This window comes from Brassica napus, chromosome C5 (assembly GCF_020379485.1).
Source record: "Brassica napus cultivar Da-Ae chromosome C5, Da-Ae, whole genome shotgun sequence".
Classification (NCBI taxonomy): domain Eukaryota; kingdom Viridiplantae; phylum Streptophyta; class Magnoliopsida; order Brassicales; family Brassicaceae; genus Brassica; species Brassica napus.
The window spans coordinates 5,342,625-5,473,349 of NC_063448.1; the positions used below are offsets into that span (position 1 = coordinate 5,342,625).

At 36.2% G+C, this 130,725-nt stretch overlaps 21 protein-coding genes, 1 long non-coding RNA gene, 3 other non-coding genes and 1 pseudogene across 32 annotated transcripts; 12 read left to right on the forward strand and 14 right to left on the reverse strand.

Annotated features, from left to right (window-relative positions):
* Window positions 1-822: 822 nt before the first annotated feature.
* LOC106411975 (probable galacturonosyltransferase-like 3) lies at window positions 823-2,402 on the forward strand. The gene has a single exon (XM_013852844.3). The coding sequence runs from the start codon at window positions 1,241-1,243 to the stop codon at window positions 2,267-2,269; it is 1,029 nt and encodes a 342-aa protein (XP_013708298.1). The 5' UTR covers window positions 823-1,240; the 3' UTR covers window positions 2,270-2,402.
* Window positions 2,403-5,444: 3,042 nt separating this feature from the next.
* On the forward strand, window positions 5,445-6,133 carry LOC106413726 (small polypeptide DEVIL 4-like). The gene is made up of 2 exons (XM_013854470.3): window positions 5,445-5,745; window positions 5,801-6,133. Exon 1 carries the CDS (start codon window positions 5,599-5,601, stop codon window positions 5,740-5,742), a length of 144 nt encoding a protein of 47 aa, XP_013709924.1. The 5' UTR covers window positions 5,445-5,598; the 3' UTR covers window positions 5,743-5,745; window positions 5,801-6,133.
* Window positions 6,134-14,008: 7,875 nt separating this feature from the next.
* LOC106399688 (piriformospora indica-insensitive protein 2) lies at window positions 14,009-16,320 on the reverse strand. The gene is made up of 2 exons (XM_013840146.3): window positions 15,808-16,320; window positions 14,009-15,348 (listed from the first exon to the last, which is right to left on the reverse strand). Exons 1-2 carry the CDS (start codon window positions 16,018-16,020, stop codon window positions 14,299-14,301), a joined length of 1,263 nt encoding a protein of 420 aa, XP_013695600.1. The 5' UTR covers window positions 16,021-16,320; the 3' UTR covers window positions 14,009-14,298.
* TRNAI-AAU lies at window positions 14,014-14,087 on the forward strand. The gene has a single exon. It is a non-coding gene; the product is annotated as a tRNA-Ile (tRNA).
* Window positions 16,321-16,531: 211 nt separating the features above from the next.
* On the reverse strand, window positions 16,532-21,338 carry LOC106401090 (protein CROWDED NUCLEI 2). Its single transcript, XM_013841527.3, has 8 exons — window positions 20,914-21,338; window positions 20,569-20,778; window positions 20,144-20,397; window positions 19,795-20,065; window positions 19,629-19,712; window positions 17,507-19,401; window positions 17,123-17,300; window positions 16,532-16,975 (listed from the first exon to the last, which is right to left on the reverse strand). Exons 1-8 carry the CDS (start codon window positions 21,223-21,225, stop codon window positions 16,688-16,690), a joined length of 3,492 nt encoding a protein of 1,163 aa, XP_013696981.2. The 5' UTR covers window positions 21,226-21,338; the 3' UTR covers window positions 16,532-16,687.
* A 1,058-nt stretch (window positions 21,339-22,396) lies between these two features.
* Window positions 22,397-23,647, forward strand: LOC125587458. Its single transcript, XR_007323744.1, has 2 exons — window positions 22,397-22,482; window positions 23,172-23,647. It is a non-coding gene; the product is annotated as an uncharacterized LOC125587458 (long non-coding RNA).
* Window positions 23,648-26,856: 3,209 nt separating this feature from the next.
* LOC106397839 (probable phospholipid-transporting ATPase 11) lies at window positions 26,857-32,970 on the forward strand. The gene is made up of 10 exons (XM_013838460.3): window positions 26,857-28,751; window positions 29,435-30,321; window positions 30,393-30,503; window positions 30,581-30,857; window positions 30,945-31,033; window positions 31,114-31,222; window positions 31,311-31,529; window positions 31,605-31,829; window positions 31,910-32,101; window positions 32,166-32,970. The coding sequence occupies exons 1-10, from the start codon at window positions 27,903-27,905 to the stop codon at window positions 32,829-32,831; spliced, it is 3,624 nt and encodes a 1,207-aa protein (XP_013693914.1). The 5' UTR covers window positions 26,857-27,902; the 3' UTR covers window positions 32,832-32,970.
* Window positions 32,971-33,830: 860 nt separating this feature from the next.
* On the forward strand, window positions 33,831-35,743 carry BNAC05G08980D (E3 ubiquitin-protein ligase AIRP2). Its single transcript, XM_013841311.3, has 5 exons — window positions 33,831-34,215; window positions 34,575-34,737; window positions 34,827-34,893; window positions 34,991-35,231; window positions 35,315-35,743. Exons 1-5 carry the CDS (start codon window positions 34,103-34,105, stop codon window positions 35,529-35,531), a joined length of 801 nt encoding a protein of 266 aa, XP_013696765.1. The 5' UTR covers window positions 33,831-34,102; the 3' UTR covers window positions 35,532-35,743.
* Window positions 35,690-38,398, reverse strand: LOC106400908 (heterogeneous nuclear ribonucleoprotein A1-like). Of its 2 annotated transcripts, none has more exons than XM_013841310.3 (2): window positions 38,215-38,398; window positions 35,690-37,730 (listed from the first exon to the last, which is right to left on the reverse strand). In XM_013841310.3, the coding sequence occupies exon 2, from the start codon at window positions 37,713-37,715 to the stop codon at window positions 35,985-35,987; it is 1,731 nt and encodes a 576-aa protein (XP_013696764.2). In that variant the 5' UTR covers window positions 37,716-37,730; window positions 38,215-38,398; the 3' UTR covers window positions 35,690-35,984. The 2 variants fall into 2 exon arrangements, with proteins under 2 accessions (XP_013696764.2, XP_048613962.1); XM_048758005.1 differs by having other exon boundaries at window positions 38,201-38,397.
* Window positions 37,945-41,388, reverse strand: LOC106397187 (actin-related protein 3). The gene is made up of 9 exons (XM_013837761.3): window positions 41,009-41,388; window positions 40,467-40,926; window positions 40,250-40,396; window positions 40,056-40,148; window positions 39,786-39,905; window positions 39,581-39,691; window positions 39,256-39,381; window positions 39,051-39,149; window positions 37,945-38,907 (listed from the first exon to the last, which is right to left on the reverse strand). The coding sequence occupies exons 1-9, from the start codon at window positions 41,053-41,055 to the stop codon at window positions 38,827-38,829; spliced, it is 1,284 nt and encodes a 427-aa protein (XP_013693215.1). The 5' UTR covers window positions 41,056-41,388; the 3' UTR covers window positions 37,945-38,826.
* A 2,683-nt stretch (window positions 41,389-44,071) lies between these two features.
* LOC106346445 (oxysterol-binding protein-related protein 1D) lies at window positions 44,072-47,661 on the forward strand. Its single transcript, XM_013785781.3, has 8 exons — window positions 44,072-44,876; window positions 44,945-45,298; window positions 45,442-45,526; window positions 45,603-46,063; window positions 46,131-46,286; window positions 46,397-46,705; window positions 46,807-47,151; window positions 47,286-47,661. The coding sequence occupies exons 1-8, from the start codon at window positions 44,322-44,324 to the stop codon at window positions 47,460-47,462; spliced, it is 2,442 nt and encodes an 813-aa protein (XP_013641235.2). The 5' UTR covers window positions 44,072-44,321; the 3' UTR covers window positions 47,463-47,661.
* A 1,997-nt stretch (window positions 47,662-49,658) lies between these two features.
* Window positions 49,659-51,477, forward strand: LOC106398387 (cytochrome P450 86B1-like). Its single transcript, XM_013838953.3, has one exon. The coding sequence runs from the start codon at window positions 49,794-49,796 to the stop codon at window positions 51,375-51,377; it is 1,584 nt and encodes a 527-aa protein (XP_013694407.2). The 5' UTR covers window positions 49,659-49,793; the 3' UTR covers window positions 51,378-51,477.
* A 220-nt stretch (window positions 51,478-51,697) lies between these two features.
* Window positions 51,698-55,972, reverse strand: LOC106399587 (glycosyl hydrolase 5 family protein). The gene is made up of 4 exons (XM_013840050.3): window positions 55,486-55,972; window positions 53,307-53,554; window positions 52,424-52,941; window positions 51,698-52,334 (listed from the first exon to the last, which is right to left on the reverse strand). Exons 1-4 carry the CDS (start codon window positions 55,960-55,962, stop codon window positions 51,853-51,855), a joined length of 1,725 nt encoding a protein of 574 aa, XP_013695504.3. The 5' UTR covers window positions 55,963-55,972; the 3' UTR covers window positions 51,698-51,852.
* A 1,129-nt stretch (window positions 55,973-57,101) lies between these two features.
* Window positions 57,102-60,409, forward strand: LOC106399568. 5 transcript variants are annotated; one of them, XR_007323749.1, is made up of 9 exons: window positions 57,102-58,523; window positions 58,668-58,720; window positions 58,821-58,930; window positions 59,026-59,097; window positions 59,358-59,417; window positions 59,505-59,578; window positions 59,655-59,719; window positions 59,817-59,946; window positions 60,038-60,409. It is a non-coding gene; the product is annotated as an uncharacterized LOC106399568 (transcript). The 5 variants fall into 5 exon arrangements; XR_007323747.1 differs by having other exon boundaries at window positions 57,104-58,533; window positions 58,816-58,930; XR_007323748.1 differs by having other exon boundaries at window positions 57,105-58,523; window positions 58,668-58,688.
* A 2,097-nt stretch (window positions 60,410-62,506) lies between these two features.
* Window positions 62,507-63,976, forward strand: LOC106435296 (annotated as a pseudogene).
* Window positions 63,977-72,301: 8,325 nt separating this feature from the next.
* LOC106397713 (cytochrome P450 71B7-like) lies at window positions 72,302-74,163 on the reverse strand. The gene is made up of 2 exons (XM_013838333.3): window positions 73,194-74,163; window positions 72,302-73,030 (listed from the first exon to the last, which is right to left on the reverse strand). The coding sequence occupies exons 1-2, from the start codon at window positions 74,094-74,096 to the stop codon at window positions 72,410-72,412; spliced, it is 1,524 nt and encodes a 507-aa protein (XP_013693787.2). The 5' UTR covers window positions 74,097-74,163; the 3' UTR covers window positions 72,302-72,409.
* A 9,104-nt stretch (window positions 74,164-83,267) lies between these two features.
* On the reverse strand, window positions 83,268-85,164 carry LOC106397292 (cytochrome P450 71B7). The gene is made up of 2 exons (XM_013837875.3): window positions 84,217-85,164; window positions 83,268-84,023 (listed from the first exon to the last, which is right to left on the reverse strand). The coding sequence occupies exons 1-2, from the start codon at window positions 85,108-85,110 to the stop codon at window positions 83,412-83,414; spliced, it is 1,506 nt and encodes a 501-aa protein (XP_013693329.1). The 5' UTR covers window positions 85,111-85,164; the 3' UTR covers window positions 83,268-83,411.
* Window positions 85,165-85,933: 769 nt separating this feature from the next.
* On the reverse strand, window positions 85,934-88,348 carry LOC106397050 (proteasome subunit beta type-5-B). Its single transcript, XM_013837592.3, has 8 exons — window positions 88,193-88,348; window positions 87,878-88,007; window positions 87,671-87,800; window positions 87,308-87,414; window positions 86,778-86,912; window positions 86,584-86,687; window positions 86,393-86,493; window positions 85,934-86,277 (listed from the first exon to the last, which is right to left on the reverse strand). Exons 2-8 carry the CDS (start codon window positions 87,995-87,997, stop codon window positions 86,150-86,152), a joined length of 825 nt encoding a protein of 274 aa, XP_013693046.1. The 5' UTR covers window positions 87,998-88,007; window positions 88,193-88,348; the 3' UTR covers window positions 85,934-86,149.
* A 726-nt stretch (window positions 88,349-89,074) lies between these two features.
* Window positions 89,075-90,938, reverse strand: BNAC05G09120D. The gene is made up of 2 exons (XM_048758009.1): window positions 90,731-90,938; window positions 89,075-90,332 (listed from the first exon to the last, which is right to left on the reverse strand). Exons 1-2 carry the CDS (start codon window positions 90,747-90,749, stop codon window positions 89,428-89,430), a joined length of 924 nt encoding a protein of 307 aa, XP_048613966.1. The 5' UTR covers window positions 90,750-90,938; the 3' UTR covers window positions 89,075-89,427.
* Window positions 90,457-92,915, reverse strand: LOC106401971 (pentatricopeptide repeat-containing protein At1g13040, mitochondrial). The gene is made up of 2 exons (XM_013842600.3): window positions 91,065-92,915; window positions 90,457-90,977 (listed from the first exon to the last, which is right to left on the reverse strand). The coding sequence occupies exon 1, from the start codon at window positions 92,778-92,780 to the stop codon at window positions 91,227-91,229; it is 1,554 nt and encodes a 517-aa protein (XP_013698054.1). The 5' UTR covers window positions 92,781-92,915; the 3' UTR covers window positions 90,457-90,977; window positions 91,065-91,226.
* Window positions 92,916-93,011: 96 nt separating this feature from the next.
* LOC106401970 (coilin-like) lies at window positions 93,012-96,080 on the forward strand. Its single transcript, XM_013842599.3, has 13 exons — window positions 93,012-93,307; window positions 93,397-93,461; window positions 93,547-93,792; window positions 93,864-94,034; window positions 94,124-94,190; window positions 94,319-94,396; window positions 94,490-94,685; window positions 94,765-94,808; window positions 94,876-95,070; window positions 95,139-95,210; window positions 95,298-95,450; window positions 95,525-95,678; window positions 95,748-96,080. The coding sequence occupies exons 1-13, from the start codon at window positions 93,110-93,112 to the stop codon at window positions 95,942-95,944; spliced, it is 1,836 nt and encodes a 611-aa protein (XP_013698053.2). The 5' UTR covers window positions 93,012-93,109; the 3' UTR covers window positions 95,945-96,080.
* Window positions 96,081-96,135: 55 nt separating this feature from the next.
* On the reverse strand, window positions 96,136-96,208 carry TRNAR-ACG. Its single transcript has one exon. It is a non-coding gene; the product is annotated as a tRNA-Arg (tRNA).
* A 251-nt stretch (window positions 96,209-96,459) lies between these two features.
* LOC106401470 lies at window positions 96,460-99,925 on the forward strand. Of its 2 annotated transcripts, none has more exons than XM_013841994.2 (15): window positions 96,460-96,763; window positions 96,909-97,006; window positions 97,433-97,538; window positions 97,633-97,744; window positions 97,837-97,977; window positions 98,060-98,164; window positions 98,244-98,327; window positions 98,413-98,531; window positions 98,611-98,712; window positions 98,808-98,921; window positions 98,996-99,052; window positions 99,124-99,244; window positions 99,353-99,427; window positions 99,517-99,552; window positions 99,631-99,925. In XM_013841994.2, exons 3-15 carry the CDS (start codon window positions 97,507-97,509, stop codon window positions 99,742-99,744), a joined length of 1,212 nt encoding a protein of 403 aa, XP_013697448.1. In that variant the 5' UTR covers window positions 96,460-96,763; window positions 96,909-97,006; window positions 97,433-97,506; the 3' UTR covers window positions 99,745-99,925. The 2 variants fall into 2 exon arrangements, with proteins under 2 accessions (XP_013697448.1, XP_048613963.1); XM_048758006.1 differs by having other exon boundaries at window positions 96,754-96,830.
* Window positions 99,926-100,025: 100 nt separating this feature from the next.
* LOC106401471 lies at window positions 100,026-102,093 on the reverse strand. 2 transcript variants are annotated; one of them, XM_048758007.1, is made up of 2 exons: window positions 101,794-102,093; window positions 100,026-101,516 (listed from the first exon to the last, which is right to left on the reverse strand). In XM_048758007.1, the coding sequence occupies exons 1-2, from the start codon at window positions 101,872-101,874 to the stop codon at window positions 100,419-100,421; spliced, it is 1,179 nt and encodes a 392-aa protein (XP_048613964.1). In that variant the 5' UTR covers window positions 101,875-102,093; the 3' UTR covers window positions 100,026-100,418. The 2 variants fall into 2 exon arrangements, with proteins under 2 accessions (XP_048613964.1, XP_048613965.1); XM_048758008.1 differs by having other exon boundaries at window positions 101,703-101,994.
* Window positions 102,094-102,509: 416 nt separating this feature from the next.
* Window positions 102,510-102,947, reverse strand: LOC106398385. Its single transcript, XM_013838951.2, has one exon. The coding sequence runs from the start codon at window positions 102,945-102,947 to the stop codon at window positions 102,510-102,512; it is 438 nt and encodes a 145-aa protein (XP_013694405.2).
* Window positions 102,948-109,714: 6,767 nt separating this feature from the next.
* LOC106398384 (ethylene-responsive transcription factor ESR1) lies at window positions 109,715-112,360 on the reverse strand. Its single transcript, XM_013838950.3, has one exon. The coding sequence runs from the start codon at window positions 112,022-112,024 to the stop codon at window positions 111,074-111,076; it is 951 nt and encodes a 316-aa protein (XP_013694404.1). The 5' UTR covers window positions 112,025-112,360; the 3' UTR covers window positions 109,715-111,073.
* Window positions 112,361-130,725: the final 18,365 nt, after the last annotated feature.

Here is a 130,725-nt window from a genome sequence, read left to right on the forward strand (position 1 = left end):
TTTAAGATTTAAATTTTAGGGTTTATGGTTAAGAGTTTTGGGTTTAGGGTTTAGATTTTAGGATTTAAGGTTTATTGTTTAGAGTTTGGGTTTAAGGTTTAAGATTTAGAGTTTAGATTTTAGGATTGAGATTTATGGTTTAGTGTTTCGGATTTAGGATTTATGGTTTTAGAGTTTAGTTTTTAGACGGCGTTAATTAAAATCGGTGTTATTATTATTATTATTATTTTTTTAACTACTCTTATTTGGCACTTTGATTGGTTATAAAAAGTGCGGCGAATTTAACTATTTACGCAGGGATGAACCTGAGTATTGTTCCTTTCGTACCTGATCACTTTATATACGACGATGTACCATTTTCATTTAGTTACGTTTATGCTTAATTAACGCGTATCTCTGCCAGGCTGGCTCTCTAGACAATATCTGCGTCATAATTATTGTAAATATCCAAAAAATACCCCTGTTCGGAATTACGATAGGCGTTAGTCGGGCGGTTAGTCTATGCCTAGCGAGTTGCAAAAAAATCGGGAAGTAATCGGGGAGTACGCGGGGTCTAGTTTTTAATAAAATTTTATATATTTATATATATATAAAAAGTTATGTAATGGTTATCAGTGATAGTAGCTTGGTCTGGTGGCAGTTTCCTTGATATTACACTCTATCAGGTCTTGACTTCGAGTGCCCTTTGACTCATTTTTGTTTATTTTCACTATTTATTTACTGAAGGGCATTTTTGTAATAAACCTTCGTCTTCTTCATTCTTATTTCTTAGGGTTTCTGCAAATGTTTTGTGCGGCCGCCAATGATTTCATATACATTTTCTTCACTTGTTTTGATGTTTCAACCATGATTTACACTTTGTACAAGCAGATTAGTCATATCTACAAACTTTAGAATGACCAAAACGAAGCTTTTTAAAAAAACGCCTAATTGTCCGATTTGGACCAAATCGACGCGGTGGTTCCCCGCCGAGCGTGTAAACGCCGCAAATCCGGTCGCGGCGGCCGCGTTTTAGAACAGGAAAAAATACTAACTACTTTATATCAATAAAAATATTCTATAACACAAGTGACGACAAATTAACAATTAATAACGCTTGCCATTAACAAAACTTGTCTGAAAATGTCGAAACCACCCCTAATCCGCCATTAACAATTTAACAGACACAAAAAGCCGGTTCTCTCTTTCACACTCTTGTCTTCACTCAGACACTCAGTTCAAAACTCAAAAAGTGTCGGCAATGTGTTTACGTTTATGTCTGTTTCTTCTGTTTCCAATCGCGATTAGCAGCGTTACTACCACCGACACTGATCTCCCCGCGTTTCGAGAGGCTCCGGCGTTTCGAAACGGCAGAGAATGCTTCAAAACGGTATGGTCACCGGAGGATCGCACACACAACCCTTCGATCATCCACATCGCGATGACTCTCGACGCCATCTACCTCCGCGGCTCGGTCGCCGGAGTCTTCTCCGTTCTCCAGCACGCCTCTTGTCCTGAAAACGTAGTTTTCCACTTCATTGCCACTCAACGCCACAGCGCCGATCTCCGCCGCATAATCTCCTCCACGTTCCCTTACTTAACCTTCCAAATTTACCATTTTGACCCTAACCTCGTCCGCAGCAAGATCTCCTCCTCCATTCGCCGCGCCTTGGACCAGCCGCTAAACTACGCACGGATCTACCTCGCCGATCTCCTCTCCGCCTCCGTACGCCGCGTGATCTACTTCGACTCCGATCTCGTCGTGGTCGACGACGTAGCGAAGCTCTGGGGGATCGAACTTGGCCGTCACGTCGTCGGAGCTCCGGAGTACTGTCACGCTAACTTCACCCACTACTTCACTTCGAGATTCTGGTCGAGCCAGGGGTACAAGTCGGCGCTGAAAGGGAGGAAGCCGTGCTACTTCAACACCGGCGTGATGGTGATCGATCTAGGGAGATGGAGAGAAGGGAGATACACGGTGAAGCTTGAGACGTGGATGAGAATACAAAAACGACACCGTATCTACGAGCTGGGATCTTTGCCGCCGTTTCTGCTGGTTTTCGCCGGAGATGTTGAGCCGGTGGAGCACAGGTGGAACCAGCATGGTCTCGGGGGTGATAACTTGGAAGGGCTTTGTCGGGATCTGCATCCGGGTCCGGTGAGTTTGTTGCATTGGAGCGGGAAAGGGAAGCCATGGCTAAGGCTTGACTCGAGAAGGCCTTGTGCGTTGGATTCGCTTTGGGCTCCTTACGATTTGTTGCGTTATTCACCGTTGATCTCTGATAGCTGATTAATTAATCATCGGACGGTGGAGAGAGTTTTGTAACATAAAACGTTTTGAAGCTAAATTCATTTGGGTCAATGATGGGCTTTTGAAACATTGGGCTATGCTTTAGATTTAAAGTTATGAAGGTAGGTTAACAGATTTGGGCTAGGAAGCCCACGATTTTTGTGCCAGGAAAGCCGGCAAATCTACAATTTTTGGATATAAAGTTCTTGGGCCTGCGTTTAATATATACTTTGATTCTTTGAAAGACTTATCCTATATTATCTTTGAAATATCAATACTTTGATGATTTCTCATGCATATTAAAAGTATAAGTTGTCCTTGTCTAGCTGATTATTATACTCGGAAGGTACCGGCCCTGATATCATTTTGTTAAATATATATCATAATTCGTGCGCCAACCGAAGAGTACTAATTAGCTAGAGATTATTATAGTAATCATCACCTAACGCATTCTTTGATTAATGAATAATGATACATTTCTAAGTAAACGAATCTCGACATGCAGGCCACGTCATGGACACTTTATTAGGCCATCTTCATCGCCTTTCTTTTAGCGTTTCTTAAGTGAGAGAGGGCCTACAAATACTTAATTAAAACTTTTCCAAAAGTCTCCAAATAAAAGACAGTGATTGCTTCGTTCTTCAACTGTTCGTAGGCTCTACTGAAACGTGACGGTCCGCGATTGATCTATTTACAAATTTTTTTTTAATCAGATAAAAAAATAATAATAATAAAATAAGAATCCCTAATAGGGGTTTAGGGATAAAGATGCCCTTAGGGTCAAACACTATGTATATGAAATGAATTAACTATTACTCCATCCAGTTAATATTAAGTGTTATTATAGATAAATTTTTCGTTATAAAATAAGTGTCGTTTTCGAATTTAAATACAAAATTTATTAATTTTATTCATCAATTTATTTTTTTATTGGTTAAAATATGGTTAGATGTATAGGTAATTGTGTTTTTATATAAAAAATATATAAAATTAATTGTTTCCTTAATATGTGTACATAGGGTGTGATTGGTTGGATTTTATCTCCTTACTTTAGCTTTATTTACTTTTAAATCACTAAAATTTACCAATCATGTTGTAGCTTTATTTTTAATAGTTAAAACATAAATCAAGTTTCTATAAACTTTTATCAATCATGCTTTACCTTTATTTTTAAAGTTACAACAAGAAAACTAAAGCAAATTTTTTTTAATGTATTTTAGGTAAAAAACCAAAAGCTTTCTTTAGCTTTATTTACTTTTAAATCACTAAAATTTACCAATCATGTTGTAGCTTTATTTTTAATTGTTAAAACATAAATCAAGTTTCTATAAACTTTTATAAATCATGCTTTACCTTTATTTTTAAAGTTACAACAAAAAAACTAAAGCAATTTTTTTTTAATGTATTTTAGGTAAAAAACCCAAAGTTTTCTTTTATAATCTGTAGAATCTATGAAATAAAAAAACTATCTATAATATCAAATAAATTCGATAATCATAATTAAAAACATTTATAAATATTTAATTCAGTTTTGAGTGTTGTAAAAAATATTGAAATATTTTAAATAAAATATATATTATTTACATATCACATTTTAAATAACAATAAACTTTGAGAATTTATAAAAAATATTAATATAAATTATTTAATTGATAAAAAGGAATTATTTTATATATACATCACAGATTTCATATATTTTATTTTAAAATATCAACAACCTATAATTTACAGTTACAACAAATTTAACTACAGCAAAAGTCTCTGTCAAAAAATCTGCAGTAACAAATTTACAGCTATAACTAATTTAGCTACAATTAAATTTTAGAGCCACAGTTGAACCAATCATCACCGTATACTCAAAATGACACGATATATGAAACAGAGAGAAGTAGTAATTCATAATTCATTACGTATGTGCAAGTTTACCAAAAGTGAAAGCATAACCTATACTTCTAGAGCTTGATGAATTCTCGTACGAAGACTAAGGTAATATACGAGTCAAATAAGTGCGTGCACTATTGAAAAGAAATATGTGTTGTTGATATCAAGCAATTAGATAAATCATATGTTTACTAACTGTTTTGGCAGTTTAATGCCCGCTATATTATGAGAAAAGTAGTACACAATTCTAGAATGAAAATAAAAGAGCATGTTTTCTTACAACTGTTTTATATCACATCACACCATAGAATTTGAATTTGCGTGGAAGGTCTAATAGATTGGTATATTGACGTGGATCCAACACGTATAAAACAAGAAAATATATAATGAATAATTATAAAAATCTGAGAAACCCAACTTTTCATATCATCCACAAAATTTGACTGTGGTCACAACTAATTAATATATTATCTTTCACGCACTGATATTTTCGATATTATTTTGATGACATACAAAAGTATCGGAAGTATATAACTATTATATACATGATCAAACGGTAAATTTTTTAGTGATTTCATTTTACAAGGGTAATTTTGAGAAGTCTACTTTTATAATCTATTGCATGATTTTTGTATCCGACATAAACATATAAATTCAGTATAACACCCTTTGGATGATAATAAGATCAATCTGATTTGATTTTTGAAACTCATCTGTAGTGTCTTCTATATATTTGAAGACACATCCAAATAATTTTCCCGACCACTATGAGTATACCTAACTGTGTTAAATTTAGAAGCTTATGTAGTTCTGTTTTTTTTTAGTCAGATGTAGTTCTGTTATGAGAAAACCTTAGCTCTGCCGATAACTAATTTTATAAAAGTCAGCTAAAAGCATTTGTTACAATATTTTTCTTACACTAGTAAAAGATATCAATCAGCTAAACTATGAAGAACATTCTTATCTTTCTTATTATAAACAATCGTAATATTTGAGTTTCGAAATAACATAAGAGATTACGATCTAGAAGTAATATTTAACCAAATAATAGTAATAATCTAGAAGCAATATAACTTATACATAGGTGAAAGGAGACAAACCATCTTACAGAAACAAGCAAAATAATCAACCAATAATAAAATAAAATCAGCCACGTGTCATGCATGTGTGCCTTTATACATACCAACAAGAGAGACAAATAGGGCATAGATGTTTTGGGGGTTTTGTGAAATTGTGACCATATAAACCATTCAAATTCAATGATAATAAATTGCAATAACACAAGTGGGTAGTGAGAGAGAGGTGTGTAGGGTCACATTTCTACCTTTCTCTTCTTCTATAAAAAGTCTGTTTTTCATTTGCATCCTCATCATTTATATACATTCTCAAACCCTAAGAAAAGAAAACTTGTTTTCATTTTAGCCAAAGTCTTTGAATCAATATCGAAGATGAAGTTGGGATCAAGTCAAAGCATGGGAGGTTCAAAGAGACGGGTGTCGAGTAGGGGACTTGGAGCTGTTCTTAAAGAACAAAGAGCTAAGCTTTACATCATTCGAAGATGTGTTGTCATGCTTCTTTGTTGGAACGATTGATTCTCTATAGATTCATTATGTCCCTCATTTCGATCACTATCGGTATGTATTAAAGGGTTTGCTGGTTGGAGAGAGAGACCCGTCGTTTCGTTCGAATCTGCCGAAGAACCTCGGCTAACAAGGTCGGTTCGGATCCTAGTTTGATGCTATATTGTGGAAGAATCGGTTAACTGATTAGCTTGTTTCGGTTAGGTCTCTCAGTTGGTTAGCAGATTCTTGTTCTTTGGAGGAAATGTTGAAATTTAAATTACATAGTGGAGAGGAAGGGCAATATTGTAAATATTCACAACATGGTAGAGAGACTTGACAAAGTTTTGTAATAGCTTTTGGCTTTGTTCATGACATTCTAAATATAAATGATTTACGGCTATGTAAAATTGTAGCCCTCGTATTCTATAGTTGGTATTATCTTGTTGGGTTAACTAAGGTTTTGAAATCTCAGGTTCAGTGATCATACCCTTTTTTTACAAGCCCCACAATATTATTTTTATATTCTTTCGACCATGCAGTTTGATCATATATGTTTTTTTTTTTTTTTTTTTTTTAATGGTTAAACCCGAATCTATTAAAAACACAGACCTAACTCCCGGATGGGAGGTGCAGCCCACGGATAGACCCTTGATCATATATGTTTCCCAGGATGAATTATGATAATTAAGGATATCATATAAAGCAATTATTCTCTAATAAACAAGTTCTCTAAAACCAAATACTTGGTTTTAGTCAACTCAACAACTCTGTTCCTATGGTGTATGATTCAAAGTCGGCAATAATAATATTTTTTTAAAAATTGTCAAAATCACAATTGAAGTTTCCTTAGTTAATTGTTGGTTATTGCTGCCCCCACGCATGGGGAAGGGTTACATTAATCTAAATTGGGTGGGATGGGTTAAACTAATTTAATTAGTTCCGATATACCCGAAACACTGTTTCTAATTTAGTTATTACTTATTAGTGAACTACCACGATTTTCAGCACGTTCAATACTTATACGGTTTGGCTCATGCTTTTACGTTTTCTGCTGATTGGAATCTGTTGAATTATAGATAATTACTCTCTTTTTTTTGTTCAACTATTATTGATAATTACTCAAAAGATATGTTTGAAGAGATATGTTTAATTTGCGCGACCATATATATAAACCAAGGGACACAATATTCAGTAGTTTATTTGGGCCCCTCTTATGAAACCTGACATTATCAATATTTCATTACAACGTCTCTAAAAGACACTCTATAATTTCAAATATGAAAATTTTTTTTCTCTTCAAAAAAAAACTTCAAAACTTCAAATTTCTTATTTTGAAGAGTGAAACTCTATATTTGAAGTTTCACTACTCAAAACTTCAAATTTGAAGTTTCATATTTTTATTTGCATTTTGATCCCTAGAATCACACATCACTTTTATGATTCATAAATATTTTCTTGTTTATTGTTTTAATTCTTAAAAAAATTATATCTCATAAATATTTTAATTTTTGTTTACAGATTTTAAATTTTACACATAAAATTAAATAAAACCTTAAAATAAGATTTAAAATATTTTAAACTAGATTTAGACAACAATAATATACAAAAGAAACTTAACAAAAAATATTTTTTAAGTTTGATCCAGAACCTTCAAAATTTTCAAATATTGTTCAAATTTTTTTGTGTAACTGAAGATGGTTGTTGTTGTTGTTGTTTTTGATGTCTTTTTTCGTACAATTATTTATTGTTCGTATCAAATATATTCACGAGTATTAATATCATTGAAAAGAAATTAGTCTTTTAGTAATATTTTATGTTTTTCTTTTACTTTCTTGTTCCGATCTAATATATTTACAAGTATCAATATCATCTGATTTCTATAATTTTTAGCTCGTAATCTTTTTACAGTAAAAATGAAAAGAGCAATTTTTAATTCAAAATGCACTAATAGATCATAAATGCATTACGAAAATCATTTTATGAAATAATATGGTATTTTGTTTGAAGTTTAATATTAATTAAGTTATTTTTATTTTTATTTAGATTTTTATATTTTAATAGAATATTTTATTAATTAATATTGTTGTAATATGTTTATATATGTGCTAGTTATTTACAATTTTTTTTATGAATTTAAAATAGTTATGATAAATATAAAATTCATAGGGGTTTTTGCCAAAACTAACCCACAACTTGATTTTAACCCCAAACCTATACCCAAACTTGAATCAAATGCAAAACTAACCTAAAAGTCTAGTGAAATTACAGCTCAGCCCCTTGTAACCAAACAAAAAAACAGAAGCCATTTTTACGAATATAGCCCTAGTAAATCGTCTGAGTCGTCTGAGATGTTGGAAGTCGTCTGGACGACTGATGTGTAAGTCGTCTGGTACCGGTTTATTTTAAAAATAATTTATAAATCTTGTAAAAAAATATTTTGATGTGTGAAAAATAAAAATCAAGTAATTATAAACAGTTTTAAGTGATATAAATTAAGATATGATAAAATTGATTTGTTTTGAAGATAGATGAGTGGAAGTAGTGAATCATGAAATACTTTGGTTTAGGAGTTTGGCAAACATATGTTGTAGTATTGTATGTATTGTTAGGGTTAGATTTTTGAAAACTAAAATGTTTTTTTCAAAAATTAGTTTTCACTTATATGTGTTTATTTATGTGTATAGTAAACACTTTTCAAGTTTGATTTGATTTTATGAAGTCTTTAATTAGATAATTAAGTTTAGGGGTTATGTTTAGGGTGTAGACGACTTATATTTCAGTCGTCTGTTGAATAATTTACTCGGACGACGTATATTTCAATCGTCTGTTGAATAATTTACTCGGACGACTTACATTTCAGTCATCTGGTGAAGAAATTAAAACAGACGACTTACATGTAAGTCGTCCAAATATTCCCGCCTAATTTTTTTTAAAAAAATTATTTTCCCGCTTAAATAATTTAAACCAGACAACTTACTTGTAAGTCGTCTGGAAAGTCTTCTATTTTAGTTTCCCGCTAAAAATATTTAATTTTCCGCTAAAATATTAAACTCTTCTCGACGACTTACATGTAAGTCGTCTGTTTTAATTTCTTCACCAGACGACTGAAATGTAAGTCGTCCAGGAAGTCGTCTGAGTCAAAAATATTTAACCTAATTGGATTTTTTGTCTCCCTATATAAAGAAAAATTTATACATTCTCTCTACTCCTCTCAAATGGCTGCAACAAAAATGTAATGTTCATCATTCTAAAACTCTCCAACCTCTCTCTAATCTCTTTGACTTGAAAACACCAAACTTTATATGAATTTTTCAGTTTTTTCTCATGTATTTCTTACTAATCTATCTCTTTTGCAGGTTTTTGATCAAATGGTACTCATCTTCCACTAATTTAAAGGTAAATCTATTAATTTTATATATGTATTTTTGTGTGTTCTATAAATGTAGATTTATCTAATCTTCCACTCATTTTCTCTATTTTTAAGTCATTTGAACGTTTCTGGATATGCAAGTTTTTCAGATCTGGATTTGATATGCAGGTTTTTCATATCTGGAAGACTTCTTGGACGACTTACCAATTAGTCGTCTGGAAGTCATCTGGAAGTCGTCTGGACTTCTTGGAAGTCTTCTGACAAAGTTGTCTGGACTTCCAGGAAGTCGTCTGGACTTCCAGGAAGTCGTCTGGACTTCATGAAAGTCTTCTGACGAAGTCTCCCTTTCATAATAGATCTGAGCGTTTTGGTAAGTTCTTATGTCTGATTTTTCTGTATTTGGTAACTTCTTGTTGTATAAAGTTCTTACTTTTTTCCCAAACTAAAACTCTCCAAACCCACTTTAATCTCTTTGACTTGAAAACACCAAACTTTATATGAATTTTCCAGTTTTGTCTCATGTCTTTCTTACTAATCTATCTTTTTTGCAGGTTTTTAATTAGATGGTACTCATCTTCCACTAATTTAAAGGTAGATCTATTATTTCTAGATATGTATTTTTGTGTGTTCTGTAAAGGTAGATTTATCTAATCTTTCACTCATTTTTTCTGTTTTTAAGCCATTTGAACGTTTTTGGATATGCAGGTTTTACAGATCTGGATTTAATATGCAGGTTTTTCAGATCTGAAAGACTTCTGGGACGACTTACCTGTTAGTCGTCTGGAAGTCGTCTGGACTTCTTGGAAGTCTTCTGACAAAGTCGTCTGGACTTCCTGTAAAGTCGTCTAGACTTCCTGTAAAGTCGTCTGGACTTCCTGTAAAGTCGTCTGAACTTCCTAAAAGTCTTCTGACAAAGTCGTCTGAACTTTCTGGAAGTCGTCTGGACTTCTTAGAAGTCTTCTGGTCTTGTCTACTCAAGTGGAATCTAAGCTTGTCTTTGTAGAGAAATGATCTATAATAGTTTTGCTTGTGGTCTGTTTTGTGAATTGCATGTCTATTCTTTTAGTTGTGAATTTTTTGTAAAATCAGTAATAATGTTTTCCAAGATGTATTAAATGTGCTAACAATGTGTTTACACATTTACAAATCAATGAAATAATAGACTTCAGTAGCCTTTTTCTTATCTTTGGATCTCTCATATGCAATAATAAACTCCAATGGCCTTTTTCTCATCTTAATAAACAAGAATGTTGGTAGCTTTATATTGATACAACATTTTAAGAAGCATTTTAACCCTTTTTCCAACTCATAACAATAGTCATCATTATTGTCTATAACAATAATACTTAAGAGATGGAAACAAACAATAGTAACTAGTCAAAGCATATCATATTTTATTATAAGTTTGCGTTGAAAAACTTAGTCAAATTTAGTAAAACTAAGAGAGAGAACATATTTTGTAAATATGAGTTTTACATATCTTGAAGTTACTTATCACTCTTAAAAATATAAGTTATTCAAAAACTAACGTAGAAGACTTAAAAACTAGCGGAGAAGACGCGGATGACTTTAATCTAAGTTGTCCAGACGACTAAACTATACGTCGTCTGGTCAACGCAGAGGTTATTTTTGCAATTGACTTTGAAATCTGTTATTTCGGACGACTGAAAAATAAGTCGTCTACTATTGTTTGGCTAAAAAAAAAACTCCAAAAAATCTAGACGACTTACATTTCAGTCGTCATAGGTTAGTTTTGCATTTGACTGGATTATTTCAGAAGTTTAACTTTTCTGGACGACTTACATTTCAGTCGTCTAGTGAAAATTAAAATAATAATATTTTTTAAAAAGTAGACGACTTACAGTTAAGTCGTCATAGGTTAGTTTTGCAATTGAAAGAAAAAACTTCAAGATTTAATTATATACAGACGACTTATAATTCAGTCGTCCACGAGACGACTGAAATGTAAGTCGTCCAGGATTTACGAGGTTTGACCAGAATCTCGGAAAAAAATCCTGGACGACTTACAGTAAGTCGTCTCGTGGACGACTGAATTATAAGTCGTCTGTGTATAATTAAATTTTGAAGTTTTTTTTTTCAATTACAAAACTAACCTATGATGACTTAACTGTAAGTCGTCTACTTTTAAAAAAATATTATTATTTTAATTTTCGCCAATGTCAGTCGTCTGGGGAAGTCAAACTTCTGAAATTATCCAGTCAAATGCAAAACTAACCTATGACGACTGAAATGTAAGTCGTCTAGGTTCTTTGGAATTTTTTTTGAAACCAAACAAAAACAGACGACTTAACTTTCAGTCGTCTCAGGTTACAGATTTCAAAGTCAATTGCAAAAATAACCTCTGCGTTGACCAGACGACTTCCAGGTAAGTTGTCTACAGCCAGACAACTTCCCAAGTAAGTTGTCTGACGAACAGATCTGGAAAAAAATTCGATGTCATACCTTAAATTGGTGAGATAAGTTCCTTAGCATACATAAGGCTTCTCCAAGCACACAGAATCACAAACGAAAGTAACCCACCTAGAATCGTTAGCTTCTATGACTCTATGAACCATAAAAAATGTAGAATCAAAATCTTGGGTTTTTTTAGCTCATTGTGGAGAGAAAGTGAGAGATATGTTGTGTTTAGTTCACAAGAATGGAAAAAGAAAAAGGGTAAATCGATTTTGGGAGCATTAAGAGCTTCAAATTGGTTGTTCATGGTGGTTGTGGTATTGATGACAATGACAATCTTGTAATTACTTGAAGATGATGAGGGTGAGAGAGTAAAAATGTCATTTTCGAAGAAAAAAAGAAAAAAAAAATTGATGGCATTTTCGTAAATTATATGAACTTGTGGGGTGAATAGGGCAAAACCAATTTTCAAAAAAAAAGGAGGTTAGTTTTGTGTTTGACTTTAAGTTATAGGTCAATTCTGCAAAAAGCCCAAATTCATATTATAAAATAAAAATAGTTTTGAAGTTACGTTTGAAGATTTGCTTTTGGAAAATAACACCTATAAACTTCAAGTATTGAGTTTTGAAAAGTTTGAAATAGAATTATTTTTTGGAGATGTTCTAAAATAGTCACGGTGGAGGACCCTGTCACGTCTAATCGTATTCTGTTAGAAAAAAATAAATTTTGTTGTATTATATGTAATCAGCGGTTTAATGAGATTACGTAAAAAAAAAAAAAGACGAATGTTATTTTTTAGAAACAAAAACTCTCGGACTAATCCGATCAATAACTACAGAAGTTGCACCCAATTTCGTTTAGGATCTTGAAATAAAATTACGGCAAGAGTAAACATACCCTATTAGACATATCTCGTCTATATTATCACCGATTTAAATAAAGATTCATAAGTTATCATAACAGAGGTAATAAAATTAGGTCACCGTAACATCCCTATAACATCATAGAAGAAAATGACTTGAGTGATGATATTCCATTTTTTTCTGATTAAACTTGAGAAACGTTTAAATCCTTTGCAAATGTACTAAAGGAACCAACTAACTAGATAAGAAGTACGTTGACTAGTCAAATGAAGACATGGGTAAGGCAGGCCACGTGCGGCGGTCCTACCATCGTCGCCGTCGTGACCATCACCAGTACCGCTCTCTTCTCTCTTGTCTCTTTCACTTCTTCTCGGGCTACGAACTTTTTTGGTATACCCTAATAAATAAAGTTGTGATAATTGAACCACTCGCTTTTCAACCTAATAGTTTCCCTTTGTACTTGTTTATTTCCTGGAACTAATTTGATCTTGTACTTCTCACTCAGAGTTCATTCTTTTAGCTAGTACCCTATTAAGCTAAACGTTCCTTTCCTAATTGTGTTCTCGATTGGTTTTAGGGTGGATAACCAAAAACTTACACACGTGAACAAATATTGTTTCGTTTGTTCGTTAACTCAATTTCTGATGTATATGATCAGATAGGACGAGACAGGTAAAAACAAAAACAAAAAAAAACAATTTTCGGAATGAAGCCAAAAAACGATAAAATGTTTCATCTACTCTTGATTATGATTTATGGTTATTGGCAATGTGCTATTAATAATACGTAATAACCATACTTCTAGTGATTTTCTATCCAAAATAATAAACAAGATTTGAAAGATTTAGCAAATGGTATAACACACATTTCCATGAAGTGAAATTTCCGAAAGAACCAACAACGAGGCAGAAGTTCTATATATACTCTTTCTCTAGTCATGGAAAACGATATCATTACTCGATGCAATTAAAGTCCATGATTACTGGAGAACAATCTAATTCGCTTGTATACTATTGGTGCATAATAATACCTGCACCACCCCCGAATCCCGATCCCAATTTGGATTTAAACAAAATTCAGTGTACCAAGAAACGAACAAGAGTTGGCCTACGATGTCTCAAATTACAAATCAACTTGTTTTTTTATATATTTATAATGTCTTTGGACTCTTCATTATGCTTGAGTAGCTTCTATGACTTTTTGTTGTTGACATTATCTCTCTGTAAAGAAAAAAACTATGCAAACACTATTCCTCTGAATCCGGCCAACCCACTTATTAATTTCGTGTAATTTAGTTGTTTATTTTGCTTTTGTCCACGAAATCTAGAACATTTTGGGCTTCTTTCCAAGTGCCTTCCCATTTTCTGTTCTTCTTTCTTATAACATTGCATATGCTTATCCTATCTGAAAGTATGTATATTTATATAATATATGATCGTCTTGTCTATGAGACAAGGAGAGAGCTAGAAAGTGCTTAGACAAGTCTTTAACTCTACATGCTGGCATATTGTACTTTGCTCCATAGAATTGTATTAGTTATTAAATACTTCTCTACAGGCTACATGATTTGTGTTTTTCGTGCTATGCCCCCATGGCCGCTCTGAGTCAGAATCATATAGTCAATAAATTTGGAAGACAACATTGTATCAAAATGGCCCATTAGCTCAGTTGGTTAGAGCGTCGTGCTAATAACGCGAAGGTCGCAGGTTCGAAACCTGCATGGGCCAACTGTTTTGTTTTTTTTACTTCTGGTACTTTAACCTCATCATCGGCCCAATAAGACTCGTTTTTTAAAACGTCAACATATTCATTCATGGGCCATATTTTCATAACCGTTGCAGCAATACAATACGAAAAGATGAAGACGATACATGATACTAAACACAAAAGATTTTAGAAGAAAGATAGATGATGAGCTCACAAACGCTCCTCCTGATTTCAAGTGCATGACTTCACTCCAAGAGGAAGTAAATGCTTTTGAGGTTCTGACATTACAATCTCAAATGGTTGACAAAGATTTGGATTCTTCCAAGCTTTAAATCTTCTTCCCATCTTCTCATAGAACTTCCTAGAGAATCTAAGCTCCCCTCTTAGGTTGTTTCCATTAATGTATAACGAACCAATACAAGGCAAAGCTTCAAGTTCGGATGGAACAAAACCGGTAAGATTGTTGTCGTTCAGACCAAGAAACCTCAACCTTTTCAGATTGGTTAGACCAATGGGAATCTCACCTCTTAAACCCATTTTGGAAACATCTAAAATGACCAGGTTTCTCATCTTCTCCCACTTTATTCCAACCATTTCCTCACCCATTGGATTGTCTGATAACACCAACTCCGTTAGAGATTGCATCCTTTCAATGTTGTTGGATAGCCCACCAGAGAATCTGTTCTTCCTCAGATCCAATAGTGTCAGATTCTTCAACAACCCAAGTTCTTGAGGTAGCTTCCCTTCCAAGAAGTTATTGCTTAGGTCAAATTTGAGCAATGAAGTCAAATCTCCAAAAGACGAAGGCAATGTTCCTGAGAAAGAGTTGCGGCTCAAGTCCATGATCAAAAGCTTCTTTAAGCCTTGGAAGCAGTTCGGGATCATCCCCTTGAACGAGTTCCCTGCCAAGACCATTCTCTTTAGACTATTTAAGTTGCATATGCTTGATGATAGTCCTCCACTGAACCCATTTTCAAGAACTACCAGCGACTTCAGGTTTGTGAGGTTGCCGAGTGTTTCAGGAAGGTTCCCAATGAGACCAGGATTGGATCTAAACTCGAGGGAGTCTAAGTTAGCTGCAAAACTTATCCAACCCTCTTTAGCTATCACAATGGGAGAGATAAAGCAATTGAAGAAGGAGAGGGATCTTAAGTGCTTGAGCTCAAATAACTCTGGCCTTATCTCAAGACTTGAGGAGCAAGGAAGCGAGTTTTCATGAATAAGCCCTAAACTCAAATCCGTGACATACCACAAGTCATTGTACATATCACACGAAACACCCTGAAAAACAAAACAAAAAAGGTATATATATATTTTATTCTTCAAGTTTGGATTATTGTGAAGAGAACTTAGGCTGCAAAAAAAATAAAGGAATGATTGGTGGGCCAATGTGCCCATATAATTGAAGAACATTTTAAGAAACCCCAAACAAACATGTTATATGAAAATAGGATTCACTTTGGTGCTTTGAAGCTTTAAACTTCACTATCCGATTATAGAAAATTTTCAAAGGGGACAACAAAGCATTTTGAAGAATTATTGAGACAGCTAGACAACAAAAAAATCTTTACACATCATTTCAAAGCTTTTTAGAGTTTTGAGTTTGATTCAACAACATCTAAAGCTCAAGCTCTTCACTATCTTCAAGAATCTATGTTTCTCTGACAAGACTAAAGACTTGAGGGTACATAACATGGCTGCACAAAAGGTTTTAATGAAACAGAGAGTTGTAAGAAAAACCTGAATTGGAGTCCAGCCACAAGGATCAGGATAGAGATCAGAGCCATTCCAAGAATCACCTACAAATCCTTGAATCGCAGAGTACAAAGCTTCTCGTTCTCTTTTATCCATTGGAGCTTCTTCAGAATAGGTTACTTCAGGCAAAGATTCATCACCGGTACACCTAACAAGTAGAGATAGTAAGAGAAGAGAGCAAAACATTCGCCACATCATTGCTCTCTCTAAGAGAGCACAAGAACAGAGAATAACAGGTGAAAACAAAGCGTGTGATGTGTTTTGTCTTTTTTTTCAATTTGAGTTTTTTGGGTTGGTTCTTGTTATTATTTATTGAGAAGAGAGCGAGAGGTCGTTGGGAATCAAATTTAGCTTTTTTCCTCATTACAATTCAAATGGTTAAAAAGTAAAAGAGGAGAATTCTATAGACATTTTTGGTTACATGTTCCACTTTTGTTACGTAAAGTAAAAGCTTTCATCTGTTCCCATAACCATACATATATGCACATATAGAATCCCAATACATTTATCATATATACAATGTTTGTGTATATGTAGTCGAGCATGCAGAGAAGCACACATATCAAAGCGTAATTGCATTTAATGGTGTCTCTAATGTTGACAAAGATTTTTCTTTAATGTTTCTGCTTTTTCTGAAAATCATCCTTTGACATTTATTTGTTGTAATCAATAATATCCTTCTGGAGCCTGGTGCTTTAGGTTCTGTCAATTCGAAAGTACATTATCATTAAACACATGTCTCTAGCTTCTAATTCCCTAACTTCATCTTCCATCAAAAGGGTGTCTTTGGATACAAAGAAGCTATAAATGGTTCTACATAATAAATGTGAAAGTAACATCTCTTGGATCATCCCACGTGAGATGATTATGTGGTGAGAAAAGTCCACAGCTTCTTTCTTATGGATCCTTCACCGGGTCTTAGTGATCCATCATCATCATCATCATCATCATCATCATCATCGTCATCGTCTTCTTGTTCCTCGTAATCTTCTTCATCATTTCCATCCTCATATTCTTCATTCTTATCCTCATTGACTGTTCTCTGCGTCTGATCATCTTCAACAGAGGGGCTCATAGCGATGTTAGGTGCTACTTCTGTATTTGCAACCGAAACACCCACATTGGTATTAGCAGTAGCAGTAGTTGTTTCCACCTGCCATAGAACGGATCACCTTATTAGCATGTATGCTTGTTTTGTCTTGCGATGAACTTTATTTATGAGCAGGGTTTTATTCAGTAAAGAGTTGTAGAACTTTAAAACAGGAATCCACAAAGAAGAGGGAGAGGAAGTTTTTCTTACAGTTACAACTCTCTCAGCCCTAACTTCTGAACTTTCTAATCTTCTAGCTGGAAGAGGTTCCACCACCGATTCGCTAGTTCCTTCGACATTGTCCTTTGATGGCGCAGAGGCAGCAATGTCTGCATCATCTTCACCACCAGCTGCATTATCTTTAACATCTGCTGGAACTTGGTCTACGCTGCACACCCATAAGATTTTAGGACATCAGTGTAGAAGATTTAAGACACAACAATGAAAGGGAATATAAGACTATTACACAAATTATAAACTGTATTTCTTACGAAGCGAGACTACACTAACACAGGGACCCCTTACTCTTTTAACAAATCACGTGAAGCCATATTAAGGCCTATAAACACACAGTCACAGGATTAAGAAACTTACGTTTTGTTCCGCCTCAGATTGTAGCGTTTTTGGCCAGGGGTCTGCGGCAAGACAGCAACAGTCTGCTGTCTCTTACGACGTCCATCACCAGCAGCAGTATCCTCAGTATGCTGTCTTTTCCTTCCACCTCTGCCTGTTGTCTTCTCGCTAGTACCAGAAACGTGACCACTCGCTTCACCTTTTGATGAGTCTCCAGGGCTGGCATGATTGGCCGAATTAGTAGGATTCGTAGAAGGCTTGGGTTTTCTAGGTCTGCCACGTCCACGTCCACGCCTGGCACTCTGAAGCTCTGAAAACTGAGAACATTCAGAAGTTTCTTGTACTCGACTGTCTGTATATTCCTCATCCTCGTCCGGAATTGTGCTAACTGGCAGTGGTTTTTCACCTTTTGTTTCCTTATTAACGGCCAGTGAGGAGGACGGACGCTGCTCAGGCTTGCCTGTGTCCATATCATGCTCAGCTCTTTTACTTGGTGAGAAAAGTATTGAAGTGCACTTCTGCAGTATCGACATGTTGGGCCTTCTAGATCCACCACTTCCTGAGGCATCTCTGTCTAGAGATTTCTTGATATTACAGGAGTCAGACGCATCAGAACTTTCTGGAAGGTCACTCAAAACTACATTAGGTGGCAGAATAGCTTCTTCTTCGTTATATGGTAGTTGGAGATCAGAGAGTACAAACTCATTCGCCAGCTGCCCACAACTCCCACAATCCTTGAGCTTTTGAACAAATGCCAGAAACCGACCTCTTTCACGTGCAAACTCTTCTCTACGCTTCTTGAGGTTGATGCTGAGTGTACTAAGTTCACTAATGTCATTATGCATCTCTGCTTGCTGCTCTTTGAGTTTCTCCTTGTGTTTGGCAATTTCTTCACTTTCCTTCTGGAGAGCACCCCTTTTCGACACCATTTCTTCCATCTCCCTGTTCAAAGCCTGCTTACGGTGTTTGATATCACTAAGCTCTTTCATTCTTTTATCCTCAAACTGAGACAGTCTGTCTTGTAGAGCTTTCTCGTCTTCTTCTTTTCTCTTTTGTTGTTCAATTTCAAGATTCCTTCTCATCGTTTCTAGATCGTCAAGCGCCTTAGAATGCTCAAGATTGGCTTTCTCATGTAATGCTGAGCGTTCGTGTTCCATATTGGCTTCAAACGATTCTCTCTGCAGTCTAATATCATCCAGTTCCTGTTTTATCTGAACCCTCAAAGCACTCTCTTCTTTCTTCAATCTTTCTCCTTCCAGCATTTGAAACCTCTCAAACTTTGCTTTTTCTTCAGAAATTCTCATTCGCTCTTTATTGTATTCAGCTTGCTTCTCATCCAATATTTCCCACTCCTTTTCAAATCTCTCTTTCTCTTGCTTCAGATTTTCAACTTCCTTAGAAAGAAACTCCTCGTGGAGTCTTGATTTCTCTATCTGGGACTTGAGTTCAGATTGAAGTCTCTGGTATTCTTCTCTCTCTTCTTTCTTGATTTCAAGACTTTTGAGTTCTTCCCGGATCGCATCCTCCTTCTTCATCATCTCAGACCGGATGTTTTCAATCTCTTGTTGTAAATCCATGAGGCTCTCCTTATCAGAAAGTAATTGTTGCTTTTCCAAACTTAACCTTTTCTCCTCAGCTTGTATGGCTTTTTCTTTTTCTCTAATAGCTTTAGACTTTGCTTCAAGGTCCATTTCTTTTTCAGTCACTCGCCCAAACTTCTTATTCAGAGCTTGATTTCTTTTCTGCAGCTTCTCCTCGCCATGATCAATTTCAACTCTCTGTCGTTCAACTTCTTCCGTTTTTCTTTGGAGTTCCTTGTCCAGAGATTTTCTTCTCTCTTCACATTCTTGTTCAAATGCCAGCATCTTATCAGCTAATTCTGCCTTCTGATCATCAATGAGCTTCTGAATTTCTGTCTGTTTAAAAGATCAATGTAAAGCTTTAATTACAAAAATCAGAATAATCTAAGGTGCAGCACGCATATATCTGTCTATGTACAGAAAGACTACCAACCAACCCCAAAATGTTATGGCTGTTAAAATTAATTGGCACCCAGTAAAAATTATAGTAGTAGGAGTTAGTGAGATTCTATTGTCTAACCATAGAGCAACTGTTTTTGCACAACAATGTCCTTAAAACTTACCCCTTCTCTAGCAATAAGCTTCTCTTCAAGTGCTCGCAACTCCCTCTCCTTTGCCATTAGCATGCTCTGGAGTGTGCAAGATTCCTGGGTAAATCCATCACACCAAAATCATATGAGAAAAAAACAAGGGTCTAAAAATGCAATGTCAAGTAAGTTATAAACTCACTTTCTCTTTTGCAGTCAATTCTTGCAATCGCTTACTCAAATCCTCTTCAGTTTCCTTACACTTTGACATTGACAAAGCAATCTTTCTATCCCAGTCTTCAAGTTCTTTAGCTTTCAACTTCAAGTTCTTTTCTTTTTCATTAACCTTTTCCTCTCTCTGATTCAGGACTCTCTTCTGTTCAGGCATTGATTCTTCCTTCACTTGAAGCTTTTTCTCCCATTCATGAAGGTAGTCTCTTTGCTTGTGGAAAGTCTCTTCATATGATTCTCGCCTGTATTACAATAACATACAAGTTAGACCAACAAATATATTTGAATTTTACCGTCGTATAAGGAATATCTATGTTTACTCTTTAGCAAATGAAAGCCGCTCTTGTTGCAGGACCCTCTCACGCGTCTCCACTTCCTTCAATCTCATTTCCAGCTCAGAGCTCTTCCTAGTTGCCTCTGCGAGTTTGCTTTCAGCAGAATAAATCTTACTTTCCACATCAGAAGATCTCCCGGTAACACTAGCAACCAGAGCATTTGCTTCAGCTAATTTAGCTTCAGAAGCGAGCCTTGTCTTGTTAGTCTCTTCTTGCATTTCACGAAGAGCCTTTTCAAGCTGCCAAAAAGGTAAAATAAAATTATATCTCTAAGAAAATTCACAGGGGAAGTAAGACGTCTAACCTTAATACAGAATTATGATTTATTATCCCAAACAATAAAAGAAAATCCGTAGAAAGTTAAACATATATATCCAGATATCCATCAAGTTAAAGCTAAACTATCATACCTCCTCTACACATTGCTTTTCCAGACCCAAGGCTTTTCTCAAGTTCTCTTCCCGTTGTTCCACAGTAGTCAATGCGTACAGATGTGATGACTGCTCTCTTTTAAGGATTTCTTGAGCTTCTTGTAATGCCTGATTTAGTTGCTCGTGCTTCGAAGCCCACTCCTTATTCTCCATGAGAAGAAGTCCCATGTTGTGCTGGTAGCCATATAACTGCACAGTAAAACCAGTAGATTCGCATTGGTAAAAGTGGGAGAAAAAGAGTCAACACACTCAGTTCTTAACACATGAATGCTTCAAAGCAACAAGACCCATAAGGTAAACACACTCATTTTTTCATAAAGGTACCTCCTTTTCGAGTGTGGAGATCTTTTCGAGAAGCGCTTCTCGATCTTTCCTCTCCATTGATGCCTCATCCAACAAACCCACTTCCCTAAACCTCCTCCAATCGCCCATATCCATATCATCAGCCTCACCTCTGGAAAAGCCTTCTCCGGTCAGAGTTCCAATCGGAGGCGGCGGAAGAGTCGAATTCACCGGGTCCTCGCTGAACGCAATCGCCTTTCCCTTTCTATCGGCGTTTCTAGGGCTAGTAACACGCGTCTCGCTTCTCGGCGTCATCGCCGGAGACATCCACTGTTTTCTTTGCGGCGTGAACATAGTTTCCGAAGAGGATCCACAAATGTTTTTTGGGAACCCTAATTTCACAATCTCTCTCTCTCTCTTCCTTTCTCTCTCTAAGAATACAACGGCTTTATGAAATTTCAAGTTCCTCCCTGATTAAACAAATCGAAATCATGGTTGGTGTAGGGGTAAAAAGGTAAATTAATTTCACGAAGAAAGCGGATTAATTAACCGAGACGGCTTAAGATAATTACATAGCGGATTAAGAGACTAATATGAGAAGCCTGTTTTGGGCCCATAAACGTAACCTAAAGCCCAATGTTTGTAATTTAGCCTGACCAGCCTTTTTTAAAAGAAATGTTTGGATAAGTAATTAACGATCATGTTTAAAGTGTTTTGAGAGAAGTAAATTTAATTACGTAAGGACTTCTTGACCGCTAATGAGAAAGTGGAATTTTCTTTTTCTTCTCTATATACTTTTTCTTTCTAGACGTGTACCGTAAGATAGGGTGTAATAAGCAGTAACCACACTAGTAAAAGTTTATAACTCAATTGAATATCAGAAGCGCTTTTACAGGAAGTTATAACATGAAGAAAAAAAAACATTAACTCATATTGACATGGTTCACTAGTCTTCTGTGTATTAACATGTATAAAATTTGAAAGCGAGTTATAAAGCTTAGACCCCATTTGATTATCTGAATGTTTCATTTTTGTTCGTGCTTTGCTGTTTTAGTCTAGTTGGATCATTTTAAACTTATCATATACTTTGATAAAAAAATTTTTTTGAAAAAGGGTTTTCATTAAGAGAAATTAGGGTGTATATACACCATTTCGACCATAATTTGCAAGCTACCCAATTACTATTAGACTTTTCTTTAATACCAAAATAACCCTATGGCTCTACACACCTACATAATTCTAGGTCAGATTTTATGTCAGAGCTTAGACACACTAACCCATTTTTCAATTTCTTTGATAATGAATAAATCTTCCATTTTCAGAACTAGAAAAAAGAGAAAAAGAAGTCATTATTAGATCTAATCTGAAAAACTGAAGAGAGATGCTTGTTTGCACAGCCAAGATCCCCAACAGCTCTTATTTTGTAAGTAAAATCACTATCACTATGTCATTATTTGTTTGTGATTTCTTCTTATTTTGTTCTACTGGTTTTGTCCTCTCCAAGTCCTAACTATGAAATTACTAGTTTTTATTTTTTGGAGATGGAGATTCAGACGTCAACACATGTCTGAACGAAGAAGAAGACAGAGATCTGGTTTCTTTTGTTGGGAGGTTAGGGTCTAACATCTTTCATCCACTTTAACTTATTGTTTACCACTTAACATAATGATTACTCATATCTATATATAAAAAAATATTTTGTAACCACAGTGACAATTATTTAGTTTGATGGTAACCCATAGTGTATAGAATATTATAGATAACTTAGTCGATAACTTTTTCATTACTCTTCAACATCAGTTTATATGTTTTCGATTTATTCAAGTTATCTACTTTTTGTTATTTGACTAGGGAAACCTATTTTACAATGGTATATCTTCAACTAGCTGACAACTTATACTGTAACATGTATTACTCTTCATTAGATTTTAACTTAGAAGAGTTTAGTAGGTCATCTATTGAGGATGACAAAGTGTTTTGGAGTATAGATACTTAGATGATAACAATCTATTTAGACGTTATTGTTTAACGTTGTCAGTTGTATTTATAACCGTCTCTTTGTTTTTCTTTTGCAAAGTTAATGTATAATAAATGATTAAGGCCACTAAGAATTTAATTAGGTCATACAGTTTTGTGTTTTATATAAGTTGTATGAACTTCTGCATATAATTCAGCGATGATGTTTCAAGATAGCTAGCGTTTTTTGAGAATAACTTAGGAGAAAGATTAAAACTTTCTTAGCATTCTTGTTATGTTAGTAAAAGTATTTCTAGTTATTTTAACATATGTATTTGTTGCAGGTAAGTGTACAGCTGAGTAAAGATCATTGGATTGGGGAGTATCAAATCCCATCATCTCTTAAAACTTCATAGGTCAAAAACTGAGAATCCCTTACCAGTAATTATCTAATGTTGTCTTTTTAGCATCAAAACAATGTCGTCTTCGTACTCTGATGCGCTCTGGCTGATCAAATGCAACATGTGATGAAAAAAAAGTGATGGACTTGGTTCATAAGAATTAACGGGTTCTAATCAATGTGAAACATGGAAGATTGATTCACGAGAAGGAGTTGGTGAAGTGTCTAGTGGAAGTGTGAATTGTAATGCATATTTAGGCACATGTTTTTGTTTAACTAGCATTGTCAATGAATCACTTACTAACATATGTTATTTGATACTTCTAATGTTAGTTGATATGTAAATGTTACAGTCTAAAATTATATGATGTAATAAATGTTACTGTCTAAATTTATCAGTAGATGATAACAATTATAAATGATTGTGGTTAACACTTTTCCGTGTCTAGTAAATGTTATAATAGTCGCTAAGATATATCTTAGAGAATGTTTTTGTAAGTGATTCACATGTAAGAGAGACACAATAAACAATTTATCTAATATATAAGTTAGCAGATAATCACATGAATATATGAACATGTTATGAATAAAAAAGTGATAGACTCGCTTGGTAATAATATGTTCTAATCAATGTGGGACGCGGATGAGTGGTTCATGAGAAGGATATGGTGAAGTGTCTAGTGGAAGTGTGATTGGTAATGCATATTTAAACGGATGTTTTATTGCTATCTGGTTATCGGCATTTGACTTACTAACATATGTTGTTTGATATTTATAATATTAATTGATATATAAAATGTCATAGTCTAACATTATATGATATAATGAATGTTAGTGTTTAAATTTACAAGTAGATGTTAACAATTATAAATATTTGTGGTTAACACTCTGTAGTGTCTAGTAAATGTTATAGTAGCCGCTAAGATAGATCTTAGAGACAATGATTTTGTAAGTGACGCAGGTGTAAAAGACAAATAAATAATTGATTTAATATATATAAGTTAGCATATAACCACATGAATATATGAAGTAATTATTGTGGTTGATATTTACTTGTTAGTTAATAACTTAATATATACAATGTTACTAGCTGATTGTAGATGATATACAAAATCTTAGTGTCTAAATAAATGATATAACTAATGATGATACATGTTAGTAGATTTTATCTATATAATACAGACGTCTGGTTTAGAATATTTTTTCATATATTTGTAAAAATTTGCAATTTAAATGTGTGGTGTGGGACACTCTATTACAAACCCACGTGATGAACATTACTCTACGATATCCTAGGTATATCAAACAAGATTCTCACTTCAGTATCTCTCCTCTTACGTGTCTCTATAGGTAATGGCATTTTGGGAAGATCACATAACTTTGCTACAGGGAAGGGAGGGTTTTGAGTGCATGTGTATATTTTGCTAATTTCGGTTCTTTTTGGGTATATTCACGTAATTGTCTCTTTCATTAATATTTCTTTTGTTTTTTTTAAAACAGAAAATAAATAAAGCCCATCCACAATCCCAAACTATTTAGCAAAAATATTGTGATAATTTCAATTAAGTTTAATATTACTTTGAAAATAAATAGTTTAATATTACTTTGATAATTTCCAAAAAATGTCCTGACAAAAAGAAATATTGTAATTAATTATTTGTAATATATATATATATATAAATATTAACTGGTTGTGTATAATTTGTGTGTGTGTGTGTGTGTTTTTTTTTGTAAATTGTCACCAGCTAGTATGCAAAATAACCTAATTACTAGATCTCGACCCGCGCAACCGCGTAGATTTTTGTTTTCATTTATTTTTATATAAATATTTTGTTTTCAATTCTAAATTGGTATATATTATAATATATATGTGTCTATCAATTCTTAAAACATAATAAGTTTACGGTATATTTTTTTATTGAATAGATTGTTTCAAATTTTCACATGTATTTGTATCTTTTTCTATATATATATTTTTGGAATATTATTTCATTATTAAAATCGTAACTATATATATAAAGATTAGTAAAATATTTTTTTATTGTCATATTCAAAGATATTGTAACATTTCACAAATTTAGAATTTTTTTTAAAAATTAAACTTTTCGCTTCATAGATTTTTATTATCGAGTAAATAATTAAATATTTAGTTTTTGTTTAATTTTTTAAAAAAACGATATAGTTTAAAATTTATTTTCATTGGTTTAAGGTAGTAAAGATTAATTATTGTTAGATAATATGATTTTTGTTATTAAAAAAAAAATCTTTATCATTTTAAAAGTTAACATCGACAAATATTTAAATATTTAACATATGCAGATATAGTATTACAACATTAAATTATATCTATTTAATTTATACTATCTATAAATCCAATAGATCATCTATTGTTTAAATCCAATAGATCATCTATTTAAATCCAATTGTTTATAGCCCAATAAAAAATTATGATAGGCCCAAAATTTAAATAATAAGTTAGAGATCAAATGTAACATGACTTTCTAGGAATAGGTCCATTAGGTCTATTTTTTAAAAAAATCACACATCAATCAAGGTTGTGACTTCTGTTTTAATATATAAGACTAGGTGTTTTGCCCGCATATACGGGCTTAATCGTTTTACAAATATTTATTAGTTTATTTTTTATTAATTTAAAAACCAGCATAATAACTTATTATTCATGTTTTCAAAAAATTAAATCTAACATATATATATGACAAAAATCTAATTAAATATAAATGTTTAATTAAAATTTATTAAGAATAACATTGACTTTAACTACTTAATTTATTATAATTGTTTTATATTTTATTTTTAAATTTTATAATTGAAAAATATGTTTTAAGATAACAACACAATATATAATTAATAATATATAAAATTCATTAAGGGTAGTATGGATATTAACCGCTCTAACTTTCAACGTGAGAGCTCCGTTGCAAAAAATTACTTCGCAAATAATAGTATAGATAGATATAGACTATAATTAGAAATTTTAAGAAAATAGTATACAAATTTTTTTTTTATAATAAAATCTTAACTACCATTAATTTATAATAATATTAGAGTACTAATCACGAAATTAATCAATGATTCATTTTATAATAATATTTAAAATATCTAATAAGATTTTGTAGATTTTTTTCTCAACATATTTTTGTAATTAAAAAATAAGACAAATTTATAGGTGAGTTGTTATATATGTCAATTATTTAAGATGTGATGTCTTAATGATGTCATAATGTTAATTAGAATTAAATGAATTATAATTTTCTAGGGAATGTCCATTTAAAAAAAATCACACATGAATAGAAGTTGTGACTTCTGTTTTAATATAATAGATATAGACTATAATTAGAAATTTTAAGAAAATAGTATATAATTTTTTTTATATAATAAAATCTTAACTAACATTAATTTATAATAATATTGGAGTACTAATCACGAAATTAATCAATGATTCATTTTATAATAATATTTAAAATATCTAATAAGATTTTGTAGATTTTTTTCTTAACATATTTTTGTAATTAAAAAATAAGACAAATTTATAGGTGAGTTGTTATATATGTCAATTATTTAAGATGTGATATCTTAATGATGTTATAATGTTAATTAGAATTAAATGAATTATAATTTTCTATGGAAGATCTATTTTAAAAAAAATCACACATGAATAGAAATTGTGAATTATGTATTAATATAATAGATGTTTGTCGTGGAGCTCAAGTTGGGCAATGGAGCTAAATAACATACGATCTATTCACTTTTGTTGCCAAACTATAATATTTCTCAATTTAACTAGTCCGCATTACGGAACTGGCAATAGACTAATGAGGTGGAAATGAAATTTCACATGTGTTGCAAAGAGTACGAGAAGATAGATTAATCAGAAAATCTAAAACAGATCATAATCCTCTGGCCCAGGGATCGAAAACTGGAAATTAATTATTTAGTCTGATAAACATATACTAGTCCTTTACATTAGAGAAAAAGTCAATTAAACACATCATTCATTTACTAATCACTAGTCCAATACATAATTACGCTTCCTTTCTCCAAGAACTTTTCAAAGCTGCTAAACAAGTAAACCATCCACGATTTCCTCTACGGCTCCATTCACATTTGTTCATGTATTATTAACACTTCTTCTTTTCTTTCTTAAATCATGTCTGGCATCATATATTATTTAATTCTTCTAGAACATAGACAAACCACGGATCTAGTAAGGAATCAGTACAATACATTAGATCTTATATACAATAGCTGTAGCTGCAACAAAAGGCAGTAACTTCCTAATACAGAGAGATTGTAATGGAAGCTGAATATACGGAGATCACAATAATATCTCTAACATCTAGTACTTTTAATTTCCGCCAACATACAAATATGTTTTTTTTTTCATTGAAATCAACAGAAACCAGTTATTCAGCGATTTCTGGCTTCTTCTTCATTCTATAGCAAAGAAAATAAAGAACCCACTCCGCAAAAAAAAAAATGATACGTTGAAAGTCGTCGTCGAAGTTAAAAAAAAAAAAATTAAAAAACGAAGAAACACTCATAACAATTCGACATTGTCTCTCTCACAGATTCTTTATCCTATAGTTCTAAATCTTCATTCTTTCATTCTTTTCTCACAACATCCCTTTTACAGATATTTTCAGACAGAGAGATAATGGCGGGAGGTCGGATAAGGAGAAGACTAAACCTAAACAACATCTACGCCTTCACATGTCGCAAATCTACATTCCAAGAAGATCACTCACAGATCGGAGGACCAGGCTTCTCTCGAGTTGTCTACTGCAACGAACCCAACTCTCCCGCCGCCGAACGTCGTAGCTACGCCGGAAACTACGTCCGGTCAACGAAGTACTCTCCCGCTTCCTTCGTACCCAAATCTCTCTTCGAGCAGTTCCGCCGCGTCGCCAACTTCTACTTCCTCGTCACCGGAATCTTGTCGTTGACTCCGCTCTCTCCTTACGGCGCCGTCAGCGCTCTCTTGCCTCTCGGCTTAGTCATCGCCGCGAGCATGGTCAAAGAAGGGATCGAGGACTGGGGGAGAAAACGACAGGACATAGAAGTGAACAACAGGAAAGTGAAGGTTCACGGCGGAGACGACGGGATGTTCCGGGAAGAGGAGTGGAGGGAGCTTAGAGTCGGAGATATAGTGAGAGTCGAAAAAGAAGAGTTTTTTCCGGCGGATCTTTTGCTTCTGTCGTCGAGCTACGAAGACTCGGTTTGCTACGTGGAGACGATGAATCTCGACGGTGAAACGAATCTGAAAGTGAAGCAAGGCTTAGAGGCGACTTCGTCGCGCTTACACGAAGATTTCGATTTTAAAGAGTTTAAAGCCGTCGTGAGATGCGAAGATCCCAATGCGGATCTTTATACCTTTGTCGGAACGTTACATTTGGAAGAACAGAGGCTTCCCTTGTCGGTTCAACAGCTTCTTCTTCGAGACTCGAAGCTTAGGAACACAGAGTATGTTTACGGAGCTGTTGTCTTCACCGGACACGACACAAAGGTACAAATTTGGGCGTTCTGGATCTCTTTGGTTTCGGTACGGATATAGATTTAGGAACCATTCGGTTATTAAAAAAAAAAAGAATTGAGTCCAATCCGGTTCAGGTTCGGTTCTGATTTGTCAGATAATTTCACATAATATCGATAAGAACGTTGATTAATTCGGGGGGTTTCAAGTTTTTTTTTTGATCGAATCACTTTCATTGAAACTTAAAAGAGTTCAAATCCATCAATGGAGGATACAATAAGGCTACACGGAAGTTTTTCAAGTTAAGAATCAGGTAATTCGGATTGTTCAGATAAAAATATTATTGTTCAGATAAAAATGTAGGACAATTAGAATAATTATGAATATTTTGGATAAAAATATATTTGGGTACTTCGGATCTTTGGATAATCTGGTTTATAAATAGTAGTGTTAAAATATTTTGTTATTTAAAAACTAAACATAATTGATATTTTAAGATATATAATCTGTATTTTAAAAAATCGGAGACCCATTCGATTTTTTTCTATTCGGTTTTGATTTTCGGTTGCAGAGATATATGATCCATTCAGATATTTATGAAACTCGGTTATGTACTATTCAGTTCTTGGTTCCGGATAAATTCCTAGTACAAACTTTAACAGCATCCACATAAACCTTGCATCGCAAGTCTCATTTTGAAGTTTCTTTGATAACAGGTGATTCAAAACTCAACTGTCCCTCCATCAAAGAGAAGCAGAATCGAGAGGAAAATGGACAAGATCATCTACATGATGTTCGGCGTAGTGTTTCTGATGTCTTTCATCGGATCCATCATCTTTGGAATTGTGACAAGAGAGGACAGAGGAGGGAAAACAGAGAGATGGTACTTGAAACCAGACGAAGCAGAGATCTTCTTCGATCCAGAGAGAGCTCCAATGGCTGCGATCTACCATTTCCTCACCGCGGTTATGCTTTACAGCTACTTCATCCCCATCTCTCTCTACGTCTCTATCGAAATCGTTAAAGTTCTTCAGAGCATTTTCATCAACAGCGACATTCTTATGTACTACGAGGAGACTGATAAACCCGCGCACGCTAGAACATCGAATCTCAACGAAGAGCTTGGGATGGTCGACACGGTTCTGTCGGATAAAACGGGAACACTGACTTGCAACTCCATGGAGTTTATCAAGTGTTCTATAGCTGGAACAGGTTACGGACGAGGTGTGACCGAAGTTGAAAGATCTATGGCTATGAGAAGCGGCGGTTCGGCTTTGGCTGATGATTTGAACGTTGCAGCGGACCGTTCTGGTCCTAAGATCGAAGGGTTTAACTTCCAGGACGAGAGGGTTATGAGAGGGAATTGGGTTAAGCAACGAGAAGCATCGGTTTTGCAGAAGTTTTTTAGACTGTTAGCTGTTTGTCACACCGCTATACCCGAAACAGATGAAGCCACTGGGACTGTCTCTTACGAGGCTGAGTCTCCTGACGAAGCTGCGTTTGTTGTGGCGGCTAGAGAACTCGGTTTTGAGTTCTTTAGCCGCACGCAAAACGGGATATCAATCCGTGAATTGGATCTTGAAACGGGAAAGAAAGTAGAAAGGTTTGTTCTTTTGATTATCGTTGCGGTTTCTTGGAGGTCAAGGAAATTAACATTCCTCTGTTTTGTTACAGGGTATATCGGTTACTAAACGTTCTTGAATTCAACAGCGCGAGGAAGAGAATGTCTGTGATCGTGCGTGATGAAGATGGAAAGCTTCTGTTACTATCCAAAGGAGCTGACAAGTAGGTTAAAATCTAGAGAGACTTTACAGTTAGAAGCTTTCTTGTTGAATCTGTGGAATCTTGTTTTATGTGTGCAGTGTAATGTTTGAAAGACTTGCCAGGAACGGGCGTACGTTCGAGGAGAAAACACGAGAGCATGTTGATGAATACGCAGATGCAGGGCTAAGGACATTGATACTTGCTTACCGCGAGGTTGATGAGGATGAGTATGTAAAATTCAGCAAGAACTTCAATGAAGCTAAGAGCTCGGTGACTGAGGATCGTGAGAGCTTAATAGATGAGATCACTGATCAGATGGAACGCGATTTGATTCTACTTGGTGCTACTGCTGTTGAGGACAAACTTCAAAATGGGGTAAAGCCTCTTTTCAAGACTACAGTTTCTTAATAGATTTTTGTTTTTATAATGTGTTTAATATTGATTGTGTTTTTTTTTTTTTAGGTTCCAGATTGTATAGACAAGCTTGCTCAAGCAGGGATAAAGATTTGGGTTCTAACCGGAGACAAGATGGAAACAGCAATCAATATTGGGTAAGAATCTTTTATTATGTTTGAATCTAAACATTCTTCTTGTTTCATAGTTACTAACATTCTTTTTGGAACCTCTTCAGTTTTGCATGTAGTTTACTTAGACAAGAGATGAAGCAGATCATCATAAATCTTGAGACGCCACAAATCAAAGCATTGGAGAAAGCTGGAGAGAAAGATGTGATTGAACAGGTAATAATTTTTTTCATATGTTATTTCACACAATTATATAACACATTTTCGATAGTTTACTTAATGAGATTCTTAAACACATATGTAGGCATCAAGAGAAAGTGTGGTGAAGCAAATGGAGGAAGGAAAAGCTCTAATCACAAGAGGACCAAGCGACACAGACTCTCATGAGGCATTTGCGTTGATCATTGACGGGAAGTCGCTAACGTACGCTCTTGAAGATGATTTCAAGCAGAAGTTTCTTGATTTAGCCACAGGATGTGCCTCTGTTATTTGCTGCAGATCATCACCCAAGCAAAAGGCATTGGTAATGTCTCTTTTATGTGTGTATTGAGTTTTACTATGTTTAATTTATAGAATATATATATATATTTTTTTTTAGGTTACACGGTTGGTCAAAAGTGGAACTGGGAAGACAACTTTAGCTATTGGAGATGGAGCAAACGATGTTGGAATGCTTCAAGAAGCAGATATTGGTGTTGGAATCAGCGGTGTTGAGGGAATGCAAGCGGTTATGTCTAGCGATTTAGCCATTGCTCAGTTCAGATACTTGGAACGTCTCTTGCTCGTTCATGGTCACTGGTGTTACAGCAGAATCTCATCCATGGTACAGCTTCTTTTCCCTCTTTCAGATATACATACATCATAGCAATTTCTCTAACTAGGGTTTGTTTTCACTTTGGGCAGATCTGTTACTTCTTCTACAAGAATATCACATTTGGTGTGACCTTGTTCTTATACGAAGCCTACACATCTTTCTCTGCTCAACCAGCATATAACGACTGGTTTCTGTCGCTTTTCAACGTCTTCTTCTCTTCGCTTCCCGTCATTGCTCTAGGTGTTTTTGATCAAGACGTCTCAGCTCGCTTCTGTTACAAGGTAGGGTTTTATAAACCCTAGATTCCTCTAAATTGAGCGATTAAATTTTGTTTTCTTTATTTAGTTCCCATTGCTATACCAAGAAGGAGTTCAGAATCTTCTCTTCAGCTGGAAGAGAATCATTGGCTGGATGTTCAATGGACTAATCTCGGCTCTCGCTATTTTCTTCATCTGCAAGCAATCCCAAGAACACCAACTCTACAACCCTAACGGCAAAACCGCCGGCCGGGATATCCTCGGAGGGACAATGTACACTTGCGTAGTATGGGTGGTCAATCTCCAAATGGTTTTAGCCATTAGCTACTTCACTTGGGTCCAACACATAGTAATATGGGGTTCAGTTGCTTTATGGTACATCTTCCTCATGATCTATGGAGCTATCACTCCCACCTTCTCCACAGATGCTTACAAAGTCTTCCTCGAAGCCTTAGCTCCAGCTCCTTCTTACTGGCTTACCACTCTCCTTGTGATGATCTTCGCTTTGGTCCCTTACTTTGTCTTCAAATCGGTTCAGATGAGATACTTCCCTGGTTACCATCAAATGATTCAGTGGATACGGCACGAGGGTCAGTCTAATGATCCTGAGTTTGTGGAAATGGTTAGGCAAAGATCAATTAAGACGACGACGGTTGGTTCCACTGCGAGAAGAGCTGCTAGTGTACGACGTTCCGGTAGGTTTCACGATCAGCTCAATAAGAACACCATAGCTATCTCAAGAGAAGAGAAATAGATATGTCTCAGTGTTTGTGACTATATACTTTGTACATAAAGGTACAACTTGGTGAAAGCTAGGTTTATATACTCCTGAGATGAATTACATTTATATTGTGTATGTAACATTTTTAGTGTATAGATTTCTTTTTGTCTGATTCAAAGTAACCAAACAATTTGGTTTTTCACCAGGCTTTTTTTGGTTTACTTAAGGCCGGACAAAAAAACCAAATCCGAAGAACCGAACCGAACCCGATCCAAAAGAGTAGTAACGAACCTGACCCAAAATTTATTAAATATCCGAACGGATTCATAATTTTGGTATCTAGAGAACCGAAACCGAATCCGATCCGAACCGAAGTATTTCGTGTACTCGAATGTATCTGAAATAGATTTATCTACCTAAATATATTAATTATTTTTAGATTTAATGTATATTAAAAACCATCCAAAATATATAAGATATTTTTAAGTCGTCTAAAATACTTGAAAATATATATAAATAGTAAAAAATAAATGTATAAAATTGGCTAAAATAGGCCCATTTTGAAACCCATTTAAAATTAATGGCCCAATAAAAATTAGAACCCAACCGAAGCAAGCCTATTTTTAATTATTTTTTGTTAGGACATTAACTAGGGTCTCCATTAACTAAAAGATTTTTTTTTTATTATTTTCGATTTCAAACAGTTTCGTAATATTTCTTGTCGGTTTTTGGTGTCCACCTCTCAATTTAAAAGCTTTCACTTTACACCATAGAATAATTTTGAGCATTATTCATTGGTTTACTTCAGCAAATCAAGTTCTATTAGTGAGACAAGAAAATACACGCATTCTTCCACTTCGGTATTTTTGTCTATATTGGCTTTAAGTATTTAATCCCAAAGCTGTTACAAATTGAATGAAAATGACTATTAATTATAATCAGATACGAAAAAGCCATCCCAACTCAAAGTACCAAGCTTAATTAACAAGAACAATTAAATTAGTAATTAAGAAAACGAACTTTTCTTATTCAACATGATTATTTATTTAAACAAAGCAGAACAACTAACCGTGAACAAAAGAATCAAAAAGGCAAAAGCAAAGAGAGAGAGAAGAAGTGGAGACTTGTGTCCTTGCGGTGTTTAGCTTCTTGCTTTGGCCTTTTGTCCTTTAGGTTCTTACCTTTTTCCGATCATTCAGACCAATCTCTCGCCTTTTTGGCATCTTCGTCTTTCTTATATATATCTCTGTTGGGATTCTACAATCAATTCCTCTGTTGGGATTCACAAACACAGAGAGAGAGAGATGTATAATCAGATGGCTATATCTTCTTCATCTTCTTCATCATCATCTTCTCCTTCTTCGTACTATGAATCGTTGAAGATTTTGGAAGCTGATGTCCAACACGCAAACACTTTGTAAGTCCCTTTCTGGGTTTTGTCTCCTTTCTCCTAAAGTTTAAGACTTTACTCTCGTTTATCGTTTTGATTAGTTGAGCTACTACTAATTAAAAGTAGGTGAATTATTGAAACACCCAGCTGAGAGAACTTTAAGGTCATTTTCTGGGGATTTATGTAATCTCTTCTCATCAGAGTTTGGTTATTTTAGGAAACTTCGATAAGTTTTAGTAATAGCGTTCTCAAATGGGAATCTCATGAAAGTTGTTGTCTGCTTGATTATTCTAATTTACTAGCCTTTTAGTTGAGAAATTAAGGTCTCTCTCTGATTGTAAGATTAGTTGCTGCTTATTGAGAAGTTTGAGCTTTTATGTCTTCAGGGCAGAAGCAATTCCAATGGGGAAGAACAATGTGAGGCTTCAGATGAAACTGGTTCATAGCAACTTTGCTTCATTGTTACTCTTCTTGCTTCGGTGGATGGATCTTTCTTGCTCATGTCTACTTCCTCGTTACTTTAATCTCTTTCATGTTCTTGTCTACAAGGTTTAGTTCTTGCCCCCTGTGATCTTAAAGCGTCTTCCTTTGTTAGGGCTTTAGGAGTTTTCTGAAATATCTCAATTTGTCTTGTACAGGTTCATTCTGATGGACAGCCTAAGCTCACTACGCACGGGAGGAAAGCAACTATCAGTGAGTTCTATGGTACGCAAACCTGTAACCGTTGCTGTATAATGTTGTAATGTTCCATGTTTTCTGTTTCCAGCTTTGGTCTCCTAACGTTGTCTTGTCTTTTTGAAAGGTGTGATACTACCATCACTTCAGCTATTACACAGCAACTTAGACGAGCTGGCAAACGCAGACCTCGGGTTTGACCTTAAAAGACTCAGCAAGAAGATAACAAAAGAGGCTCGCAGCAGTAGTAGATTCAGCAATGCCGCGTTTGATCGTGAGGAAGAATGTGGAATCTGTTTAGAAACTTGCACCAAAATGGTTTTGCCTAATTGCTGCCACTCCATGTGCATCAAATGCTACCGCAACTGGTACACACACATTATCTAAAGACCTTTGTTAACTGATGAAGGAGCTTTCATTTTAACCAAATCTCCTTTGATCACATCTGCAGGAACTTGAAGTCTCAGTCATGCCCGTTCTGCCGGGGGAGCATGAAGAGAGTGAACTCAGAGGATTTGTGGGTGCTTGCTGGTGACAACGACGTGGTGGATACAAGGACGGCTTCAAGGGAAGATTTGTTCAGATTCTATCTCTACATCAATAGCCTTCCCAAGGATTACCCTGAAGCTCTCTTCTTGGTTTACTATGAGTACTCAAATCTGATTTAGAATCTGGACAAACAAGACTATGTACAGATTTTTAGAAGGTAAAAAAAATGTATTGTATAGAATGTAAAACTGTGTGTTTGGCTTTGGGATGGTTTGATGCAACATGCCAAAGCCCCTCAGCTTTTACATCCTTTATTTAAAATTAAATAACTGTGAAATGCTACCAAATAAAGCTTGAATAAGAGCAAATAATAAAGATCTCTTTTACAACAGCTTCCTAGATCAAAGTGTTTGCAATAACAAATGAACCTTTAACAAAAACAAAAACATAGTTTACACACATATATATGCTCAACTCCAAAGACAGATTATCAGCAAACAAGGTATATAGAGAAACATTGTATCAAATATTTGATGATGATAAGTAGTTTGATGAAGTATGCAGAGTAACTTAAAAACCGGTGTTGTTTAGATGCAGCAACAAGACACACGAAGAACGTGTGAGGTTCTGTTTCAGTCTCCACGCCTTCTCTTTCCGTAGTCTGCATCTCTTGACCTGGACCTATGATCATCTTCCGACATTCTTGATCTGCTTCGAGACTTCGAAGAAGACTGTCCTCTATCGTACTCTTCGGAATCACGGTGCTTATACTCGCGGTGACTATCTTTCTCTTCACGGTGACTCTTGTGTCTTCTATCACCACCACTGCTCTCAGACCAGTCACGTTCCGCAGTAGCTCGTTCTTTCTCACGTGATGGCTTCTCTTCTTTCTCTTGGTTTTCATCTTCATATCCACCGTATTCAGAGCCACCCTCTTCACCACCACCACCTCCTCCACTAGCCTCGTTCCACATCCCTGCTGCATGAACTCCGTTCATCCCTGCGTTACCCATCGTTCCCATCCCCGCGCCGCCGAAAAAGGCGGGATTAACATGAGGAGCAATCCCGACCATTCCCATTGGATTAACACCTGGATAAGGCTGAGGCATCCCGGGGTAAGCAAGACCTGGAAACCCTCCATAACCACCGCCACGACCCATGAATGTAGGATCAAACCCACCAGCTCCCATCATACCCTGTGGATGCATCATACCACCAAACGCTGGACCAGCAAGTCCAGGGCCGCCATACGGTCCAGCACCAGCACCGTTAGCCATGTTGTTCATCCCTCTGCCTCTCGCTGCACCACCCCAATGACCTCCACGGTTTGCCATTCCTTGGCCACCACGTGCAAACCCACCACCTCTCCCATAGTTTCTTCCACCGTCTCCATTTTGCGTATTCATGTTGTTGTTGTTATTGTTGTTGTTGCCTCTTCCCATTCCCTCATTCAAAGGCCTTCTGTTTTGCATTTGGTTCTGTCCTTGGTTCCTCCCAGTGAAATTAGCTCCCATCTGCTTCAACGTTTCAGGAGAAGCAAAGGCTACAACACACGCTTTACCGTTGAAAACAAACCCATTCATTCCTTCTTTGCAAGCAGCTGCAGCAGCTGAATCATAAAACTCAACCTGACAATACCCTTTGGATTTGCCACTAACTCTCTCGTCGAAAAACTTGATCTCTTTCACTCTTCCGTACTGAGAAAGAACACTCTCAATCTCTGCATCCGTCGTCCACCAATGCAACTCCCCCACGAAAAGCATGGTGTTCCCATTGTCCACAACAAACGGCTGCGTGGGGCTTCTGTTCACCATTGCGCTTGGATTAACACTCGTCTGGCTAACAGGAATCTGCTGAGCACCTTGAGGAGCACCACCATAAGGGTTATTATGCACAGGAGGAGGCTCAGGCACATTCACCGCGCTCCCTGAAAAACTATGCGTGTTCAACACAATAGATGTTGATCCTTGTGGATTGACTTTGCTGGGTTGGTTGGACTGGACATCAACATTCATCCCTTTGGGTCCAAAAGAAGATCCTTGTGGATAAGCATCTGATCTTGTTTCAGGTCCACTGATCCCATTATGATACTTCCCTTCAACTGCACCTCCTCCGGATACAACTGCCATTCTCGGTTCAGAAACATTACTATTCTGAGCTTGAATACTTCCACCGACTTGAGCTGGTGCTTGAGGTTGATTATGAGCTTGGAAGAAGCTCTCACCAACATTAACATCGCTATAGAGATCATCGTAGTCATCATCTTCTCCCAACAGCTCTTCATCAGCAAGAGCAGGAATAGTCCCGCTTCCCTGGTGAAGTAGCTTCTGATTATCTCCATAACCAGCGTTTTCTTGATTCATTGGATTCTTACAAAACTGGCCAGAAAATACAACCAAGAATTAAACAAACAAACAACATAAACTACATGAAACAATCTTTTTACATGAACAACTTAAAAACAGAGATTACAAGTCTGCCTATGATTCTTTACAAGCTATTGATGAATACTAAAGTATACATGTGTCTGTGTACAGATTATAAAAAAAAAAAAACAGGAACTTTAGCTCATAGATCTGAGATTTGGGGATCTAAGCTCATCAACATATCTTCTCTTCATTAAAAGATTAGATCTTACAAGATTAGTATATACAATTATAGATCAAATTACATACATGGTTTGATTTACAAGGAAAAGGAGAGCCTACTACACATACGGTTCTTACAAAATCGAAGAAGAAATCAACAGATCTGGGATGAAAGTTACAATTTTTTTTTCAACGAGATAACATTGATGAAAACCCTAGAAAGCCTCGAGATTCGAGAATCGAAAAAAAAAAAAACAAACCTAAGCTTGCTTACTTTGACTCTTTGCAGCTGGGTCTCTTCCGTCTACGGAGGCTGAGATTCCGATAAGGATCCGAGAATTGTTTGCCGGCGAGGATCTGAGCTTCTCCGGGGAAATTCAATGAAAGTATTGGTTTTGAGATCGGAGATAGAGTCGTCTTCGTTGAGAGAGAGAACACGTGACGTGCTTCTTTCTTATCCGATGCGATAATAGATTTCTCCTCCGTGTTAGTGATAAGCTTATTGGGCCCGGGCTTCGAATAATTAATTAATGGGCTTTATTGCGTTGTGTTTTAACTCCATTTAGTACTCTTATTTAGCCAAGTCTGGTCTGTAATTCAAACAAGGTCTAATCCTTCTACCTCTGATCTTATCCCCTTTCTGTCACCAAGTCCCATGAGCAGCCTTATCAAGTTGTTGCCTTTTTTTTGTTTTGTTTTTTTGCTTTGTCTGAAAATAATATGATTTCTTCTACTACATAAAGCCTAGCTTGCATTGATTGAGAAACTCAATGAAACCTAAAGAGCCAAATAGCTTGAGTTACAAGTATCTAAAATGGAGTGTTTCATTCAGACAAACATTCACATATGCTGGTGAATTATTTAACGAACCAGCTTCTATTTGTCTTTAATACATCCCTTTGAACACCGGATTAGTACGGCATATGCTTGCTCCACATTCCTCATACTCCTCTTTCGTTCTGCAGCTCTGCAATAACAAGAAAAAACACACATCCACTGTTTCAAACCAAAACAAGCCAAGATGTTCTCATATTAAATCTAGCTGGTCTCTAAACCGTTTCTAGTCAAGTCTTTTATAACCGGAGGTATCAACTCAGTTGTTTTACATACCGCGAAAAACTCAGGAGTTGATGAAAGCACAGAGCCTCCAAACCAAACAGCAAACTTTTGGACAGGGTGGCTCACCACATTAACCTCCACTGGTTGAGACTGTCATTACAAATGCCAACGCAGATGAAAGGGAAACTGGTTATATCTATATACAAATAAACATGTATCTGTTTACTACTGACATCATACAACTTTTTTTATTTACCGTGATTTCACCACCGGTACGTGCGTTATTAGCAAGAACACGGGCATCAACAATCTTTTTGAGATCCCTTTGTAACCTTCTTCCGAAATCTTTGAACATAGTTGAGCCTCCGGACAATACTATGTTCTGAAATGAATTTTTCACAAATTCATCAAATACCAGTAAAAAACATGTTAAAAACATCTTTGAGAACTGAACACAGGCATCAACAATCTCGCCAGCCACACTTACTTTTTCACCTTGGAGAACTGATTACTTAACGTTTTTACCAAACAAAACAAAAAACATCTTAAAACTCTCTGAACCAAACTGAGTGTTTTCAGACCTTATATAAAGCTCGTCGTGTGTCAATTGGTGCAGACTGGATACATTTGTCTATTACAGCCGGTAAAGAAGTTGTAAAATCATTGCTGTATATCTCTGGATTAAAGAAGACCTGTAAACACACACACAATCTCAACATTATCATCACTAAAATAACACACAAAACAAGCGCATAAACATAGAAAACAGAGACAATGGTAACAAACCTCAGGTCCAAGGAATCGTTCGTATCCAACGTCACAAGTGTATGGTGCACCAGTCTTTGGCTTAACACCTTTCCATTGTTTAATATACTTTCCTGGTTCTTTGTCGTGTTTGTTAAACTCCTGCAACCATATGATTGTTCAGTTTAGCCATCTTTATCTATTTTCATGTGTTCAGAGTGTCAAGCCTTTTCAGCATACAAGCCAGTAATCAATCATTAAATAAAAATAGAGTACTATTGTTTAACTTAAACATTAACCAATAAGCATTACCTTAACAATGTCTGAGCAAGTGTAGCAGTACATTTCCTTCACTTTACGGGCAACATCGAATGAATCTTCTGGTGGTATATTCTCACCTCTTTCCTACAATAATTTTTGAAATGACAAAAGTTCCATGACCGTATTACATAAACGTCACATAGAAAGAATTAAAAACCAACTAGAAAAGATAAATGAGTACATACACGCATGAGTTGCTGGATAAAGAGGGAGACATCTTTGCCCGCAATTGGAATTGTTCTAATACAGCTCCCAATAACATAACCTTCCGCAACAGGCACAACACGAGTCGCCCCATCTCCAACATCAACTACAACCCCTGTCATCTCACACTAAGACACCAAAGATTCAGACAAGCAAAGAACTTGGAGTAAAAAAAAAAAAAACAATGCCCCCACTTACCTTTGATGTTGTGTACCCAGCTGCAAGTGCCAGCACCGAGTTAACAGCAATGTAAAGCCCAGGAACATTAAAAGTCTCGAACAGAATCTCCCCAGTGTACTCTCGGCTCTCAGGAGGAGTGAGAGGGCTTTCGGTGAGAAGAAAGTAGTGATCCTCTGGATCACACCTCAGATAGTTGAACACACACTGCTGCCAATACCTTTCCATAGCATCCCAATCCTCAACTTGACCATGCTCGATCGGATAACGAAGATTGTAAGTACTACTGGACCGTGACTTCGTGAGAGCTTCGTCTCCGATAAAGAAGTCCATATCAGCAGCAACTCCAGCGTTGTGCTGAGCTGCCCAAGAGCCCTTTAAAGAACTCTTGGGCTGGCTCAAGAAAGACTCGTTCGATGCAACTACCGTTGGGAGAATGAAACATGGTTCTACATTACCCGTAAAGCCCATCTTTGTATACCTAACAAGATCAGAGAGCATACCGTGAATGAAAAGAAAGCATTTTTCTCGAACCCATCAAGGTCATAAGCCTAATCACCTACCCGGTTCCATTGTCGATGACAACAGCGGGTCGAGAAGTCGGATCCATTACGCCCGAAACAGAGATCCGAAACAGAGTCTAGCTGAAGAACGAGTAGCAGTAGAAACGTTAAAAGAGTTTCGATCTGTTTTGTAAAACGAAGGATCAATCTCCAAACTTGCTTCTTCTCCGACAATGGAAGTTTGAGATTCCGGCGAGCTGCCACGTAGCAGCTCTAGCTCTGGTAAACAATGTAGGGGAGAGAGAAGATATAATTAATTTTCCCGGAAAACGATCAGAGATTCCCGTGAAATTCAGGGAAGACCATTGGTTCAGAAACTCAGATCATAGGGAAAGTCGCCGTCGTCGGTTTGTCCTTTAGCGTGTGAGAGATTCTTTCCGACAGTACAAAACAAATGGACTAATGTTAAATTTTGTCCTGATGTTTTAATTCGGTTTAACTGAACCAAACCGAATCGAACAAAACCAGATTCTGTAAAACTGAACCAATTCGAAATCGAAAAGAAAAAGGCTGTAAAACCAGAGGTTTTTTTTATTTTTATTATTGTTACTGTTTTAATCTTACTGTACGATGTGTAGTCGAAGACAAGACGAAAACAATCTTTGATCTCAAGTGATAACGACCCTTCAACCACCGGCAAAAAGCCCACCACCTGTGACTATTTGCAACAACAAAAATTATACTACACTCTTATAGTTTGTAGCAACACTTGCAGTTTTTATAAACTCGTATATCCATAAAAAAAAACTATTGTGCAATTCACAACAAAACTTTTTATATATGATACATGTCATGTAAGAAAATCACTCCTATAATCTATCAAAGCCAAATTATGCAATCAATAATTAATCCGTGAAATCCTATCATGGTTCATAATATATTCTTCTATGATTTATAAAAGATACTAAAAGCATTCTATAATCAGAAATCATTCACTAGAACAATTATTTACATTTCGCATAAAGCAGAGCAGTATATGGTCCATAGATACTACGTAACCTTCTTATATGGTCATGTACAATCCAAATATCCAATCGTTTTAGCTTTAAATTTTTTTGGTGCGGTCCATGCAAACCGTTATGTGACACAGTTTCACCTATAGAGACTTCTTACTGTTGTTCAAAAAAAAAAAGAGACTTCTTACTACAGTTCATGAAAAGTAAAAGAAAAAATAAAAAAAATTGATGCATAAAAAATATTTTCATAATCACTAATCTTTTGCAGTCGGTGAAAACACACATACAGTTCATATAATATACATTGCTATGGTCCAAAAGAAACTGTGATATGGGCCCATAAAAGGGCCCTTGTATGTTGCGATAAAGACTTTTGCACTATATCCAAATAGACCCGTTTACCTTCAATGGAAGTCATTCTAACTTTTAAGGTCCATATTTGTTATTCCTAATCATTACTACACAGTCAGTTCCAATGTGAAGAAAACCAACATATACGGATCTGTCAATCGTTTTAATTTTATGTTTTTTTTTGTAAGATGGCTTTCATTTGATTAGCTAAAAAAGAAAATATTACAGGCCCTTAGGCAGTGTTTTCAGGGCAAGACCCAGTAAAATATAATTAACCCCATAGTAACAGAATCTCAGTAGAACTAACCCTAAATTGATTGTGATCCATGGAAGGCCCAGTGAAAAAAGTGAAAGCGGTGGTTGGTGGTTGGGGGATGGAAAGTTCCGCGAGTCACGGGAGTGAATGTGGAGAAGCGGTAGTTGCGTAGAGTTAAGCCGTAGAGAACCATTGTTGCATCATCTTTGAAGAGAGAGAGGGACTTGTGTCTCTGAAACTCGAGATCTTGTTTCTGATCTGGTGATCTATCGCCTTATAGATAACACCCACCGTTCTGAAAGGCCTTGCATGGATCCGACCGTTCCGTTCATTCCAAATCCAATAGAGAGTAGCTTGCCAAACGAGGAGGGAGATCAATGTAACCGCTTTTCCACCCCTTAGGGAACCCATCTGTGCTACCGTTTGCTCCCACGAACTGACAGGAGCGAGGCAACACCGAGTGGAGAGACGCGACCATAGTTCAAAGCTGAAAGCGCAATCGAAAAAGAGATGATTGCGAGACTCTGGGTGCATGTTGCATAGCACACAAGTTTGATCCACTTGAAGACCCCAGCTTCTCATTCGATCCTTTGTTGGACAACGATTCAAATAGACTAGCCAAGCGTGGAAAGAGTGGCATGGAATAGCATGAGGAAACCAAATCATCTTAGTCCAGCTTTTGATCTCTATTTCTCCTCTGATGTAAGTGTAGACCGCTCCCGTTTTATATTTATCTCCATTTGTTCCTTGAAGGTCCCATTCATAAACATCTTCATTCTCAGACAGCTCCACCGTTGTAAAGATCTGGACGACGTGAAGTTAAGTTACCATAATAAAAAAAAAAATCTATTAGTCTAGACTTCAAATAAGCACTTGTTAATCATGAAATCATTACGTAATGCATAAAACCCCCCTATTTACGGTCCATTACGTTTATCAATGGTCAAAACAAACTATTACCATGTTCGATAAAAACCCACCTTCTATGATTTAAAATAAGGATAATTATAATCTTTTTCTATCTATAACAACCTTTCTGCGTCAATTAATGTCTGAAAAAAATCAGAAATCTTTCCACGGTCTCTAATCCAATTAATACAACTAATTGATTAACTGCCTAAAAATAACCCCAATAGGATCATCCATATACTAATCCTTATTTACTAGTATTAAAATTTCTCTATATTAAGTAGGAAAAAATACTATAGTACCTGACTGATTATTCGTACTCATCGCTGTATCTGGTATTATTATTTATGGAATACCGAATATTTTGGTTAATGAGACCAATGATAATTAAATACAAAAATACAATGGTCATTTTTGTTTCCGACAAATTATATAAATATATTTACTGTGCAATAACTACCTATCCTCTACTAGGATTGGTCCAAAAGAAAACATAATTATGTTGACTCAGAGCATTAATAGTAATTTAATAATTACTTTTACATTTATATTTTTTTTTTCCATGAATTTAAACGATTCAGAGAGATGCTCCCTCTCTCATCTCTGCACACTGCACAAACACAAAAAATGTACAGACCAACACTGCCTTAAATTGGATCTGTGAGCCCTCCTCTCTCTGACAATCTCCATTATCTCTCCTTCTCTCTCTCTCTCTCTCTGCTTTATTTATTTATTTTACAGTCTTCTCGTTGTACCCCCTTTTCTATCATTTCCGAACTAAAGATTGTCCGATCCACACCGGATCTAAAGAAACTCGATTCGTAACTTTTGATCAAATGTTATGAATCCTCTTTGCTGCATTGCTCCGGTTTTAATCGATGACCGGACAAACCCGGTTATCGCTAAACCGGCTCCGAATCAGCAACAACACTCTCAGCTAGGTCTCATGCCTAGCAACCACGCTTCCAAGCCATCCTTCTCGACGCAAGCCTCGTGGATCAGCCAAGATCAGCTCGAGAGGCTCTCTTCGGAGGACGTGAATCTCGAGGGGAAAGACTCTTCTTCGAACGGAGGTTTCTTCTTTGGAAACGGCGGCGTCGGTGGTGGTGCTGGTGCTGGTGCTGGAGTCGCTGGGATCATGTATAAGTGGACCCACTACGGTAAAGGGTGGAGAGCTAGGTGGTTTGAGCTCGAAGACGGCGTCTTGTCGTATTACAAGATCCATGGACCTGATAAGATCGTGATGAATCCCGCTAGAGACAAGGGCGTGAGAGTGATAGGAGAGGAGTCTGTGAGGTACATTAGGAAGGCTAGCTGCGGCAGCAGCAACAAGCTTGGAGCTGGAGCTGGAGCTTCTTCAAGGCCTTGTAAACCTTTTGGTGAAGTACACTTAAAGGTACAATCTTGATCTTGATCTTTGCATGAGGGATGTTAGATTTTACTCTGCGCTTTGTTTGTTTGTAGGTTTCTTCGATTCGTGCGAGCAAGTCTGATGACAAGAGGCTTACTATATTCACTGGTACAAAGACTCTTCATTTACGTTGCGTATCGAGAGAGAATAGAGCGGCTTGGGTTGAGGCTTTGCAGGTGGCTAAGGATCTTTTTCCTAGAGTCCCCAGCGGCGACATTTTACCCTGTGAAGATGCGGTTGTTTCCACCGAGAAGCTGCGTGAAAGGCTACTGCAGGAAGGCATTGGTGAGACAGTAGTCAAAGATTGTGAAACCATTATGCTTTCGGAAGTTTCTAATCTGCAGAACCGGTTGAAGGTTCTCACACAGAAACACCTTATACTGCTAGATACGCTCAGACAGTTGGAGGTATGTTTTGGTTCTCACACATTTTGAAATGGAACTATCTACTGGATGTGAAGTGAACACATTGCATTACCAGCCTCATGTTTGTTCCCTCCTTCGCCTTGTAGTAGACTAGTTGATGTGGTACGTTAATGATCATCTTGCAGACCGAAAAAATAGAGCTGGAAACTACTGTTGTTGATGAAACAAAGGAGCATGACTCTTGCTGTGGACAGGGAAGACGATTTAGTGGTTAGTTACTTTACATATATGTTTGTGCACTCTTGATATAGTGTTGTGTTTTTTGACAATCATTGTTCTCCAACAGATTTCTATTCAGTCGTGTCAGAGGTATCTGCAAGCGACTCTGAGGCTGATAACGAAAGTCACGATGGAGCAGACGTTGAATCTGATGAAGACGATGTACCTTTCTTTGATACAAACGATATCCTATCAGCCGACGCATTGAGAAGTGCTTCTTACAGAAGCAGAGAAGCTGAAGGCAATGGTTCTATTTACGATAAAGACTCCTTCTTCTCTGACCGCTTGCAAGCTCCCGTTAGGATACCGCAGTATCCATATGTGAGAAGAAGGGATAATTTACCAGAGCCGAAGGAGAAGGAGAAGCCGGTTGGACTGTGGTCAATCATCAAAGAAAACATTGGCAAAGACTTGTCTGGAGTTTGTCTCCCCGTTTATTTTAATGAGCCACTTTCTTCTCTCCAGAAGTGCTTTGAGGATTTGGAGTACTCTTACTTGATAGACAGAGCACTTGAGTGGGGCAAACAGGTCAGATCCTTGCGAGTTTCACTCCCAAAAGCTGAAGCAATTTCGTTTTAACATTATATTGTTTCAGGGCAATGAGTTGATGAGGCTTCTAAACATCGCAGCTTTCGCTGTATCTGGCTATGCGTCCACGGAAGGCAGGCAGTGCAAACCTTTTAATCCTCTACTTGGCGAGACATATGAAGCTGATTACCCAGATAAAGGACTTCGTTTCTTCTCTGAGAAGGCAATTCAACCAACACATCATTCTCCTCTTCTACTGCAAGAGTTGTATTGAAAACATGTTACATTTGATTAATTTTCTAAATTCATTGAGCATATAATTATGTTTCTTAGGTGAGTCATCATCCAATGATTGTTGCTTGCCACTGTGAGGGACAAGGTTGGAATTTCTGGGGAGACTCAAATATCAAAGGGAAATTTTGGGGACGGTCAATCCAGCTTGACCCTGTGGGTGTCTTGACATTAAAATTTGATGATGGTGAGACGTATCAGTGGAGCAAGGTCACCACTTCCATATACAACATCATCCTGGGGAAACTTTACTGTGATCATTATGGAACTATGCGCATCAAAGGCGGTGGCAATTACTCCTGCAGGCTGAAGTTCAAGGAGCAGTCAGTCATAGATCGAAACCCTCGTCAGGTAGTATAATGATTTTTAATTTTTCTTTCTGCTCCATAGCTATATCATTATCTGCATTATAGTAAAAAGATCATCATTGGTTTTTGTAAATAATCTTTCAGGTTCATGGGTTTGTGCAAGACAATAGAACTGGGGAGAAAGTAGCTATCTTGATAGGCAAATGGGATGAGGCAATGTACTATGTGTTGGGGGATCCGACAACAAAGCCAAAGGGATATGATCCAATGACAGAAGCTGTGTTACTGTGGGAGAGAGACAAATCTCCTACGAAAACAAGATACAACCTCTCCCCTTTTGCAATCTCTCTTAATGAGATAACTCCTGGGATGGTGGACAAATTGCCTCCAACGGATTCAAGACTGAGACCTGACCAAAGGCACTTAGAAAACGGTGAATACGAGGCAGCAAATGCTGAGAAACTGAGACTTGAACAGCTGCAGAGACAGGTACAAACTTCACTTTTATACAGTTTGTGTATCTAGGTGATATCATCTTGATTGATAAGGCTATTTTGTTAAGTCTAGTTGATGACCATGGTACTGAATGTTGAAGAGTGTATCTTTCTTTTGTGTGTTGGTAGGCAAGGAGGCTGCAGGAGAAAGGATGGAAACCGAGATGGTTTGAGAAAGATGAAGAAGGGAATTATCGGTACGTGGGAGGTTACTGGGAAGCAAGAGAAAAGAAAAATTGGGATAAGATCACTGACATTTTCAAGAAGCAGCAGCAACAGCGTAACAGTGTTTCATCTTCTTCATAATCATCTCATGTTTTTGTTCCTTTATTTGTTTCTTTTTTTAAAAAAATTAATATATATTGAAAGATTTTCACCATTCCCTCATTGTGCTTCTGTGAAAATTTGGCCAGAACCTTTGTTGGTGTGTGTGTGTGTGCATTATATGTAGATTCTCATTCAGACTTATTGGAGATTAGTAAATTATCCGATTAGGATTTGGCCAGAACCTTTGTTGATATTGTAGAGTCTTGTCATCGAGGATTTTAACTGTTTCTTGATGTCATAGAGTCTTGTCATTTGCATTTTGCAAGCTTTAGCATGTTTCTATCACCAATAGTTTGAATATCCATAAACAGAGCCAGCAAATTTTCGATGACAAGACTCTACAACATCAAGAAACTGTTCAAATCATTCTCGAGAATCAATCACATAAAACTCATACCTTTCGATTCATAAGAAGAGATCCAGGGAGGCTTTTAACTGTTTGTAGATCAGCTGGAGCTCTGTTTGGTAATCATCCTGGTCACATTTGATTTTACCTTGGAGCATAGGAAGGCTGAGCTTCTCGGAGCTCCGGCGTACGAGAGATCCGGCCATAATCGAAGGTTTTGGGAGAGAGAAAGAAACACTACGGTGAGGTCTGTTTATATTGTTAAGGCATAGTTATTTATTGTACCGGGTCGGTTTAGGGTTTGATCGTCTCCGATTCTCTGGTTCTGTCGGTTTATGATTTGATAAATCATGAGAAATATAACACTTTATGTATCTCACGTTTCATCGCATATGCAATTTTAATAACATTTCATGTTTTATCTCGTACTAACTAGAGTGTAGAGACACATGAAGCTATAAAAATCTTAGATAATTAAACTTACCATCACTGATATTATAAGATGCGATGTAAGAAACAGATAATGTTTAATTTGTCATAATTTTAGTTGGAGCATATCTCGTAATAAAATGTAATCTATTTATAGGATAAAAACAAATCAAAATAACGCAAATACAATTACTACAAGTAAAGTTAGCAAATTAAAAGTAATGTAACTTGTGATATGCTTATAGTGAAAGTATCTGCCGGTTTGTAACAGACACCACTAATATATCATTTATTAAAAAAGTATGATATGAATTATAGAACATTATTGATACGTACGTACGTAAAGTTTGAAACATACAAACGAAGGGTATTGATAGTTATTAAGAGTTTCATCATGTCTTTCGTCAGTATAGTGAGTGAATAGGACCAAGAAAGAAACATACATTTATGTCACACAGACTCGCAAATGACATGGCAAATATATATATATAGTTACGACTAATTTGTGCATGAAGTATGGTCTCAAGGTGACCATTACGCCAAGTTCGATTGAAAAGAAGAAACTAGAGTCATGTTCCATGTAGAAAGCATTGTAGAATCCAGTACCTTTAGAGGAACTCAGATTTGATGACTAAACAGCAGTTTAACACATCTTTTGACCTTTACAATACTTTGTTTTGGAGCAAGTAATCTTCAGAATATATCTTATACTAATCCATTTATCATTCATACCAATCTCATTTTAGTGTCATGTTCTTCTCCAAGCTAATTGATCTATCAGAACATTGCATTCATTTTCACTGCAATACGCCAATAGGCCCAATACTATTTGGCAATATATTTCGGATTAATGACCTAAGTGCACTCACATCCCCATTGAGTGATTTTGTTTTAAAATACTACTCTCTCCTGTTTTTTATTATCGTTCTAAGAACGGTAAAATTTTCATTTCAAAATAATTGCTGTTTTATAATTTTAACACAAAATTATGAACAATATTTTCCAGTTTATTTTTCTATTGGTTGAATTATAGTTAGATGTATAGATAATGTTGTTTTTATTTTGGAAATATGCAGAATTAAATATTTTCTTAATTCTTGTGCATAACATAAGATGAAAAATAAAATGAAACCGAGGGAACAATATATTTGGTGAGATGACCTATATTTATGTTAATTCGGTTTCACTTATGTTTTCAATATAATGAACATCCAAGAATAAAAGAGTTTATAACTTATAAGGTTATGTCACCAAAGCCATGAGCGAAAATTTTGCATTTGTAGGAGCATTCTTTGCGCTTGTTGCGCATATTGCCAACACACAAATTGCATTGTCAATACGAACCTATACCTTTCGTGTCTCACAAGAAACTTTGATCTTCTTGAAATAGACCAACTTACCAGAGCTGACTGTCTCCAAGAAAGACAGCCACAAAAGTGGTGTTCTTAAGCCAAAAAACATAAAACGCATGAAAACAAATCCTCAAATATTCTCCCAGTAATTTCACTTCTACATCAAACTTGAGAGAGCTTACAATGTCTGAAACCTCTTCCATGTCTTTAACAGAGAGAATTTACAATCATCTTTGTCTCTTCGATGTCTCTCTCGCGTTGTTAGGACTCTTTGTTTTCTGTTGCGTGCGTGAGAAGTTAGCCAAGAAACCAGGTCCAACGACATGGCCAGTGTTCGGAGTTACTACAGAGTTCTTCTTTAACAGGAACGATGTCTACGGTTGGGTCACAAGATGCTTAAAAACATGTCGAGGTACGTTTCTTTACCGCGGAATCTGGCTCGGTGGCTCTTACGGAGCCGTGACTTGTGTACCCGCCAACGTCGAGTACATGCTCAAGACCAACTTCAAGAACTTCCCCAAAGGCGTCTTCTTCAACGAAAGATTCAACGATCTCCTCGAGGATGGCATCTTTAACGCCGATCACGAGTCTTGGAAGGAGCAAAGACGGATCATCATAACCGAAATGCATTCGACTCGGTTTGTGGAGCATTCTTTTCAGACAACGCAGGATTTGGTGAGGGAGAAGCTGTTGAATGTGATGGAGAGTTTTGAAAAGTCACAAGAGGCTTTTGACCTACAAGATGTGCTCTTGCGCTTGACGTTTGACAACATCTGCATCGCTGGTCTTGGCGACAACCCTGGAACACTTGGTTCTGATCTTCCTCTTGTCCCATTTGCTCAAGCTTTTGAAGAAGCAACGGAGTCTACTCTTTTTAGGTTCATGATTCCTCCTTTTGTGTGGAAGACTATGAGGTTCTTGGACGTTGGGTATGAGAAAGGTCTGAGGAAAGCTGTTGAGGTGGTTCATGAGTTTGTTGACAAGATGGTCGTGGAGCGTATCTGCAAGCTCAAGGAGGAGAAAACGTTAGGGAACAGATCAGATGTACTCTCGAGAATCATCGAGATAGAAAGTCATCACAAGAAGAGCGATGAGAAAGATCCTTCCATAGTCAAGTTTTTCAGACAGTTCTGCACTAGTTTCATCTTAGCTGGGAGAGACACGAGTTCAGTTGCACTAACATGGTTCTTTTGGGTGATACAGAGACACCCTGAAGTCGAAAACAAAATCATCAGCGAGGTCAGAGAGATCTTGAGACAGAGAGGAGATCATCATCAAACTAGTCTCTTCACGGTCAAGGAACTAAACGACATGGTGTATCTACAAGCAGCACTCTCGGAGACCATGAGGCTTTACCCTCCAATCCCTATGGAGATGAAACAAGCCACTGAAGACGATGTTTTCCCTGATGGGACGTTTCTAAGTAAAGGCTCGCGAGTTTACTTTGCGATATACGCCATGGGAAGGATGGAATCAATCTGGGGGAAAGACTGTGAGGTGTTTAGACCAGAGAGATGGATACAAGCAGGGAGTTTCGTGAGCGATGACCAGTTTAAATACGTTGTGTTTAATGCTGGGCCAAGGCTTTGTTTAGGGAAGACATTTGCTTACTTGCAGATGAAGACAGTAGCTGCTTCTGTATTGTTGAGGTACTCGGTGAAGGTTGATCCAGATCATGTTGTTGTCCCTAGAGTAACGACGACTTTGTACATGAAGCACGGTCTCAAGGTGACCATCTCGCCAAGGTCGCTGGAAGAGAAGAGGTAAATATTCGACGTGGCATATCATGGAGAAGTTACTAGAGTCATGTTTAGTGTATAATCATTGCGAAAGATAACACTTGATAGAGGAGGTTGACCTTCTCTTATAGTATCAAAAAACTGCAATGTAACAACTTCAACTTCACTTTATATATTTTCATTAATGCAAATTTTCTGTTTAATAATTCAAATAATTTACTGAAAGATGATTTTTTTTTTAGGTATTAGAGATAAAGTAATTGAACATCGGGAATTCAATGAGACATTAATTAATATATAAAGGGTTAGGGTCAATTCACTAATTATCAATTATTTTTAAGTTGGAAGTCCGTAATAAACTCGAATCTAACATTAGAATTAACAATGATATATTAAGAAATGAATTTGAACAAGAGATATTCTAACATTTTCTTGATTATTTTTCTAATCTAAAACGAGGACTTAATTAATTTTCTAATAGTTTGCTAGTCATATTAAGAGCTTTACAGCAAATCCGATTTGGGAGACAAATTCTCCAACTGTTTGTACAGTCTTGATCCCTTCAATGGCCTTGTTGCGTTAATGATAGTGAACCATTGGCTCATTGGCTCACAAGAACTGTCCTTACTCAGACATTTGCAAGCATTAGCCAGAACTTTGTCGTCTGCGGCCACGTCAAGGCAAACAGAAGTGTTGTTACTTGTTGTTGAAGCTAAGTGCATCTTAGATGCCGAGATAGTCTGCCATATTGAACCGGGACTTGAACAATCCGTCTTAGTCATCGTAACCCTGTTTCCTGGTCCGTTGCTCTGTAAACACAAAGACTGGTCTTTGATTCGTAGTGTTTGCTTAGTGTAGCTCCATGGTTCGGAACTGTTGCATGGACCAAGAGTAAGCATTGTCGTGTCATTGAGAGACCGTACTAGGCAGAGTCCGGTATATGGATGGAAAACCAGATTGTAAGCATCAGTTGAAGGCCCCGGTCCTAGTAAACCAAATCGAACCAAAAAAAATTAGTGACTGAAGCAAATCTTGGTTAAGCTTCTAGAAACTTTTGCGATGTATGTTATGCACCTTGAAGCTGAGATTGAAGAAGAGTGATCTTTTGCAAGAAACTCGAGTTTCGAACGCTAATCCAATCCGAATCCAACACACCATAATACTCAACCAAACCGACCTTACCTTCTCTCAAGTAATAACTTCCGGTTAGGGCCCATAGCGACCAATCAACATCATTACCGGCCGCCCAACCACTTACACATCCGAAATAGCGATTATCATCTGCGTTTCCTCCTCTTTCGTCTATACCAAACTCGCTGAGGAACAAGGGAAAGCCTTTGTTGAGGAGAAACTCGCCACCGTTTCTTATCCGGTTTAGAACTCGACCGCAGATATCGTTAGGGTTGTTGGTCGCCCAGTTTCCGTCACTGAAAGAGTACCAATGGAGCTCGAACACGAGTTTTTTGGTGAATGATAGTTTTACGGGTCTGGACCTAACGAAAGAGAGATCGGCGTCGAAACTTAGACCGGACAGGATTACAAGTACGTTCTTGTTTGCTGCATGAACTGCTTCCGCTCCTTGTTGCATATACCTACGTACATTGAAAGGAAAACATTCGTTTGATTTTAATTAATAAATTATAACGAAGAGTACAATGAAAACAACTTCCGTTTGTTCAAGGTCAACTTTCAACCTAAAATTTTGATTTTTGTAACAAACTCTTAAATCATTGACAAATCCAAGAAACAACGTTTGTATATATGCCTCATTAACAAGTGTTTTATTCACATACTTTATTTTAGGGATACATTTGTTATAGTACATATATATATATATATTTTAAATCTCAAAATAAAAAAGAAGAAACTTAATTAAAGATTTTTATTTGCTAAACTTTATAATAATTTTTTAATGTAATACATAATATATGCATGGGCTAAAAAGTAGTAACCTTACTTGAACCAGTCGTCCGCGTTTTGTTTAGGCCCTCTAAGTTCATTCCTTAGACTCATGCCAACGACATTAGAGACGCCATCGAACGTCGCCGCCATTTTACTCAAAGCGGCGGTCCATTCGGTGGGATCGAAGAACTTGTCACCGAAAAAACCGTTACCGTCGTTGTTGGCGCAGCACCACCCTGGTTTGGTTAGGTGGTTGTCTAATATAACCATCACATCATTGTTTCCTAATGTAGTAACCACCATCTGCCCAAACGAAAAATAAGCTTATATATATATATATCATCATCGACATTTCATTTTCACTTTTCTATTATAGGATTGCGGTTTTGGTTAAATTGGTCATTTTTAGATATATCACGGGGTTTTTAATATTTCCATGGCATGCGGTTTTTCCATTATGTTTATTTAGACTGGGCATCTTACAACCAAAATTTTGACATTTTAAGAAAATTTATAACATAATTATAACTAATTAGTGAATTATCATTCGTACTTCGATGATATCCGTATGACAATTTATCTAATGTATACAAAATAGCTTTGATATAAAATACTAATGCTGATTTGTAAAGTTTGGTTGGCAGCGTGATGATACATGATGTATGATATGCAACTTAGTATATGAGAATAAAGGTTTATGATCATAGAAAGAAAAAACCTGTGTTGTGAAATTTAGATTCGGAACAATACTAATGTTTTGTAATTTCAAGAACCTTAGTCTCTTTGTAATCTCATCTCCAAACGAGAATTTGAAAATCAGGTAAAAAGACTCGATCCTCGCTAAATAACTTACCAACTTTTGGGTACGCATATGCATGTTGCATTATACACCCATTAAGAATAGAACAAATCCATGAGAACATAATTAGCTCATGTGACAGAAAAGGCAAAAGGCCAAACAAACATCACGAGTGTTATGTGTTCTTAAGTTGCACATTAACTTCATTTACCCACTACCAAACAATTTTTAATTAATTAAGAAATTGACGATTGACATATTTCAGCGTACACATTCCCGGATATTTTGTTTAATAACAATTCCCAACCAAACCCCAACAAGATTTGATTGAATATTTTGTTTATGTAAAGTTTCCCACAAGAGTTGACGTGTTCTTTAGACAGTTTGGTTCTTCTACAATTTATATACGTGTAATAAGTTTGATAAGCAACATTGAAACTTGAAATTCATTCTTCTGTCAATGGAAGTTTTAACTATTAAATTAATTATAACTTTAAAAATTAGTTGAACAGATTCATTTTAATGTCTAAAGATTGCATTTCCCTAAAAGTGTAAAGCATAAGTCCATCGAACACCCTATATGCCTGGTCAGTTTAAATCTTTACACAATTCATATCAAGAAACAAATTAAAAACAGCAGAAATATAAAGAGAAGACTATAACACAAAAGCTCTTAACCTAAAAAAACATTTATATTCTTTTTCTTTGTAGCTGATTAATTTTTTACAATTCAATGATTCACCCCATCTTGTGTTTAATTAAGAAATAAATATAAAAATCATAGAAAAAGAAGGACCCCAAGCATTTTATTTCATCATATATCTTTTCATTTGAATGGATTGTTGAGGTGTTTCATGAATCGATATTTTATGGAAATAGCTTGTCTATATATAAAAAAATTGTTATTTTCTGTTAATTTGCAAAATACTCATTCTGTTTCGTAATAAGTGTCATTCTAGTTTTTTTTTCTTGTTACACAAAAAGTGTCACTTTACAATTTCAATGCAAATTATACTTATTTTCAACTGAAAATTAATTGTAAACTGCATTGGTTTTATAAATAATTTTATTTATCTCAAATACTTTTGGTCAGAAAGATGTAATTAATAACAACCTACATATATTTCCGCTACTTTCTTAGTCTGTGTGAAAAGTGTCAAAGTGACACTTATTCAGAAACGGAGGGAGGGAGTATGTTATATGTTCACATGACACATGAAAAAAGGATGTAGAGAAGGACACGTGTATGCTTACATATCTAAGATTTGCAATAAATATTCAAGTCATCTTAGTATAAAACCTATACTTTTAATCAAAAAACAAAACGGGTTTCAATATCTGCATTATAATTCAATCTCTAATACATTACTGTAAACTAATATAACCGACACAATTTTTGGAAAGTGAAAAGCTTGAAGATATTATAAGAGTGTACCTTGAAAGCTTCAATGAGGGAGATATCAATAATGGAGGGGTTGTTAGTTTGGAAGCCAACAATGTCATCTTTAAGACCAAAGCTTTGAAAAGATTGCCTCACTGTGACATTATTAGCTAATGTCTCATTAGTCATCAAATCCAACGCCCAAGTTAACCTAACACAATTGAAACCCATTTCAACTATCTTCTTGGCCACAGCGTCCACCGGTTGCTTGCTCAGCCCTTCAGCCACCACGGGCTGGAGGTGCGATGGCCAGTTCACACACGCTAGCTTCACTCGTTGACCATTCTCGTCGACAATCCAACGGGAGCTTGTTGAGAGTGGATAAGCCATGTTTGGGACGGTGTTTTGTGCAATGAATGAGAAGAAGAAACAGAAGAAGGGGAAAAAGCAAAACATGTGTTTTGGCTCTTTTCTCGTCATTGCTTGTATGCAGTTGTGTTTTCTTGTTTCTCTTGTGTGTTGGACAATCATTTTAACAATAGTCTTATTTATAGAGAGAGGGTTGAGAAGTAAATGTCTCTGTCCTTAAAATATGTTCTTCCTTTACTGTTCATAAATCATAAATTACAAGTTATGTTTTACCATTTTTTTTACGTTAATATCACTTGGCTTCCTCTCCGTGTTAACTGTAATCAACGTTTGATATATTGGTAATTAAAAAAAAATATTCTAAACATGAGTTTTCTTTAGAGTACCTGAAACGTGAATAGCTGGTGTCAATATCAGAAGTATGAGAAGTCTCATAAAGCTAAAACTCAACATTACAAGATTCCAAATATACATAACCATCTAGCTATCATGTATACATACTCCTACTAAATATCCTATACTTGAAAATGAAACGTCGCTAACTGTCAAAATACTAGAATGCGTGCAACAGTTCTAACTAAAATCCGTGTGAGCATTTAAAGACAAGATAGCCGTTTCACCCCTGAAAATAGGTTTCGAACAAGCATCTACATGAGCAGTATATCCACCGCACCGTCTTTCAGACTCAAATCAAATATTTAGTAATCGTTCAAATTAACAACGAATCAAAGTTAAAGAACAACACGTATGAAAGGTCACTTTTGATGATCAAAATGAATGAACCATATTTAGAAGTGTACATATCATTCTTGCGCATATGTTATGCTAATTTTCGTGAAGAAATGTTCAATATTTAGAAGGACGATGGTTTTATTTTTTGCGGTGAAATTCATTATATTAGGTGCTTATATGGAAAATTTGGTATACGTGAATTTAATAAATCAATGAAGAAAAAAATTAAACCTTATTTTTTCCAGTAGTAATATTACAGTATTATTTTTTGAATCAGGAAGACTAGTTAACATCTAGAACGCTTGAGTTTTTCAACATGTATATGTTAGGGAGCTTTGTCAACTCTATAGTTGATATCTGTAATTAATGTCTACGTACACAAAACCAAATGCAGTTACCAACTATCTGAATCCATTTACTTATTTAGATTTTTTTTAAAATGTAAAAGTGCCATTTATTTATGTGAGCTGTTATACAATTACCCACTCTAGCACTGTACATCACTACGTTATAAAACCCAGTCCCCATATATATAAATTCAAAAAATAGTACAAAGTCGAGATATATAACTTTGAATGCAGTATAATTTTATTTCCAAGATAAAATTAGTCTCAAGTAATTACAGATTGGGCAACACTTGTTCACAAGTTAAGAGAGACTTGAAAGACCGTTAAAGTTTAACCCACGTCAAAGTAAATACTCCTTTCGGTGATTTGTAACACAAGATTCCCTAAAACGAATATTTTTTGGTTTAAAGAAAAAGAATCAATTTATTTCTCTTCTAAAAAATTAACCATTCGTTTCTGATATATTTTCCATTTTTTGAAAATTTGATTTAAACCGACCGGTTCTTCATAACCGCCGGTTTTCTCTCTCTGCAAGGCACATTATCGTCTGCAGTTGTTTCTTCTTCGTTTAAATCACCGGTCGTGTTTCCAATGTAAGTTCTCTGTTTCATCAGTGAGTGGGGTTACCTCTAAAACATATGTTTTGGTTCTGTTTTGAGATTTAATTGATGTTCCTTTTTCTCTGTGCCTTGGAACCTCGTTGTCCCAGCCAGAAGCTTTGATGGGATGAGCATTGACCGTGAGGCTATCTGAAATTGAGTCTGTAGAAAAGAATCTCAATGCTTTTTCAAAGTTTCCTCAGCCTTTCACTAAGACTGCCTTAACATTTAGCTCGCTTTTGAGGTCTGCATTGGTTTAGGATTGAAAAGTAGAGAATGTTTCTCTTTAGGACTGTTCGTTTGGTTGCCGCAGGTACCGGCGGCAGCGGCAGCGTCAACATTCTGCGTCAACTCTTGTTCGTTTCGTTGACGCAGGAAACTGCGTCTGACGCCGCGTCCTGCGGCTGACGCCGCGTCCTGCGGCTGACGCCGATAAAATCTGCGGTCGCGATATAGTATGCGGCAGCGGCAGCGGCAGCGTCTGCATCTGCGAAACGAACAACAACTGTTCTCATTGACGCTGCCGCCGCCGCTGACGCCGAAACCTGCGGCAACCAAACGAACAGGAATTTTGTGACAAAAAAAAAGAGAGAGAGAATGGTTTTCTCATGTTAAAATGGCGTGTTAAAAAAAAGGAGTGGTGGAATGGCTGTAAGAAGATTGTAGTCAAGTCTGTACGATGTGGAAACGGTTTGCTTGTGATGAGCTTGAGGTGCTCAACACCAACTCTTCTTCCTTGCTACCTTGTTTGATGGTTACTTCATGTTCATACAGTGATGAATCTGATGATGAGATTGACTGTGAACCTGAGTCTTTTCTGATGAGTAACGTGGGTTTGGCTGAGACTGCCCTATATGAAGTGAGGCACAAGTTTTGTTGTTGTTGATAAACTGATTGAGATATTGGATCTGTTTGTTGATGATAACAGGAAGATATCAGGAATCAAGTATCAGATGTCGGAGCGGAAATAATGAAAGAGATGGAATCGTCTCTCGCTCAAAGAAACTAGGAAAGAAGTGGAACCTAAACGTGATCTACGAAAAGTGTAAGCTATGGTTGGTTGCAGGGATACATTTTTGCTTACCACTTTACTTCATAGTATGCTGTGATTGTTTTTCCTTCTAATGTCTACAAATTTTGGGAAATAAATGAGTTTTTTTTCTTGTTGCTGGTGTTTTGATACATTCAGCTACATTGAATGCTCAAGCTGGTGGGTAGCTATCTTCTTCTAAACACCTATTGGTATCCTACGTTGCTGTGATTGTTTTTTCCTTTTCATTTGATTATTTGAATATTGCAACCTTATTTCTTGTTGTGTTTATTCTTTATTGGAGCAGCCTAGGTAAATCAATCCAAGCTGCAGAAAGTGCTTTGACATTGGAGAAGCACAGGTTGAAGAAGCTGGAAGAGTTAGAAGCAGTGAACCAGTCTCTAAAATCATGTTCAAATGAGGTATCTATCTTTTTCCTTATGCTGTTATCCATCATATCATACACATTTTCTCACAAGTCATTTTTTTTTTCTTTTCCATTTATTACTATTTGTAGGACTTTAGCATCTTTGAAAAAACAAATTGCAAGGGCCATAAAGCAAATAAGGGCAACAAAGGATAATGTAAGGTATGGTTCATGGTTTCTTCATGACTGTTGTTGTATATGTGACTCTTTTCGCGTTTTAATGTAGGAGCCTTGATCTTGTTTTACTTTTGAAAATGTCAATTTTAAGCATGTGGTACGAAAGATTCAATATAGAGTTGAAGAGGTTTTGTGTAAGCTTTGCCTAGGCGTCTCTTATATAGAGTTCATTCTTTGGACTCAGATTGTTGTGCTCGGGTCAAACTGGCAAACAACTCTTTGTTAATGTTTGTTGATTCTTGCAGATAGTCTCCACTCAAGACCCTTTTGCAGGCAGCTACGTCATCCTTTATGTCACCTCGCAGGTACAAAATCTGAAAATGTTTTGTTGTTTCTGTAGTTAAAACTCTCTTTGCCGTTACTGAATATCATCTATCATTGATGCACACAAGCAATGGATATTGTTCTTGCTGATTTTTACAAAGCTTGCATTTACACTGTCCCAAAGCATATTATTAGCTCACATGTAAGTAAATTTCTCTAAAATTACTTTGACCTAATTGTTAAGAATTTCTTAATTAATTGTTAATAAATTCAGTCAGGTTGGGACTCAGACGCATATCACCGCCTAGCTTCTACGGTGAGACGCTACGGTGCACTTGTCCAGGTTTCTACCTCTTTTTTTATTCAACTCTGTCTTGTGAACTACTGTTTCCGTAGTCTGATTCTTAGCAATGTGACTCTTCTTCTAATGGCAATAACAGACCGATATTTGCGGTGGCAATGCTCATAACATTCATGGGATTGAACATGGATGGGCTTGGTTTGCCCGGTTCCTTAACAAAATCTCAGCCTACAGATGCTACTACAACAGCCTTAAACGCATTTCTCCAGGTACCCGAAAAAGCTTAGATTTACAATTACCGGTTCTGAGTTTTTTTGAAATGAGCTATGTATCATAACTTTGGTACATGTTGATGTGTAGACGGCAGGGTTTGGTCTATTCATCAGAGGTACAAATCTCAGTTCTTAAAAGCTGCGAACGTTGTCAGAGAGCATTTCTTGCCAAAGTTGAGGGCGAAAAAGGACGCAGCGAATCTACAGACGATCATAACCGATATAACAGCGTACTTGGATTACCAGATGTATGTATCTCAAGGAACCTATAGGAAGAACTAGATCAGCAGAATCAACATCACCATGGGAATTATTGCAGAGGTTATCATTGAATTTATGTATCATGCGTTAAATAAAACTTATCAATTTTCTTTAGGCTGTTGTAACATATAATGTTACACCAATTATTTGAAAAATCAGTCACAAGAAGCTGAATCAAGGAAACATTATTGTTTAATTACTGAGTATTTTGTGTCACTTAGAGACCTATGTGAAAAGGGTCTATAGAAGGATATCGAATATTATAGATATTAATAACAAATATTGTATACTCCCTCCGTTCCTAAAAGATGTATGTTCTGGAAAAAAAATTTGTTTCAAAAAGACACATTTTTTACTTTTTCAATGTATAATTTTATGAAAAATTGTAAGTTTCAAAAAAATTAATGGTGTTTATTGAATTTCTAGTGGCTAAAAATTATGAAAAATTGTTATTCACAAAAAACAATGCATATTTAATGAGTTTTCTTAATATATGTGAAAAGTCTAGAATATGCATTTTTTAAAAACAGAGGGAGTATTTATTATATAAGACATGTACATATATTTCTAAGAGTTATTCTTGGGTTCACCCTCCTAGGGTGAACCTCTAGGTTCACCAACCAATAGAATTTCATTATTTCAAATTTGATATCTTTTAAAAAAGGAAACAAAATATTGTCAAGTTATATTATGTTTAAAAAAAATAAAAATAAAAAATAGTAGTTACAGAAAAAAAAATTAAAAATTTTTTTTAACGTCTTCAGCAAAACACTAAACCCTAAATTCTAATTCCTAAACCCTATATCCTAATCCCTAAACCCTAAACTCTTGGGTAAACTCTAAACCCTTGGGTAAACCCTAAACCCTTGGGTAAACCATAAATCCTTGGATAAATCCTAAACTCTAAATAAAAAAATAAACCCTAAAACTCTAAACCCTAAAACTCTAAACCCTAAATCCTAAGCACTAAACACTGAGTGTTTTAGTATTTAGTGATTTTGATTTTGAGTTTAAGATTTATCATAGAGTTTAAGGTTTACCCAATGGTTTAGGGTTTAGGATTTAGGGTTTTAGGGATTAGGATTTAGGGTTTAGGGTTTAATGTTTTGCTGACGACGTTAAAAATATATTTTTTTATAATTACTACTATTTTTTTTTATCATTTAATTTTAAAAAAATAATATAATTTGACAATATTTTGTTTCTTTTTTTAAAAGATATCGAATATGAAATAACACAATTCTATTGGTTGGTGAACCCAAGAATAAGTCTATTTCTAATTATAGTATAGAAGGATATAGATATTAATGTCTATAATATTCTTTATCCTTCTGTAGGGTCTTTGTAAGATTCACCAGGGTCGTGTCGAAGCATATTCAGATAGTTTCTTGAGTAACAAGTCATTCTCTTCCTCTGATGCAACTGAAAGACTCTCTTCATATTAAAGAGTTTGATCAAAATTAAGTCACTTTCGAATTCGAATACCAAAGTCGTCGCTTGTTTATTTTATTGCTTGTTTGGAGGGTATGTATTGGTACGGTAACATGCCGGTGGTCTTCAGGACGCCAGCTGACACAGCATGTAGTTAAATCAAAAAAATGAGACTGAATCAATTTTATATAAATATAGATCCTCGTAATCTGTTATCTATAATACCCACGTGGACCGATTGCTATGACATACAACTGACGATAAAACAGTAATAGGTTACTAGGTTAAGATTCGCGCCTTACGCGGAATGGACATTATAAATAAATTATTTTTATGTATTATATACTATTTTACATATTATTAAATAATAAATATATATTAATATTAAAAATTCAGTAACTATAACGTATATTATTAAATTGACGTGAACACATAAATAAATTTTATTAATCCAAACAAACACTTTTTATTTTATATGGTCTATAATTAAGTTTGAATAATATTAACATAGATATATAGTATATATTTATTTTTTTGAACTCTTCAAAAGGTTTCTAGAGAGCGGTGAGTTTTGTCGTTTAGTGAGAAAGAATGGAAAAAGAGCGATAACAAAAGCGATAAAATTTTGAGTGAAGCTTTGAAGTTACCAGCTTCGTGAATCTGTTTTGAAGCTACTGTTTCTTAAGATCTGACCTTGTTTCCCTAAGAAGGTGATCCAGTTCCTTCTGCTCCAAAAGGTGGTGTTGAAACTTTTAGGAGAGAAGCACAGTTTCAGAGTTAAAAAGTTCTGTAATCTTTCGATTCTGTTTGATTGTCTCTGCTTGGTTCGATTTGAGGTTTTGGATAAGAGTTTGAAGAAGATCTGATGTCGGCGGCGATGGATAAGGCCTTGATGGCCATGTCTCTTGAAGATGATGATGATGTGCCCTTTGTTATGCCAAATCTTCCTGAGTTTAGTTCGACTGAAAGGAATAAAAGAAGTTTAATTGGGCGTCTGCTCAATTTAGACTACCAGAAAATGGAGGAGTTTATCTTTCAGATGCCTCGTAAATGGCAGAAACAAGGCCGTGTTAGAGGTATTGCTCTTTCTCAGGAAAGATTTTAGTTTATCTTCGATAATGAACATGATCTGGTGGAAGTCTTAGAAAAAGGTGTGCATACTTTTCATGAATGAGCTATTGTTGTTGAGAGATGGTCAGAAGTTCCTCCTCCTGATTCACTGCAGTATATTCCAATATGGGTTCAAATCAGGAATATCCCGATCAACTATCAAACTCAATTGGCAATTGAAGCGCTTGGAGATATAGTAGGAAAGGTTACTGATGTGTCTTTTGATCCTTTGAAGGCGCGAAGCAATGTTTATGAAAGAGTTAAGGTTCGGTTCGACGTCTCAAGACCTCTGCGCAAAGAAAAAGTGATAGACTTACCGAACGGTGGAAAAACTAAAGTCTTTTTCAACTATGAAAGGATTCAGAAGAGGTGTTACACTTGTCAGAGGTTGTCTCACGAACAATCTGTTTGTCCGATCACTATTCAGAGGAGTCAAGTTGAAGCAGATTCAAGAAGAGCTGGCCAGAGTATTATGAAGAAAAAGTCGAACGTAATTCTTTTGGAATCTGATCCGCTGTTTGGTGTTTTGGAGGAAAATCAGGTTGGTATTAATCCTAATACTGGTAGACCAAGAATTGCTCCAGAAGTTTTGGAAGGAATGAGGCAATATCTGTTAGTGGCACCAGGTGAAGAAAGAATTATCAGAGAGGAGAGAGTCAAAGCTTCGGTCAGAGAAGTTGAAAATGATCCGATCCTAAGGAAATCTGCTTTGAGTTTAGATCCTGTACCGGCTGTGACAAGAGACTTACAGAGAGGCAAAGGATTAGTCTTTGATTACCCAGTTGAAAATTCTATGTCTCCTCTGTTTGAACCAAGACCGCAAGGTGAAAAACTTTTAGCTGCTTCTATGAGAGCTAACCCTGCATTTGAATGGAGGCCGGAGATTATATCAACAAGAGTTCAGCAGGTTGGTTTCTCTCAATCATCAGCTTCATCGTCTTCTTTGAGTGGTTCTACGGGGTCTAGATTGAAATCTTTTGATCTTAATCTTTCTGGGACCTCCTCAAAGAAGACCAGCATCAGGAAAAGGCCGGGAAAAAATATGAGGAAGATGAATGCTAATGCTTGCCAAGAGGAAAATATCCAAATTTCTCTAAAAGATGGAATGCTAATTGGAAGTGTGGAGAAAAGGAAAGCGGTTGATCAGATGGGTGGAGTTCCCAAAGCTGCAAAGCAAATAACTCAAAAGGCGGTCCCGAAGGAGGGACTGTCCAAAGATCAATGAGCCTACTTGCTTGGAATTGTCGAGGACTGGGACGGTCCCAGGACTTGACAATTCACAGGCTCATGGAAATACGTAAAAAATATTTCCCTGAGTTGCTTTTTTTGATGGAAACTATGCATTCAAGAAATGACCTTGTAGATATTCAAGTTTGGCTGGGATATAGTCGTGTATATACTGTTAACCCGGTGGGAAGAAGTGGTGGTCTTGCGGTTTTTTGGAAGAGTGCTGTTGATATGGAAGTGTTGTCTGCTGATAAGAATCTAGTGGATATGAGTGTACAGTTTGGGGACAAAACTTTTTTTTGTGTCTTGCATATATGGTGAACCTAATGAAGGAAAAAGACAATGGTTTTGGGAGAAGATTACTAGACTGGGAGTTCAAAGAAGCGGTCCATGGTGCATGTTAGGTGATTTCAATGCTATTTGTGGTAATCATGAGAAGATGGGAGGACCTTCTAGAAGTGATGCCACCTTTGAATGCTTTAATGATATGATTAAGGCTTGTAAGATGAAAGAACCTAGTAGTCAAGGTGATCCTTTCACTTGGGGTGGTCGTAGGGGAGATCATTGGGTTAGTTGCAAGTTGGACAGATGCTTCGGTAATAAAGATTGGCTTGATCTTTTTCCAGATGCGAATCAATCATTCTTGGAAAAGAGAGGATCAGATCATAGACCTGTTTTGGTTAATCTCAACAAGGTGCATCAGGGCAGGAAAGGAAGATTCAGGTTTGACAAAACTTTGCTTGGATTACCAAATTTCAGAGATAAAATTGTAGAAGCCTGGAGGGGTCATAGAGGGCAGTCGAATTTGAGGTTTGCTGCCAGGATCAGGAATTGTAGAACCATAATATGTGAATGGAAGAAAAGCTTCAGTCTGAATGCAAAAGCAAATATTTTGAGAATTCAGAACGAGTTGGAGGCTGAAGAATCTGGTCGTTTTCCTTCTCGGGTTAGAATCCAGAGGCTCAAGATTGAGTTGGTGAAAGCTATTAGAGATGAGGAGTCTTTTTGGTTCCAAAGAAGCCAGGATAAATGGCTAAAATGTGGAGACATGAATACCAAAGCTTTTCACGCGTCAGTTCAAATGGCTAGAAGCCGAAATGCAGTTGACGTTTTGGAAGATAAGAATGGTTTGTTATTTCAAGATGATTTTGCCAAAGGAGAAATAGCCACAAATTACTTCTAAGAATTATTCTCATCCACAAAGCCGACAAATTTTTCTGATTTCTTTGATGGCTTTGCTCCAAGGGTGACTGAGCAGATGAACAAGGATCTTCTATCTTCGGTTGCTGATGATGAAATTAAACAAGCGGTGTTTTCTATTAAAGCTTCCAGTGCACCGGGACCTGACGGTATGAGCGCCCTTTTCTTTCAAAAAATTTGGAATGAGATTGGAGGATATGTTATAAAAGAAGTTCAGGAGTTCTTCGATCATGGTTGCTTTGATAAGGAGTGGAACTTTACTCATCTTTGTCTCATTCCAAAAATAGTTAAACCTTCAAGAATGACAGATCTGAGACCCATTAGCTTGTGCTCAGTTTTCTATAAAGTTATAGCTAAGATTATGGTCAGAAGGATGCAGCCTTTGCTTCCCTTGATTGTTTCACCAAATCAATCTGCGTTTGTATCAGAAAGAAATATTGCGGATAATATTTTGGTGGCGCACGAAGTTGTTCATGGTCTAAGGACTTTTAAACCGGTAGCATCTCAGTTCATGGCCGTCAAATCTGATATGTCTAAAGCATACGACATGGTTGAATGGGAATATCTCAGGGCTCTGCTTAAGGCTCTGGGTTTTCATCAAAAATGGGTGGAGCTTACCATGTTTTGTGTTTCATCTGTTTCCTATTCGGTGTTAATCAATGATCAACCTCATGGTTCTATTTTACCTCAGAGAGGATTACGCCAAGGTGATCCAATGTCTCCGGCTTTGTTTGTGTTATGCGCGGAAGGGTTGTCTCACCTATTGAGGAAAGCAGAAGATGTTGGAAGATTGAACGGGATTAAGTTCTCTGATCAGGGTCCTTCGGTGAGTCATCTGTTTTTCGCTGATGATAGCTTATTCTTGTGCAAGGCAGAGACAGATCAAGCTTCAGCATTACAAGAGATTCTGAATGTTTATGCTGAGGCTACATGACAACTGATAAATCTGCAAAAATCTTCTATAACCTTTGGTGCTGAGATAAATGAAGGAGTTAAAGAGAACATCAGAGATATCTTGGGAATTTATAATGAAGGTGGAGTTGGTACTTATCTCGGCCTTCCTGAGTGCTTCAGCGGATCAAAGGTGGAGCTTTTCAATTTTATAAAGGATAAGCTGAAGAAGAGATTATCTGGATGGTTTGCAAGATCTCTGTCTTTAGGTGGAAAAGAAGTACTTCTCAAAGCGGTTACTTTGGCGTTTCCTGTGTATGCAATGGGATGTTTTAAGCTCCCGAAAACGACTATAGCAAATCTTACAAGTGCTATGTCAAATTTCTGGTGGAATTCGGTTGAGCATAAAAACAAAATCCATTGGGTTAAATGGGAAACACTCTGTCTTCCTAAAAAGCTTGGTGGTTTGGGTTTTAAGGATTTGGAAAGTTTCAATCAAGCTCTACTTGCAAAACAAGCGTGGAAAGTTCTTCAGAGTCCAAATTCCCTCATTGCTCAAGTTCTGAAGAGCAAATATTTTGATAATAAAGATTTCCTTGATGCTGAACTTGGAAGTAGACCTTCATATGGATGGAGGAGCCTTCTACATGGAAGATCTTTACTAAAAAAAGGTTTAAGAAAAGAGATAGGAAATTGTAAGTCGCTCAGATTGGATTGACCCGTGGTGTGATTTTGGTGGACGCTGGAATCCTTGGATGAAGAATCCATTAGTCAATCTTGATTTATTGGTGGGTGACCTTATAATTCAAGAGACAGGTGAATGGAACATGAAGGCTTTAGAGGAAAAAATTTTCCCTGCAGATGTGGAGATAATTGCTAAAAAGAAAACAGCAGTCCATTGTGAAGACTTTTGGTGTTGGAAGCATAACAGAAGTGGTGACTTTTCTGTTAGATCAGGAAACTGGTTAGCCACTAGATGGGTTCTCAGGAACGAGTTTCAAGAGGCTGAGATGCAACCGTCTTTGAATAGATTGAAGGAAGAAATCTGGAACTCCTTAACTGCTCCAAAAATTCAAGCTTTCATGTGGAGAACATTATCAAATGCAATTCCTGTGGCGAGCAATTTGATAACCAGAGGAGTGAAGGCTGATATGCTCTGTCAGTATTGTGGTATTCATGATGAATCTCCTAACCATGTCTTGTTTACTTGTGATGTGGCTAGACAAGTATGGGCATTATCTGACTTTCCGACTCCTCAAAATGGTTTCCATCAAGACTTGATGTTTGTGAACTTCAGCTATCTCTTTCAAATGAGTAAGAATATTCGAGTTCCAGTAGAGACGAGGAGATGCTTCCCTTGGGTTTTATGGTTAATTTAGAAGAACAGGAACAAATTTATCTTCGAGGCAAAGGAACTGAAGGCCGTAGAATTAGTTGATAAGATTCATGAGGAAGTTTCTGCATGGGTTTTGGCTCGGCAATTAGATAATGAGGGTGAGCAAAGAGATGAGGAGTCACGGAGATTCGTGGAAAGAAAGTGGACTAAACCTCCACAAAATTGGGTTAAATGTAATTTCGGTATGAAGTGGTTACAAAAATCTGAGGTGGCGGGAGTTGCTTGGATTGTTAGGGACAGTGAAGGTGAATCCCTTTTGCATAGTAGGAAGTCTTTTGTGAGAGTTAAAACGCTTGAGGAAGCGAAAGAAAAAGCTCTGGTCTGGACTTTAGAATGTATGGCTGAGCATCGTTTAGACAACTTAATAATTGCTGGAGAGGATGCAGTTCTTTTGAAGGTCATTGAAAGACCAAGAGCTTGGCCTTCTTATACTTCTGTCGTCCATAAGTTGGAGAATTTTTTGTGTAGGTTTGGGTGTTGGAAAAGTAAAGTCGAAACAAGAAGCTCCAACAAATGTGCCTATCTCATTGCTGATAGTGCTTCGAAATCTAGGTGGTTTCAATCTTATGTGGCTAGAGGAGCTCATTTTTGGATCTCAAGTCTAGTAGCTTTTGAGAAGGTTTAACATCTTTGTGTAGCTTGTTTTGTTTCATTTTGATGTGGTATAGTAGTAATCCTGTTAAGGATTTAGTGCTGTTTGTTTGTTAGTTCTTCGGATGTAATTTGGTTTCGGATAGCTCTCTGTTATCCTTTATAAATATAATCATCTTTGAAGGAAAAAAAAATAGTATATATTTAATATTGATATTTATTAAATAATTTCTTCTACTCATATTTTTTTTTGATCATTTGCATATTTTTATAACAAAAATTTTGAATCAGTGATAACAAAAATTTTCATTGTGTGATGTTTAATAGTTTTTGTAATTTATAATTTTATGAAAAAATTCAAAGCAAATTTAAAAATTTAACTATTAAATTGTCAATATTTCTTCAAAGCTTTTATCAAAACACAATTGTTCAAAGAAAATTTCAAAATTAAAATAATTATGTATTTCATATGGTATATAGTTAATATAAACGATATTAATATATATATATATATTTAATCTTAATATTTATTAAATGAGTCTTCATATTTATATGATTTTGTAATCATTTATATCTTGTCATAACAAACATTTTAAACCATGGTTCACGAAAATTTTAATGTGAGACTTTTAACAGTGTTAATAATTTATAGCCATTTTTTTTTTAAATTCAAAATATAACATATACGAAAAAATCTAAATTTATATTATATGGTTAATGTGGTTGTTTAATTTATTTTAATAAGTTAAAATTGAAAAAATGATAGAGGACACACTAATTTTATCAAATCTTTATTATTCAAAATCATTATTTGACATATATACTTTAGCCATATTAGGCAATTCCGTAATTTTTATTTATGGAAAGAATAAAAAATATTAATAATTAATTTATGGTTAGTTTAATAAAAAGTTTATAATATATTGAGATGAATCAACCTATTCCTCTATAGATTCTAAGAATCATTGTGGTGATGACACATGACTACCTCAAATGTTGTAATATTTTTCTTTTAATATATAGGGGATAGAAACAATATGTCGTAGAAGCCAGGGGCGAATCCAGAATAATTTGTCAGTGGGTGCAAAATATAATAAAGGTCTAAAGGGACATCGAACTTGAGACTGGAAGGGGTTGCACGACAATAGTAAACCATCTAATCTAGCTGATTTCTTTGTATTTTTGCATACCAAACGGTTAATATTTATAAAATTACGGGTGCCTGTGCCACCATAGCGTTGGCACTGGCTTCGCCCCTGCTAGAAGCTATATGCCCTCATTTATATATTTAATAAGGTGATTGGTAGAACAATAAATGATTCAATTCTCATAAAAATTAATATGTATAGTATATAATTTATTTATTTTTAAATAATATATATTTAAAATATATAAATATACATTATTCTATGTTTTTGTTATTAAAAATAATGAATCATAAAATTTATATAAATTAAGTTATATTTTAAATGTGAAATATTATTTAAAAAATTTCAATATATTTAAATTATAATTTTATTTTAAATATATATTTAATTTTTGGATATTATTAAATAAAACAAATAAATTATATATAATTATTTTTAATTTTTATAATTTTTTATGCAAATGCTATACCAAAAACTTCATTTGAGAACACTAAGCAAAGAGCATTTGAAGAGCACTAGCATCTTCTAGATGCTTTCTAAAAATTGTTGATTGGATGATAGAGAGCATAATGTTTATGCTAATGCTTTGACGTGTAAGAGTTTTAGACATTCAGAATGTACATTCTTCTTTTTTTTGTCAACTGGAATATTTTATATTTAGTCTTACTTACTTAAAACAGTAATATTTTCTTCTTCTTTTTTTTTCTGTCAACGCAATATAGTAAAATTTAAAAGTTAAGTGGTTACAACCGGAGCAATGCTCGACGGTAAGACGATAAAACCGGAGTTAATCTCAACGGTCAGATGAAAAACAAAGAGTACACTAAAACATAAGATAGAAATGTTGGTGGGTGAGGCTAGCTCAATGTGAAGAAATCCTTGGATGATCTTCACTTGTATCCCTGAAATGAAAGCTCCAACAAGCTTGCCATAGTCGTAAATGACGTTGATACACCCAAGCGAATGGGTTTGTGAGGGGGCTGAACAGCCCAAAGAACATCTAGAACTAGCTAAATAGTTCAGTAAACAAACAGCTCTATCTCCATCAGTGATCTCTGAAAAGACTATGAGAATCTCATATACATCAGAAAGAAAATTCAGTGAAACACCCGGTGAGCCGGATAGGTCTAACATCATCTCCAGTTCCATAATTGAAATTGACACTACAAAGCGTATGGACACAGACGGAGGGAATTGTGGTAGGAGACCACACGAAAGTACCTTTGGGTTTGGGGAAGGACAATACACAAGAGGGAGGGGCCGGCTAGATGAACCGGTGCTAAGCATAGATTCAGTGATTTTAGTTATGCACACTGCCCATGTCCATGGCCACGAGTGAAAACAAATGTATCGTTTGGAAAAAAGGTTGGTAGCTGAACTCCTTGTGGCCAGGCCCAAGCCCATAAGGCCCACTAAGATTAGAGTTTTCGTTTGGCAAATAATCGCACCCAATGCGTCGTCGGAGCATGAGGCGTCGTCGGAGCATGAGGCATCATCGGAGGGAGCTGTCGTCGTGAGTCCGGTGAGTCTAGTCGAGAACGGGCTGAGCACGTAGTACTTGATGTCCTATGGGGGTTGAGACGGTGTTACAGAGGGAGAGCCGGGCTTGAGGATAAGAACAGGAGAGAAGCACAAACGCAAAGCACACGGTGTGGTGGTGGCGGTGGTGATGGGTCTATCTCGTCGGCGAAAGATTCCGGTTGGAGAAGCGCGGCGACGGGAGACCAAAGTAGGTGAAGTGAGCGATAGATCTGATGGTGGAGGAAGAGACTTGGCTCGTATCAGAGACGGCGTTGCCATGGTGACGAAGAGTCGAACAGATCCGGTGAGCTTACTCACTGACTGAACAGATCTGGCTCTTACCCACGCCTTGAGAGGAGAAACGGCTACACAGATCCGAGCAGACGAAATGACGATGAGACGGCGAGCAAGATGAGTGGTGACGGAGAAAGCACACAGCGAAACGGGAGCGAGGCAGCAGGCGAAAACACAGACTATGAAAATGCTAGGAGAGACGGCAGTAACACGGAGTTGTAACGGAGAGTCCCGACGCCGGCGAGCTCGAGCTCCTCCGGCGCCAAAGAGAAGAGTAGAACGATGGGCCTCGATAGTCGAGCTTGGGAGCGTTTAGCCTATTTTCTTCTTCATATTTTACAAGTTATTGACTACTGAATGTTGACATTATCCTTTAATGCATTCATTGTACTTTTTGCATAGTTGGTGCAAGTGGACCTATTGTCTATACTCTTCGTCACACCAGCTAATTAGTTAAACTCGGATTGGTCAGATGGTCAGATCGATCCAGACGGTAATCAAGTAAATGTGATTTGCAGCTTGTGTGAAGACATAATTCAAATACAACGATTGACTTGAACTTAAAGGCCAGAACAAAAATCTAAACTCTACCCACCTAATATTCACCTAACTAGCTAGTCTACATTTCAAACTTTGCATCTCTATAAAAAAGTTAACCTTACATCTCTACTTTCCAAGTAGCGTCTTTTGTCTCTCTCTTTTGATGGGTCCACATTGGGACATTAGAGCATAAGCCGGAGTTCTTAACGGAAGTTAAGAAACTGTTTCTTAACTTCCGGTAAGAACCTCACTCTAAAAATCTCGGGTTAATCATGGTCTTATAATCACATACCATGCAACAATCCAATGGAGAAGACTTATTATTCATCAGCACTAAATGGCGATGGAAGGATATAAGCTTCAAAGATTCAACGAACATAAAAGATGAATAATCGAATAAAACCCTAGTCCAAACAAACGATCTACCAGCGAGTACCTGTGAAAACAAAGAGCAAAATAGCTACCATGCACATGAGGTACGTAGCTGTTTATTATACTAACAAGGTATCGTAAAAGAGACCTTAATATATCCCAAAAGTCCTATTTTTCTATTAATAATGTTTCCCTATTGACGATAACGTGGGCGGCTGAATTACCGAGTGATAATAACGCGCCTGACGTAGGAGATCGTGTTTTGTTTTGGTTAGGGATGACAAAGTCTGCCGTTATCCTCCTAACCACCACAATTTGTTCAAACTTAATTAATTCATCCCTCATGTTCAGATCGAGGAATCTGATTTGACAACCCAATCTTTCAGATATATGATATAATGTTTAATATAAGAAAAGATATTACTACAAAACTCAAAAATATGAAGCAGAAGTACAAATACATGTATCTTATTATGGACTATTTGTTTAAGTTAAATAAAAGCGGAACAAGCTCAAGAGTCGACTTCTTGCTGATAATGAGCGATCCTGTTTCTTCCACGTCCATGTCTTTGATAGTCTTCCCTTCAGACACTGCCCAATCAAAGAAGTAGAGCAAGTTCAACAGTCCCAACTCCACAGTAGCAATTCCCATATTCATCCCGGGACATATTCTCCGACCAGAACCAAACGGTAAAAGCTCAAAGTTCAGTCCCTTGTAATCCACGGAACTTTCGATAAACCTGTCAGGGTTAAACTCATCCGGGTTTGACCAGATTTTTGGATCGCGTGCGATCGAGTAAACGTTGATCATCATCTGGGATTTCTTGGGGATGTCGAAGCCTTGGATCTTGATGTCAGACATGGTCTCTCTTGGTAGCAAGAGTGGAGCTGCTGGATGTAACCTAAACGTCTCTTTGATCACGTGCTTCAAGTAGTGAAGATGGTTTAGGTCATCAGCTGTGAGTCTCTCTTTCTTGTCCCCAAGTGTTGTCCGAATCTCGTGTTGCACTTTCTTCATTATATTAGGGTTTCGGATCAGCTCCGTCATGGTCCATATCATTGTGATGGCGCTTGTGTTTACTCCCGCAAGAAATATGTCCTAATTAATACCAAAAAATGCATACACCTAAGTTCAAAGTTTTCAAGAAACCGCTGGGACGAAACTAATATTAAATGATGTGATTTTCGATTGGGAGAAATTATAGGTTTCGGCCCCAAGCCTACTGATATTAAAAAATAAAAAAGTTTTCAAGAAGACTTACTGAGATGATTCCTTTGAAATGATCTGTGGTGAGCTTGAAAGAATCTCCATCTTGCTCTTGTTTCTTCATCAAACCAACCATCACGTCAACGACATCAGGGTTGTTGGATACGGTTCTTACAGGCTTAAGATGAGCATCGAGTATCTTCTGGAAGAAAGTGTCTAGCTCCGAGAAAACATTGTTCAGTGTCTTGTTCTGTCCGGAAACTCGGTCGAGGATCCAACCTACTCCAGGGAAAAAATCAGAGAATGCAATACCATCAACGAGCAACTCAAACTTGTGAACTAGATCCGCAGCGTTGTCCTCGTCCACGAACTCGCATTTGTGGATATCTATCCCGAACGCGAGCCTACAGATAATACTCGCAACGAGCGTGAAAAGGGTCTTCTTCAAATTCACCGGGGAACGTGTCAGAGCAGCTTCCGTTAGTTTCTTGACCAACAAGTTATTCTCTTCCTCTCTGATGTAACCGAACGACTGAAACTTTTTCATGTTCAAGAGCTCAACGACCACGAGCTTCCTCAACGCTTTCCATTCCTCACCGTAAGGAGCGAACCCTATGTCTTTGAAGTTGTAAGAGATCATTCTTGCCGCGACGGTTTCTGGTCGGCTGCAACATTCGAGATCTTGGGTCTTGAGAGCTTCTTCTGCTCCTTCTCTAGATGAGATCACCACCACGGGGACGAATCCGAAACGAAGAAGCATCACTGGCCCGTATGTTTTGGAGAGGTTTATAAAACACGTGTGAGGCTGTCCTTTGATGTTGTGCAAGTTTCCGATGATCGGAAGTGTCTTGGGACCAGGTGGAAGTTTCCATTTTGAGGGTTTGTGTTTCTTTGATATGATGAAGAAGGAAAGTACAAATATAGCTAAAAGAAAGAGGAAGTAGATGAACGTTGACATTGTTTGCTACTCTGTTTCTTCTTACTTCCTCTCTTGTGTTTTGGATGAAGAACTGAGCTTAGATCAACCGATATATATATAGACAATTATTTGAGAAAACGTGTTATTTAGGTTGAATAATCGTTTGATTTGTCTGTATACTTAACTCTTACATTAATCAAGGCTGTTTACGACTCTAACACATGGGTCAATCGTCTAGAAAGATAATGTGTTTTTATTTTTGGGAAAATTGGAAAAATGAGACACTTTCAACTTGAATTTGTCATTCTAATATTTTTTCTAAATTTTTTGTCCTTTTAGAACTTTAATTTCTGTAAATACAATTATACCCTTAAATTAAATGCTAAAATATATAATATTCTAATTTATTTTCTTAATATAATTTATAAAGTAAAAAAAAAGGAGGTTAATCATCCCTTCCGAAAACTCAGGATAAAACGCACCTCGTATAGGAAAAAGTCTCTCTCGTGCGACTCCATCGACGAAAGGTCACAACCAGCGTTTTATAACCGTCTTTCACATTCCGGCGGCTTAGGCCGTCGGATTCCTCATTCCCTTTGATTCTTATTTTCCACAAGCGTTTCAATCCTGTCCAAGATGTGGTTTTTGGTATTAATATCGGGGTTTGCTTTGATGCCTAAACGACGTCTTCATCCGTTCAGACCACTCTACTCTTGACTTCTCCTCTGGTCCTTCTTTGTGTTACAGAAAAAAAGAACAGAGCATCTGAATAGGATAAACGGGTTTGGTTCCTCCTGTGATGAGTGTTGTTCTCCGATGATTAACCGTGGAACAGTTATGGTTAGTCTAGTCGGGATATTTCTGGTGCACTTGTTGCACGGTTTCATTCTTCCTCCGGGCAATTCTACCGGCGGTCGTTTATTGATTATAGAGAACCGGAGATCCTTATCGTATATGCCATACGGTGATGTTCGGTCTCTTTCTATTAGTTATGTTGTGTTAGCATGGATTATCCATGTGATCCGCAACAAACTCGTCATCGACTCGAGCTCCGTCGTTGCAGCCACCGTCGCTTCACCGTGCTTTTGGTCGCCATCAACTTCTCTCACCGGAACCACCACTGCCGTGTCATCTCTGCCGCTGCACGGGCTCGTCTTCTCCGTTCAAGCAGTCACAGCCCGAGAGCATTGAATCGAGCAGGCCACACCTTCACGCATCGCTCGATTGGTTCTCTCGAATGTTCAGTTCGTCGTTTGGACCAAGCCAGATGGAACGAGCATTTGTCTTCCACATCGAACATTCCAAACCACGAAACAGACATGGCTAAATTTTAATATATTGCACACTTGGCCCCTGAGATTAGTTTCTTTCTTATTTTTTCCCCAGAAATTTTATTTTTGAAAATTAGTTCTCGATTTCGCCCCAAAACTCTTGGTTTAGGGAAATATCTTTAATGTTCGCCCTACTACTTTTAAATTTACGGAAATATCTTTATGATTTCACCTTAAACTTTAAATGTTCACTTTTGACTCTATTATATGAAAATACAATATATACAAAACTCAGAAATTAATCGTGAAGCAATCCAGGATTAGTTTTAAAATTTTTATTATACTTTCTAGTATATAAGCTGGAATACGTATCAAACTAGCGTGAATCATATGTGGTATAGTGGTTTGTGTGTATAATTTTCTCTTGACTCGGGTTCGAGTGGAGGAAAGAACAATTTTGATGATTTTTTGACTTAGGAAATAATATACTCTGCGAGATTTAGATTAGATTTCGTGTAGAATTAGGAAAGTACATCTTTAACCGAATATGAAAGTTTCCATATTTTTCGGATTTGCCTAGAATATGTATATTACCTTATGCAGAATACAGTAGAGTAGGTGGGAAACATATTATTCCTTTAAGCGTCACATAAGGTAAAAGGAAGAACATGTTATGGCACATAATCTAGATAATGTATATTATTGAGTTGTAGCTATATATCGTTATCAAGCTGTAGGTATACTGAAGACACCTTTCTTGATTATAACGTTTCGAAATATAGCTTGGTTAGAATATATAAGAAATGCTAGTTTACGTTGTATACCCAAGATATATCTATGTATAAAACTTAGTATATGATTTCTAGACTAAGTAGATGACCAGAATAAGTATTCTAACTGTAGCTAGAAGATAAAATAAAATATGATTCCACTTTTAAAAAAAAAACTTTTAAACATATATATTGTCATACTTATGTTTCCAATAGTTTTCATATTTTTTTAACATTTTTAAAATTCAGTTTACTATTTTAACCATAAAAGAATGGTAAAAATTGTCCAAAATTGGCCTAAATATCAGAAGTCCTATTGTGACAAATAAAAGTTCAAAGTGTCTCATTTTTCCAATTTTCCCTTTATTTTTTTATGGGAGACTTGTAATTAATAAAATAAAAAATAAGTCTATCGTAGATGTCGATATTTTTTATAATATCATCTGCTAATCATGATTAATCTTTAGTAAAAGTTTATATAAGCTCTGAAAACAAACAATGTCCACACTGGTGGTATGGTGTGGTATGCAAGTAATCATACAATAACTAAAAGGAGAATATCTTCATCAGGGAGGCCCTCCACGTCGGACTAAAAAATCGACTAATAAGATCGCTGGTTTTCGCCATGTCACCGATGGGATTGGGTATTTTGGGCTTCGATTTTTTAATTTTTTTTGTTTAGTTTTCAGGCCCAGTTAGCCCATCCTCTGCAAACCGTAACAAGCTTTCTCTCCCACGATGCCTTCTCTGTTTCTTCTCTTCGTTCTTGGACGATTCATCTTCTCAACGGAAAGTCGATCAATCAACTCCACTCCATCTATGTGCAATGAATCCATCAATTATGGGTTCTTTTCGCATCTCTCCCTCTGATTTTCTTTATATCTCTATCTTTCTCAAGATAGTCTACACTATCACAATCGAAATTTGCGATGAATTCCAACCGCAATTCCACTGTTTCCGGCGGTTTTATCTCGAAGCAATCAAACGGAACTGTGGAGCCTCCTCCGCTGAGCCGATCAAACGTACCGGCCAATTCGGTGTCTCTTCCGCCGTACCGATCAAACATTATCATCCTCTTCGATGTCAAGCCTGTTTTTTTGTTATCTTCATCTCTCAATCGATTCAGTCTCCTCTGAGAAACATAAATAGCCCTTTTGGTTTCCATGGAGCAGTGAATCGTGAATCTACTGCTAACTCTACATCTCCCCCATCTTAATCGATTGTCTAGCTCTGCCTCATATGTCTCTTATGTCTAAATTTGTAGAAGAAAATGTGTAGATGAAGTAAAAAAGAAATTTCCAGGTTATCCAAGAGGTTTATACTCTCTTTTTCTTCATCTTTGTCTTCTAAATTATTTTATCACGGAAACAAATGGGAGTTTATCATTGGATACAGAGGATCTTCTGTTATTTCCTTGATATGTGTATTTTTTTTTATTATAAAAGTATTGTTTATGTGTCTGATTAAGGTTTTCTTTTTCTATTTGTTGTGGGAACATAGTTTCGTCTGACTCCAACAAGAGGTTCGTGTATGATGTTGGAGCTTATAATAGTGATGATGATAAAGCTGACCAAAACGTAAATTCTTCTTTTTTTTTCTTTTTGCTAAAAGATAGTGCAATGTTTCTTGACATGTCTTCTTTATGAACTATGTGGTGATGAATCATTTTTGGTTTACATGGAATGGGAGATTTCTTGAACGAGATGGCGGCCACGTTGAATCTCTGCATAGTGTAAGACTCTGCATTAGTTTTTCCCTTTGGTTGATTATTAGACATGACTGATTGTTTGATATTTGAGATGTTGATTTTGGCATAAGAATAATTCAGGGGACAGTTTTGAACAGGTACAAGATCTGTTTAATGAGATGTTTCAAGGAGACGCCGCAGCATTCCCAGCCTCATCATCAACGTCTTGGCTCGTGTCTCCATCTGTTTGTTATGTAATCTAAGGAAGCCGACGGCGGTCGTTCTCTTGAAGAGGGTGGCGACAGAAGTAAAGACGTTAGTGGGGGCAGTTCTCATAAGGAGGTTGGTGATACCCATTTCACAACTCGCAAGATAGAAGTCCCGAGTTTAAAGGTTGTTCAGTATAGTTTTCTCTTTTGAATCATGTGTGAATGAATCTTACAGGGTTATATATCCACTTATTTATTTTCTCCACATACTTCACAGGTTGGCACGGTTATTGGTAAAGGTGGGGAGATAGTAAGGAATCTTCAGCTCAGTTCTTGTCTCAAAATCTAAATTTGGAGGGATGCAGAGGCTGATCTAAATTCGGCACTAAGACCGGTGGAGATAATTGGGAATCTTGCTTCTATTGAGAAAGCAAAGAAGCTTATCAATGAAGTTATAGCTCAGGTTATAAATTATCTTTGTTTCTATTTAATTGACAACTTTTGTTTTTACTGTCCGACGTAACATTTTTTTTTCCTGCTACAATCTTAGTCTGAAGGACAAGGTATACCTGCCCTTTTTGTAAGAGGGGCCCTAGAATAAATATAGATCAAAGTTCCAAATGATGGTATTCATTGGTAATTGTTCTGCCTGGCCATTTTTAAGTGATACCTAATCCATCTTCGGCAGGTTGGTGTGATCATTAGCCGGGGAGACTATCAAGAACATGCAGACAAAGTCGAGAGCACGGATTCAGGTTGTCCTTTCTATTTATGATCTCAAGTAGTCTAGCATCTTGGTTTAGATTTATATTGTGTTTTTAAGTTAGTTTTTGCCTGGAACATGACTCCAACCTACTACTTGATAGTTGATCAGTTCATTGCTGGGATTTGTTTTTATGATTTGTTGAAACGGTCTACTTATTGTTTCCACGACATGGACGTAACTGTGTACTTATTTTGTGGTATGAGACTGCATCAACCTTTAGGAGCCTCTTGAAATCAGGGGATAAAATTCAATATGTCATGTTGGTGACCACAATTAATCCTAAACTGTTTGGAGATTGATCTAACTAATTGTGGTTATGCGGAAGAATTTGAGAATGATTCTTCTATGCTTTGTTCTCTTTCATTCCTATGCCAAGTTGGTTTGTTTTTTTTTTTGGTAACTGACGTTGTTGCTTGTCTTTGTGGTGGTTACAGATAGGCTATGCCGATGGTTGCTGGGGCTGCAGTAGTGATTTTAAAACTGTTTTTGTGTTATTAGTTAATTTCAAATTGTAATAATGTATCTTTTTGAAGTTACAAAAAAAAATGTTCTTTCTTTATTATACTAGCATTATATATATATATTATATATACACAAATAAATATAATATAACAATATAAGCTTGCTTTTCCCGATTCATATGAAATCTTTTTAAGTTATCCACCAAAGCAAATTAACTAAATCAATCAAATTGTTAGAATACAGCAAATTAATATATAATTTTATTTTAAATTAAATTATTAAAAAATGTATTTTCATTAAAAACAAAATAATAAATAAGTAAAACTGATTTGATGGTAATTTTTATGACATATATATCTATATATATATATTCTGTAAAAGAAATAGAAGCTTAATAAGGAAAAAAATCTTAAATACAAAAAACTTTAAAAATTAACAAAAAAACTAATAAAAATTAAACTATGATATCACGTGAAAGCTTCTTAGACAATATTAATAAAATATTTAAGCGATAATTAGACAAATTTGACTCTTTTTTTTGCCAGCCAAAAGTTTATTAATTAGAATCAGTTATTTCAAGATGTTTAAGAAATGATGGACAAAAAAATAGGATGGACATAAATGATATATGAACTATGAGTAGTACTTTATAAAGCTGAATTAGATAACACATCTGCACATCCATTTAGTAAGTAATTTCATTTTTCTTATATTATATAATAAATATATATTATTTACTGATTATAAAAATATAGTTATTCATCTATCACAAATATCTATGCAAATATGTGAATCAAGTACAACAATCAAACAACATAATGATATCCACAAAGAAAATTTTAAAAAGATATTTATGGTATGTAGTCTTATTTTATATTATTTAAATAATATAATACAATATTATACATAATTTTTTAGAATTGAGAAATACATATAATATCTTATCCGCGCGTAGCGTGGTTAAAAAATCTAGTATCTGCTAAAATTAATATGCATGTAAACGATGGTAGAATTTTTGTTTAAATGGTTAATAGAATAACTAGAAACTAGGTAATAATCCGCGCCTTTCGCGGGATATGAATATTAGTTTCGTTATTTTTAATAAAAAAGACATTAAATCTGTTTAATGTGGTTATTGGTTCGGTTTTAAGTTTTTTTTTTTTTTTTTAATCTTCTAAAATATAACTATTATTTTAAATTAATATTCATTTTAGTTTATTTGATTAAAATGTTTGATTTTTTGGTTCTTTTCGGTAAAAACCAAAAATTAATATTATTTGTTTATTTCATATTATGAATTTTAGATTGTCGTCACGTGGAACCAATAGTTTCATATTATAGTTTCTAAACATATAATAGTTTAAGAAAAAGAAAAGAAAATTATTAAGACAAATCATTTCAGTACAATTTGGTCGGTAGTGAAAGAAGCATTAAGAAAAAATATTTCAACTTTCAAAAAAATCTGATACTTCAGTTCTGGTGAATACTTAGTTACAAGGTGCTCACATCAAGGTGCACATGTATGCATATGTAAAAAGTATATAAAAATAGTTTTGTTAATTAATATTAAATGACATTTTTGTTCAAAATAATACATGAAAGATAAAATTAAAATTAATTTAAAATAAAAAAGGCTTTGACATTAGTCATTTTTTTCATTTAAAGAAAATAAAATTGTATCCGTAAATAGGGGTAGACACATATCGAATATTTGGATATTTGGAAGCATTTGTGTCGATTCGATCTTTAGCCACCTAGATATTCGGTGACTCGGATATCCGAAATGTTATATAATTCTTAAGAATATCCGATTTGATCCGTAAATAAAATAAAACATTATTTAACTTTTTAAATTCTAGCTCCTATTATAATAAATTTAATTCATAAAAATATTGTAAATTGGATATAAAGTATAATATATATATATAACGTATATATATAATTCTTTACATATATGTATATATATTCATATAACAGATCGAATTAGATATATGTTCCTAAAAATATTGGTATTTGTGATTTGCATCTTTTTTGGATATTGTATTTTAGTATTTGATTTGTTTCGTAGAGTTACAGATATCCAGATTTTTTTGTTCAAATCAAAACGGATAACGAATCGAATCAAAATTTATGAATTTTTTGCTCAACTTTTGTAACATCCCGAGTTGTGATATATGGAAAGACTTAAGAGAATTGATTTGGCTACCTATGTCACCAAAGTTGACTTACCTTTTCCGGAGCACATCCTGAAAGAACTCCAGAGTTAAGTGTGTTTGAGCTGGAGTAGTGGAAGGATGGGTGACCTATCGGGAAGTGATTCGCGATAGCGTGCGAGTGAGGCCAAAGCATGGAAAAAGGTCGGGTGGTGATTGCAGGGTCAGTAAACAATGATTTTGAGCCTTCAGAAATTAACGGACCGACCGTCGGATGGGATGGGGCCCACGGGCCGAGAGAGCGGGCGTGGGTGGCCCATTAGCCGTGGGCGGTCGGGGCGTTATAAGTGGTATCAGAGCTGGTTAGCCATCTCAGTTCTGACCTGTGAGGCGTCTTGAGACCTGTCGTGGAGCGCAACGAGGACGTTGCGTTCTTTGAGAGGGGGTGAATTGTAACATCCCGAGTTGTGATATATGGAAAGACTTAAGAGAATTGATTTGGCTACCTATGTCACCAAAGTTGACTTACCTTTTCCGGAGCACATCCTGAAAGAACTCCAGAGTTAAGCGTGCTTGAGCTGGAGTAGTGGAAGGATGGGTGACCTATCGGGAAGTGATTCGCGATAGCGTGCGAGTGAGGCCAAAGCATGGGAAAAGGTCGGGTGGTGATTGCAGAGTCAGTAAACAATGATTTCGAGCCTTCAGAAATTAACGGACCGACCGTCGGATGGGATGGGGCCCACGGGCCGAGAGAGCGGGCGTGGGTGGCCCATTAGCCGTGGGCGGTCGGGGCGTTATAAGTGATATCCAAGCTGGTTAGCCATCTCAGTTCTGACCTGAGAGGCGTCTTGAGACCTGTCGTGGAGCGCAACGAGGACGTTGCGTTCTTTGAGAGGGGGTGAATTGTAACATCCCGAGTTGTGATATATGGAAAGACTTAAGAGAATTGATTTGGCTACCTATGTCACCAAAGTTGACTTACCTTTTCCGGAGCACATCCTGAAAGAACTCCAGAGTTAAGCGTGCTTGAGCTGGAGTAGTGGAAGGATGGGTGACCTATCGGGAAGTGATTCGCGATAGCGTGCGAGTGAGGCCAAAGCATGGGAAAAGGTCGGGTGGTGATTGCAGAGTCAGTAAACAATGATTTCGAGCCTTCAGAAATTAACGGACCGACCGTCGGATGGGATGGAGCCCACGGGCCGAGAGAGCGGGCGTGGGTGGCCCATTAGCCATGAGCGGTCGGGGCGTTATAACTTTATCCGTAAACAATAAAAATAATATATAGTTTGGCTTTTGATTCGTTATCTATTTTTATTCGAACCGAAAAATCCAGAGTTTTATTGAAATCATGTATGTGAGTTTTATATTAAAAAAGCACAAAATACATAGTGTAAACACATTTATAAATATAGTGTGAACGCGTTAGCATACTTATTATCAAATCATTATGAGGTTGTCACGTGTCTATTATAGTGTGAATGTATTTATTAGGACACTTTTCTTTTAATATATAAGAGATTAGTTGGTATTACTTAGCAGACTAGTCAAATTATTTATGCTAAATAGCTTCCAGAAATTAACAAAAAGCTATAGATTAGTGGTTTGAACTAATGTCATTTCATCACCCCATGTCAAACCTGATAAAATGTACGTGTCATAATATTTTTTCAAAATTGTATTAGAATACTATAATATAAATAACATTGACGATTACAACTAAATATCAAAACACAAGAAAAATATCAGAACCGTCAACTTATAATCCACCATTCCACAACTCAGCCAATAGATTTAGGCAGTCCAAATGGTGACATCCAGCCAACGCAATTCCTCAAAATCCATATACTCCCAAAGTTATGTCACCATTTAGATTTGTATGTGAAAGACTTGGATAATAGCAAAATACAAAATCCATTTTTGCTTTGAAAATTATAATCTCAAGGGATTCTAGTAACCAAGGTAGTGGTTGGTCTTAGAATAATACACACAAAATGCAATATCAAATTATCTTATTGACTAAATGTGTCACCAGCATTTCAGTTAGGATGAAGTGGAACAAGCTCAAGGCTGACTTTCTTGCCGATAACAATAGCCCCTGCTTCTTCCAAGTCAATGTCCTTCACCGTCTTACCTTCAGGCAACGCCCAATCAAAGAAGTAGAGCAAGTTTAACAAACCCAGTTCCACAGTAGCGACCCCCATTGTCATCCCAGGACAGATTCTCCGGCCAGAACCAAACGGCAAAAGCTCGAAGTTCAGTCCCCTGTAATCTACAGACATGTCTAGAAACCTGTCAGGATTGAACTCATCCGGGTTCGTCCATAGTTTTGGGTCACGTGCGATCGAGTAAACGTTGACCATGATCTGTGTTTTCGCCGGGATGTCGTAGCCTTGGATCTTGATGTTAGACAACGTCTCTCTTGGCAGCAAAAGCGGAGCTGCTGGATGTAACCTGAATAACTCCTTCACCATGAGCTTGAAGTAGTGAAGCTTGTTGACATCTTCTTCTGTAACTTTCTCCTTCTTGTCTCCAAGCGTTGTCCGTATCTCTTCTTGCACCTTCTTCATCACTCTAGGGTTCCTGATCAGCTCGGTCATTCCCCATATCAAAGTCATCGCACTTGTGTTCACTCCCGCAAGAAAAATGTCCTGACATAACACAGATAAAACAACTTAACCAATGTATAAATAAAAAAAGACTTAAGGCTTCGTAACCGTTATAACTGCACCCCACCTCAGTAAATAGTAACAAATTTTTTTTACATATACATGTTTTTGCTACTATTAGAATCCGATGTTACCATTTAGACCTTAAGTCTACAAATAGAGTTTAGAAGATTACTGAGATGATTCCTTTGAGATGATCCGTTGTGAGCTTGAAAGAGTCACCATCTTTCTCTTGCTTCTTCATCATATCAATCATCACATCAACTACATCTGGACTGTCAAGCACTCTTCTCCCAGGCCTTAGATGATCATCGAGAATGTTTTGGAAGAAAGCGTCAAGCTCCGAGAAAACACTGTTCAGCTTCTTGTTCTGTCCCATGATCTTATCCAAAAGCCAACCGGTTCCTCCAGGGAAGAAATCGGAGAAAGCAGAGCTCGCAAGAACCATCTCAGACTTTTGAACAAGCTCTGCGATGCTATGCTCGTCGATGAACTCACACTTATGGAGATCTTGCCCGAAGGCAAGTCTACAGACGATACTCGCTACTAATGTGAACAGAGTCTTCTTCAGATTCACAGTGGAACGTGTTGAAGCAGATTCAGAGAGCTTTTTAACCAACAGATCGTTTTCTTCTTCTCTTATGTACCTGAACGACTGAATCTTCTTCGTGCTGAAGATCTCCACCACCGAGAGCTTTCGCAGGGCCTTCCATTCTTCACCGTACGGAGCAAAGCCTATGTCTTTGAAGTTGTAAGAGACCGTTCTGCTAGAAACCGTTTCTGGTCGGCTGCAACACTCGAGATCTAGCGTCTTGAGGACTTCCTCGGCTGCTTCTTTGGACGTGATCACGACCATACGCACGAACCCGAACCGGAGAAGCATCACTGGTCCGTACGTTTGGGAAAGATCTCGAAGACAGAGATGAAGCATTCCTTGGAGGTTGTGTAAGTTCCCGATGATGGGAAGCTTCTTTGGTCCTGGAGGAAGGTTCCATCTAGAAGGTTGGAGTTTTTTCAAGAAGATCAAGAAAATGGGTAAGAGGAAGATGAAACAGATGAAAGTTGACATTCTTTTCTCTGTATTTTCCAGTGAGAGGAATATAACTTTACAAATTCGAATTATATTAGACAATCAAGTTAGTGAGTTAATGTGAGTTGATGTGTCGTTTTCTCTGAATCAGACAACAATGTGTTTGCATCGATTGATTCAAAATCGCTTTTATGGGGTAGGAGTGGTGGATGGCTGGATGCATAATATACTACTATTTGTCTACAACAATCATCAAATCTTATCACCGATATGGATGTACGATTTGATTTTAATATCATTTCTTTTCATCACTTTTTTAATCATGATTTTAGCTCTTCCTTTATTTATTTATGGAGAATGTGTCAACCAATGCTCAGATTTAACTATTTACGTTGATTGCTTTAACTGGAAAGAAAACAAGATTACATATCTGCCCCACAAAGGCACTTAGCTAGTGAAAGATGCTGCACAAATCAATTACACAATCAGAATTTCAGTGGCGTAGAACTTGAACGAAGGTTAAGAGCAAGTTCATTATTTGTAAACGATTAAATATAGAAACCAAAACTCTTACGTGTTGCAGAGGTTATATGGATCCGTGTAAATCTTGAATATTGTCACCAGAAAATGCAAACCCAATCTTGATAACAAATGACCCAAGGCTAGGGGTCAATGATTTTTTTTAAAAATGATGTAATGTTTTTTTTTTTTTGGTAGGTAAATGATGTAATGTTTTTGTTATATTGTAGTAGTGGACAGAAAATAAATTGGTTTTCAACTCCAACTACTATATCAGCAAAAATGTAATTAATGACTCCAGCTTTGTCTTGTTATTGTTATAAAATTTTAACTACATGCAAAATAATGACAGATTATTTCATACTTTAAAACACAGGGTGAAGAGTTAAAAAGAGCTGCTTGAACAAAGTTAAGAGAAAATGTATTTGCAGAAGAAAAAAAAAAAAGGAGAATCTTATATAGTGAATACCGAAGCTTAAGCTAGAGAAACTCAGTATTTAACTAAAGCAAAACGCACATAAAAGAGAGTGAAATGATTTGGAAGTAAAACGGATCTCCTTCACTCAGCGGCTGCTTCCTCCATGACTTGTTCCGCAATGGCTGGTGGCACTGGGTAGTAGTGATAGTGTAGCTCCCCAACATCATCTCCTGACAGTTTCTTCCATCCATTAGGACCCACGTGGTACACTGCTCATATAACAAGAGACAAGTATTATTATTATTATATGAGCCAAAAATTAACAGTATCTTGAAAGTTTGGTAAACACATCTGGGGACTATAAATGCATTTGGGACTACTAACCGCTAGCAACTCCACCACTGGCTCCATCACGGAATGTCGCATGGTAGATTGATCTCCTTGCTAACTCGGAAGCTTCTTCAACTGACATATCGAATTTGTACCTAATCATACAAGCAATATTAGGTTATGGTGTTTTAGCTCTTAGGATTGGGACAAAAAGAGATGAACATGTTTTGTGGGCAATGATTTACCCGCTGTCTAGTACACCGTAAGCGTATGGTGAACCAGAACCGACTGAAAACCTGTCTCCCTTGAGCCTTCCTCCTTCGTTGTCGACATAGTATAGTCCAGGACCCTATTTCCACTGAGAAGTTAGAATCTTAATGTGTTCATTTGGGTGAGAGAAAAAGAAGAGTACTGAAGATATTAAGTTAGTTTCACTGACAGTTTCGTCCCATCCAGCAATCATCGTGCCGACAGAAAGACCCATTCCACGGTATGAATAGAGCATGTTAGCGAGAAGTTTTGAAGCTCCTGAAACGGAGATTCTCCTCTTGTTTGCCAGCTCATGTAGACGGCACTTGGATAGACCAAAAAAAAAAAGAACTCAAGAGATTAGCAAACAAATGAAAATTTAGTATTAAGATGAAGAAAATCAACATAGACAACGATATTAGCATCACTCAAACGAAAAAGATCACTTTGCATCCACGAATTCTTGTCCCTCCGATTTAACATTGGCAAACTTTTACAGCTCATCCATTTAAGTTATTTTGTTATTCAGTAACTGAAGTCCATTGCTAGATAAATGTTTGATTTACAGAACATAATAATCAAAGCCTTTGACAAGGCAGATGAATCTTGCTTTTGAACAACGCAACATGATTCACGATAGCCACAGAAATGAAGCTAAGTCACAGATCTAAGCATCAGTTCAGACAGCAGAAAAAAAAAAGAAAAATCAGAGTTACATACCTTAATTCCAAGATTTCTGTGCCAGAATTGGCAGTCAGCAGCTCCTCCAGCCATTGTACCAAGCATATACGGATTGATTTCAATAATCTTCTTCACAGATTGTGATGCTGCATTGAGGAAAAACGATATCAAAACCTCAGCAGACATCAGACAAACGCTTCCTTTCCTCTACTGGTTCATAATCATTGACGAGCACAAAACTAAACCAACAGTCAACTAATCTCCATCCTATTATGTTTCTGCCACAGTCAAACTATATGGAAAGGATGCCTATTTCTTTAGGAATTCTCCGGAGATTTCACAGCAAAACTATAAATTACAAAAAGAACAAAAGGTAGTGAACCTCAGAAAGAGAACACATACAGATATATCCACCCATGCTAGCACGAGAATCAGCAGCGACCATGACACCTTCTTTGAAGATAAAAGCGAGTGTGGTTGTTCCTCTCGCTGGCTTCACCATCTGCACTGCTTCTTTCTGGAAGCCATCAAACTGAAAAACAAAGAGATCACCCACATTGCTACAATCCAAAGAAAATTTCATCAAAGAAAGAAAGAAAGAAAACTCACATCTGTGGTGCGGGGGAGATCAAAGGAGGGCACAGTAGAGAACCCATCAAGCATATCGTTGCTCGAGCCAAAACCAATCGTAGGCATTGAGGTCTCGAACCCACTTGTATCAAGCTTCATCTTTTAAACCCTGCGAAATCATTGAAAAGCCCCTCAATTGAAGCAACAATATAACAACTAGCTGCCAAATTCAAAGAGCTTTTCTCTCAAAAACTCATTATCAGATCTATCACGATATACATTTGGGCTTGTAAAACCCCTAAACCTTCATCGTTATTAACGATACTAGAGCTCGATTAAGGATCGGAGACGTACCTTGCCGTAGAAAAGAGAGAGAGAGAAGAAGTAGCTCTAAAAGTGAGCAACGATGACGAGAATAATAAGGAATTAGATCGTTTCTTGAGCTCCGGGCAAACCTCAGGGAAAAGCATATATGGGGCCATACTGGGCCCTCAGTTTATGGCCAGTTAAATTAATTATTGGGTTGATCACTTTTTCTGAATTTCTAATTTAGCTAGTGTGGTTGATTAATTAAAAACAAATAAATTCATGAGTTGATTGATTTACTCCACCTAACCTATTATTTAGGCATGGGCCTTCGGGTCTTCGGGTCGAGTTCGGGCCGGTTCCTTTCGGGTCAGGGTCTTTTCGGGTCCTAAATATTTAGACCTAATAGGTACTTAGAAATTTTTGGTTCGGGTTTGGGTCGGTTCTTCTCGGGTTCGGGTCGGTTCGGGTCTATAATTAAAATACCCATAAAATACCCGTAATTTTTCGGGTCCATATCGGGTCCGGATCGGGTTTGGGTATTTAGGATCTGAAAAGGATATGATATACCCAATTCCATCAACTTTAGTTGAATATTTGTCATATATATCTAAAATTTTACAAAACAACATAAATGAAACTATTAATAATTAAAATAAAACATTTTAAAACTCTAAATTTTACATTTTAAAGCTTTATATTACTTTAAAAATGTTAAAAAATAATAACAAATGTTGTTAACAAAAGATATTTCAACTAAATCATAAAATAATATATATAAAATAGAACACAAAAACATCATAGTTTTAGATATACATGTTTTTAAGTCGGGTACAAATCGGTTTTTATCGGGTCGGGTCTATTCGGGTCGGTTCTTTTCGGGTCGGTTCTTTTTCGGTTCCGGTTCTTTCGGGTAAAAAAAATTTAGACCCAAAAGGTACTTGTAAATTTTCGGTCCGGTTCCGGATCGGGTATTTTTGGGTCGGTTTCGGTTCGGGTTTTCGGGTCCAGGTTAAAATGCTCAGGCCTACTATTATTCATAGAAAAGTTATGAAATTAAATAAAATTTTGGATCAATACTATTATTCAAAATACACTATGAAATGCATTTTCCCTTGCGGTTTAGTTTATTTATTTTTCTAAATTTAGCAGAAAAATATGAAATCATACAAAACATTACAAAAAAAAAAAAGAACTATCTATTTGTTCTATGTAATTATCAAATGCATCAAACAAAAAAAAAAAAAGAGTAATATACTCGCCACTCGGTCTTTATCAGAAAGCTAGCGTCTGGTAATGCATCTTCTTGCTCGCATGTACCCTGAAGGAGGGCTATTCAACGAGATGCTGCAACGGGTGTGCAACCAATAAGAGTATCTCATAAACGACCCGAGGTCCGAGCGCGCGTGAAACGTTCCTCTCAGGTTCAGCAACACAGGACCGTTTCCGAGCTGCAGCTGCAACTCCTGGCTCTGAGTCATTTCAATAGGGACCTGACTGCTCACGAGATGGAAGCTCGTGAACATCGACATTCCCTTCGGGACAATGAACGGCTCGATGTGCTCCGTCGCTATGAGCGTGTTGTAGAAAAAGAGCTCGAACATCACGTAGCTGAAGTCCACGTTGCTTTTCTTGCTCGGGTTTGTGAAGTTTACCACAACGGCGAGGTCTCCGTTTAGGGAGTAGCCCATGTCGAGATTCGCGGTGTTTAGTGTTGCTGCTGAGATGTCGAAGTATGGTGAGTTTGGACGGTTGCTGAGGTGGACGAGGAGGAGGATGAGACCGGAAAGAATCAGGATGATCAGGAGAATTGCACAGCAGACTGTAGCCGAAAGTTTCATGGGTTCGGTCCTCTTCGAGCCTGGTTGATGAGATGCTGGTCGTGTTTGAGCTGTCCACCATGGACTTGGTTCAGGTTTATAGCCACCATGGTGTGGAGGTCGTTGTTGATCTTCAGGGCTTAATAGCAATGGCCTGCCAGAGCGTGGTGGTAGAGGTTCTTCTGGCCTCAGTGGCAAGGGTCTTGAGGAAGGTGGTTCATGGATTGGTTCAGGTGGCTCGGTCTGGTGGCGTCCTCTAGTCTTTTTTTTGGCCCGGTTGGAGCAACGGGGTGAGTCTGCGGGTCCTGGTGGTGGTCCGGAGAGGTCCATGAGCTCGAGGGACCACCGGGATGGTGGTCCTGTGAAAACTGAACGAAATGCGGGTTGGTTTCATAGTGGTGGTGAGACATTGAAGCATCAATAAAAATGAGAAAAGAGTTGTGTGATAGCAAGAAAGTAGAAACTTTGAGTGTTTTTTTTAATGAGAGATGATAGCTTGATGAGAAGTTCAAGTATGATTCTTGTGTTAAAGGAAACTGATACAAGGAAGCAAGTAATCTTCTTACATATTCTTCGTTCTAACTTCTAACAAACAAAAAAAAAAGTAAACAGAACTGTAACCATCATCTATTTGGAAAAGAAATGTAAAGACTAGGTCCGATTCACTTTTTGTTGTTCTTACAGTACCAAGATATTCAAGGTTCTTGGAGAGAGAGAGGTGAGAGCTTACAGGGTCCAATTATGCAAAAATGTTCTACAAGCGTACCTTTGAAGGAGAATTTCATGCTTCACCAACCAAGAAACAACAAAGCTTGATGTGCCGATACATAAAAAAGGTAACTCCTCAGTCCAAAATTAATCGGTCCTCAGTGTAATATTTCTGAGGAGTGGGTTTAAACTTTAAACTGAGTTAGGAGAAATTGTTTCATCTCCAACGCTAGAGAGCTGGCTGACTTGTTCCATAGTCTGACCATAAATGATGCCCCTCTTCAGGAGTTTTAATATCAAGTCAGCTGAAACAAAAGGAAAATATTTAGTTAGTCAATGCAAAATCATCCACGGGTTCACTTGTGTAGAAAAGGAATGAAATTAGCTCAAACCTGATAAGTCTCTTGTTTCTCTCCAAGCAGCAGCAGGTATCAGTAGAGGCTTACATAGCTCTGTATCAGCATCTCCATGCCGCCACACTTTTGACTACGACGGCATTTTTGCACAGGAGAAGGCAAGTTTGACAATTTTAAAGGCTTATACCTTTATTATGCCTAAGCATCAGCACTCACTGAACAGCTAGCCTTTATGAGTGTATCAGACACATCTCTATCAAGGGTGAATCCTTTATCCATCATCTGATCCCAAATCTTGTAGGCTGCGGATAATTTATTCTCCCGTATGAGTCCTCCAATAATGAACTTGAAAGTTAATTCATCAGGACAACACTCTTTACTCTGCATGTCCTCAAACAATTTCATTGCTTCAGTTACTCTACAAGACCTGCAGAGGGCACTTATCAGGGCGTTATAAGAAATCACATCGGGTGCGATTCCGTGCTCAATCATGTCCTTGAAAACACCATAAGCCTTGTCGAGATTCCCGGATTTACACAAATGCTCCAGAATCGTTGTGTAAAATATTCGATCTGGTGACAGACCCAACTCTGTCATCTGGTCGAGGAGCTTCTTCGCAACACTAGAGTTACCTTCCCTAAGAAAAGCCTTGATAAGACTCGTGTACGTCACCACATTCATCACCACCCCCTTCTCTCTCATTTCCTCAAAGATCTTGTAAGCCTTCCTAGTGTTTGACGCCCTGCAGAACGTTTCAATCAGAGTACTGTAGGAGACAACGTCACATAATCCTCTAGGCTCCATCTCCTTAGCCATGAAGGAATAGCATTTATCCGGATGACTAACCCTGCAATGCCGCTTAAGCAACTGGTTATAACTATAAGCATCAGGCTGTATCCCACTCCTCACCATCTCACTCATCACCCCTTCCGCTTTCCTCAACATGTTGTTATCATAGTAAAAATTCAACAACACATTGTACGTTACAACGTCCGGCTCACACCCACTCTTACTCATAAACGACTTCAAAGCTTCCGCCTTTTCTATTCTACCCGCTCTACAAAACCCACTAATCAACGCATTATAAACCACTGTACTAAGCTTAACCCTCGCACTCTTTATCTCATCCGCCACCATCTCATACGCCAAATCAACTTTCCGAGCGTGACATAACCCAACAACAAGTGCCGCACATGCTCTATTATCCGGCCTAATCCCTCTACGAATCATCTCATTCCAAATCTCAACAGCATCAGTAACCTTGCCAACTCTAAATAACCCATTAATAAGTATAGTATAAGATACAACATCTGGTTCTCTACCTCTCCGAACCATACAACAGAACGTCTGAACAGCAAAACCAACTTTTCTCTCTCGACACAACAGATCCAGATAGATATTAAACGCCCAGATATCCGGCACGTATCCTAGGGCTTCCATGTCCCTCATAAGAGCGTCGATGAGATCAAAGTTTCTAACTTTACATAAACCCGAGATAAACCTCGAGTAAGTGAATGGGATGAGGGAGAAGCCCATTGGAGTCATATCCCGGTATATCGCCTCGGCGAGCTCGAAACTCGAGTCTTTGACCAAAACCCCGATGAAACGGTTGTAGTCGACGGAGAAAACGCGGTAGCTTGAGTGACGCATTTCGTCGAACATCTGGACCGCGTTGTCGATCATACCTGACTTCACGAGGTGTGCGATGCGCGAGCGGTATGCAAGGCGTACTGCGCCCAGCGTCTGATGCATATCAGAGCCCGGCGACGCATATGATCATATCAGGGTTGCACTTAGTTAGTTTCAACGCGGCGACATCAGATCGGACGACGACGGCTGAGTGCTGAGCTTAAGTGAAGACGAAGTAGGCTCCAACATTTAGCCTGATGGGGCTTTACTCAAACCGGGTTTAAATGGGCTTTATTTAAGGCCCATTATGCGACCTATTAATTTTTTTATTAAACCCTCTTTGTGAACTAGAGTGTTGCGTTTGGCTTTCTAGCTTTCTCCTTCTTCTCCGTCATAGAGAGGGTTTAAGGTTACAGAAAGCTCAAAACTTTAGCGAGATTACCAACTCTACTATGGAGCCAGAGAAGGTGAGGATTCGTCTGGTGTTTGAGGATCAACGGGTTCTGAGTAATTCCCAGAAGAAGCAAGGTCTAAAGCGGAGCTGGGTTGTTCTGAATCCTAAAAGTCACCGAACTGTTTCAGAGTTCTCTGATCATCTTCTTCACACATTTTGCCTCTTCGAAGCTTGTCCTCATGGCATCTCTCTATATGTACGCCTACTCCTTCTTTGCCCTAACATTAATGGCTACATGCACTGTTTAGGGTCTTTCTTATGGAAAGTTTTAATCTTTGATTTCAGATGGACGGTTTCGTTTTGCCGCCGTTCGAGTCGAGCTGTGTATTGAAGGATAAAGACATTGTGTGGTTAGTTTCACTAAAGCTTTCACCTTTATTTCATTTCGGCTTTGTTAAGTATTATTTGTTGAATTTTTCGTTTTTTGTTTCTTAGTGTTAAGAGAAAGAAGGAACCTTTGTTAGAGATTGTGGAGGAAGACAGTGAGGAGAATGTTTGTGCTGAGATTGAGGAGGCTGAGGAGAGGGCTCCTGGTGCAGTGCTTTTTGCTAATGAGGAGTTCCAGAAGGGAACTGGAGGATATGAAAGCGAGTCTGAGGAAGATGAGCTTGAAGAGATTGTTGTGGAGAAGAAGACTTCAAAGAAACGTAAAGCTTCGAGTAAAAGCACAAGCTCCTCCAAGTAGGATCTCGACCAGAACGAATATTACTTATATGTGTATTCGTCGTTATTCACGTTTGATTGTTTTGTAGGAGGAAGAAGTGTAAGTTAGCTACTACTGAAGAAAGTCCCGTGGAAAAAGAAAACGAATCTGTTGTACGCAAAGGCAATGCTGTGAAGAAGAGTAAAACATCGGATGCACAAAGAACTGAAAATGATCAACAGAATGAAGTTAAAGCCAAATCTATGACCAAGTCAAAGAAGTATGTTTTTTTGTGTGTCAAAACTCGCTAGCAACTCTTGAATGATCTTTCACTGGTTGTTTCTTCATTGCCTTACTTTCTTGTTACAGGTCCTCGCAACAAGACAAAAGCAAAGAGCCTAATGAACAGTGCAACCTGTCTGGTGAAACTAAAAAGGTTCGACTTTATTTCATTGTCTCAAAGAACTAGAAGGGCTTGTCGTGTGTTTGTTTATTGTCTGAACAGTGCAAATCGTTGTTTGCAACAAGGAATGTGAAGCTAACTCTTCCTTGTATTTGTTTTAGACACCTAGCAGAAGCGCTCGGCGTAAAAAGGCTAAACGCCAATGGTTGAGAGAGAAGACAAAACAAGAGAAGGAAGAGGTTCGTCTTCAGATGCTTCAGAACATAAAATGATAAAAGACTTATGTATCTTCACGCGATTTAGCAAAAATGATACCTTCTTTCTTGTTACAGTATTTGCAGCTTAAACAGAAGCAGATGGTTGTAGCACCCACCCAAAAGCCAGCTTTCACCATAAACCACCAAGTAACCAAGGAAAATCGCTCTGAAGCTCTGGAAACTCAACAGCCTGATGAAAATGGTGATGGGGTTGGGGATGAAGTGGTTCCTGTGGAAGTGAGGCCAGACCACATTCGCTTCGAGCCGCTCGGTAAATTGTCTCTCTGCAGAACTTTGGTGCATTTGCTTTTGGCGCTCCTCACTTCTTGTCTTCTATGCTTACTTTTCAGATGAAACAGATCAAGCTTCTGCTGAAGAAATTGCACCTCCTGCGGTATGACTTATCCCTATATTTGTGTTTTTTTTTTAAGCATTGTCTGATCATGACTTGCTAATGTTAGGAAAAGTTCGTGTGGAATGGAAACATGACGAAGAAGAAAGGCCAAAAATGGGGAACAGAGAAGGCAGGATTGTCCAAACGATATGCTCAGGATATGGATGAAGATACTTATCAGACAGAGCCAGCTGAGGCAGAGACAGTTGCTAAGGGTCAGATCGACTTTGAACAGCTCCTGGCTTACTCTGGCTCATTAAAGGTTTGCTTATAATATTTGCTACCCTCTATATAGGTTCTCATCTCACTACTGATTTGTTAATGTTTCAGAAAGGAGATGTTATTGCATACCGCCTCATTGAGCTAACATCATCTTGGACTCCTGAAGTCTCATCCTTTCGAGTAAAATCTCTGACACTCCTTTTGAGCCACTCAAACAATCAACTCTTTTTCTTTGAGCCCTTTGCAATATATTTAATCTCTTGGTAGGTTGGAAAGATAAGCAACTATGATCCAGAATCCAAGAAGGTGACTTTGATGCCTGTTGAAGAATATCCAATCGAGAAGAAGACAGAAGAGGACACCGACGATTCCTCAATGCAACCTGATACTTCTCTTTATAAAGAAGACGGATCTTTGGAGGTACGCTTCATATGGTTGTTTTGCTTGCTTAGCATCAGAATTCTGATATTAAAAAATACTTTGTTTCTCTGCAGATAGAATTTTCTTCTCTGCTTGATGTCCGCTGCATCAAAACCAGCAGCAGCTCAGATACCGCAGAAGCAGCTAAGTCAGCACCGTCAAAGCCTGACCAAACAGCTACAAGTCTAAAGCTGAGCACAGACAACGGTTTGCAAACACCTGTAAAGGGTACGTTTTTCCAGCAACCTTAGTGCGATGTTTTTGTTGATATGGGGACTTATTTTATTTAAATTGCAGAAAATGGGAAAGTGGACCCGTGGGAAGAACTAAGTGACGCTTTGAGTGCGAAAAAGGCACAACTGGCTCAAGCCAACAATGGTGGGTGGAACAAGAAAGGGAGCTCAAGTGGAGGATCGGCGTGGTCTTACAAGGCACTGCGAGGTAGCGGAATGGGACCTGTAATGAAGTATCTTAGATCTCAGAAGGAGATATGAGAAACTAGGCTTAAATCTTTTGAATCTCATTTGGGGTATGTGAAAAACTCAGACAGAAGAGAAGAAGAGAAACCATTTTGTTTTGATGCTGTGTTTTCGTTGATGAGGTCCTTATGCAATATTAAGTTCCATGTTGCTTCTGATAGAAACCCCAATGCGATGGAACAAGCTCAAAAACATCAAAAAGAAACCGACTTCACTGGGGATCGAACCCAGAATCTCTGGTTTCGTAGACCAGCGCCTTATCCATTGGGCCATGAAGTCGTTTTGTTAACTTATCCGTATATAGATATATTTATATTAAATTATTTGGGACTTCCGAAGATAGCTTGACCTATTGGGCCATGGAATCGTAAAATGTAGCCATTCGATGGCGAAAACAATTTACCAATACTTCGATCCTGAGCCCATGAGTTGCGCAGTCTTAGGACTAGCCCAAATAAACCACGTGTGTCAGATCCAGACTTGCAGTGACTGAAAGGAAGCCTTTATTGTCTTCACAAGCCAGCCAAGGCAGCTAAAAAAGTCAACTTTGTTTTGACCTACATTCCCGTAAGTCGCGTTACATGCGATCAATTCAAACACACTTCGTTGTTCTGTTCCTTTTTCAGTCCAAAGTTTTCTCTTCCTTCCTTTTGATTCTTCTATTTAAATCCTTTGTCCTTTGCTATCTTTTCTTTTTCACTTATCTCTCTCCACTCTTTAACCCTGCCCGGCTAAAACAAAAATTCTCAGTCAAACAAAATTCATCATAAAATTTTCAAAGACGACGGCTACTTTTAATTAATCGAAGTTGATCATTCGTCTCCACTCTCCTTGGTATTTGATTTTATATGTTTACATTCTTTTTAAGTTTCTCTAACGATCTTTGCTTGCTCCGTTACTTGTAAAATATTCTCTCTTTCTAGTCTCGTTTATTTAATTACACAGCTTTTAACGTGTAGTCTTTCGACTTCTGTTACAGATAGTGAGGAGAGATCCTTTTTTTTATGTCCAAATCTGATTCGTCGTCTCTAGCTTCCCTCAAATAGCGCCAAGTTTTATGCTTTTGCTCACTTTCTGGTAAGTAACAGTTTTTTTTCTGTTCAATTAGTTTCACTTCTTCAAATAGATCTGATTTCATTTTGTTATCTTTTGGAATTGGGTTTTAGTAGTGGTCGAATATATTCCAATTAGTTCACACATCTTTCCCTAGCCAAAACCATCGCATCAGATTCATATTTTTTTATTAAACTCATGTTGTTTCTTGGGACCTTAAAAACTATGTTTGTGTCTGATTTTGGATTAAGTTGCAGTGTTTTTTTTTTATGTGATTCTGTCTGCCCTTTCTAGCTGCACAGCTTAATATTTCCATCTCACAAGTTCTTTTTTTTTTTAAAAAATACTCTTTGACATGGGAATCTCTACTTGCAATCATCTGTGGACTAGATCTGAATCTAAAGATCACACTTTAATTCTTTGTGCAAATCTCGTTGTCGTGTGATGCAGCTAACAAATAACCTTGGAGACTGAGGTTTCCACTGGATCGTATTGTTCCTGGTGACCTTAACCGGATTCAGGACATGGCTAACCGAACAGACAACTCCAATCGCTGGTCAGATTCACTAAAAATACTGAGCTTATTGCTTGATCTCTATGTCTTTTAGTTGATCACATTAATATAAGTTTATTATTTTCTCTGTTTGCAGTTCGAATGGTAAAAAGTTGAATGATGGAATGAAACTCATTATAGCAACATTCATAGGAGTAGTTATTGGTTTCTTCTTGGGGATATCTTTCCCTACTTTGTCACTTACCAAAGTGAGCGAGCTTTCCTCTTTGAGCCTTTTTTTTTTTGTACTTATATTCCCTCAAGAGTCAAGACTTTATGCTTAATGTTGTTTTATGTTCAGATAAATTTCCCCTCTACCATTCTTCCTTCTGTTGATATTGCTTACGTTGAAGACGAGACACCAGAGACATCGAGCGAAACGCTTCTGCACACATGGTCTTCTAGGACTCCGTCACATGGGGCTAATGCATCACACTGGAAGGCAATAGTTTCTTCTCTTTTGATCTTTTTAGTGGTATTGGGCAAGATCTTGTTAGAACTAATACTGATGATACTCTCTGCAGATTTGGGTTCCATCGAATCCCCGAGGTGCAGAGATGCTCACTCCTGGTATCATTGCACCTGAATCAGATTATTACTTACGCAGACTATGGGGTTTACCTGAGGAGGTAAGCTTACCTTTTTTTTTCCAATCTTTCATCTTTTAACTTCTCAGCAGCATTGTATTCTTGTGTTTTGCTTCTTTAGGATATACCTGTGAAACCAAAGTATCTCATTGCCTTCACAGTCGGTTTAAGTCAGAGAGTAAACGTTGATGCTTGTGTCAAGAAGGTAATCTCTTACGACGGCTCTCACCTTTCTTTCTGCTTTCAAACTTAAAAGAGTCTTTTCTTTTTCTTTTTTTTTTAATCCGCAGTTTTCAGAAGATTTGTTCACCCTTGTTCTGTTCCATTACGATGGAAGAACCACTGAATGGGAGCAATATGAATGGTCCAAGCGCGCAATACACGTGAGCGTGCCAAAGCAAACCAAATGGTACTCATGACTTTGCTCCCACTACTCCAAACTTCCCTGAAACTAGCTTTCTAACCCTTGTTATGGTTTTCATCACAAGGTGGTATGCTAAAAGGTTTCTGCATCCTGACATCGTGGCTCCTTATGACTACATATTCATCTGGGATGAAGATCTCGGCCTTGAACACTTCGATGCAGAAGAGTGCGTCTCCTTGCTCATTTCCATCAAAAGGTTTTAAATGAATCCTAGTCCATAAAATGTGAATATGTGCTTCTCTCTCTCTCTCTCTTCTGCAGGTACATTAGGCTTATAAAGAAACACGGTCTAGAGATATCGCAGCCTGGTGTGGAGTCTAAGAAAAAGATAACATGGGAGATTACTAAGAGAAAAACCAAAGGAGAAGTTCACAAGTAAGCAAAGTTATGAACCTTTTTGAAACGTAATTTTCAAATAATCTTATCTTTCTACAAAATCTAATTACCAGAGACGCCAAGGAGAAACCTGGTCGATGCAACGACCCTCACTTGCCTCCATGTGCAGCGTACGTAAATCTCAAATGTTCAATAAGAACAACACAGTTCTATACTCTTGACTCTATGCGTGTTTTAACAGGTTTATAGAGATTATGGCTCCAGTGTTCTCAAGAGACGCTTGGCGTTGCGTGTGGCATATGCTTCAGAACGACTTGGTTCACGGTTGGGGTCTTGATTTTGCACTTCGTAAATGCGTCGAGGTGATTCATTATCCTTACACACCTTGATTCATTAAAAAAAAACATTGGACATGTGTTCGGTGACGACATCAGTTACTAAAAAAGTTTCATAATATAAAACACAAACAGCCTGCACATGAGAAGATAGGAGTTGTGGATTCTCAATGGATCATTCATCAGACTGTTCCTTCTTTAGGCAGCCAGGTTCTTGACAAATAATACCTTATCAAGTTCATAAGAAGGTTCTCTGTTTTGTTCTTATGCTTAAATATATAATTTTCGGATATTCTCAGGGAGAGGAACACGACGGTGTAGCAGCGTGGCAAGGGGTATGAACTTTTGAACATTAGTTTCTAAAAGAGAGCTTAGTGGTTTCTTGTTAAACTAATTGTGATATATATACAAAGGTGAGAGACAGGTGTAAAAGGGAATGGACGATGTTCCAAAGCAGAATGGCGAGTTCCGAGAAGATGTACCTGAAGGAACTTGCAGCCGCTTCTTCAAACTCTACCGTTCCTTAAAAGTAACAAACAGAAAGACAAGTGAGGGCTGGAATCAAAACCAAGACTGTTGTAGCAAAAGTCCATAAAAGTTTTTTTTTTCTTCTTACTGTTCATATGATTACGCAAATTCAAACTTGTAACTTTACACACAGGACACATTTTTCAAATAGAACAATGAGAGATTGTTGATTGTTTTTCACTTGACCCATGTTAACTCCTGTCTCAAACATGTGTGTCATATATGGTATTCCTTGTCTCATTTGTGATAATAACATAATAAATCAGGGAAAGCTTACTCATGTGAAAAAAATCTCTTAATATTGATGCAAAACTTGCCAAAGTAGAAACTCAGAAGAACACATACATACTCACCTCATGTATGTTTGAAGACATAAGATCACAGAAATGAAGGTTTTCATGCCTGATTCCAAAATCAGAATCCTGAAGAAACAAAGAGATCTATTTACAAAAAAATCTTCTCGGAAATGCCTGATAAAATGCGCTGCAGCTTCCCCTGACAACAATACGCCTCAAGACAAACAACACAGGGATAATATCCATCAGTTGTGTAATTGTTATTACTCCACAGGAGAACTCAAGCCAACCTTTTTCTCCTCTCAATGTAGAGATCTTCATAATCAACGAGAGAAGTCAGACGTTTAGGAGTCTTGTCTGGTGAAGATTCAAATCAATCATTCCTTTTCTCTGATGCAATTTCCCGGCAAGAGGAATCTATACTTGTCCGCATTCTCTAGGAGATAAGAAGGAAGATGAACAGCGGAGAAAGAATGAGGAATCGGACCCATCTTCCCTATAATATCCTTGAAAGTATACTCTTCAGGCAACATATCGAAAAGATCACCCCCTTTGCATATAACTCTCTGAACCCTTTTAGGATTCAAGAAACGGCTAAACCTCACTCTATCACTATGGCTATAAGCCTTCATCTTGAATACAAACTCACTAATCCGTCTAAAGCAGAAGCTGCAATGCCATCCCGCATCAGCCAAGATCTCATCAGACTGTCGGTAATGAGCGTACCGCGTCTTCCCCGTCTCGTATCTGTGCACGGAAGCTCTCCAGCTCTTGTTGTCAACAAGGAACTCGAACGAGTAAAGATAGTTCTTGAGCCGTAAGTGAAGTATCTTAGGCACCTCGTCGCACCATCTCAAGAGGTTTATAGTGTGTCTACTCGGGATCTCGTCCACGTCAGACATTAGCAACAAGTCGTCATCAGTGATCCCAGCGATCCTCAGAAGCTGGTCTAACGCCACTCGCTGATAGGCCTCCTCGTAGAAAGGATTCATCCCTTTGATAAACCTCCCACCAAGAGCACCGTAAGTGAGACGTGGCTCGATGAAACTAAACTCGTCTCTGTGGGAGGCGAAGACGAGAGGCTTGGGGAGGCCTGTGAAGGTGGAGTTGGACTCGAGGAGGACGAACTGAGTGATGTAAGGGTAGAGCTCTCTCCAACGGATAGAGAGAATGTCGAGCTCGTTGCTGAAGAGAACGGCGTCGTAGACTCGTCTAGGGTAGTCACGCACGCCCCAGCCGTGGAGTTTGCAGAGAGTGGACATGGAGGCGTTGGAGTGGTGGTAGTGAGGGATGTCGTGGAAAGGTTTGGGCGGGGATTCCCATAGCGGGCGGAGGAAGTAGGAGATCTTCTGGCCGTGGATGTAGCCGGCGAGGACGCATGTCGGGACGATGACTAGGAGGAAGATGTATGTCTTCATGTCTACGCCGCGGAGAGCGCAGCAGAGCCTGGAGAAGCTGGAGAATCTACCAGTTTCCTGCAAAAAAAAAAAACCATCCATGTATAAACTCAGATCCATCCAAGAGACGAAAGCTATAGACTTTGAGGATTTTGAATCGTTTTATAAGAGTGAAGCTACATGAGAACGCGAGTTCGTAGTTGAAATCAAAAGAGATGGGTCGAGTTGTATACATGAAAAACGAGTGAAAGTTTCGAACTTTACAGGAAAGGGGAGTTAAGATCTAGTTTCTCCCCACATCAATGTAGTTTCAAGTGTTTGCTCCAAAACAGAACAAGAGCATCGGAGATCGAACCTGACTACAAAGAGCGCCGCAGATATCATCAGTCTTCTTAGAACAGTAATGTCCATCAGCTTCTCCCATCACCCACCACATCAGATCCAAACTATATACCAAAAATGCCAATCACAGACTTGACAAAAACAGAAACTTTCAAAATAGGCTGAATCAAAGAAGGAAACTTTTCAGAGAGAAACAAAACTGTCAAAAGAAAAAAGAAAGAAATGAATTTTAAAGTGCCGAATGAGTAAGAGAGAAAAGAGGCTGTGTCCTCTCTGGAAATGGGTGGCAATATGTTATTACGAAAGACAAGGGGGCCAAAATCATAATTGTGAATAAATAGAGAATTTAATCATCAAATTCTCTGTATATTCGTAGTTTACGAAATTACCCTTCTCTCCATCAACCTATTGGACCACTTGTTTGCTGGTTATAGGTCATTTAAGCAGCAGCTTAACGGTTTACTCGGGCCCCGCCACGAGTCTCTCGACCTGACTCTCAACGCCTAAAATGACTTCATGTGTCTGGTTTCGACACGTGGCGCTGCAAAATATCTGCTTTCGCTACTCCTGGGCTTTTTAATCTGGGCCATCTTACCCATTGTAGCCCATCCAGTTGATTATATTATTCCTTTTTTTTTTTTTTTAACATCAATTTATTAAATATTAAGAAGAGTTTACATAGTCATTATGCAATAGGGATGTAGCAGATTTAGGATATAATAATAATATTCAAATAAGTTCGAAGTCTATCTTGGCTAACTTGTCTGCCACTCCATTGCCTTCTCTGTTTATCCAATTGAATTCCACTTCTTGAAATTTCCTGCTCCACCATCTTGCTTCTCTAACCCAGTTATACAAACCAAACTGCAATTTCCTTGAATGTAGATTATCAATCATTTTCTTGTTATCACCTTCAAAGATCACCTTAGTATAGCCTTTTATCCAACATTGTTGCATAGCTACTATTAGTGCATTATATTCCGCTTCCAACGGTGATGAAACTGTATTACCTTTCGCATGCCCTGCTCCTCTATATTCACCATATGCACCACGTATCACCCATCCCATCTTACACTGGGTTGTAGTTGAAGTAAATGATGCATCAAAGTTGCATTTATACCATCCTTGTCGAGGTTTAGTCCATCTACCAGCGCGAGGTGTTACCATCAATCCTCTATTGGTGTTTTGTGTTAGAAGTGCATACGTTTCTGGCTTTTGACCATTCCTGTGTCTCTACTCTCGCTTGTTCCAGCACCCTCCACCATTGAGTATTCCTATGTTGAAATGTAAGAATATTTCTACTTTTCCATATACGCCAAAGAATACCTATAGGAAGATCTTGAATCTGTGGCCATCTTGAGGATATGTTGCACGTGAGACAAACATCTATCATTTCTTCTAGTGTAGCTCGTGTATCAAGAAGGATAGTATTTGATATTCCGGAACCCCGCCATATGCGCTGAGCATAAGGACATTCAAAGAATAGATGTAACTCTGTTTCATGAGCAGAGCAGCATCGCTTGTAGAGATCATCTTGAGTAACATGTCGTCGTTTGAGATTACTCCCAGTAGCTAGGGATTTTTGTTAGTAGTCTCCACAAGAAATGGTTAATCTTTGGAGGAGTTTTGCATTCCCATATTTTTTTCTTTAGTATTGGGTCGCCCCAAGTTGGAATTGCTTGTTCTTGTTGTGGTAAATGAGTGCTTAACCAGTAGCCAGACTTCACTGTATATATTCCTTCCTCAGTATAGTGCCATCCTAATAAATCCATTTCCGCATGTGGACTTATTCTTATCTATAAGATTTTATCAATATCTTCCTCAACAACTACTCCTCTGAGCTTTTCAATATCCCATCCAGATCTATCACTTTTGATATAGCTACTAACTGATTCTACACGTATATCGTTCTCCCTTGATCTTGGGGGCCGTGGAGGATGTTCAGCAACCTAGGGATCACTCCACATACTGACTGTAGTACCATTACCAATGATAATCCGTAATCCTTGTATCACAAGATCCCGTCCATGCAATAAAGACTTCCATGCATATGAAGCTTTCCTTTTAGGTTGAGTTGTTAGGATGCTTTCATCTGCGTAGTATCGAGCTTTCAGAATGCGAGCAGCCAGGCTTCCAGGTTGTTGTAGTAGTCGCCAAATTTGCTTACCCAGTAGAGCCTGGTTAAATCTTTCAAGATCTCTAAAGTCTAATCCTCCCTCTTTCTTTGGAACACAGATTCGTTTCCAACTGAACCAGTGCATACCTCTTCACAAATGGACTTAGGAAGTCTGAAGATACTCATTGAAAATATTGGCATAGCTAGAGCCACTGTTTTGAGTAAAATCTCTTTTCCACCATGAGATAAGAACCTCATGTTCCATCCTTGTGTTGCCTCATTGACTTTGTCAATGTTATACTGAAACATTTCACCTTTCTTGTGATTAAACTGCTCCGGCAATCCAAGGTATTTGCCATTTCCACCCTCGTTGAAGATTCCCAATAGTCTCCTCATATTTGTCTTAACTGATGCTGATACTTTGCTTCCAAATGTAATTGATGACTTGTTCAGATTCACAGCTTGTCCAGATACCAACTCATAGAGATTTAAGATATGTTTTAGTTTCCTTCCCGCCTTTGGATTAGCAAGGGAGAAAAATAGTGAATCGTCAGCAAATAACAAATGGTTTACAGCAGGAGCTTGTAATGCCACTTTTATTCCCAGCAATGATCTATCACACATTGCTTGATTCATCAAATGTGAGAGTACTTCAGCACATAGGATAAACAAGTATGGTGATAGTGGATCACCTTGTCTAATGCCATGCTTATGTAGAATTCGTCCTTCTGGAACTCCATTGATTAAGACTGAGAAGCTGACTGAGGTGACACATAGCATTATCCATCGAATCCACTTTGAATGGAATCTCATTCTCTTCATTGTTTCTTCCAAAAAACTCCATTCTAATCGGTCATAAGCTTTTGTAATGTCTGTCTTCACTGCCATATAGGAAGTTGCTTGTCTTTTCCTTACTTTGAGACTGTGGAATACCTCATGAGCCACGATGATGTTGTCTGAAATCATTCTACCTGGTATAAAGGCTGCTTGATTTTCACAAATAACACTGCTGAGATGTTTCTTCAATCGGTTGATTAGGATCTTTGAAATAACTTTGTACGTGACGTTACACAAAGCTATTGGTCTGAATTCTGGCATACCAGTTGGAGGATAAACTTTAGGTATGAGGCAGATGTTTGTCTGATTCAGCTTATCATCAAAATCATCCTCTGTAAAAAACCTTTTTATTTCTGACAACAGCTCTGTTTTCACATCATCCCAATGTTGATGATAGAAAACTCCTGTAAACCCATCTGGACCGGGGGCTTTGTGTGGTCCAATATCAAACACATCAGTCTGAACCTCTTCTTCAGTAATGTCTCGAGTTAGATCATCGTTCATATCTGGAGTTACCCTTGGAGAGAATCCCTGGAAAGTCTGCTCAAAGTGCCTAGTCACGTCATTAGTAGAAGAAAATAGATTGTTGAAGTAGTTCTCTGCCACCTTTGCAATATTACTTTGACCTCGATGTATCACTCCATTGTCATCTTGTATTGAAGTTAGTGTATTCTTTATTCTTCTAGCTCTTGAAACAGCATGAAAATATTTTGTATTTCTATCTCCAGCCCGTAACCACATGACCCGGCTTTTCTGTTTCCAAAAGATCTCCTCTTCCATATAAGCTTGATCCAAATCCTCTCTGATTAGATTGATGTCTGCTGTAGTATGGACCGGGGAGCATATTATTCCTCTTTGCTTACAAAATCTTACGTGATTTTTCCACGGCTATAAATATTTCTAAAGTAAATATATTATAATAATTGATTGATATTCACTTTTAATTTTAAATTAATTTATAATTTGTATGCATCATTTATATTAATAATACTATATTGTTTTAATTATACATATGATTATATATATATATTATATCTAATCGGTTTTGTTGTTTTTGGAGAAGCTGGAGAGGCACAGAGTGACTCGACTGAAAGGAGAGGTGAATGAATTACCAGCTACAGAAACTATTCTCTCTGATGTTACACACAGTCGATTTAGTTATCATTTGGTCAAATTGGATTGCATCTAATTCAACTGTATATTTTTTATTCTATATATTAAAATTTTGATTAATTTCTTATTTGCATTTAGGTGGTTGTTGTCTTAGAGTTGTAAATATATTTTATGAAGATTATGTATAACTTAAGATATATTGTGCTTAGAATGAAATAAAAAAAATAAACTAAAGTGTCTGATTATAAATTACATAAATTAATATAAAAATAATATTCTCAAGTCTCATGCATATATATAAATTTTACAAAGAACTAAATTGTAACAGTTGGTTAATATTTTTTTTTTTTAATATGTTTTTAATTGTCCTATGATTTATATTTATAAAATAAATTACTTATCTTATAAAATTATATGTTTTTATTGTAGTTAAATCTATGATTTTAGATATAAGTTGGATTAGTAGAGTCATTCATGTTGTGAGTATATTGAGTTACATATATTCTTTCAAATTTAAAATGAAGTATAATAAAAAAATTATTATAATTAAGTAAAATCAAATCAATTTTATTTATCGTTTAAATGTGCATGTATTTTCATAATATTTATCAAATTATATGTTGATGTTTTAAAAAAACATTAGAAAATAAAGTGATGATCAATAGGAAGTTACATGCATAAGTAGCTGATACATTTTTGGAAACTCATGAACACATATCAATACTTACAATAATTAAAATATTTTATAAATTATAAATAACTTTATGTCTTTGATTTATTGAATGGAAATTGAAATTTATTTTAAATAATCTTAAAAATGAGAATTCAGATTTGCTTTGGTATTTTGATTATGGTTCTATTAAATTCCACAAACATAAAAACATAAAATCTAAAAGCAAATTTAAAATTAAGAAAAAAATAACTTTAATAGGGATAAAATATAATATATCTACCTCATTAAACTATTTTGTAACTATTTGATCAAACGATGTTCATTTTTAAATTTTATTTTTAGTTATGTTTAATATCTCTTAAATTAAAGAGTAAACAAAATTGTGATTTTATTTGAAAATAATATTTTATAATTAAAATATAATTTATTTATTTTTTGCTGTAATTGAAAGATATTATAGTCAACTAAATATATGAAAATAAATAAAATATTTTAATAATACTAATTATAAACTATATTTAGTCTATTAAAAATATATCAGTTTATGCTATTTAATTATTTTATGTAATCATCTAAGAAAATAGATAGATATATAAAAATATTTCTATTGCTTTGAAATTTTTTTTATTCTTTAAAATTATGTTTTAAAAGAAATAATATTTCTTTTTCTAATATCAAGATTATCTGTGTAAATTGTTTTTAATGAAATCACATTATACGCATGTTTATATTTTTCATCTAAGAAAATATAGATATAAAGAAAGTATTTTATTACTTCAAAAGTATATCTTATGTTATTTAAAATATTTTTTAAAAGTAATATTTTTATTTTGTGAACTTTCCCTTTTTTATGAAATCACATTATATATACATATATTTTCGTTTTTCAATTCGTTTTTGAACTTTATAAAAGTTTTCCTTTTTATTATATGTATTTGTTTTTTGGAAATTTTTAAAAAGGAAACTAAATAAAAAAATTAATAATAGTATTTTAAGTGTAATATTTTTTATTCATTAAAGGTATCAGTGTAATCAACCATCGTGAGAGTTAACGTGAGAGCGATAAACTGATTTCTCTAATAATATTATAGAGATATAAATTTTACGGTTTCGTTAAGGATTTATATAATTTAAATAATCATTGATACGGTATCATTTCATGTGTAACAACAACCCTTGACAAATTATTTGGTTTTTAAATAGAAGGAAGAATATGATTCAATAATTGTAAATCTGTAACAAAGCCAATGGACCACGATGACTTGTGTTGAATAGGTCGGTGGGCGATACATTGACTTAGATAATTGTAAGCCCCGTTTACTTGTGATTGAGTAATAATTTAGACATGACTTCTAAAATTAACTCTCATCATCTACAAACTCTCACTTGGGCAAAGAAAAAGAAAACATGAAAAGTGTTTAAAATAATCAGACGAAATTTCGCACTCTTGAGATATGAATTATTGATATAAGTTTCTTCCTTTGTTTGTTTTTTGAGTCTTCTTTTATCTTGTGGAGCAAACGTTGCTTTTTTTTTACTATACGTTTCACACGTTATAAAAGACCTAAATTCTAAATTGAACTGAAAAGTATAACATCAAGTCTACTTGTATGTGCTAGTTCCATTGTTATGTTACAAACCAGATTCAAATCTGTATATTGTACATTATTGACTAAAAATATTTTAAGAAATCAAAGTTAAAATCAATGGTCAATCTATTAATATAGTCGATTGTCACCAAGTCATGTACAACTCTGAACTCTCACGAAGAGAGTAGTAGGTTTTATTGCTAAAGTGTACACTATCACCAGGTTGAAAAAACGATTTCTCCGTCCTATAAAATGATTGATTGGAGTATATATGTATCGTGTGGGAGGACTATGAATATGAGTGAATATAGAAAGAAAACAGTGACGCATGATAAGAGTAAAAAGTTGCATTGCATAGTTGATATGTTAACGTGTTTCATTGTGCAACGTCTGCGTTCAACGTCTCACTGATTAAAATCTGCGTTCAACGTCTCACATGCCCACTTTATAATTGAGTGGTGTAAAGAAAACGTCCATATCATCATCATTCCTAGTTTGCGTGGGAGTTACGTCAAGTAAATAGACCTATCCCAGTTCTGAAGACAAAAAATAATAATAAACTGATGGTGTTCAAAGTGATTAATATGTTAATGGATGTTCAAAGTGGTTTATATATTAATTGGGTTGTTTGAACCTAACGTATTTTAAAATTACCCCTTGGACGTAATGGCAATAAATTATGTTCGTTTTAAAGCCGTTGACCCAACGATATGTTATAAAGCAATACGTTGTTTTCCCAAAACAGCTTCATTTTATTATTGTTGGTTCAATGCGTCTGATAATCAACCTTTTTAAAAAAAAAATGGTATTGTAATGTTTCAAAACCATTATTACTTCATTGACGTTCCTAAGGACATCAAATATCACTCTTCGTTATTGTTTGTCGGTACCATATTACAAAACGAACATTACACGACAAACATCATCATGGTCGTTTGGTGATTGATACTCGTGATCAAAAGTAAAAAAAACAGTTCGACTCTTGGAACTGAAAGCAGAATCTTGAACCTATAGGAAAGAGATGAAGACCATAAACATTTTCCTTTTTTCAGTCGTTTAAGCTTTGTGAGAGTACATTTGATAAGACTTTTACACATAACAATTGCACAATCTGATGGCACTTGTTAGTCTTAGGCTATTGCGAGAGTGTTGAGAGCATCACATCTGTTATGAATTTCGATTTGATGATCCATATTACAGCTCAAGCCTCACAAGTCTTGCTATCTATTGCCTTGCACATGTTCTGTCTTTGCTGTCAGGTGAATAAGAAGATGACACTTACAAGATCTGGGCTCCTCGGACGGTCGTATATTAACGGGCTTTGAGTTGTTATGGCCCATATTTGTTTCTTCGCTAAAACCCAATTCTCAAAGTGACGACACTTTGACCTTCATTCACTTTGAGCTTTGTGACTTGGAATGCATGTACCTGGCAAGTTAACAAAAAAAAAAAAATTGGTGTTTGAAAATTTGCCTAAGAATACTACCTCCGTTCCCGAAAGTAAGATGTTTTAGATTTTTTTCTTGTTCCACAAAGATAGATTTTCTATATTGTTAAGGTACTTTTTTATACTTTTGAGAAACATTAATTGAGAATATTTGAATTGATTAAATATCATTGGTGGAAAGTTATTGGAAAGTGTATAATAAAGTAAAAAGTAATTTAAATTATAAACATTTATTAAATTCTTAATAAGCGTGCATACTCTAGAAAATCTTACTTTCAGGAACAGAGGGAATATTAACTTAAATGTTCTTCAATAAATATCCTAAACCGTAGCCTCTGCTCCTTTCTTCGAGACAATTCTTCACACTTTAATAATACTATAGACTAGTTTAATACTAGTAAGAGCATAAATATCTCAGGTTTCTAAAAGAAGTTTTTGACAAAATATGGGTTCCACTGGTTCGTGGGTTCCACAAAAATTTTAAAAACTAGTCTCCAAAATCACTAAATAAGGATCAGTCTTTGAGGAGTTTTTGCACTGTTTGCAGGCTCCACCAACACGTGGCAGCCCACGATTGATTTATTTTTTAATTTTTTAACTTTTTTTTTAGAAAAAAAAAAAAATTCTTAAAGACCCCATTTAGAATATTACCGATAATCATGGTCTTTCACTTTAATTCGTTGAGATTTATAAAGTTAACACCCTCAATGATATCTAAAGCTGTCTAGTTATATGAGACATTAGATTAAATTACAAGCACTACATTATTAGTGTCAATAATCAAGAGAATGTCATTTTTGCCATCTCAAGAAAATATATCACCATACACACTATTATGCTCCGTAATGAAAATATATCTTTGTAAGGACCATTTTCATTCACGTGTACACACAGACAGACGCAACTCTGAAAGAAGAAAAAAAAGATCCAGGTTTAAATTCGTGATCCTTTATTATTTATTAGTCAGGGCAATAGTAATTTGGCTTTTCATATGGTGATAGATTGAGAGAGCACGATGAGTTGGAGGAGACAGTCAGACAGAGACAAACTCTGCCTTTTGTACGAATAAAAGCCTATTTTCAGTATGCATGCAGATTCACTTTTAAATAGGGGCGATATCGTTGCTATAAAGGTTAAAAACTTTATATTTTATTATAAGTTGTATGTAAACATTTTATCTTTAAGTTATGCTCATACAATTGATTAGTTTTTTTCATCAACAAAAGATTTAGTCATTTCATATTCTCGAAGCAGCAGTAAACAGTGTTACTGTGTCAGTATTTTACAAAAATGCTATCCCAATATATACAGTAGAGACTGAAAAAGATCCAAGTTTTCATATAACTAAAATATTAGAAAGACTTACAGAAGCTAAACTTCATCTAGAAACCACATATCAAAAGTCTATAGCTATTTCAAGTTTTCAACTTAGCAACTGTTTAGTTAATATCCAACATAGAAATAAAAAAAGTAGAAACTTTTTAAAACTATAGAATATAGATATCATGATGAATATCTCTAACATGGTTTGCGGCAAGTACATCCCAGCTGACCGCCGTACATAAACATTTCTTGATACCCCCACGCCTCCGATCCGTACGTAAAATCACTGTCTGCGGCGGGGCTAATGCCGTCGAAATAACCGGAGCCACCAGCTTGATTGTTGTTTCCGTGGCCTTCTAGTGTCCACGTTATAGGCTCAGTTGTCTGTTGAAAGAAACTGTCCGAGACGTTAGAGAGAGCAGACAAATCACCAGTGTTCTCTAGATGCCCGATCATCGGCGGCGTCGGAGGAGGGTGGTTGCGGTTTTTCTTCAGGAACTCTTTAACGACCTCTTCCAAGAGACCAGAGTCGGGAGGTTCTTGCGGGAAAAACTCCGTGTCGTAGTCGTTAGCGGAAGATGAAACGCATGCCGTTTTTGGCTGGGAGTAGGAATAAGAAGAAGAGGAAGAGCCGTTGAAAGAGTTAAACGGCGCCGTTTTGCGAGAAGAATACGAGGCGTCGTTGTTAATCTTCTGCGGTGCCGGTGTACCGTAGAACTCATGAGGAGAACGAGCGGACGTTAAAGATTTCTTTGGGAAGAAAGGGAACCTATGCTCAGGAACAGCAACGGCGACAGGGTAAGTAAAGTTCGTACGAGCCTTAGATCCACGAAACGCACGTGCTGCGCAGTCGTAAGCACAAGCGGCTTGCTCCGCTGTGTCGAACGTTCCTAGCCACCGTCTCTCCTTCGACGTTGGATCACGTATCTCCGCCGCGTAGCGTCCCCACGGCCTACGACGAACGCCACGGTATCTCGTCGTGGCGTTGCCAGTTCCGAGAGAGGTGACTCTTGTCTCTTTTGAAGTCGGTTTGCGGTTTGAGGACTTTGCGTTGGTGAAGTTTCTTGTTAGGGGATTCGGGTCGAGTTCGTAGCCGGGGATGAGCGAGTGGGTAGACTCGCTGAACTTTCTTAGGGCTTCTTCCATTTTCTTTTGGGTTTTTAGGAGTTTGTGTTCTGAAGGACAGAATTAGAGAGAGATGTGAGAGATCGGTTGTTTGGTACGTTGACAGTGTTGGAGCTTCTTCTGTCTATTTATAGGTACAATGTGACCGAGTTGAACTCAAAAATTGGTTTGGTTACTTCTTGATAATGCTTTCTTTGTTTACTGTTTATCTGTAATTTCACTCAGAATGTTTTTTTCTGTAACAAAAAAAAAACTCAAAATGTTTTACCGTACATTCTTATGTAAAACTAGTTTGGACTTTTAAATATTTAATCCTAAAACGAAATTTTCGGATATATTTTTTAAAAAATATTAGTGTGTTTCTTCCATTAGACATTAGTGGTTTTGTTGGGTGTTGCAAATCGACAGAGTAAAACAACAATTACACACATTAGACACATTCTCGTTGTGTTAATTTTAATTAGTCCATACGTAAAACGGCAAATCCATCTTTTGAAAACTTATAAAACAACCGACCAACAACAATTTAACGGTAATTATCCAAAAATATGCTTTCTTTTTTTTAATATTTAATGAAATTATAACCTTCAACACTATAACCGACAATCATGGAGGACAAAATTAATGATTTTTGAAAGTAAAGAAAAAGTATGGAACAAAAGATATGCGTAGCAACACTGCAGTGAATACCTGACATGTGTTGGCATTATTCTACGAAGAGGACTTTTCAGGTTTGTCTAAAACGTGTATGTGTATAAGGGCCAGATGTATTTCATGAATCAGAAGCTTGCTTTTTTGTTTATTGCTTCTGTCTTGATATGATAATCATACCATATCTTCCGATGTTTCACGTTATATAGTATTAAAAAAAGTTGTAGCCATTCTTATCGTTTAATCAAGTTTTGGAATAGCATATCAGTTGCCGAAATTTAATGATTGCAATTCGCATCAGGATTAAATAATTATTGTGAATTTGTGAAATTAGCACGATCGTCATCTTCGGATTTCGGATTTTGATATATGATCATACCTTCTTATTATCTCGAACTGCGTTTAGCATTCATAAACATGGCCGGTTACTTGCATATCGGTCGTCTTCTACTATTCTTTAAAGTCTTTGTTTAGGTGTCAAGTGTAAACTCTGAAAACCATGGGCCTGGCATACCCCCAGGTCAATCAAAAAAAAAAAAAAAAAAAAAAAAACTCTGAAAACCTTATTTTGTTTATTTGAAGATTGAAACTGCATGTAACAACAGCATTGATTTGACGGTGTCGTTCCTAGTGATGTTATTCTAAAAACGTATCTATTCGTTGAAAAGTATAGTATTTTAACGATGAATTGTATTAAGCCACAAAAAAGTTATAAACAAGTAAAACTATAATTCAAAACTAGAAAAGAATACATCATTAAAGATCTAAAGTTAATAACGCATCTGTTTTGTGTATATACGACTAAAACTTAATAAAATGAAAACTTTATCTTTATTTCTAAAATAGTTTGTATGGGTGATAATCTTCGTAGATAACCAAAAAACATATATGAAGGCTTCAAACTGAATTAAGGACACAATTGTCAATCTTATTTATTGTTTCGGTAGGAACCACGAATACGCTTGTTACAAATTTACTTACAATATTCATGTAGCATGACATAAGATTGTGTCTACGGTAGGTTTGGATTAATAGATATGATAATTATTGTTATACTTATTACAATATGGTAAGTCCGAGACCATAAAGGAAGTTGGTTGGAATTGGAAAATTGATCATTGAGAGATTTTCAATTCTCGGGAACTAAAGACTTTTGGTTTCCAGCTCACTTATACGCAAATGTTTGTGTGACTTCCAATGTCACAAAATCATCTACTGCTACTTTTGTCGTGCATGTATTTTCTGGATTCAAACGTTAAGATGATTTATTTTTTTAGTTATGCCAAAAACTAATTTACTGTTGCTAGCTAGTCTGAATTTAGGTTTTGTTCCAAGTATTAAACATGATGGCTACAAAAAAAAGTACTCCTTTCCGTTCCTAAATGTAAATATATAATGTTTTAGAGAATTTTGATGTTCCAATATATAAGATGTCTTCATTTTTCTAGATAATTTTTACTTTATTAAAAACTACATAACCAATCATATTTAATAATTTATTTTATAATTAGTTGAATACCATTAATTTATAGTTTTACTTCAAGATAAAAAGTAATTTTCTTAATATGTGGGTTTTACTTAAACATCTTATATATAGAAACATAGAGATTATATCTTTTAACATTAATCAGAAGGTATCCAAACTTAAATCAGATAGCGCAGTAAACTTTCAAGATAGTCTATTATATACCAATAAGTGTTTTATTTCCGGAAATCATTTGATTAACCCAAATGAAAAAAAAACACATGCTTATTTATACCGCATGGCACACCATAACATATTTTCCTGCTGGAAGTGTTAGTTGTTGTTAAACTCTGTCAAATAATTTTGGTGCAAATGACAAGAGAGTATATAGTGCAACCAATCAAAACTCCAAATTCAATTAAATCAAATTTTCCTTGAAAGGCGGGCTTTAATTCTTCGACCTGTTTCATTCTTCATGTAATAATAATCCCTGCAAAAGTGAGAAAAATGAATATATACTCTCCCCACTTTAAAATTTATGATGTTTTAACAATGTTTATATTTAAAAATATAAAATGATTTAAAGTATTTATTCTTAAAAGTGGTGATTGGTTGTATTTTATAATTTTTGATGATTTCACAATTTGTTTAATTTGCATTTCAATGATATCTTTTAAGAGATAAAGCTAAAATATCATATATCTTCAAATACAATGAGTTTTTTTTTTTTTACAATAGTGAACCTTTTGCAACATGTACGGATTCCCAGTGCCACAGATTAACACAGTTGTCTTAGAGCATCATTAACGTAAATTGTTAGGGAAAAGTTTTTAACGAAATATAAGAAACCGTTTTTTAACTTTTAACTAAAAAATCTAAGAACTTACTGTTAGATATGACAACTGTGTTAAATAAGATTTAAGTGTCGGTTCTTATATTTTTTAGTTAAACGTTAAGAGACGTTTCTTATATTCTACTAAGAACTTCTATTAATCATCTTCTTAAACAAGCAAAAGAAATTAAATTCATTGAAAGCCCTTTCTTAAAAAAGAAAATCATTTATATTTAGGGCATCTCCATTTCTACTCAATTTTTTCTTCCATCCCTACTCTAAAATGGAGTAAAAGTGAATATGGAGTAATGAATGCTCCAACCCAACTTTATATCTTATTCCATGATAAAATTTATTTTTTGTTTGTTCATCACTCTATCATAGTAGAAAATGGAATAGAGTTGAAGCAATTTTACTTTATTTTCATTTTTATTCTATTTCTAAAGAAAAAATGGAGTTTTACGTATTTTCTCGACAAAATCATTTATATTTTACATATTTTCTCGACCTAAAAATGTGATGGAAAATAGGTTAAAAGTGAGTGACCTTTTGGGCCATCAGAAAAGATCACTCTCATCATTTTGCCCCCTTTGATGTGGACCCTGCGCACCCATGCGTTACATAATAATAATTACTCCCTGATTTGACTCTCGAAATCTTTTTTCTTTTATCTTTTATATTATTGATTTATATTAGCTACTCGTAAGATATAGCCAAACATCATTAAATGCATACACACGCCTGGGCAGTACTCCGCAATATCAAATCTGGAAAGGAAAACAAAATACAAATGGTGTTTCTATAATTCGAAAATTTCAGCAGAAATTAGTTGCACAACAAGCCATACTTATTTAATTCTTCTAGTAAACAGGCTTTTTATTGTGTAAGGTATTTACAAGGGTACATGAATAGAGTGAACCACCACTGACTGCTATGTGTGAATTATTCATAGAGCGTAAGTGCGTAAATTGAGATTTTATCTTCTTCGTATAAGTAAATTGAGTAAATGGATTTGCAAGTTTAGGCATGAGTGATATGAGACTGAAGATAACACATGAGTAAACGGGATTCTCTACTAAATGCTTGTTTATACGCACTTTAGATAGTTGAAAACATCTCAACAAACAATTACATCTACAAACATTCTTATTAATAACTCATTAGAAAATATGATATATTGTTAGGATTTTTAGGTTCTAACAATGTATATACAAATTTGAAAGCCAGCTGAACGTCAGCATAAACTTGGACTACAAGTTACACGATTATTATCAGCTGTTTGGTACTGTGATTTCGGATTTGAAACATTTTGATTATTGGATAAAACTGTTATCAGTTCGGAATCAACATGATTTTCTGACACGGGTTCTAAGGATTTAAATACTTGGAATCGTAACAAAATGTCAGCATAGAGGATTAATATTTTTTTTGAAAGCGTTCCACCTTTTGTCGATTAGTATTGAATAAATAGTAGATTTCATTGTTATTATACGATAGTTGCATAGACCAAACTTACTGTTTGTCTGTTTAGAGTAATTACACTAGAGATATAGATTGTAAAGGAAAATTTGTATTGATCATACAATGTACATATTTATACAGAGAGCGTATGTAAAAGAATGGAAAGAGTATCAAGAGTAATTACAATGAATTGATACAGACTTGATATGCAAGTAATGTCTAATAGTCTTCTTTCCTTAATATTCCCCCTCAAGATAGAGGTGTTTTAGCAACACCAATCTTGTCTGACTGTGTCCGGAACGGAGAGCGTGATAGTGGCTTGGTCAATGCATCAGCCAACTGATCTTTAGTTGAAACATGTACCACACGTAGTGAACCTGAAGTGATCTGATTCCTCATGAAGTGGTAATCCAAAGCCACGTGCTTCATCCTTGAGTGGAAGATCGGATTTGCACATATGTAAGTAGCTCCCACATTGTCACAATAGATCACTGGTGGTGCTGAAATTTTGATACCGAGTTCAACAAGAAGTGAACAGATCCAAATTGTCTCGGCTGAAGTGTTTGCGACAGAGCGGTACTCCGCTTCGGTCGACGAGCGTGCAACGCCCTTTTGCTTTTTAGAGGACCAAGAGATGGGATGTTTGCCTACGTAGATGATATACGCATTCGTGGAGACAAAATCATCCGTGTCACCAGCCCAATCAGCATCCGAGAAAGCATGTAAGGAGATGGGGTTATTGCGACTGAAGAAGAGACCATGAGAGATCGTGCCTGCAAGAAAGCGTAGCACGCGCTTTGCAGCTTGCCAGTGGTCTGAAGTCGGCTGATGCATATACTGAGAAAGACGGTTAACGGCATAAGAGATGTCTGGTCATGTGAACGCAAGGTATTGAAGACCCCCAACTGTTGACCGATATTCAGATGGATCAGAGAGAAGTGTGCCTGAACGAGCAGAGAGCCGAGGCGTAGTAGCCATTGGAGTCGTCACAGGTTTTGCATCAGACATTTTACACTTCTGAAGAAGATCCAAGATATAACGCCGCTGTGTGAGATGCATGCCTGAAGAAGTTCTGCAAGCCTCAATGCCAAGAAAATAATTTAAGTCCTCTGGATCCTTGACTGAAAACTGAGCTGCAAGTAACTGAAGTGTCTAATCCAAGAGAGCTTGATCATTTCCAGTAACAATAATATCATCCACGTATACTAACATATAGATGAGACTGGTGTGACGACGGAGAATAAACAGAGAAGTATCAGGAAGCGAGTTGGTAAAGCCAGACTTGAGAAGATGATTGCTGAGTTCATGATACCAAGCACGAGGCGCTTGCTTCAGACCATACAACGCTTTGTGTAATCGGCACACATGATGAGGATGATCGGCATCGACAAAACCAGGAGGATGCGTGGTGTATACTTCTTCAGTAAGTCTTCCCTGAAGAAAAGCATTGTTAACGTCAAGTTGTTTAATCGGCCATGATTGACTAACAGCAATATTGAGAACCAATCGTATGGTAGTTGACTTAATCACTGGACTGAAAGTTTCAGTGAATTCAACTCCAGGAACCTGAGTATAACCACGAGCAACCAGCCTTGCCTAATATCTGCGCACAGACCCATCAGGATTATATTTGATAGTAAAAATCCATCTACAGCTCACATTGTTCTGATTCATTGTTGGTGATACCAATGAATAAGTCTCGTTCTTAACAATAGAGTTGAACTCGTCTGTTACTGCTTTCCGCCAATGGGGATCAGCAAGGGCTTGAGCAATTGTGGTGGGAATAAAATTAGTCTGACGCTGAACTTGAGCAGTGCTTGCGTACTTAGTGTTGGGTTTTGATATTCCATTTTTAGCACGAGTGGTCATCGGGTGCTGATTTGGTGCCGAAGGGGGAGCTGGTTCTTGTGCCATGTGAGACTGTGGGCCGAGGCTGTGTGTAGCAGTGTTGTCGTTGTTGACAGAGTTACTGCTAGAGCTCGGAGAAGAAGCAGACATTGATGGCTGTTGTTGTAGAGAGGCGTTGATTGGTGGCGGAGGGAGATTTGAAGGAGGCAACGACGAGCTCTTTGTCCGCAGTGATGATAGCTCCGGTGTTTCCTGTGAAATCGTAGGCAACGTAGTAGTCAAAGGAGAAGAAATTACCTCATCATTTGCCGGCGAAAGACCAGTGCTCAGGGGTGCTGATTGTGGTGAAGATGATGGCGATGGAAGAGGTGAAGTAACTACTGTGACCGGTGTGGTCCATGTAGTTTGTGTTGCTGCAGCAGGTGGGGGTGGCGTGGACCGAGAAGAGTATGGGAAGGTTTGTTCATCAAAACGCACATGGCGCGAGGCAAAGAGACGGTTTGTGGTGGGATCAAAACATAGAAAGGCACTTTGTGTCAAAGAATAACCAAGAAACACACATTGTGTAGAGCGAGTTTGAAGTTTGTGAGACCTGTAAGGACGAAGCCATGGAAAGCATTGGCAACCAAAGATTTTAAGCTTTGTGTAGTTGGGTTGGGTTTTGAAGAGAAGAAAGTATGGCGAGTTAAGAGAGAGAATAGGAGTGGGCATTCTGTTTATGAGATAAACTGCAGTTGAAAAGGCATAGGACCAGAAGGTATTTGGGATTTTAGCATGATGAAGAAGAGAGAGTCCGGTTTCAACAATGTGTTTATGTTTCCTTTCAGACAAACCATTGTGTTCTGGAATATGAGGTGGAGAAGTTAGGTGAGTGATACCCGAGACTGAAAGAAAGTCTCTTAAGGCAATGAATTCACCACCATTATCTGAAAACAGAGTTCCTATTTTTGTTTGAAACTTGTTCTCAGCAAGAGCTTTGAATCAAATAAAGGTTTCTTTGACATGGGATTTGAGTTGAAGAGGATAAAACCATGTATAGCGAGTAAAATGATCAACAAGAATGAGATAGTGTTTGAATTTGTCAACCGAGACAACCGGTGAGGTCCATAAATCGGTAAACAAATATTCAAGAGGTCTTGTGGAGATGATAGAGGTTTGAGAGAATGAAAGCTTATGACTTTTATTAGAAAAACAATCAACACAAGAATAAGTGTTTGAAACAAAATCTGAAAGCGGTAAAGAAAACGAAGAAATAATATTTTTGAGGATAGAAGGAGAGGGGTGGCCAAGTCTAGAATGCCAATTAGAGAAGGTGGTTTTGGCGGTTGGTGTGGTGAAATAAGAGGCTGCTGCAGCATTCACGATCGGCCACTCATACAACTCCTTATTGGTATGGCCTCGGAGTAACCGGACCCCCGAGCTCAGATCTTTCACCTGAAAATAAGAGGGAAAGAATTCTACTGAGACTTGGTTGTTATTGCATAAACGATACACAGATATAAGGTTCTTATGTATTGTAGGAACATAAAGAACATTAGAGAGAGTAAGAGGTCGTGAGGAAGATGAAAGAGATGTTGAACCCGTGTGAGAGATGGGGAGACCACTGCCATCACCGATGAGGACTTCTTCACCGCCGGTGTATGGGTGATGAAGAGCAAGATTGTTCAAGTCAGAGGTGATGTGGTGAGTTGCACCGGAGTCCATAATCCAGGGCTGAGAACCAGATGCAAGGGTGAGATTCGCACGTGGGTTCCATCCTGCTTGAGAGTACGTAGGTGTGGGAAGGAGGCCTTGCTGACTTGTTTGTTGAAACTTCTGCAATTGATTGCATCGCTTCGCCGAGTGACCTTGGATCCCACAGATTTGGCATCTTCCTTGATAGCCCTTTGAGAAGCGTTGCTGATTGTTAGGGTTGTTGAAGTTCTGCTGTGGTGCAGGGGAGCGCTTGTGTTGCTTCTGTTGATAGCGTGCAGCATTGGTGTAGTTCGCAGAGATTGGAAGCGAGACTGCAGGTGCTGCTGTCACGAGCTTAGCTTCATTGTTGATGAGTTTCTCATGAAGTTCAGTCAGATAGGGAGGGGAATCACGTCCTTCAGTTTGCTCAACAACGGATTTATAATCCTCTGGCAGTCCCTGAAGTACATAATCAATCTTGTCTTCATGATCAAGGATCTTCCCAAGCAATGCCAACTGATCGAATCTGGATGTCAGATCTTGCGCATATTCATCGATGGTCTTGGTGTCTTTGGTCCAGTTCTTCAGCTGCTGTAGTAGTTGCTTGATGTGACCACGAGTGGGTTTAGCATACGTTGAGGCTAGCGTGAGCCAGACACTCGCAGATGTAGCCGCAAGAGAGACCAACGGTTGGATTGGTGGATAGAGAGAGCCAAGCAGAGAATTGAAGATTAACTTGTCCTGTCTCTTCCATAAGGTGAAGGCAGGATTCGTGGATGTGACATCATCTACGGTGATCGTCGGTTCCGGTTTTGGTGCAGATTCATCTAGATATGAGGCTAGCTCATATCCATCCAGGAGCGCATGAACCTGACGACTCCAGACTAGGTAGTTAGTCGCCGTGAGTTTGACAATGTTTGTCATGTTGACGCTAAGAAGAGCAGAGGAGTTAAGCGGGATCGTGTCTACGGCGAAGGTTACACCGGGATGAGTGGTGCTTTCGTGAGTTGCAGACATGGTGATTGATGAAAAACAGAGGGGATGGAGAAGTAAATCGAGAAAAACAGAGAAGAGAGATGAAGTAGGGTTTGACGGCTAGGTTAAACTAAACCTGCTCTGATATCATATAGATTGTAAAGGATAATTTGTATTGATCATACAATGTACACATTTATACAGAGAGCGTATGTGAAAGAATGAAAAGAGTATCAAGAGTAATTACAATGAATTGGTACATACTTGATATGCAAGTAATGCCTAATAGTCTTCTTTCCTTAATAAGAGATGGTTCCTAACCTATGTATACTAACACATTGATTACGGTGCTAACTATAGTCTTACTTTTCAACATAAAATTATTTAGAATTAACGTTCTTGGAAAATATTAGTATAAGAGAAATTCTTGGGTTCACCCCCTAGGGTGAACCTTTAGGTTCACCAACCAATAGTGTTTGAGTATTTGATATTTGATATCTTTTAAAAAAGGAAATAAAATTGAATATCCAAATTAGATTATATTTTTAAAATAAAATAATAAAAATACATAAAAATAGCTACAAAAAATAAATTAATTAATATTGTTAAATCTTCAGCAAAATACTAAACCCTATACCCTAAATCCTAAACCCTAAACCCTAAACGTTAAACCTTAAACTTTGGATAAACTCTAAACCGTTGGAAAATCTTAAACCCTAAATCATACATTAAAAACTAAATTTTACTAACACTAAACCCTAAATCCTAATCACTAAACCCTAAACCCTTGGGTAAACCCTAAACCCTTGGGTAAACCCTAAATCCTTGGGTAAACTCTGAACCCTTGGATAAATCATAAACTCTAGGGTTTAATTTTAAATATTTTTGATTTAGAGTTTATGATTTATCCAAGGGTTCAGGGTTTATCCAAGGGTTTAGGGTTTAGTGATTAGGGTTTAGGGTTTAGTGTTATTAAGATTTAGTTTTTAATGTATGATTTAGAATTTAAAATTTTCTAATGGTTTACGGTTTATCCAAGATTTAAGGTTTATAATTTAGAGTTTGGAGTTTAGGATTTAGGGTATAGGATTTAGTATTTTGCTAAAAGTTTATCAATATTTATTTATTTATTTTTTGTAACTATTTTTATGTATTTTTATTGTTTTATTTCAAAAATATAATCTTATTTGGAAATTCAATTTTGTTTCCTTTTTTAAAAGATATCAAATATCAAATACTCAAACACTATTGGTTGGTGAATCTAGAGGTTCACCTAGGGGGTGAACCCAAGAATTTCTCTTAGTATAATGAATGTAAATTTGTGCTAAAAAATAAATAAAATGAATGTAAACAATTTTATACGAAAAGAAAACAACCTTTTGTTTGCACTGCGGTAACTTTAGTTGCTTTGCTGTGATTAATCAAATTTGAAGTAATGTTTACAATTCTAATCATATTCTCTGTTCGAAAATGAAAGATATTTTGGATGAAATCACTCATATTAAAAAATTTATTTTACCTATAAAATATCAACGAAAAATATATTTAAATTTTATGCTAATCAATTATAAAACACATCATAAAATATAGAGAAAAAGACAAAAATAGCACTAAATCAAGTTTATGTTCCCAAACTAGCACTCAAAGTCAAAAATCACAAAAATAACATTTAATGTTTTATCAAAAATCACAAACTTAGGGTTTAGAGTTAAAGGGTGAGGTTTAGGATTTAGGGTTTAGGGTTTAAGGTTTAGAGTTTAGGGTTTAGGGTTTAGGGTTTAGGGTTTAGGGTTTATAGTTTAGGGTTTATGGTTTAGAGTTTAGGGTTTATAGTTTAGGGTTTAGGGTTTAGAGTTTAGGGTTTAGGGTTTAGAGTTGAGAAATGAGGTTTTGGGGATAAGATTTCAAATTTTGAAAAATAAAAAATTAAAATTTTCAAATGATAAACTTAGAAATGGAGAATTCGGCCAAAAAAAACTTCAACTTTGCACGAATTGCCAAAATAAACATAAACTTTTGGGCTGACCAAAAAAACATCAAACTTTCATTGACTTTAGAATTAATTAACAATGTTTTCGCTAACTTGCCAATTTAGCACACCGTCAACAAATTTAACAGAAATATATAGACCCCTGGATTTGAACCCAGGTTGCTTGGTCAAATGACAAGTTATTTTACCACTGGGCTACTGGCACTTTCAATGTACTTACTAACATGTTTACTTTTATTTGGTATATATTAAATATAAATTTTTTAAAAAAAATTTAATAAAATCTTTAAAATTCCAAAAAAAATTAAAAAATAAAGAAGATTTTTATAAAATTAATTTAGAGCATAAAAATTAAAAATAAAATTTTATTTTTCTTTTTAAAAAATAAAAACTCTTCCAAAATTTTCTAAAAACTTAAAAAAATCTTTAAAATTCTAAAAAATTGAAAAAGTAAAGAATTTGTTTATAAAATTAATTTTGAAATTAAAATAGATTTTTTTTATAAAATTAATTTTGAAATTAAAATAGAAAATAAAATTTTATTTTTTTCTTTTCAAGAAAACACGAACTTTTCACGAATTGAAAAGAAAAAATAAAATTTTATTTTCTATTTTAATTTCAAAATTAATTTTAACAAGCTCATAATCATAAGTTCGATACCCCAAATTTCTTATAAAATTAATTTTGAAAATAAAATAGAAATTTTTTATAAAATTAATTTTGAAATTAAAATAGAAAATAAAATTTTATTTTTTCTTTTAAAAAAAACATGAACTTTTCACGAATTGAAAAGAAAAAAATAAAATCTTATTTTCTATTTTAATTTCAAAATTAATTTTATAAAAAATTTCTTTATTTTTTCAATTTTTTGGAATTTTAAAGATCTTTTTAAGTTTTTAGAAAATTTTAGAAGAGTTTTTATTTTTTAAAAAGAAAAAAAAAATTATTTTTAATTTTAATTTCTAAATTACTTTTATAAAAATCTTCTTTATTTTTTTAATTTTTTTTTGGAATTTTAAAGATCTTATTAAGTTTTTAGAGAATTTTTTATATTTAATATGTATCAAATAAAAGTAAACATGTTAGTACGTATTTTGAAAGTGACAGTAGCCCAGTGGTAAAATACCTTGTCATTTGACCAACCAAGCTGGGTTCGAATCCAGGGGTCTACATATTTTTAATTTCAAATCATGTAAAACGACGTCGTTTCACTTAACGCCAACAATAAACGACGTCAAATATTTCTGTTAAATTTGTTGACGGCGTGCTAAATTGGCAAGTCAGCGAAAACATTGTTAATTAATTCTAAAGTCAATGAAAGTTTGGTGTTTTTTTTGTCAGCCCAAAAGTTTATGTTTCTTTTGGCAATTCGTGCAAAGTTGAGGTTTTTTTTGGCCGAATTCTCCTTAGAAATGTGCTATTTTGGTCATTTTAGTTTTTGAGTGCTATTTTTGTGATATAAACTTAGAAATGTGCTATTTTGGAGATTTGCCCTAAAATATAATTGGTTGCAGAGTTTTTAGTAAAAATAAAATTCACCTAAATTATTTGTAATATATTAGATACTTCGAAACATGTCTTTTTCTAAAACATCCTATACACAGAGGTAGTAATAAAAGTGGATAATAATAAAGTTTAGAAAAATAAGAAAGGGATGAAAGTAGCATAATGGTCTGCCAAACTCTCAGAGTAAGATCAGTACTTTTTTGTTCTGATCAGATTGTCTCCTGATTTCTTTACCTCTAATATCTTAGGGTCAGATTCATATATGCATGTATAGTGTACACTCGTTAAACATTAGTAAACAAGAAACTGGCAGGTAATAAATGAATTCCATTATTATTATCTCTTAAGTTGTTACTCATATTATTGGTTTATTAAAGTAGAAACCCTAGTCCCAAGATCCACCATCATTCATTCCTTTATTCTTTTCTGTAACTAGATGTTCTTCAGCAGCTTTTGTCCCACATGTGTCCTCGGGAACAATGGGATAAAATTAAAATTTTAACTCAAAACGCGTTCATTATTTTCTATACAGTTATTAATTTTCTATTGTTTTATTTTTTTACTAATTGTAACGTTATAAATTTATGTCTAGTTCATTATATTTCCTAAATTTACATATATATATCGATTTTTTTTTGTCAACATATATATATCGAATTAGTCCGAGAAACTGATCGGTCAGGTCTAAAGAATATCGTCTTTGGACAATATATCTCCCACGTGTTTTATCTTTTTCTTTATAGGCACATGAATAACAACGAACTGGCCTTAAATATAGTTATTTATGCTATAGGGTAGTTTTAAGTTTTCAATAACACCGTAAGACACTTATACTGAGAGACAGTTTTTATTAACTAGTCATCGATCTAATTGAAGTGGCCCCATATTTTTTGGAAATTAATCACTTTTTTTTTAACTAAACTTATTCTTTTAACAAAAAATTCCATAATATTTAATCTTATTTTCTTCTCTCTTTAATGACAGAGAAATTTGAAGAGAAAGATGACAAAAAATGATTTTAATGACAAAAAAAATTAAAAAACTGAGAATGAAGAAGTTTGTTGTGTTTCTTCTTCATTTAATTCATCATCTTCTTCAGAAACAAATTGTAACGATCAAAAAATTATCCGTCGTTTTTGAACCTCTCCGACCACCGTCTACGTCTTCCTCACTAGCTGGTAAATTAGGGCCAAATCTGTACTTCGAACAAAAAACAGCCACACTCTCTGTCATTGCCCGAGCTCTCATGTGTGAAGCTGCTGTAAATCAAAAATTACCACACTCTCTGTCATTGCTCGACGACGAGCTCCAACGGCGAATCACCACTCCGCTGCCTCATTAGTCATCGAGGAATCACCTCTGCAGCGCTCAGATCTACCGTCTTGGCCGTCTGGAATCCTTGTGGATCGTCTTCTCTGTCATATAGTGAAAGCTTGGGAAGAACAATCGTCAAGTTTCTATTTTTTGCACGTTTGGTCCTCCAAATTTTTATTTTTTTTCATTTTTAACTTCAGACTTTCGGATTTGCAGAAATGACCTTTGATTTGATCCAAACTTATTAACGTGCATTTTAACCCTTGTTAGTCCTTTAGTGCAATGATGTAGCTTGTATATTTGCAAGCAACATACAAGTAATCTAATCACCTGTAAAAATATCACAAACATGTTACTAAGGTTTTTTAAAATGCACAAAAGAAATGAAACTATAACTTTTGAAGCCATTTGGTGTGTATACTATACCACATACACAAATGTTTTATTATCCACATGTACATTGATTGATTGATTCACATGTACACAAATAACTGTACAATAATACATGAACTCCATATAATTTCACTATCCTCGTGTACATAAACATTAAACTTGTAGATCTTGCAACTTAGAGCAGTACCAGTTTACGAAGAAATATGTACACTGATTTATTTGTACATTGCTCAAGTTATGATAATGATTTTAATAGGTTTTAGCATAGTTGCTCAAAAAGAGAAAAAAATCACATGTATACATTGCTTAAGTTATCATATAGCTCGTATATTTTCAAGCAATAAACAAGTTATCACCTGTAAAAATATCACAAACATATTACTAAAGTTTTATAAAATGCATAAAAGAAATAAAACTATAACTTTTGAAGCCATTTGGTGTGTACACTATACCACGTACACAAATGTTATATTATCCACATGCACAATGATTCACATGTACACAAATTAACCTGTACAATGATCCACATGTACAACGATTCACATTTATACCAATCATCCATAAACATAGCTAGTGTCCACATGGACACTCAAAATCATTGATATTCTTTTAGAGTTGTATGTTTGCTTCTATTATGAGCAACAGTAATGATATTTTGTGTAAAAAATAACATAGACAATTTATTAGTGTGAACATATAAATTATGGGACCAATCAAAAGAATTTTTTTTTGCAAATCAGAAACATCTGGGGCATAAACAAAATAAAACAAAACGGCAAAGACCAATGTTGCAAAATCAGAACATTTGCTTCGTCTGGATTGCACAATTAAATTTTTTGGGAAATATTCTTGAACATAATAAAATTTGGAGACAAATTGGAGAATAAACAAAAGTTGGAGGACAAGATGTGCAAATAATCAAAACTTCACCATTGTTGCTCCGGTGAAGCTTTCTATTCGATCTACGACTAAAGCGACGACAATTCTAGCGTCCACAACTCTAGTCCTGAGCATGACAACCACGGCGAGGAGGAGACAATTTGACCTTGGCGCGGATAGCAGTGGAGATGTGTCGGAATGGAGCTTAGGTATGTTGGAATGGAGCTTAGTGTACACATGTAGTTTAAAGAACATATGTAAACGGACACATGTTCAGTTTGACGTTAATGTACACATGTACACTTTGAAGTTAATGTACATATGTACATTATGAAGTTGATGTACACATGAAGCTAACATGAAAACACACACACTAATTAGAAGCTCTTAAACAATGTGTGAATGATGATATTTGGGTTCAGTCAGATATCAAGGATGCCCCGAACCTGTGTGTATACATGGGAAGAAGGAAAAAGATTCACATGTACATTGTGTTAACATTATCTTAAGTTCATGAAGTTGGAGAAGCTTAGTTATTTAGATAGAAAACCTACAAAAAAAGCCAAAAATGTTTACACAGTCACTTTGATATATAATACAAAATTAGGTGTACACATGTACAATTTGAATGTAATGTACACACGACTTTTTTTTTCATTAGTTTTGCAAAATTGCGGAAATAACCTCATCTTCTTCCTTAGCCATTGTCGACCAGAAACCCTAATCTCCGCCTATATCGACTATTTTGCACAATTCTTTACATTCTCAACTTGTTTTTTATGTACTTTTATCTAGATGTGATAGCTTTCAATCCTAATTCATGGCTTTAATCTTAAAAGTTCGAACAAAAGTGATTTTTTGGTTTCTGATTTGTTGAACGATTTGTTCCATCAAAAATATAGTTTGACATATCTCAAAAGATATATTGAATAATAAAGAAACTGATTATAAACATATTTTCTTAAAAAAAAGTTTAGAAAAAACAACATTCATTTAACAAAAATAAATAAGGAACTCAAGAGGAGGAAACAAAGAAGATGATACATGTGACCCACTTTCTTTTCTTTGTTAGAAATAACCGTGAATAAATCTCTTAAAAATCAGATATTAAATTAGTTAGGATGATATTAAAAGCTTATTTAGTTAGTTTATAACTAAGAAATGAATTTGGTGAAGAAAAATTACCCTAATAGCACAAACTGTCTTAAAATGTAAAATAAACTCATAAACTGCCTTTGAATGTAATTCTTTCTAAATTATTAAGGGACTGTCAAACACATCAAATTCCATATATCTAATGTATACTTTCTTAAAAAACGAGAGTCAAAAGTAAAACCAGGTAGAGAGTCATCAAACACCTTGAATAAAATTTTTTTTTTTTTTTAGAGCAGTAGTTGATTTATAAACGAATCTTTTAAGCTTTTAGCATTTTAGATGATGTTTCATCGTTTATACACAATTAAACGAATATTTATTAAACGAAATTTTCTTTTTATTGAAAAAAAAAATCAAAAAAACAAAAGGACAGATGTTATGATAATGATTATCTATTTAGAAGATAATGTTTATCTTCTTCTTTTGTCTTTTTGTTACATGTCGGTAAAACTAACCGACTTACCATTGCTATAAATATAGCTTCTCATGCATTTTGTAAGGACAACGTAGAAATCAATAATCAAGAATCATAGTTTCATTTACTCCTCTTTTTCTACGTTCATTTCACATATATACATAAGACAATAATAAAACTATAATATAACTATAACCCTCGCTTTTTATTCACAACACGTTATCAGCACGAAGTTCTGGCCAACTGAGATTTATCAATCCGAAAGTTCTTAAACCAGTCGAGGTAATGTTTAAATTTATATTGTTCAAAATACTCAAATTATTTAAAGTTTATTATTGTTCCGGAGTGATAGGCTAGGTCTTCTCCGTCTATTTTTCGGGATGATAGATGTTGACTTTCCCGACTGATCGTTATGGTAGGCTATGCCTTCATGATCAGAGAAACACGTGGTAAGCTTTGCCTCCGTAAATAAAAAAAAAGGTAAAAAATGGCAGACTATGTCTCCTCGGACCTTGAAAAAAATAAAAGTCAAAATGGTAGACCTTGTCTCCTCGAACTTTGAAAAAATGATCAATATGGTAGTTTGTGACTCCTCGGATCATGTGGTAGGCTAAACCTCCCAATTTTATTTATGCTCTTTAAATTTATGCAATTTAATTTAGGCATTTATTTTATGCTTTTAATTTATTCATTTAGATTTCCGTCTTTATATATTATTCTATGAATACGGTTATCATGTCAAATTTAACAAAGCTCAAAATAAATACCCTTAATATTACGAGAAATAATTATAAGACTTGGGCAGTGGGTGCAAAGATGCACCTGAGAGAAAATGAGCTTTGAGAAATCTTCGATAAGTTGAAACGATATCGGATGAGAAAAAGAAAAACCATGATATTTTATCCCACTTTAACGATGGTTTATAAAATGAGGTGTATCATGGGAAAAGATCTAGAAGATCTTTGATAATTAAATCCTTGAAAGAAAGGATCGTAATTGATGTAAATCCTCCGAGTAAACTGAAAAGAAAAATGAAATCATGATACTAAACCATCAAGTCGGGCCTACTAGAAAAGGACGAGGGTGTAGATGCGGTTGAAACCGCTATCATGGTCGTGGAAGAGGACGAGGAAGAAGATTCCGTCCCTATGAAAATAATAAGAACTTCCACGAAAATGAAAGTGGTCGGGTGATAAAAGGCAAACAGAAAAGGTTTGCTATAGATACAGCCAAAAAGAAAATTGGGTACGTAGTTGTCGGACGCCAAATATTTAGCCGATCTATATCGAGAATCAAAAAGAAAAAAAGAAAGGAAGTATATTAAACTTCGTCTCTTATGAGCCCGAACTATTTTTCGTAGCTTGAATACTCATATTGATGATTCAGATTTTCTGGTTTGTCCAGAAAATGAATTTATCGATGTGATATGAGAATTATCTTCCTGAATAAGATTTTGAGATTCAGTATGGAGATAGATATACCTGGCAGATATTGGGTCATCGTACATGACTACTAAAGGTAACAAATATTTCTCCTCTCTCAAAATAAGTAAGTATAATATCTATTACTATAAAAATTATTATTGGCTCTAGAGAAACTTATGATGAACAAACATGCATAAGAAAATGATGGCAAAAGTATAAATGAGTGGTAAACCTGAAGTTTACTGATATATAGCCATCTCCAATAATGTTATCAACATTATTGTGAAATACTGAAAAACTAAAAGTTTTTCACATGTAGCATGTCAAGAAAATAAAGGAAACCATCAGGATGTTGAATCATCAAACAAGTTCATAATATGTGATTTCTTTAAGCAGACCCCAAATTAAGATCTCACTCTAAAGGATTTGAAACATAATTCATCCCAAATGGGAAAACTGAATATGTTATTGGTTCTAGAGTGGGATTCAGTATGAGATTTTAGACAGGGAGTGTCATCATCTGGAGGGAGAGAATTAAAGAATCCTAGTAAGTTGAACATTAAAAAAATTATGTTCGCACTTGAAAAAGAATTTGATAAAGTAAACTCAAGTAGATAGTCCCTATGATCGGGTGTAAACATGCAGTTGTGCATGTAATAAAGACATATACAATCCAGAGGGATAAAGTATATGGATAATTAAAAATATGCTCGCAAGTTTGCTAGAGGCATATCATAAGC

What these genes read in the sequence shown, in the direction of transcription:
- LOC106397292 (XM_013837875.3), bottom strand. Translation starts at nt 85,110, where the DNA reads ATGTCAACTTTCATCTGTTTCATCTTCCTCTTACCCATTTTCTTGATC. An exon ending in ATCTCAAAGGAATCATCTCA is followed by an intron (nt 84,024 to 84,216) that starts GTAATCTTCTAA and finishes GTGTTATGTCAG; the next exon opens with GACATTTTTCTTGCGGGAGT.
- LOC106398384 (XM_013838950.3), bottom strand. Translation starts at nt 112,024, where the DNA reads ATGGAAGAAGCCCTAAGAAAGTTCAGCGAGTCTACCCACTCGCTCATC.
- LOC106413726 (XM_013854470.3), top strand. Translation starts at nt 5,599, where the DNA reads ATGAAGTTGGGATCAAGTCAAAGCATGGGAGGTTCAAAGAGACGGGTG.
- LOC106399587 (XM_013840050.3), bottom strand. Translation starts at nt 55,962, where the DNA reads ATGATTGTCCAACACACAAGAGAAACAAGAAAACACAACTGCATACAA. An exon ending in CCCTCATTGAAGCTTTCAAG is followed by an intron (nt 53,555 to 55,485) that starts GTACACTCTTAT and finishes TCGTTTGGGCAG; the next exon opens with ATGGTGGTTACTACATTAGG. An exon ending in TCTTCAATCTCAGCTTCAAG is followed by an intron (nt 52,335 to 52,423) that starts GTGCATAACATA and finishes TTGGTTTACTAG; the next exon opens with GACCGGGGCCTTCAACTGAT.
- LOC106399688 (XM_013840146.3), bottom strand. Translation starts at nt 16,020, where the DNA reads ATGATGTGGCGAATGTTTTGCTCTCTTCTCTTACTATCTCTACTTGTT. An exon ending in GTGGCTGGACTCCAATTCAG is followed by an intron (nt 15,349 to 15,807) that starts GTTTTTCTTACA and finishes TTTGTTTTTCAG; the next exon opens with GGTGTTTCGTGTGATATGTA.
- LOC106398385 (XM_013838951.2), bottom strand. Translation starts at nt 102,947, where the DNA reads ATGGTAACACCTCGCGCTGGTAGATGGACTAAACCTCGACAAGGATGG.
- LOC106397839 (XM_013838460.3), top strand. Translation starts at nt 27,903, where the DNA reads ATGGCGGGAGGTCGGATAAGGAGAAGACTAAACCTAAACAACATCTAC. An exon ending in AGGACAAACTTCAAAATGGG is followed by an intron (nt 30,858 to 30,944) that starts GTAAAGCCTCTT and finishes TTTTTTTTTTAG; the next exon opens with GTTCCAGATTGTATAGACAA. An exon ending in AGAAAGATGTGATTGAACAG is followed by an intron (nt 31,223 to 31,310) that starts GTAATAATTTTT and finishes ACACATATGTAG; the next exon opens with GCATCAAGAGAAAGTGTGGT.
- LOC106397050 (XM_013837592.3), bottom strand. Translation starts at nt 87,997, where the DNA reads ATGAAGCTTGATACAAGTGGGTTCGAGACCTCAATGCCTACGATTGGT. An exon ending in ATCTCCCCCGCACCACAGAT is followed by an intron (nt 87,801 to 87,877) that starts GTGAGTTTTCTT and finishes TTTGTTTTTCAG; the next exon opens with TTTGATGGCTTCCAGAAAGA. An exon ending in TACGGTGTACTAGACAGCGG is followed by an intron (nt 86,494 to 86,583) that starts GTAAATCATTGC and finishes TTGTATGATTAG; the next exon opens with GTACAAATTCGATATGTCAG.
- LOC106411975 (XM_013852844.3), top strand. Translation starts at nt 1,241, where the DNA reads ATGTGTTTACGTTTATGTCTGTTTCTTCTGTTTCCAATCGCGATTAGC.
- LOC106398387 (XM_013838953.3), top strand. Translation starts at nt 49,794, where the DNA reads ATGTCTGAAACCTCTTCCATGTCTTTAACAGAGAGAATTTACAATCAT.
- LOC106401971 (XM_013842600.3), bottom strand. Translation starts at nt 92,780, where the DNA reads ATGCATCAGACGCTGGGCGCAGTACGCCTTGCATACCGCTCGCGCATC.
- LOC106401970 (XM_013842599.3), top strand. Translation starts at nt 93,110, where the DNA reads ATGGAGCCAGAGAAGGTGAGGATTCGTCTGGTGTTTGAGGATCAACGG. An exon ending in AAGGATAAAGACATTGTGTG is followed by an intron (nt 93,462 to 93,546) that starts GTTAGTTTCACT and finishes TTTGTTTCTTAG; the next exon opens with TGTTAAGAGAAAGAAGGAAC. An exon ending in CAAAACAAGAGAAGGAAGAG is followed by an intron (nt 94,397 to 94,489) that starts GTTCGTCTTCAG and finishes TTCTTGTTACAG; the next exon opens with TATTTGCAGCTTAAACAGAA.
- LOC106397187 (XM_013837761.3), bottom strand. Translation starts at nt 41,055, where the DNA reads ATGGATCCGACTTCTCGACCCGCTGTTGTCATCGACAATGGAACCGG. An exon ending in CTGGGTACACAACATCAAAG is followed by an intron (nt 40,397 to 40,466) that starts GTAAGTGGGGGC and finishes TTGGTGTCTTAG; the next exon opens with TGTGAGATGACAGGGGTTGT. An exon ending in GTACCGGTGGTGAAATCACG is followed by an intron (nt 39,150 to 39,255) that starts GTAAATAAAAAA and finishes TTGTAATGACAG; the next exon opens with TCTCAACCAGTGGAGGTTAA.
- BNAC05G08980D (XM_013841311.3), top strand. Translation starts at nt 34,103, where the DNA reads ATGTATAATCAGATGGCTATATCTTCTTCATCTTCTTCATCATCATCT. An exon ending in GTCCAACACGCAAACACTTT is followed by an intron (nt 34,216 to 34,574) that starts GTAAGTCCCTTT and finishes TTATGTCTTCAG; the next exon opens with GGCAGAAGCAATTCCAATGG. An exon ending in AACTATCAGTGAGTTCTATG is followed by an intron (nt 34,894 to 34,990) that starts GTACGCAAACCT and finishes TCTTTTTGAAAG; the next exon opens with GTGTGATACTACCATCACTT.
- LOC106401471 (XM_048758007.1), bottom strand. Translation starts at nt 101,874, where the DNA reads ATGTGGTGGGTGATGGGAGAAGCTGATGGACATTACTGTTCTAAGAAG. An exon ending in GCGGCGCTCTTTGTAGTCAG is followed by an intron (nt 101,517 to 101,793) that starts GTTCGATCTCCG and finishes TTTTTTTTGCAG; the next exon opens with GAAACTGGTAGATTCTCCAG.
- LOC106346445 (XM_013785781.3), top strand. Translation starts at nt 44,322, where the DNA reads ATGAATCCTCTTTGCTGCATTGCTCCGGTTTTAATCGATGACCGGACA. An exon ending in TTCGTTTCTTCTCTGAGAAG is followed by an intron (nt 46,287 to 46,396) that starts GCAATTCAACCA and finishes TATGTTTCTTAG; the next exon opens with GTGAGTCATCATCCAATGAT. An exon ending in TAGATCGAAACCCTCGTCAG is followed by an intron (nt 46,706 to 46,806) that starts GTAGTATAATGA and finishes ATAATCTTTCAG; the next exon opens with GTTCATGGGTTTGTGCAAGA.
- LOC106401090 (XM_013841527.3), bottom strand. Translation starts at nt 21,225, where the DNA reads ATGTTCACGCCGCAAAGAAAACAGTGGATGTCTCCGGCGATGACGCCG. An exon ending in AATTGACTGCAAAAGAGAAA is followed by an intron (nt 19,713 to 19,794) that starts GTGAGTTTATAA and finishes GGATTTACCCAG; the next exon opens with GAATCTTGCACACTCCAGAG. An exon ending in GGGCTGAGAGAGTTGTAACT is followed by an intron (nt 16,976 to 17,122) that starts GTAAGAAAAACT and finishes GTTCTATGGCAG; the next exon opens with GTGGAAACAACTACTGCTAC.
- LOC106401470 (XM_013841994.2), top strand. Translation starts at nt 97,507, where the DNA reads ATGGCTAACCGAACAGACAACTCCAATCGCTG. An exon ending in CACTTGCCTCCATGTGCAGC is followed by an intron (nt 99,053 to 99,123) that starts GTACGTAAATCT and finishes GTGTTTTAACAG; the next exon opens with GTTTATAGAGATTATGGCTC. An exon ending in CACTTCGTAAATGCGTCGAG is followed by an intron (nt 99,245 to 99,352) that starts GTGATTCATTAT and finishes AAACACAAACAG; the next exon opens with CCTGCACATGAGAAGATAGG.
- LOC106400908 (XM_013841310.3), bottom strand. Translation starts at nt 37,715, where the DNA reads ATGAATCAAGAAAACGCTGGTTATGGAGATAATCAGAAGCTACTTCAC.
- LOC106397713 (XM_013838333.3), bottom strand. Translation starts at nt 74,096, where the DNA reads ATGTCAACGTTCATCTACTTCCTCTTTCTTTTAGCTATATTTGTACTT. An exon ending in ATTTCAAAGGAATCATCTCA is followed by an intron (nt 73,031 to 73,193) that starts GTAAGTCTTCTT and finishes GGTATTAATTAG; the next exon opens with GACATATTTCTTGCGGGAGT.